This window comes from Mytilus edulis, chromosome 11 (genome assembly GCF_963676685.1).
Source record: "Mytilus edulis chromosome 11, xbMytEdul2.2, whole genome shotgun sequence".
Taxonomy (NCBI): Eukaryota; Metazoa; Mollusca; class Bivalvia; order Mytilida; family Mytilidae; genus Mytilus; species Mytilus edulis.
In genome coordinates, this window is record NC_092354.1 from 41,528,343 (window position 1) to 41,672,521 (window position 144,179).

The following is a 144,179-nucleotide window of genomic DNA, read 5'->3' on the forward strand; positions in this document are numbered from 1 at the left end:
AAATTAAACTCGTTCCATGAGGTCGATACTACGAAAAGCTGAACACTACGGTATTGTCATACAGACTGAATACATACAAAAGTATATATGTGTATTTAGTACTATTTACATTGTGTCATAGGTCAAATTTATGTGTTCAGTGTATGTTCACTTGTTGGTGTTAATATGTATTTTGATCGAGTAATTAAGGTAGATGGGGTGTGTAAATTATAATCCATAGAATCTTTTAATAATTTGCCAAAATGTAGTCCATATCCTGCTTGTTTAAAAACATTCATAAAAAGAATGGGTCACCGGACTTATTTTCACACTACAGGTTGTGCAAAATTGTCAAGATTTTGTATAGATTATGCATGGAAAACCCATTTTTCTGCCATAAAACGCAAACCACACCATAGAATTTTGAAATAAATTATGAGAAGATAGCCCTAATATTATGCTTTCAGATAAGAAAAAGAAAAAATGGGGTCACCGAACTTGTTTTCTTGCTACATGTAAAAATGGGTAAAATCCTAACACATTCTATTGTAAAAGTAACACTATCTGAATTATCTCCCCTTGCATTTGAGTTGCCTCTCCTTATTAAACAAAGTTAGAAAAAAATTAATCAAACAAATATATTCTTTTTTTTTGTAAAATACAATCATAAATATGATCAAACATGGCATTTTCTATATTATAATGAAAATTCTTACACATGAATTACCTACTACTATAAAAATTTGCACATTTCATTAAAGAATTAGACCTTGATTTCTAGTATTTCAAAATCCAAGATGGAGGAAGACACCCTATCTACCTTAAAGCCATTTCAATTGGTATTTTATAGTGTGTCTTTCTATGATGTGATGTTACACTATCTTAAGGTAAGGGTGAAGGTTGGTACTAATTAAAACATTTAAACCCGCTGCATTTGTTTGCATCTGTCCTAAGTCAGTAATTGTCGTTTGTTGATGTTGTTCATACGTGTTTCTAGTTTCTCTTTTTTAAATATAAAGATTAGACGGTTGGTTTTCCTGTTTGAATGTTTTTTCGTGAACGTGTACTGTGTTAATAGATCGTAAACTAAATTGAAAATAATACTGTAGTTGAAATATAAATTTTTTTCTGAATTAACTATTCTTCCTTATAATGCAGAAACTGATTGAAAAATTAAAGAATACTGAGGGGGATACCATCATATACAAATATGAAGCAGAATTCGAATAATATACATTTGTATTACCCTTTCACAGATATATCCTGCGCGACTCGAGCACGGATAATCATTCCATCGGTAAGAATTACTACTGTACATATATATGTGTGCACAGTCTTCTGCACCATAACCATTGTCGGGCTGATTTTTGTTCCAGTTACTGAATGTCAATTTAGATCGGTCTGATTCCCACACCCAGCTGCCTTCTCTTGATATATCGTTTGCGCCAATCCATGTACTTTTTAATCCTGATCCTGAATGTTAAAATGTAAGAGTAAATAATAAAATTGTATTTTGAAGTATTGTGTGTGTGGATATAATGTTTGTCTCACTGAATAAAAAGATGAGGAGGCAAACGGGAAATTTGTCATGGAGACAACCACGCGACCAGAGATCAGAAAACACCTTTTACAGCACAAGGCCACCAATGGGTCTTCAATGAGCAATCCCTCTACCAGAAGAGGGCTTTTAAAATCTGACCCCTACACAATCACGTATACTAGTTGGCCCGATAACAGAGTTATTTCGTAGTGCATTTCTTTTAAACAATATTTTCAAATTATAAAAATCGCACCTGCTATATTTCAAAAAGATTTTTACAGTTTAATGTACTACTACTGGGAGAAATAATATCAAAATCATAGAAAAGTCTACCAGCTCTAACTCAATATATGGACAACTCTATGCTAAGAGGGTCCAGTTTGACAGTTTCATATATTCTATTGTTTTTTTTCTTTTTTTAACTAGAATAAATCACTGTTCAACATAAAGCACCCATTATTTTTTTTTAACACGTAAATTCATTGCATGAAAAATATAAATTGGTAAAGTGTATGAAAAAAAAATGCAAGTTACACACTGTTTACACTAGGGACTATATTCATACACACTGTTTACACTAGGGACTATATTTAAAAATACACGTCACACTAAACCTGAGACTATTATACTAAGTTAGTGTTATAATCCCAGACTAAACATACTAATTGTTATCAAAGGTACCAGGATTATAATTTAGTACGCCAGACGCGCGTTTCGTCTACATAAGACTCATCAGTGTCGCTCATATCAAAATATTTATAAAGTCAAATAAGTACAAAGTAAACTCGGAACTAAATAAATGAACCAAATTTTAATAATAATAAAAAAAAATACAAGATTATAAAAGGCCAGAGGTTCCTGACTTAGGTAACCTTATAATGGTTTTTATGATAATTTGCAGTGGTCAAGACTAAGATATAGGTTTGTATATATGTTTGAATATGCACAGGCGCGGATCCAGAGGGAGGGGGGGGGGGGGGGGGTCCGGGGGTTGGAACCCCCCTTTTTTTGGACGATCAATGCATTTGAATGGGGACATGTAATTGGAACCCCCCCCCCCCCCCTTTTGTCCTGGGTTAGGACCCCCCCCCCTTTTAAAATGGCTGGATCCGCCCCTGATGCATGATGTTTTAACCTGGTGGAGTGTCCATGTAACACACTCGATTTGGTATATTTTTATATAGAAAATATTGCAAATGAGACACATATATCTTAGTCAGATGACGTGGACGTAAGGCAATTGTGCAGCCTTTAACAATGAACAAAACTTATCTCGTATAGTCGGATATAAAAGACCATCACATAACAAAATGTGATCGATTCAAACGAAAAAACAAACGGCTGATTTAAGACAACAAATTATTTAACGGAAAAAAATCTAAAAAAGACTAAATCAGACCGTCTAGTCTTCTTTCATGTACAGTTATATAAAAAAAATTGTTTGATATGAAAAGACAAAATAAGGCAGTCTTATTGAAAATGCATGTGTTAGTAAATAAATTTTCACTTTTTGTTTGGTTTAGATCTGTTATATTAAAATTTTGTCTTTGGCAATTTATAATTTTACTTTAACTTTATCGTAAAATTATGAATTGTTAAAGACAGAATTAAATTAATATAACACCTAGAAAGCACTGGATATTGGGTTAAGATTTGACATTACACACACACAAACCTTTCAGAAAAGAATGATGTACATAATAAAAAAAATCATGTAATTACAAAAAAGTAATTGTAAATCATATTTATGAGAAATCCAGAAAAGCGCTTCGGACGCAAGAAATTGTTAAACGTCTTGTTTTCAATTTTTTACATCACTGGGTCGATACCTCTGCTGGTGGACTATCAGTCCCCGAGGGTATCATCAGCTCAGTAGTCAGTACTTTGGTACTGATATGATTTAACAAACTTTACTAAATTTGCCCGTTTATAAATTTTGAAATTATCAAGAAACTATAAGGTTTCAACTCCCTCAGGCATAGTTGGCTTTAGATGAATTTGGTTATTTATTTTAGGTATTTTTGACATATAGCTCTTTAACGGTTTTGGTACTTATACATCTTCGGATTTCAAATGTTTGGCTTTGAGCTTTCCTGATGAAGGTAAATCCAGAAAACCGCTTCAATCGCAAGAAATTTTTAAACGTCTTGTTTTCAAATTTTTACAGAATAAGCATTGTGTTGAGTAAAATAAGATGTTGGGTTAAGATTTGACAGTACACACACAAACCTTTCATAACTTCTATAATCCAAAGGCTTTCTGACGAATCGTCGATCTTAACTAAGTGACCACCCTTGTTATTACACACAGTCTGAAAGAAATAACAAAATTTACTTTTAGGTATGATTATGAAATATTTTTTTTAAGATTGGTTTTAAGTAAAAACATCTTTGAAATTTAAGTAATTAAGATATCTTATTTACCTCAAATTTTATGCAGATATATCATAAGTAATACAGATATCTCATAAGAATGGATAACATTTATTTTCAATAAAAGATCCATCATGGGCATAATCAGTACAGTGATTTTTATTTGCAATAAAAGATATCTTATACACTCAGTAAGATATTTCATAAACATTTTAAGGTACCTTAAAATTGATTTTTTTTTAAATGGCTTTGTATGATTATTCTTTTGTTGACAGATGTCTATTGCATTGTCACAATTTCAATCTTACTTTTAGAATACGTTCTTTTTGTGTTGATTTTTATTAGATATCATAATGCAACGTTATTTTGAAATGTGTTCTATGCTTACCTTTGCGCTTGTCCAAGACATGTTATCGCCATTGAAGTAATAGCAGTGTCCGCTATAGTGCTTCCAACCACTTGGACAATATACCGGACGGATTCCATTTGTAGACTTTTCTATAAAAAAAATATTCGATATTTTTTATAACCTTGTTAATATAAAGAGCATCAACAATTAGCCTTTTCACCAGTATTAACACAACTCTTAAAATAGAAAGCATGTATAATGCCTTATAAAATGTAAAATATTCTTATTTGAAATTATAGCTCAGTTTTGTTTTGTTAATTTAAACTGATAATTTGCTGGTCAGATTATATGTTTATTAGTTTTTATAAACACATTTTTTCTATTTCTTTTAGTTTAAATTTAAGTACATCTTTGGTGGATAGTTGTCTCATTGGTCAATCATTTCACATCTTCTTATTTTTACATAGTAACCTTATAGATCAAACTGATGAAATAACTGTTCGTAAAACCATACTTTTTAAGCTTGTTTCCAGAACTTGCATCTGCTCATTCAATGCTAGCATCGTCTGTCTCATGCTCGTTACTAGAGCTTCGTCTTTCTCATTGAGACACTGTTCTACGTATTGTTCATCTATCTCTATAGTACGAACAAATGTGAAAAGTAAACAAGCAAATTTCATCTGAAGCATCTGCAAATGGAAAAAGCAACATACTATATATTTTTGGTAATATATCGCGAAAATAGCCTCAAGTCATTGGCCAAAATTATATTGTGTAGAACATTATTAGCCAATCACAACGTTGTCTAAAACGGCAAATTCAAAATAAAATGACATCAACGATGTCGACATTTGTATTTCTTTTTACATCGTTGAACACATAACATTGATACAATTTGTTTGCATGTATATTCTCTCACAGTTATATCATTTCTTAGCCGAAAAAAAAATCACTCAGCTTTCAAAAACTATTTGGGGGTGGGGGTGGGGGTGGGGGTGGATTGGGTTTAACTTCCTACTATTTGGTATACGGGAATGTGTAAAAAATAGCGATATTTTATATAAAATGATCCTCCTTATTAATCATTGACAACCCGCTATATCAAAATGCATTTAAGTTATTGAATTAAGGTATCTGCAAATTTTACATAACGTATATAAATATATGCTATTGCGTATATAAGTTTGTAGGTTCACCTTTCAAATACGTTAACTTACCAAATCAACCCCAGAAATATGAGGGTAGCAACAAATTAATGATTCATGAACGATGATAAAGCTTAAGTGCAGTTATATATATAAGCATGTGTCATATTCTAAATATTGTGTCTAACATTATAAGTCATGCTTTCTTTAAACCATTATATATACGTAACTGTAAGAACTGAATTTCAGTGAATGTTAAATAAAAGGAACACCCCTACCAAAATTTATTACTTTTCCGCAAATTTACCTGGTAAATTATAAAGATTTGAATGTACATATATGATAAATTATTTGTTTTTTCTATTTAATAAAGAAAATGTTCTGATCTTAGTATAGCTACAATTTACTAGATATAACTAGTTGACTCGGGTAAGCATTAGTTTAACTTCATTGAACAATCTTTGGTTTGGCTTACTTGCCAACTGACATGATTGAAGAATGCCTTTTTGAATTAATTGCCGATGCTCCATCTGACGATAAATGCATGAGGTCTGCCGATTATATATTGGAATTTTATATAGATGGCAATTCAGATTTCGACCAACCATTTGGGCGTCACCTCCTGACCCCGAGGAAAAGAGAACAACAAATGGTGTCGAGTCTTTTTGTGCCAACCTGAACGAGCAGTTTAACGCTAGTCATCCTACCATATTTGTCTTTGTCGATGTGTTATTGAAACTGAAGACAACATCTTACATAAAGATGAGAACTTTAACTATAAAAGCACCCGTTCGGAAATATGAAAAGTAGAAGATGGAATTCCTTCCTGAACAAAATACAAAACTTGTAAACGGTGAATCTGCTACTATGGAATTTGTACGACGTGTTGGCTACAAATATTCTGCAAGAACTGACTTATTAACTCATACCAAGATATTTTTGAACATACGTTTTCATACATTTATATTAATTAATGATGTATTTTACTTACATGTTATGATGACCTTTAACTTAATACATGTTTATTTTTTATCATAGCTTAGATCAATGGGTATTCCTTAATTATTTGCGGAAAAGTAATAAATTATTTTTTCCGGAATAGTTACTTTTTTTCCGGAAAAGTAAGATATTTATTTGCGGAAACGTAAACTTTTTTTTCCGGAAACGTCATCTTTTTTTTCCGGAAACGTCATCTTTTTTTCGCGGAAAAGTAATGCCAATTTGCGGAAACGAAAAACGCCGAAGTAAACAAGCCTCCCGCCGGTGGTCATTTGCCCCAATAAAATGTAATGATCTCTGCGGACCCTTACATAACTTAACAATGGATAGAAAACAAATAAAATTTTTATTTTAACTCGTAATTTCATAGTCACAGAAAAACATTTTAAGTATTTTTTTAAGAATTGAATGCTTCATTTTGGTAATTGTATAAATTATGTGGTTGTAAGTTACGTCTTTAAAACGGTTTGAGCTGGGTTTTTTTAAGTCGCAGGTATTTCTAAATAAATCAAAAGGGCGGAGGTCAAATTTGATCATTTATATGAATGATAGCAACCTTTGGCCCCTGAATTAGCAGCTGCATGTTTTTTTTTTTTAATTTAGCTTGTTTTTTTTTGCAGAAATTATCCAAAGGAGTAGGTCCGGTAAGGGCCGGTTTTGGCCTCAAATTTCAAGTTCATCTGAAGAAAGATTTTGGACACATTTTAAACCCTTAAATGTGTATTTCAATTGATTCAATTATTTATTTTGTAAGATTTTAACTGATTCACTCATTAAAAACGCTCCGATTCAAGCTTAAATATGAAAAATCTATCAAATTTGCCAAAAACTGTCACTTTACATATGGTTTTTGTCAAAAATGAAAGTGGCCGCATCCGTGTTCATCCTCGACCTTTATATATATTGTGTATTTTCATTAAACACAACTTACATTTCAATATCAAGAATGAACACAAATGCGGCCACTTTCATTTAAGACGGAAACCGTCTAAAATTTAACTAAAATGCTGAAATTGTGAAGATTTCAGTAATTTAGCATGACTTATTGATGCAAGTACCCGATATATATATATGTGCATTGTACTGCCAAAAACAGCCCATATTAATGTAGCAGAGGCATTATACCATCCAAAAAATAACTAAAAGTTTACATTTAAACAATTTTGTGAAACTGCTATATTTGGGGGCCAAAAAGGGGTCTTACTGAACCTACTCCTTTTAAGATATATATACATCGATATATTTTATTCAGATTTATGGAAATGGAATTGTATTAATCTAGATACAAATTAAAACGATAAACGGAGAAATCTATACTTACCATTAAATTCTTTACTGTACAATATAGAAATTGACGGGTGAGAAAAACGTAAAAAAATCAAATGACCGACTTGCGTGCATTTGTTCACACAAAACAACTGAAAGTTCGATCAATGGTAAACTATTTAAATGTCAGATACTTATATTTATTGATGTTTGGAAACATATACTAAATTCATTGTAATATGATCGAAACTGTGTTTTGTTCGGTTTGAAAAAAAAAAAAAAACAGGTTTACTTGTTGAAATAATTTTTTTTCGAGCTACTTTTTCTATGTATGCTAGTATATGGGTGAGACTTCTTTAACACACATGTTATAGTCAGTATCAGTCCCAGGTAATATGAATTAATAAAAAAAAATCTGATTTGACGAACTTTGAAAATTAATTTTAAAACAACTGAGAGAAGTATACAATATTTGTTGTAGACATTGATGACTAAGGCAAACATAATATTTTTTCAGATAGGGGAATGCATGCCCGCTATCATACCACATCTTCTTTTTTTATATGCATGCCCGCTTAGCCCACATTACAATAAATATCCCTAGGGCCTGCATATAAAAGCTAGCTACTTTCTAGTTACGTGTTTTGTTTGAATCAAGACTACATGACCTACTTTCTAGTTATGTGTTTTATTTGAATCAAGACTACACAAACTTTATTTATATCAATGTAACCTAATCTTCGAAAGATGTAATAGCTGTGTATTGAATATGATGAATTGGTGTTAAACGTCCAGTGGCAAATACTACATGCATACCAGGACCTGCATAAATTTGTGTATTATAACTATTAACCCTGCTAAAATCCAACCAACTACTCTTCACCCTTAATTTTAAATAGATATAAGAAGATGTCGTATGAGTACCAATGAGACAACTCTCCATCTAAATCATAATTTGTAAAAGCATTATAGGTCAAAGTACTACAGTACAGGTCAAAAGCTGTATACTTAGCAGAAAAGCAGCAAATATGTAATAAACTTTTAGTCTTTGATTTGATCCAGCTGAGTCAATAAACATTTGTAATAGGTAAAAGCAGGGTTCTCACTAGAACAAGACCTTGAGTCCTGTGATCCTGTAAGTCTGTCATAGCTGATAATGTTGAAAACTGGTGAGTTAAAAGATACACAAAGATTGTACAATGCTGTATTAACTGAGCACACATATCATGATTTTATAATGAGTGTTAAAAATAAATCTTAAATGTTGTGTCATTTCCTTGGTCTACTTTGTCTTGAGGACTGAAATCATAAATTATATAGCAATACAATTTCATCTTCTGGATGTTGGACATGCCATGGCAAAAATAACTAGAGGGCACGCTCTAAAGAGCCTGTGTCGCTCACCTTGGTCTATGTGAATATTAAACAAAGGAAGCAGATGGATTCATGACAAAATTGTATTTTGGTGATGGTGATGTGTTTGTACATCTTACTTTACTGAACATGCTTGCTGCTTACAATTATCTCTATCTATAATGAACTTGGCCCAGTAGTTTCAGTGGAAAATGTTAGTAAAAATTTACAAATTTTATGAAAATTGTTTAAAATTGACTATAAAGGACAATTACTCCTTAGGGGGTCAATTGACCATTTGGTCATGTTGACTTATTTGTAAATCTTACTTTGCTGAACATTATGGCTGTTTACAGTTTATCTCTATCTATTAAAATATTCAAGACAATAACCAACAAGAGGCTGTCACAACGACAGCAAACCGGATTTATTAATATTTATTTGTGTCCTGGCAATATCACAAGAACCATTACTGATGAATGGTGAAAGTGAAAATCGTCAATATCAAATTTGACCTCCATTTTGTCATCAGTATCAACATCTTAAAATTTGAAAAGCTTAGATTGAATGGTTAATTAGTAAATGCAACAACGTGAATGGAAACGCCATTTCACAATCTTTCAAGAACCATAACTCCTGAACAGTAAAAGTCAAAATCGTCATAATTGAACTTGACTTTTAATTTGCCATCAGTAACAACATATAAAAATTTCAAAAGCTTTGGTTGAATGGTTCATGAGAAAATGCACGGACACGACTGGAAACACCATTTTTCAATCTTTCAAGAACCATAACTCCTGAACGGTAAAAGTCAAAATCGTCATTATTGAACTTGACCTCCATTTTGTCATCAGTAACAACATATTAAAATTTGGGAAGCTTAGGTAGAACAGTTCATGCGTAAATGCACGGACACGACTGGAAACTCCATTTTTCAATCTTTCAAGAACCATAACTCCTGAACGGTAAAAGTCAAAATCGCCATTATTGAATTTGACCTCCATTTTGTCATCAGTAACAACATATTAAAATTTGGGAAGCTTAGGTAGAACAGTTCATGCGTAAATGCACGGACACGACTGTAAACTCCATTTTTCAATCTTTCAAGAACCATAACTCCTGAACGGTAAAAGTAAAAATCGCCATTATTGAACTTGACCTTCATTTAGTTGTCAGTAACAACATATTAAAATTTTAAAAGCTTTGGTTGAACGGTTCATGAGTTAATGCACGGACAACATTTGATTCCCGCCCGCCCGCCGTACATCCCCAAATCAATAACCGACATTTTTGTCACAAGAATCCGGTTAAAAACAGCAAAATTTCCTTAAAATTACCAATTCAGGGGCAGCAACCCAACAACGGGTCTTCCGATTCATCTGATAATTTCAGGGCAGATAGATCTTGACCTGATAAACAATTTTACCCCATGTCAGATTTGATCTAAATGCTTTGGTTTTTGAGTAAGCCAAAAACTGCATTTTACCCGTATGTTCTATTTTTAGCCATGGCAGCCATCTTGGTTGGTTGGCCGGGTCACCGGACACATTTTTTAAACTAGATACCCAATGATGATTGTGGCCAAGTTTGGTTTAATTTGGCCCAGTAGTTTCAGAGGAGAAGATTTTTGTAAAAGTTAACGACGACGGACGACGACGGATGCAAAGTGATGGGAAAAGCTCACTTGGCCCTTTGGGCCAGGTGAGCTAAAAATATGTCCTTCAACTTGCCTTCAAAAACCCTTACTAAAATCCTGCTGATAAGTATTGTCCATTTCATCTTGCTTCTTTCCTATTTACAAATTTTACTCATACCAGAGTCCTTGGTCATAATAATGAGTTTTCAAGTAAATGATCTGTGTTTAGTGGTAATAAGCATGCCATGGCCAAAAAAATATAAGTCCTTAGAGAGAATCCTGCTGAAAAGTTTTGTCCATTTTATTTTGCTTCTCTCCTATCAATTTACAACTATAAATAATACCAGGGTCCTTGGTCATAAACCCTTGATGAGATCTACAAAAAACTGTGTGCATGTATCACCATATACAGTATTTAGATTGACAGATTTTTGGTTTTGAGCATAATTAACTTGTTCAAAATTTTATTGCAATACCAAATGTTTTGAAATGAATAACTAAAACTTAAGTTTGATTTTTTTTATTTGGAAAGATGGCATGTACATTATATGTAAACATCCCTTCATCAAAATGTTCAATAACAAATGCATAAGAAAACAAAACAAGTGTAAAAGTTCACAAAAAATTTAAATACATGTAAAAAATATAGAAATATCAAAACAACACAAAAAGAGTACACTCACAAAACAAATTAAATACACATTGTAAATTCCATGAATAGAATAAATTCCATATTGTAATTCCATGAATAGAATAAACTACATATTGTAATTCCATGAATAGAATAAACTACATATTGTAATTCTATGAATATTATAAACTAGATATCATTGAGATGGGAGCCATCTCTGTGGGCCCAGCTGTGAATAATGTGCATTAAAAAATTGTATCTTTACCATAGGACATGGGTTTGTCAACTGAAATCAAAGTTTTTGACCTTGACCTTTGACCTAGGAAGTTGTAAATAAATTATGACACACCCTTTGGTGTTGGTTTATATACATGTCAAGTATAAACTTTGAAATGATAACGGTTCTCAAGATATAGAGCGGACACGATCTTTACCATAGGACATGGGGTTGTCAACTGAAACCAAAGTTTTTGACCTTGACCTTTGACCTAGGAAGTTGTACATAAATTATGACATACCCTCTGATATTGGTTTATATACATTTCAGGTATAAACTTTAAAATGATAACGGTTCTCAAGATATAGAGCGGACACATTCTTTACCATAGGACATGGGGTTGTCAACTGAAACCAAAGTTTTTGACCTTGAAATTTGCCCTAGGCAGTCGTTCATAAATTATGACACACCCTCTGGTGTTGGTTCATATACATGTCAAGTATAAACTTGTCGCTTTGACATATTCACCATTTCCTTTCTCAATTTTATTTGAAATCATAACGGTTCTCAAGATATAAAGCGGACACGATCTTCACCACAGGACACAGGGTTGTCAACTGAAACCAAAGTTTTTTTACCTTGACCTTTGACCTAGGAAGTTGTACATACATCATGACACGCCCTCTGGTGGTGGTTAATAAACATGTAAAGTATAAAGAATGAAATCATAATGGTTCTCTAGATATGGAGCGGACACAAAGTGTTACGGACGGACGGACGGATAGACTGATCACTATAGGGCGACTCGCCTTTGGCAGGGCCCTAATCACATATTGTAATTCTATGAATAGAATAAACTACATATTGTAATTCTATGAATATAATAAATTACATATTGTAATGCTATGAATAGAATAAACTACATATTGTAATTCTATGAATAGAATAAATTACATATTGTAATTCTATGAATAGAATAATTAACACATTGGATTCCATGAATAGAATAAATTACACATTGTTTTTCTACAATAAGAAAAAACAGGTAATGAAACAACAGAATTCCTGTATTCATGAATTAAGAAAGTTATGAAAAATTTGGGACGGAATAGCATAACTTATCTTAACAAAGTTTTTTTCTTATCAAAATAACTAGCACTAACTGAAAATAAAATGCATGTAAAGTAATAGACTATTCATACCCATTTCATTGAGTTCTGACACGAGTAAATACAATGAATTTTCAGTTGATAGGCACTTTAACATATATACATTTCTACAAGAGGTCCAGAAATAAGAATAGAACTCTGACAACAATATATTTTTGGAAAAGGCCTTATTGTATGATGTAAATTTTTGCCATGGTTTTATTTTTAGTAAATTGCTGTTGGATGTTTTTGCAAATTAAAATTGCTTGTATGGAGCATTTTATTTAATGTGATAAATAATTTTGCATCTTTTTAAAAAATTGCAAAAAATGTATGTAAAAATTTCTGAGTTGACATTATTACAAAAAAACTGTTTCAAGTACTAAAACCATCGAGGATTTTATAACGTCACAGTAATAAGTATTAATAATCTATTGTTCTATGATGTTTTTACACTGATTAACTGGGGGTCAACTAATTCACCAAAAAATAAACCCATCAAGATTGGTAAATATTGGGCACTGACTTATCAATATAGATCAAATCCACCAGATTTTACTTTATAACTAAACTTTATTATATCAATTAGCAGGTTATTTACAATATGGCGATGACATTTATACTTCAAATAATCTGTGATAGCATCTTTTTACTACAATGGTGTGCTTCAAATCTTCTTAACTTCAAAGTTGGATCTTCTCATTGTATATTTTAATTAAGAAATAATTCATGAAAGCCATAGATTGTTGAAAATTTACACATGGCCTGGGCTGTGATATTCGAATTTTTTCCTGAGCGTTAGCGAGGGATAAAATTAAGGAATATCACAGCCCAGGCCATGTGTAAATTTCCAACAATCTATGGCTTTCATGAATTATTTCGATTCTAATAGGACAAATACGGTCATTAAAAAACTGAAGCGAGGGTGGGTATGCTGTGTGTGTGGCTGTTCTTTTTTACTCCCTGTTAGATAAAGCTCAAATATCTTTATAAATATGTAGCTTGCATACGTTGTTTCCTGAATAACTGCTAAAAAGAAACTTTTTAATTCTTTAAAATCTCAAACCCAACATTTACCATTTTTAATTTACATGTTTTTCATGTAAGCTTCCGTCAAATCCAAAGTTGACATTTTTTAACTAAAGAGCCGCCATGTTGACTTGCTGAATTGAGTAAATATGCGAATAATGCAATAGAATAGAAAATAAAACAAAACCTACCTCAAAAATCAGTTTTAATACAATATCATACGAATTCCGATGGTTCACGTCACAGAAAACTTTCAACTTTAGCAGTTTCATTTGTATGACGTCGTGTTTTGAAATGACTTAAATGCGCCAAAAAGATTAATAGACTTTCGCGGAATTTTATTTAATTTTTATTTTGTTGATTTCTTCGAGCTCTTGTGCATTATATCTTTTTATTATGCATACGAATAAGAATAAAAGTTATTTTGTCTTTTTTTAATTGCACTTTTTAAAACAATAAAATCGGCAAAGGATCTACAAATAGGTTCCAATACATGTAGATTTACATGGGAAGTATATTGTAACGGCCATTATTATGTATATCTATGAGTCTGCGCTAAGTATATTTTATCAAGAATTTTATCACAGTGTTGTTTACAAAGCTAAAGAAGCACGTCATATTAGAATACTTTACAAAAGTATATATGTATTTACATTTCAGGTATTTAGCTGAATTTGCTCTATATTACACTAGATCTAGCTAAAAATAATCTTTTGAAGTCACAATCAACACTATCTAGACTGAAGATTATGAAGTAGAATTATGATGTCATATGTTTTTTTTTCTGATGAATTTTTTTTCCAAAGCTTGTACCAAGTAAGAACAGACAAATTTGCATACAAATGTAAATATGTCCATTTAGAAGATGAGCAGACTCAATATAACATAATATAGAACAACATATACTCTAACAGCCAGGATGTAAAAGCAACAAATAACATAATATTGGTTAGGGTCATGATTTTCTAGGGTTAAGGTGGACCATATTTAGGGAAAAAATCTTAATGTTTTTTTTGTTTTTTTTTATAAATTTCATATAGACTTGAATGCATGATTAATACATAAAACCAATAAATCACATATCAACAAAAACACATTTTTTTCTCAATCCAAGAAGGTTGGTTACCAATCATGAATGTTAAGATTTACAATTCCCATCAATCTACTTAGGGCAGCAGTTACTATGTAATGAATGGTATCCACTATTTTAAGCTTCATAATATATCATAAGGACGAGACATTTAGACTGAAGTATATGACAAAGTTGCTCACTTTATTATGAGAATCTAAGATGATTAGTATTTTTTAAGATTCAATTAAAAGCACAGCCTTCCATAAATCAGGTAATAAAAAAAATATATTTTAGCTGTCTAAGAAAAGAGTAGGACACTGAATGTCTCAGATTATGGCCCCTTCAACAAACTACTGTGAATTCATTTAAATTATGTTTTTGCGGGTATCAATTTTTCGGGGATATTGAAAAAAATCATGGTTTTGACTAATATATAAAAGATGATGTGCATACAAGCCTATAGAACAGTTGTTATTCCTTAAACATATAAATTTGTGGTACTAGTTTATACACAAATTCAAAGAAAATTGGTATCCTGTAAATTGAAGTGTAAGTCTAAAGGATTTGAACTTGGTTCACTGCAGATTACAGACTTTGCTATCTCTACCAGACCTCTCTTTTACTTTCTTCAAATCATTCTATAAAATAAATAAAAAAAATAAGTTTTTTTAAACAATGACATCAACAAACAATTTGGGATAATGAATTTCAAATAAGTATGATATATTACTTGAACTGTTGAATTTTCTAATAATTTAGACATTCGTCCAAAACTATGTGTTATCTATTTTTCAAAATTCTGAACTTTAATTTGTCAGTGCATCGTAAGCCTATCTGGCTGGCTGTAATGTAATATTGTATTGATATGTATCTATTGTATATATACAGGTTGCACTATAATAAATCATTCATTCATTCATATATGATATGATGATTTTGACGATCAATCTGAGCATAGAAATTTTGATTCCAAATTAAATTTTTGATACTTTTTTTTTAATATTTTTATAGGTTAATGGTTGCCTAACAGGTTTTTTTGCTAACTGCAAGTTGGTACAATTCTGAGAGGGTATTTATTTTCAATAATTTTTAGATTATGATAAAAATAAATTGTATCTTTAGAAGATCAGAATAAGATTAAAACAAAGTGAAAGTAAAACCTTGTGATCAGGTTTGACTTTATACACAACCTTGAACTTTACACTTCACAACAAAACACTTAAGGATGTTTGCTTGTCATGCTTTGTAATTTCTGTCAGATTTTTGCTATCCATTTGAATGCCCTAAAAAAAATCCCCATGAACCCCCATTTTTCTTTTTATAAATCTTTTACATGTATAATTATAAGTCATTTGTAAAAGTCTTATAAAATTTTATTCATTTTTTAATAGTATTTGAGAACTTTAACTGATCAATGATAAAGCTATGAAAAAGCAAGAGAGAACATTTTCCTTCCAAAATTCCAATGGCTAATATCTCGAAAACAAGCACATTGGCCCCTATATTTTTTTTGCTTTTTTGATTCCTCAATTTATTCCCTATTAATACATACTAGTTTTTTGAAAAATTATTTATTTTGAAAATGAGCAGCGAACATCCTTAACACATATATAAAGGTGACCTCTATCATGTCTATAGCAGGTATGACTGTTTTACCTGAAGTGCCATGACAGCTTTCTGATGATCTTGCATCTGTGATTTCTGGTCGGTTATCTGTTTCCGTAGGTCATATATTTCTCCCTCTAATGCTGCTTCTCTCTCCTATAAAGAAATATGTCATATAAATTTAATTTTTACTTTCTACCTCATATTCTCAAAAGATGGAAATGTTATCCTAAATTCAAAATCAAATGATTAAAAATACATTGATAGAACTATGAGCTTATTTTTTTAAGATAGCACACATTTTGTTGTTGTTATGTTTTCTTTTTCCTTTAATCATTGTAATTTTTTTCCATTATTTGTGGATGTTTTCCTTTTTTTAATTTTTTTAACAAAAATATACCTTTGCCTTCTTTTCTACCTCTCTCTTCAACAGTTCTGTCTGAAACTTATGTTCCTCTTCTAAGATTTTTATCTTTTCTTGAGCTCTTCTTTTCTCTCCTCTTGTTAGTTCCAATTCATTCTGAAAGGACATAATTTTGTTTTATACAGAAAAATAGCAATAGCATAAAATGATTTAGGTTATTTCCTTTTAACTGAATAAATATTTACACACTATTTACTGTAATATGATTTCGACCAAACATCTAGACGTCAGCATGCAGTCTCTCTAATAAAAATAAACATGTGTCTACAGTACTTTTTTATATTTTACCTTAAGAGCCTCTTGTTTCCTTTTCACCGTGACATCAGACACAAATCCCCTGGCTGCTAGTTGTTCCTTCCAATCTTGCCTATAACAAAAAATGTTATGTTTGCAAATATGTTTAATAGTAATTGTTGTATATATATATATTTATTTTACTTCAATTGCTCTCAAATTGTCTGCTTACTTTATCAATTAACCCGGTGCACCACAGGGCGCAGTTTTATACGACCGCAGAGATCGAACCCTGAACAATTATGGACACAACATTCAAGCTTGATACAGCTCTGAATTTTGATTGTGATTAATTAGTTGACACAGCATAGGTTTCTGACACAGAATGAATGTGGTCTAATGAACTTAAAAAAATCTTATTGCTTTTGAGCAATACACCATGCTGTTGGATATTAATCCCCTAAAAAAAAAATTAATGAAGGAATTTTCTGAAATCTGAAATGAGAAAAATTGTACCACTGAATATGAAATGTTTTTATTCACATAGTGTGTGATTCTTATAAATATAGAATACTTTTCGAAAGAAAAACTCTATAAAAGCTTAGTTTTGACATTTTTATAGCAATTCAAAATAAAACAGTTCACCTTTAGTATGGTAATGTCAATAATATAACTATACAGATTGATAGACTGATTTAGGAAATACATCAATACAGTGGAGTTACAGACTTATAGGATTGTAAGTATGATTTATTTTATCACTTTGCACTTTCACATTTTGGCTGAACAGTTTGTTCAAATTTTTGACCAGTTGAACAATTTGATTTAATAAAACAAATTGCAATTGGGTCAAAATTTTGAATGAGTTGCAATTGGTGAATAGCAACACTAACAGTCAAGTCACTGTAATAGTAACTTCTAAGATTTTTTTTACAGCTAATCATCTCAAGACAATCATCATTTCTTAATACATAATTTTCAAGCAGTATAAGGGAGGTAATCAAACATATAAATAACAGTATTCTTTAAATGGAATTGAATTACCTCCCTTACACTGCTTTTAAATTGTCTAAATTGTCCTTTAACCAGAAAACCCCTTGTTTTCCCCCTTTTTTGACCCAATTGCTAAATGATTTGAGCCATAACCCCTCATAACCATCCATTTGTAGTATGGAGCTTTGTGGTATAATTTCAGAGAGATTTATACACTTGAACACAAGTTATTGACTGGAAACTACAAAAATGCTTATTTGGGCCCCTTTTTGGCCCCTAATTCTTAAATCTTTGGGACCATAAACCCCAAAATCAATCCCAACCTTCCTTTTGTGGTTAAAAACATTGTGTTAAAATTTTATAGATTTCTATTTAATTATACTAAAGTTACTATCCGGAAACCATGCATCTTCGGACAACGACGCAGACGACGCTGACGACAACATGAGGCTGCTGAGTAAAATTAAGCTACCAGAATAAACACAGAATACAGAAAAAAATAAAACATGGGTGTCATTAATCAAAAAAACATTAGTTGTTGTTGGTAATTAGAGGTACATTTTCCTATAATAGTTATTTTTCCTCGATGTTATGTACTAACATGTATCTCTTAAAATAAATACCCTCGTTCTTTGAACTGACTTTCCCTTTGTTTTGAAATGGGACAGGCAAAGAGACAAAAGATGGAAGGACAGAAATACAGAAAGAAGGAAGAACATAAAAACCATAGGACAGAAAGACAGCCGGTCAAGGATAACACTTAATGCCTCTGTAGCCTACGATAGGGGCAAAAAAACCCAATAAACAAACAATAACTTACCCTTGGCCCCTATCTCTAGATTGGACCTTATTTCTATTGGCCCCTGATGGTCCTGGTGGTAATCTGTTCCTGATGGTCTGTGGGGAGACCTTTCTTACCCTAGCCACATCAATCTTCAGTCTGTTGTTGTCTTTAGTTTGTTTAGATCTGAATAAAAAATGAAAATCTGATACATGCACTAAAAAGTTCAAATAAGATACAAACATTCATTATGGAGCATCTTCAACATTAACAGTACAATTACAATAGGTATTGTTATCTATGCTTATAATGTAGAAGACTACAATAAATGTTATCCCCGCCCCCCCCCCCCCCCCCCCCCCTAATTAATAGAAGCTTTCCATTAATTCTAAATTTTCAATAATCAATTAAAGTGACAAAGACAGGAACGACAATTTATGACTTTTGAAGTCAAGAAAAATGATAGTTAAATTTTCAATCTGAACCTCAATTAAAAGGTCACTTCTCTAGAAGGGACACTTTTGATACTTCCCAAGAGTGACTGTCCAATACAGATTTACCTGTAATTTAGATTTATTTAAAGATACAGATTCAGTTACAATGACTTGACTGGGTCTGAGATATCTTATTTAAAAGGGGCCAGACTTACTCATTATTATCCTTAGAACTTCCGTCAGATTGTAGATCTAACTCACTCTCTGTACTGTTGTATGACAGGCTTTTAACCTGGTGGACCTCAACCTTTCCAAAGGCCTAAAAAGAAACAAATCAAAGTCTCTAACATACACATGATAATTACAACATTATAAATCCAACACAAATACATATTAAACAAATAAGAATTAATTATAAAACTATTAGTATCTGGAAATTTTAAATAAGATTTTTACTTAGTGTCTTGTTTTGGTTTTTGGTTCTTAAGGTGGTACCCAACACCTTCACTAAAATTAATTTGGTCGTTTAATTTTCATAAAATTTTTACAAACAATTTACTTTGACACTTTGACAAAAATATAAAAATTTCAATAAATTTGAATTAACGGTTTTATCAGGAAAATTACACTGGTTATATAGCAGTTTGACACACATTTATTTTGATCATTGAGAAGCTTAATATTCCCTTAACATCACAAGGTAATTAAAACGTTAAGCTGATTTTACAGAGTTATCTCCCTGTAGTGTTAGGTACCACCTTAATAAAGATGTGAGGAGGCTTCCCTTATCTGATTTTTACAGTTTGTTCTTTAGTCATACCTTTTTACCACTGTCCTAATTGATTTGTTCATAATCTGTGTGCTTAAAATTAAGTAAAATTATAATCTTAATATATTTTGATTCATATTTTAATTCTTATTTTATCATTTAATAAATGATCATGAATTGAAACTTTTGTTTATTCATTCCAACAGAGTTTTTTTTTATCACAAATAATTATATATTTGAACTAGTATCATACCTGTACTGTAAACTTTGCTGAGTTACTGAAATCTTTGGACAGTTTCCCTTCAGGATTAGACGAATCATCACAATTTTTTCCTATAAAATATTAAAAGTATAGTAAGTAGGTCAGCATCTTACAAACTATAAATCTATTAGTTGAAAAACATACATGTAATTGGATGTTAGAAGGATGCATTTTGGGAAAGCATCATTTCTTCATATATGAAAGGACATTTTAATATAGCCAAATTAATTGTTTCAATATTCCAGCAAAAAACAATTTTGAGTAAAGATTTTGCAATAAAAATCTAAACCTTGCTAAAGTACAATGTGCACAAATATGCAATTCAATTCAGTCCAGTTCAGTGATTAAAATTGTCACATGGATACTATTTTGCTCGGCCTTACCAATCCGAATATGAGGTGGGGTCAGATCCCAGGATATTGTATCATAAATAAGGGAGATAATAATTCTCTAATCAGTTTATTCTCATTTCAGATTTTGTTTGCAGTTTCTGCCTAAGTTGGGGCAGTAAAATACTTGCTGTGTTCTTTAGTCACAATAATTGACCTTGATTTTCATATAAAGAAGATTTTATCTTTCAATCAATTTAATGTAGATCTGGTGCGATCATGTCAGTAACTACTAGTAGTCCTTTGTTCATTCATGTATAATTGTAATTAGGTCTTTCCACTATTCTGTGGAAAGACCTATTGTATTTCTTCTGATTATTTTTTTTTTTTCCGCCAAGTTTTGAAATTTTTGCTTCACAATATGTTGCTTAGATATTTCTAACATGGTATCGTACAGTTTATGCGCTGCTAAATTTCACTCTGCTAAGACGAACAATTTTCTTTGTAAGAGTTATCTCCCTATTTACTGTTTATCAAATGTGTGCATCTTCTTTGTAACAAAATGATATCCTCAAAATTCTTTTTTCTACTTGTTCTTTACATCCTTAGGAATTTTTGGCTAATTTGGAACGAAGCGATTCGATGAAATTTTATAGGAGTTATCTACCTTTACAAAATAAATTTGTTGGTATGTTTTTTTTTTATCTCATAAACCTTTAACATTATAATCCTAGAACCTTTTTATTTGAGGTCCCTAGGTCCTAACTAAGAAAATGAGGTCAAGGTCAAATTCTAAATATGGACTTTTGCTTATTTTTGCATTTTCCCCAACACTTTTAATGATATATATAAAAGAACAGGTGCAAAATGTTTGCTTTATTGTAATGAAGATACATTACATTTGGTCTGAAACAATCCAATGGCATCTTATAGGAGTTAGTGCCCCTAAAATGTCTTATTATAAGGTTTATTGGTTATTTCTTCAACTAGGTTCATTATAAAGCCATATGATCTTTTACAAAAGGTTGGATGACATATGACCTTGAAAAATGACAACCGGAAGTGACCTTGAGAAAATCAGAAGTAGCTATTTTTGCACTTTTTTCATGAAAAAGTACTCGGAATCAATATATTTTGTAATTCATATACTTTCAAGTATCACTTAAGACTAGAAATGACTTTTGATAAACCAGAAGTGGCCAATTATCTCCTGTTTTACAGGCGAAAGTATATAGAAACTAAATATTTTTGGAATCAGTGTGAAAGAAGCTATCATATGAGACCGAAAGTGACATTCACTTCATCGGAAGTAGCTAATTATCTCCATTATTTCACTCAAAAGAAAATACAAACCATTGATTCATCCCCATCAGTATAAAGAAACTATCTTCTTTTCTTAATTTCTTTGATGTGGAATGACCTTCAATTGTTCTCTGAACAATTGGTTTTTAATTTTGTTTAGTTTCTTTTGTTACCTATTCTGACATAGGACTTTGACTTCTTTTAAACTGAGTTTTACTGTGCGAATTGCAATGTGTTTCTTAATTAAACATTGGCTAGAGTTATAGGGGGAGGGTTAAGACCTCACAAAACATGTTTAACACTTCCACATTTTTGCGCCTGTCCCAAGTCAGGAGCCTCTGGCCTTTGTAAGTCTTGTATGTGTTTTTAATTTTAGTTCATTTATATGTTTTAGAGTGTAGTGTCACTTCAATTTTCACTGAACTAGTACACAATTTTATTTAGGGGTCAGCTGAGGACCACCTACACGTGGAGGATTTTCTCGCTGTGTTGAAGTTTCACAGAATAGAAGTTCCTTCATAATATAAGTTCCAAGAGAAAAAAATATTGACAGAAGACCCATTGGGGGCCTTTGGCTGTTGTCTGCTCTTTGGTGGGGTTGCTGTCTCTTTGCCATTTCCATTCAAATGGGCAGTTGATAACCCTCATGTAGGGCATTAGGGTGAACTTTACAATACATGGTCATTTATCTCATTTGTTTGATCACAAAAGAAGACACATTGTCTATTTTTTTCAATTGATAATTTTCATTTGTACTATTAGTTTTGGAGATCTATAACTCCTATCATTTCCACTCACCAACAAGGAATGTAATACCTACTATTTGTTAATTCTTTATTTATCTGTATACTGGACATTAACCCGAATAATTCAGTCTTTATATTCCGCTCATCTACGAAGGCTACATTAACGCCTGAACGTCTTCCTCGATAAAGACCGTCAACCGGAAAATTCACACCGCTATGCAATATGGGAATTTTATTTAAGTTGGCAGCTAAAGAAGGAGGAGTTCCGGATGTTAATCGATGTTAAATGATGTAAACTGATGTTAATTGGTGTTAATTAATTATTATCGGATTTGTGTTAATTGAACACACGTGTTTGGTAAGACAGTTGCGCAGACTCATTATCCTGATCGCCGCCGATTGGCTCTCTCTCTCAGAGAGCAGGCGACCCGGCCAATGATCATAAGGAGTTCAAGCCCTCGTGTGGGAGAAAATCGAACACGGGAGGGCTTGAATTATTCGAGTTAACTGGACATAGAGGCATCAACAAGTCCACTTCTTATTTGTCAGTAGGGGAGATAACTCCTATCCTCACAACAAGGGAGATAATACCTACTGTTTGTTAATTCTTTATTTATCTGTATACTGGACATAGAGGCATCAACAAGTCCACTTCTTATTTCATCATCAGAATGGTCACTGGTATCATCTGGTTCATTACCATCATTCAACTCATCTTCAGAGAGAGCTAACTCCTGCTTGATCCAGTTTGGTACCTTAAACATAAAAAGGGTAAAAAGTCGCAACTTATTAACTACACTTCTATAAAAACAATATAAAATCTAGCAGATACTTCTTTTCTCTAACAATTAACTTTTACAATAAATAATGAAGAGAAAAAATTAGTCTAGCCTTTGTTTAGCTGCCCCAAAATGATAAAAAATAAGAAATTATTTAAAATGCTTGAAATGTATAGTATCAGTTAACTTGCTTTTATAATGCCAGTAGTGATATTTTCCTTCACATATTTTGTATAAATAAAATTAATTATGTCTCACATTTTCAAGTAATCAGTGATTCTAAAAATAATCAGTGCATGCATTAATATCTAAATTTACAGTATTCAAATGGCTTAAAATACTAACAGGTCCATGTGTATCCATTTCTGATGCTTCTGATGAATATTCATCACCACCTTCATGACTAGATAAAGAGTACAGGGCCTTAGTTTCCTGTGGCACATTTAATGTGTTTCCACTGTAACGTTTTCTACAATAAATGAACAAAGATTATCATCAGTATATATACAGTATACAGGGCCTTGGTTTCCTGTGGCACATTTAGAGTGTTTCCACTGTAACTTTTTCTACAATTGATTAATTATATCATTAGTATACATGGTAAAGAGACTTAATATCCTGGGTCCTAATTAAAATGTTTCCACTGTAACATTTTCTTCAAAAGAAACAGCCATATTATCTTCAATATACAGAGTATTTCTACCACACATAAAGGCAGATTATCTAGAACAGGGCCTTGGTTGGCCATCTTAATATTGGTGTGATGTGTGAGCTGTTACTCCATGTTGGAAGCCTCCTGTTGATCTTCTGATGAAAACCAGCAATACAACTGTTGGCTTTGTAAAGTGTGTTTTAGTGTCATGAATAAATACCTTATTCCCCTTTTCTTTCTACTTTTACGTTTTGGAGGTGGCGCTGTTGTCTCCATCTGTATAAATAGATTCTCCCCATGACAGTAAAAACTACTGATTGTCAGCTGTTCAGCACTATTCTTCATTATTCTGAAAATGGAACATATGTAAAATTTAAATTGTGGTAAAGAGAGATAATTTCTTTTCTTATAATCACTTTTTTTTTTATTAAATTGTGGTAAAAGTATATATATGGTTTTTTTTTTTTTTTTATCAAAACGGAGCTATCCTATGTTGCTATAGATGCAGAAAGAAAAAAGTATAAAGAAAAACATCAATGCAGTATTATGGTAAAGAAAGAGGAATAACCTATTTCAAACTATAATTTTAAAACCAAACTCCTGCATAAGAAGAAATATTGGGAATTACTTATAATATAATCATTGAACTACTTTCTCATTGACATTTACCACACATTTCCTTTTGATAATAAAATATGTAAGACATAAATAACTGTTTACTTGAGCAAATGTTTTGGCGGGTAGATAATTTCAGCGTCATCTGTCAGTGTCTCTTCCTTGTCTTTATTGTCTTTACTACTTGCACTTGCAGTCCTTCTTCTAGAACTACCTATAAATATAAATAATCATTTAAACATTTATCATATATAATCATTTTAGAATTCTTAGAAATTATATACTTTGTACTTCAAAATCAAACATATGAATCCATCTTCTAGCTTTTAATTTTCATGGCCAGACGGTCTTAAATCAGGCAATATAGGTTTAGACTTTTTTCTATACGCCCTCACATAATGAGCTGATGTTTAGTGTGTGAGTCAACTCTGACGAGATGCAGATCAACTTTACATTGGTGCCACTCAGCTGATATTTGCTGAAATTACAGGCTTTAGATGATAAGTTACAGATTGAGTATACGTTTTGTTCTGCTCTGCTCTGCTAATTTTTGCTAAATTTTCTGTCCTAGAAATGATTTCAGGCTTTTTTGTGAGTGGAGCCATTCTAGTTATTCCAAGTGTTAGTTTAAGATTTTTAAAGTTTTATACATAATCAATAAAAACAACATAATACACATGTCAAAGGTGGAATGTTTCTTTTTTTTTTAATTCTTGCAGGGGACCTTTTTTCTGGTTTCTCAAAATACTTACTTAAAGGTCTGAATCCAGGTTTTGTTTCATTGCTTTGAGAAGGAAATCCACTGTCAGTCAGACTGGCTGATAATGCACTGTCTACACTTGTCTGTCTTTGATGGGAGGGGCTTTGTTTGACTCCTCCCCCACTTTCAACACCTGAAATAGGAATAAATTGATTCAAATTATATCTATGCTTGTCTGTTTTTGATGGTAGATGCTTTGTTTGGCTCCTCCGCTTCTTTCTACACACAAATTTAACAGTAATTGGTTAAGACTTCATATTATACTTTATATTTTGAGAGTGTAAACATTCAATTTTATATATTCTTGCAACTGGTATGATGTATTCTAAATTCATGTATGGAAAATTTAAACAACACTTTGTGTCCATTATAGGTTACTAGCACTATATTTCTATCTCAATTGAACCATTTACAGGGTCAAAACCCAAATGTTGCGTACAAATTAAATAGTTCACATCAAAATGAACATGTGCACTAAGTCTTAATTGATATGATAAGTTATAAAATTACCTTCTTCTTTACTGTGATTAAGTGAATCTTTGTTACTAACTATGCTAGAAACACTTGTTAAACTTGTTTGTCGGGAATGTGTCTTACTGGTTGCCAGTTTAGACTGAGAACCATAGTCCTTTCTTAAGTCCACTGAGCTAGCATGACGAGAACTATTTCCTGAATCTCTTTTTGCAGCACTGTTTTCACCTACACTAGTACTAGATTGTAATTTAGTCAGGGAACCAGATTCTCTCCGTAAATCAGTAGAACTGGCATGCCGAGAATGATTCCCAGAATCACGCCTCAACATAGTTTCTTTGTCCTTTTGAAGGAAACTATCCATACCACTTCCGTGGCTTAGTTGACGAGTGTGCAAAGATTTACTTCCCTTGTCACTCGTTATTATTTCATTAACACTCGATGAACTATTTTGTCGGGAGTGACCTCCCACAGCCTTACGAGGAGTAATACTCTCTAATCTACAATCCCCAGTATTTATAACACTGCCGTTGGTACTTGAATGGCTGTCATTATCCTCTAAATAAAATGAAGTAGGATTTTTAAATCTTAGTCCCCAGTAATAAAGTTCATTATCTTCTGTACTGGCAACTGTATAATGATGTCCACACTGCACTCTCTGAAAAAAAATAATAATGTGTAATGTCAGTCTTCACAAATACTGTGGATTCATTATTATACATTGCATACTCATTTTTTGTGGATTTCGTGGTAACACAAAAACCACGAATTCCAATGTACACGAAATAATAATTTTTCTTCTGAATGTATACATAACCACAAAATCAAATACTGTAAACCAACTTATTTTCGCGGATACTTTATTTCCCTTTTAGCCCTTACTAACCCATTTCCCGATTCTCAAATGTGTTTGATGTAATTAAATGAGAATAGATCCAAGATTTACATATTCGCGGCAATTTATATTCCCGATACTTTTCTAGTCGCGATAGTCGCAAAAATAAATCGTTCGCAAAAATAAGTTGGTTTACAGTATCCATGAAAATGCAAGTTTTCCTCAATTCATGAAATTGGTACACACAAACATAAATGAATCTTTTGAACTAAATTTCAATTTTAAGAAAATTTAAGTTAAATTTTTTTGTTCTGTAGACCTGTTTTTAACATGCCTGACAGCAATTTACAAGCATGGGTGCATTACTTTTTATTGATTATCTGTTGTTGAAGATCAGATCTGCATAAAATGTTTAAATTATCATAATCATAACAATTGAATTAAAATCAAGGAAACTCCACTCTCCTGAAATGAGCAGTTCTATTCATCGAGTCTAGGAGTATTTATTTAACATTAAACTCATTGCCATACCTTAATTTACCATCTAAAAGTTCCAAATACTTTACTATGTTTATAATATTATGTATAGTCTATTACAAAACATGACATTCACAGCTCTTACATTAACAGTTTTATCCTTCATGGCCTTGACCTCTACATAACCACCAATTTGTTTGACATTACTAGCTCCAAGTTGACCTTCTGTGTTCCTACCAAAAGTATATATCTGCCCTGGTTTCACCATTACAGCTGTATGGGTCGATCCCATGGAGATATCCAGTACACCTTTGATGGCCTTGACTGGTGTAGGGACCTTCTGACCTTCTACTTCTGTCTGGAAAAATTCAAAATATACCATTAAAAAAAATGTGTCGACAATAAAGACAACAACACTCATGTTTTTACCGCATAGTATCTGTTTATTGGGTCTACATGTTTCGCCTAATCGATAGGCATCATCAGGACAATTGTACAAAGAAATATGACAGTGAAGTATGAATTTAGCGGTTAGCGGTTTTAACCGGAAGTGTAAGTTACATAATAGTAGTTATGGTGACGTTATATGAATAGAAAGTGAAAGTGAAAGTAAATTAAAATAGAAAATATATAAATAGAAATGTTAGTGTTTTCTTGAAAGGTAACAGCATCTCGTGTGGTTGACATCTATCCCGTTCTGTGTAGTTAATCTCATGGGAGGTCTTTGGTGGTATTGTACGTTATTGTTATCTAATAATCATGTCAGTGAATTCCAAATTGGACAACACCTCACTATTCATTCCGTACAGCCAACAGGCTTCGCTCTGGAACCCTCGAGTTACTGCTTCCAATTGCGTCGGTAATGGTGTGAAGTGTATGATCGTCGCACATTTTGGAAATTAAAATAGTGGTAGATCCGTAAATATTTAAATATGAGTTGTGTTAATGATTAAAGCTTTTGCTGTGGTTTGATGTTGAATCTGTAAGGGCTTCCAGCAGGTTTCTTCTTTCTAAACCGGTGGTAAAGTATTGTAATACTTTGTTAAATCTTTATGTTAATTTTGCGTAGTGTCATAACTTCAGCTAGGTGGTCTTGATATCTTATTAGTGTTATCAGCGGTTGTAGCGGTTTCTTCTTCTCTTGCTCCTTCTCTTCTTGGACAGTGCAGAATCTAGATCATTTTCAGGAAAAGATCGGGAATCTTGGTATTGGTCTGTGGTATCATCCATGCTGTTGGTCGTAAGGTACAACGCAAGTGTCGACACATTCTTTATTTTCAAGATGACTGGGAATACCTAGCGGTATCCACTCGTTTTTACCCTACCGCACGATCACCACTTCAGGTGTTGGTTCACTCGTATTTTTATCATTAAAAAAAATAAAAAAATATAGAGCCAGAAAATTGAGCTGACATGTCTAACTAGTTTTCATACAAGTATAAAACGTTTAATCCCGCTGCAAATGTTTGCAACTGTTCTAAGTCAGGTATCTGATGTACAGTAGTTGTTGTTTGTTTATGTAATTTATACGTGTTTCTTGGTTTTTTAATTTTATATAGATTAGACCGTTGGTTTTCCCGTTTGAATGGTTTTACACTAGTAATTTTGGGGCCCTTTATAGCTTGTTGTTCGGTGTTAGCCAAGGCTCCGTGTTGAAGGCCGTATATTGACCTATAATGGTTTACTTTTTTTAAATTTGTTATTTGGATGGAGAATTGTCTCATTGGCACTCACACCACATCTTCCTATATCTAAGTATATGGTTTTCTTGATATGAGTTTTGTTATACATCATACTTTTGTATGTATCATTAAATTGCAAAAAGTCAATACATCAAAAGTTATGGTGAAACAGTAAACATAATTTTATAACTAAATGTATTATTTCATATCATATATTATACAAAAAATAAATAAAGCATTGACATTTACCAAGTCCCAATTTAAACTAAGGAATCAATTAGGCCAATTAAAAATAATTGGTAGATTTTCATCCCTGCCCGCCCCTCTGAAATCGTCCCGCCCCGATTTTTGTTATTTTGAAAAATTTTCGATTTCCGGATTTGTTCATCTCCGTTTCTGGTAACCGTTAAAAATTGTGTTTCCTTCCAAACTTCCTGTTTAAAATTTGGAAATAAAAATTAAAAAATAAAATCCTCCCACCCGCCCCATTTTTTTCAAAAATTTGGATGAAAATCTACTAATTAATTTTAGTTGGCCTTATTGTGACATAATTCATTTAGGCTGATACTTTTCTACAGATACACTTTTTAATTTCAGGCATACATTTTACCTTAGTGAAAATATATTTCATGAGAAATGATGGCATTGTTCCTAGTCCTACTAATGGAGGAAGATACAAAGCATAAATACATACCTTAGTGAAGATATTTTTCATGGCCATGATGAAGCCAAATCTGTTGTTAAGCCCCAGTTTGTTGTCTAAGTTGTTCCCACAAGCAAAGACACTGCCCACATCTGTAATGAACATGGTCCCATCCACGCCACATCTTACATCTCTTATCAAAACCTTATCATCTACCAGGATCTGAGTTGGTATACACCTGAAAATTAAAAATACAAGAACTGTGGATTCATTAATATTCGTTGTTTGTGGGTACAGGAGAACCAGGAATGTTCAACCAATTAGAAATTTTCTTTAGGAATGTACCAGTATGCAGACTTTGCCACAAAATTAAATATCCTTGAATATGCAAGTGTTCCTCAAACCACGAAAATTGGTACCCACCAAATTAAATGAATCCATATGCAATGATAAGTAATTTGGCACATATGATTTTCAAGGCAAATCCCAGCTTTTTCTTTTCTACTTTTTATCATGTTTTGCCTTGCTATTGGTTTTATTTTTTATCAACTTATTATTTTTGTCTCTTTGATGTCTACTGTCATGTAATTTCCCCCCAAACACTATTGTGTCTATTAAAACAACAGACCCAGGAGAAGACCCTGTACACAAACCTGGTTTCTTTTCAAAAATGATTTTGTCATGGAAAACAAAACAGTGAATGCTGTCCCGTTTTTTCTAAATATCACTTAACAAATTTGAATTATCACCAGGAGTGTACATGAGCAAGATAAGATTGCCACTTGTGGACCAGGATCTTCTTGTACTCTTTCAGTGTACCTAATATCAAACTCAGTTATGGTGGGGCTTGAGTTGCTAAGTCTTAGACTTAAGTTTTCTATGATGTGTTTCTGTCTACTGTTGTTTTTTTGTTGGAACATTTTCTTTTATAGCACTGCATTGTCAATTCATTTTCCATTTCTGAGTTTGAATGTCCCATTGGTATATATCTTGCACCTTTCTTTTGATTTACCAAAGGTCAATTTCTATGTATAATAATGGAATCATAACTAAATCAACAAAAAAAGGCAATTATGTCAAAAAGTGTAGAATAATTTCTGCTGCCTTTTAAACTTACTGATCATCATCGTTTCCTAGCCCCAGACGTCCGTCAGCACCACAGCCCCAGGAGAAAACCTCTCCCTTACTGCCAACTACTACAACATAAACTTACTGATCATCATCGTTTCCTAGCCCCAGACGTCCGTCAGCACCACAGCCCCAGGAGAAAACCTCTCCCTCACTCCCAACTACTACAACATGCTTCTTCCCACAGGCTACAGCAATCACATCAATACTATAATGTATGAAAATTTAATTAAACATCAAAACTATAATGTATACAAGTTAAACTTTTTTTTTATGAATATAATTAGACAATATATGTATAGTGTCTTGAAATATGGAATTTATTTGTATGAGGCTTAAAATGGGGGAAATGCAAGGTTCTAGTGAGCATTTCCCCTGTTTCGTGCCGAATACAAATAAATTTCATATGTCAAGACACTATACGTATATTGTTTTTATACTGAAATCGATAAAAAATAAAAAAAAAATAAAAAAAAATATGTAACAAACATTGTTAAAAAAGTGTTTGGAATTTCCCTCTTGGGGTACCGTTTTGGGGTATTTCCCTATGAGCGTAGTCCAGGCGGTAAAACATTGACATTTTAAGGAATTAGAAAGAGAAAATGAACTTAATTAATAACATTTAATAAACATGGTATATAAATTACCAATTTGAAGACATAACAAGTTTAAAATCATTAAAGTTTGACCTTTGTTACTACACCTTGTCATGGTTGTGACGTGACGTTGTTGATAAAATACAGTAGTTCCAGTAAGTGGGCGGGGCTTATAGGTTAGTTGAGGTCATTGACGTATAAAGCTAACGTTTATACGTATAGCTTTATCTGTATAGTAAAACAGCTGATTGCAGTATAAAGTGTTTTTTAGTATACTTGATGCTGTATATTTTCATAGTTTTAAATTCAGAAGAACTATCATGCAGACCATGAGATAAAAAAACATAACAATGAAGATTTGTTTACTTTCTTAAGGATGTACTAAGGTGAAATTAAAAAAAATCAAGAATTTAAAATGGATACTTTTAGTTGGAAGAGCATTAGTTAAGAAACAAAATAAGCTAAAAATATTGATAGGTCATGGAGCTCCTTTTCAAGATATTTGATTTTTAAAATATGACAGGAAAAGGTTGACTCAGACTTTTATTTTATATTTGCATTGGTATTATTTGGGTATTAAATAAAATAATAAGGTTGAAAAGGGTGAAAGTACCACCAACCTTTGATTTCTCATGGATTGCAACAGAAAATATCTAGATATTTTAAGAACATTTTAAATTGTTGTGGTATGCAGATTTTTCTAACAGTTTCTAACAGTTAGTCAAAATTGCCAAAAAAATGCACCTATAAATCAAGGCTTCCAAAAAATATTTGAGCCAGCCGGACATTTTATATCTGATCCCGATTTTAATTGATTAAGACTAAGTCACAAAAGGCAATTATGGTAATCAGATGGCCATCCAAATGATTGAAATTAAATTTAAAAAAATGATATTATACTTTACTTTGTTACGAATTTGATGTTTTGATGTAAACTGTTAAATTGGCAGTGAAGCATTTGAAGAGTGCACATCAGCATCAGCATATTAATACTTTTTGAACTTATAGTTATATACAATTACCTGAGCAATGTCTCTATAAGTCTTGGTCTGTTTGTATTTTTCCAGTCGCCATGTCCTAGACATCCAGAGCTACCATCACCACAAGTCAACACTATACCATTGTCACTGGCAAAAACACTAAACCCATCTCCACAGTAAGCTCTGTTAAATCATGAAAATTATGTTGTACAGCAGAAATATATAGATTACCACTTCTTTATTAAAAAAATAACACTGGTACCTATTGTTCATTGTAACCATAATCCAGTCTGCAATGGATGATTGTTCAGTCCTATTCATTTTCAACTGGGTATTATACTTATAAATATATTGATAATAGTCATACGTTAAATTTTTGAAGAATAAGTTTCAACTTATTTTAAATTCCATAATATTGCACAATAGACAACTTTCAAGGTTCATTGTGTTTCTGTTAATAACTTTGGTTTTAGTGAACATCATTCGTGCACTTCGGGGCAACATCACTTCCGTTTCCAATGTTCATATTAACAATCACAAAGACAATTGATGAACTTTAATAGAGCAGGGATACAGGCGATCCCCTCTATCTGTCTGGTAAATGACATCACAAAGGCAAACAAAATTGATTAATTTTTCAGGTGATGGACATAACTTTAAAGTGGCCTATTACTTATAACCTTAATACCTACTGTGGAGTCAATATTATTCAATAGCTACTAATTCAATTTTCTTGGATTTTATGGGAACAGGGGAACCCTAAATATAATATAAATGTACAACGAATTACAAATTTTCTAAAGGCATGTATAAAGACTTTGCCAAAACCATGAAATTATAAATCCAAGAAAATGCAAGTTTTCTTCAATCCACCAAAAATTTGTAATCACGAAAATAAATGAATATACAGTAGCATGTGCTCATCATAAATATGAAGCTGCCATCAACAGAATTTTTACCAACTGCAAAAATATAATGCTTCTGCTTCATGCAACTGAATTAGGTTGAATGCCTATTAAGACGCGCAATTGTTAGAACAAAGAACCAACAGTATTAATTAACTATCTGATTGGACATTTTTGAAATGAGTGCTCTATTTTGATTGGTTCTCTAACTAAATCTCACTAAACAATTAGGGAACGAGATTTCAACAGCAGCAACTAAGAAAACCCCATCTTCTCATTGGTTAAAAGTTTACATTGACATACAAAGCTAGGGATACACTCATTTCCATAAATGACTGTATCCTGATATAAAGTAACTTAATATGTTGTAGATAAACGGCAATGCAATCACAAGGATGAATTGCATTTCACTATACTGTGTATTAATACTCAATTTTTATTTAAACAAAAATACCACATAAATGAATCTACAGTAGCCTGTGCTCATCATAAATATGAAGCTGCCATCAACAATAATTTTACCTTGATATTGATTTGCCTGTAAGACCTTCAATTAGAGCAGGCTTTTCTCTATCTTCTGTATCATCATGACCTAGTTGACCTCTACGACCTTTGCCCCAGGAGAATACTCTTTTTTCAGTGGATATAACAATCACATGATCTTCTCCAGTTGCTGCCTAAAAAAAGGGGAATAAACTTTTATGATAGTATACATTTTAAATCTTTTAACTTATAAAAAGAATAAATTTACCAGTACCAAAATGAATTACTTTTTATCTGAAAGGCAAATGATACCATACATTCTTATGTTGTACTGTTATACCACTGTCCCAGGTTAGGGGGAGGGTTGGGATCCCGCTAACATGTTTAACCCGGCACATTATTTATGTATGTGCCTGTCCCAAGTCAGGAGCCTGTAATTCAGTGGTTGTCGTTTGTTTATGTGTTATATATTTGTTTTTCGTTCATTTTTTTTACATAAATAAGGCCGTTAGTTTTCTCGTTTGAATTGTTTTACAGTGTCTTATCGGGGCCTTTTATAGCCCACTATGCAGTATGGGCTTTGCTCATTGTTGAAGGCCGTACGGTGACCTATAGTTGTTAATGTCTGTGTCATTTTTGTCTTTTGTGGATAGTTGTCTCATTGGCAATCATACCACATCTTCTTTTTTATATGTAGCTTTATTTGACCCAAAATTTATGTTTTTAGTATAATAATATACTGTGCGTATTGCTATGTGTTTCTTTATTTTACATTGGCTAGAGGTATAGGGAAGGGTTGAGATCTCACAAGACATGTTTAACACCACCTAATTTTTGAGCCAATCAGGAACCTCTGGCCTTTGTTAGTCTTGTATGTTTTTTTTTTAATTATAGTTCATTTATATGTTTTGGAGTTTATGTGTGATGACCAATTTCACTAAACTAGTACACAATTTCATTAAGTGGCCAGCTGAAGCACACCTCCAGGTGCAGGTTTTTTCCAGCTGTTTTGAAGACCCATTGGTGGACATACGCTGTTATCTTCCCTTTAATCGGGTTGTTATTTCTTTGACATATTCTCAATTTCATTTCTAAATTTTATTAGAACATTTAACCACAGAGGCCCCCAGATATGATAAAAGTAACTTACATGTATAATTTTGATTTTTGAAGGTAAGTCCACAGGAGTAATGGAGGCTGTACAGCATTCAAAATAATACAACACTGACCTGAATAAAAATAAAATAATAAATTCAAAAATTATAATACATTTGTAGCTTATTTCATATTAGAACAAAATAAAAAAGAAGAATTTATATGCAAATGACAGAAAATATCTTATTACTTATCAATCTAGAATTTTAAACTTCCAAAGTTTTGAAATTCCATACAATACTAATATCATGAATATTTCAGTCACACTATCATTTGGTTTTTTTAAATACTCTCTTTAATATAGAGATTAATACATGGCCTTTTCCATATCAGTCTGGGTATCATCCCGAGACCCCCATATCAGCCTGAGACGGAGTCGAGGTGCTGATATGGGTCGAGGGATGATACCCAGGTTGATATGGAAAAGGCCATGTATTAATCGCTTTATCATATACTTCCGACAATAATTTTATGTAAGGCAAATAAACAAATGCAATAAATAAAACAGTCAAAAACTTTATAAAGAAGTTAAATTATGAATCAAATATACTATAATTGTCCAACAACAGCATCACTATCTACATATATATGTATGGTAACATTTGCTATAGAGGCATTTTGAAACATTGAAAATTTGGAAGAGTTTTATGATCATTATTACTCCATGTTTGTTGTACTATAAAATGATTCATAATTGTCAATGGCATTTGTGAGCAAGTCCTAAACTATCCCAACAAAAGTTCCTGTAAACAGCCGATACTGGAAACACCGGAAGTAACTTGCACGAGAGGCACTATTATGGGTTTTGTGCACGAGATGCACCTGATATGGGTTATCAGCCCGGGTGGGAAATTATGGCTTATGTACTTCCGCTCATTACACATATACAAAAGCTATCATATCAATGCTAAATATATGATAAACATAATTATACTAGCCAAATCTTTACTTGCATTGAGTAATTACATAGTTTATAGTTTGGTTAGTTTAGCTCAATGTTTAGTTTTCTGTGAGTTTTTCGTAAATGGTTGTTTGTCTTTTTGTTGTTTTTCTTTTTTTATACATGGTGATATGTTTATATTGATAATCTTTTTTGTTTCCAGTTTTTCCTTGTCCCTTATAAAAATGATGTATGCAAGAAATTCTATACCATCAATGTTAAAGTGTTACTTTATGCTAGTGACCTATCACAGCAACTTCAAAAGCTCCATCATCTTGTGATCGGACACTGAAACTTTGTTAGATATAATTGTACAATATTTCATGCAAGTAAACTACAGCACAATATTAAATAGATGTGAAACAAAGCAAAGTAACAAACTGAACAACAAATGTCTAATTGACATCCACAGCTTTAATATATGTTTCTAATTAAACTTGTTTATAAAGCAAATCATGCAGTTATTCTGTTAAAAAAGAAAAGTTGAAGTAGCTAGCTGTTCATGATCAGATATTGGTAGCAACTTCCAAATTTTAAGATATTCATAAAAAAATTAAAAAGTAAAATAGGGGGTCAATTTTTATTTTTTTGGGCCAAGAGTATTTTTTCCAGATGTAAAATTTTATGTTATTCCTGTTTAAAAATTTGACTATTATATATAACTGTGTTGATTAACTTAACATATTTGGGCGTATTGCATTTGCGCCAATTTTTAACAAATTCAATCTTTCATTTGCGCCACAAGGTTATATTTCATTTGCGCCACAAGGTTATAATTCATTTGCGCCACAAGGTTATATTTCATTTGCGCCACAAGGTTATATTTCATTTGCGCCACAAGGTTATATTTCATTTTCGCCACAAGGTTATATTTCATTTGCGCCACAAGGTTATATTTCATTTGCGCCAACAAAAAAAATAATCATTTGCACCATTTCACAGGTACTACAGGTAAGATATAATATAACAGAAAAGTTGAATATTCATTGCTCTAAAAGGTTTGTCGCTACAGTATTCTCCTTGGATAATTGAGTGAGTTTATACTCTTTACTGATACAAAACTGAGAGTTACAAAGGTTTTAAATTATGTGTAGTTTTTTCATGTTTGAGCTGTAAATTTAGACATTGTCAATTCAGAGACTCTCAGAGGAAATAAGTCTGTAATTTGTGATCACCACACATATAGATTATCATATGTTCTGAAAAATTGAGATAAGTTGTTTAGGTGTATCAAAAAAAAAAATATTTGGAAAGCCAGAATAACAACTGATATGGACTGCATTTCGACGATGGGAGAAAGAAAAAAATAGACTATCTTTTGGTTACATAGACTAATACGGTATGCACATAAGAAGCGAAATTTCCAGACATGAATACATGAGGACTGTCGCTTAACCAGAACAGACTTATAACTTTACTATAGTGTATCATGCTTTGAACTGTTCCAATATTTAACTCCAGTGTGAAGTGCTTTCTTTTAGGCTTTATATTATGTGTAATGATCATGTTAAATTATAACAGAACTGTGTTTTAACAAAGTTTTAACAAAGTTTTAACATGACTCGTTTAGTTTTATGATGACTGATACCTGAGGAATATGTTAAATTATGCCAACAAAAACTGTCTTTATTATTATATAAGTTTAAAAAAAAAAAGGATTTTTTTATACTTTTTACCTGTACTTACCTGTAATATTGGCGGAAATGAAATGTTTCTGTTTTGACGCTAATGAAAGAATTTTTTGGCGCAAATGAAATGCCAATTGCAGCAAAAGCAAAGCACCGACATATTTCATTCTAAGTCTCTATTATTTTTTACTGATTTAACTTTGCCTGTATGAACAGCATTGTTAGATAATTAGATAACAACAAACATGCTGGATTAGACAACATTCAGATACCTAGTATCCAAGGCACTGCATGTCATAAAAATAGATAGTTACTACACTATACATTTGTAAAAAGTATTTTCTCTGCTTTGCAATGTATCATATTTCTTGATCTGTGTGAGAAAATATATTCTCCTCACTAGTGAAAAATCTGTTCTTGGCAAATGATTGGTAGAAAGGAGTAAGTCCGATTTTGGCCTCAAATTTCAAGTTCATCTAACGAAAGATTTTGAACACTTTTTGAACACTTAAGTGTCTATTTTAGTTGATTCAATTAACGTATGTGAAAGATTTTAACTGATTAAGTCAATAAAAACGCCCCAATTCAAGCTTAAATATGAAAAATCTATCAAATATGCCAAAATATGTCATTTTTCAGATGGTTTTTGTCAAAAATGAAAGTGGCCACATCTGTGTTCATCCTCAAGCTTTATATATGTTATGTATTATCATCAAATACAACTTACATTTAAATATTTAGAATGAACATGAATGCAGCCACTTTCGTTTAAGACAGAAACCGTCTAAAATTTAACTAAAATGCTTAAATTGTGAAGATTTTTAGTAATTTAGCATGACTTAATGATGCTAGTACCCAAAATATGTGGATTTTGTTGTCAATAACAGCCCATATTTATGTAGCAGAAGCATTCTACTTTCCAATAAATAACTTACAGTTTACATTTTAACAATTTTGCAAAACTGCTATATTTTTGGGCCAAAAAGGAGCCTAACTGGACCTACTCCTTTAACTTCAACGTTAAATTTTCTTGGTTTCTTCTTAATTTTTCTATTATGACTTCATTAAAAAAGGCGATCATGCATATAAAAAGTCTGCTGGGATTATAGATAACTGTAAATTACAAGATGTTGTCCAGAATTATTATTTTTTAAGAATGGACAAACATGCCAGATAAATTATTAGTATAAACTTTCTCTAATTTTTGCGCTATTTTCACATTTCTAATCGGTGTGAGAAAAATATTTCTACTCACTAGTGAAAAATCTGATCTCGGCAAATGATTAGTTGAAATTTGATTGACGTCAAAATGTTTTGTTTTCTTCTGAATTTTTCTATTGTGACGTCATGAAAAAAGGCGACCATGCCAGCTGATGACGTCACATATAAAGAACACAAGTTTCTGAAAATCTTTGAAACAGAAGGATAAATATCATCAGAGAAACAGATTCCAACACTTAAACTCGTGTATTACGATATTTCTCCACTCTCGACAGTTAAATTTTAATTATTTAAGAAGCTCGGCAAGCCTCACGCTTTAAATAATAAAATTTTACTGTCTCGAGTGGAGAAATATCATAATATACTTGTTGCAGTGTAGGAATCAATATGCACATTCAGAAATTATTGCATCCCCATTTATTATTGCGATTTCCTCATTTTAGACTGTAATAAAAATGGGATTTTAATTTTTTTACGATTTTGAGAAAAATCCTGTTTAATCCATAAAAATATTTCAAAATGACAGTTTAAATTATTGCGTTTACAACTCTGTCGCATTATTTGTAATAATTAAAATCTCACAATAATTTCTGAATTTACAGTATTGCATGCAAATTATGCTTTCAAAATTTTTAAACACCACTTTTTTTATACCTTTTCTGTCACAGCTTTTTGAATGAATAAAATAATCAGAAAAAAATTCTGAATTTACTGTATTTAAAACATTTTTCTTTTAGAATTTGAACATCATCTCGTGTCGAGGGATGTTACTTGTTTTAAGCTAATATGCTGACCTTGTTTTCTTTTTTGAGCGACTCTCACTCAAACTGTTTTGGTGAGATGAATCTTCATCTGTTTGAGATTCTTCATATTTCTGCATCAACTGTAAATGACAAATTTGTTGTTAAAAGTTCAATTAAGCCAATCTTAGGAGGCACTTATATAACAAAAGTAAAAAAAATAAGCATTTTGATTTGAATTAAAAAGGCAAGGGTCATTACTTCCAACTTTAGCAAACAAAATTGAATTTTATGAGTGGAGTTGCACTAATACTAACATCATTTGTCCTGAAATGAAGTTATCTTTTTTTAACCTCCTTCATTCCAATGACTAAAATGTAATAAAATATTTCTCTATATATAAAATTCAGAAGAAAGTGGGAGATTGTTTTAAAATATCCATAATCAGTAAGATTCACAGCTTACCTCAGGAATCCTGATATTTAATATCTCACAAGCTGAAGGTCTCAGATCAGGGTCTTGTTTTAGCATATCCATTATAAGGTCTTTCAATTCTTGGCTATAGTTCCCCTTCACTGGTGCAAACTGTCCCTGTAAATTTTTAAAACATACGATTACCATTTATTGGCGAAAACATTTATTATCCTGTATAACAAAAGATACATGAGGGTATATATAATTTAAAAAAAAATTAATGGCCATCTCTCACTTCAAACTTTAACCAACAAATCAACTGTCTGCCAATATCTATTTGAATGGCAATGTTAAATTTTGCACGCTAATTCAATAATATTTTCTTCTTTCCTATTTTCCATTATTTTTAATAACAGTTAAAAGGGTTCAAGTGTATATGAATATTAATTGAGAACTCAAACATTCTTTAATTCCCAGGGGTTATTTGTATCCTAAAATGTTAGTTTGATTAGAATTCCTGATGTAACTTACTTACCGTATTTATTCTAATAAACGCCCCGGGGCGAAGACAATTTCCGAAAGGGGGGGGCGTCAATTAGAGAAACGAATTTCGTACCTTACTTCATTGACCTTTATCTGAATTTTGTTGAAACAGACTATAGTAACATACACGTGTTTCTTATTGTCTCCATAATCTATAAATAGCGTTTATCGGTAATGTGACCTCATCAAATAATTTGTTAAAATTTTCGAATGAACAAGCGTGCACATCAATGGAACATAATTTCAACAGCGTACTGTGTAACTGACAGATCTATTTTTGGAACTTGTTCACACTGTGTTGGATTATCGGAGTGGATTAAAACATGGGCATTATTGATTTTTCGTTTCATGTTTCTGAGTGACCGGGTGGATGTCTTAGCAATATTGTAATGGGTAATTAATAAGTTTCAATTTTATTTTTTTAACTACAAAATGGGGGCGTTAATTAGAAGTCAAAAGTTCTGAACGCATGATTTTCGGTAGGGGGGCGTTAATTAGAAGGGGGGCTTTAAATAGAATAAATACGGTATGTTTTTCAAAAAGGAAGAATACTGTGGATTCATTATTATTCGTTGGATACCAGTTTTCGGGGATTTCGTTGATATAGGTGAACCACAAAATTAAATGTTCAACGAATGACAAATGTTCTAAAGGCTTGTATAAAGACTTCGGTAAAACCATGAAATTAAATGTCCATGAATATGAAAGTTTTCCTTCATCCACGAAAATTGATGCCCACCAAAAAATATGAATCCACAGTAGTATTTTTATAGCGGAGCCATATTGTTTTTCTCTTGTCAGTCATTTTGCTATGATAATTATTTTCATGCCTTTTCAACACATCTTGTTAGATTTGCATTTATATAACCACTTCCTGTTTGCTAATAGTTCGAAATTTAACTTCTTATTGATCAAGGAAACTTTCATCAACCTAGTACATTGGTCTGGCGAGCTGGATACTGTCCATGCATGTTTGTGTCTACATGTGTTGTTAAAATTGTAGACTTTTCAACTTTTTGAGATGGGGTCATTATCTAGTTGATTACTGAAGTACCATATCATAACATGATTACAATAATCACCTTATAACTTCATGAGGGGCCTCAAAAATAGAATTCTCATCTGTTCAGAGAGGTCAATTTAATGTCTTTTTTCACTTCTTTACCCAAGTAGCAAAATATATCAAACCTTCATGATTTTGTTTACTAAGGCAGGGAGATTTGATCCTTCAAATGTTTTCTGTAAACATGCCATCTCATACAGTATACAACCAAGTGCCCAAATATCTGACTTGTCATAATACTGCTTCCCTTCACACTGTAAATAAACATATAAAAACTCATGTAAACATGCCATCTCATACAGTATACAACCAAGGGCCCAAATATCTGACTTGTCATAATACTGCTTCCCTTCACACTGCCCAAATATCTGACTTGTCATAATACTGCTTCCCTTCACACTGTAAATAAACATATAAAAACTCATGTAAACATGCCATCTCATACAGTATACAACCAAGTGCCCAAATATCTGACTTGTCATAATACTGCTTTCCTTCACACTGTAAATAAACATATAAAAACTCATGTAAACATGCCATCTCATAAAGTATACAACCAAGGGCCCAAATATCTGACTTGTCATATTACTGCTTTCCTTCACACTGTAAATAAACATATAAAAACTCATGTAAACAAGACATCTCATACAGTATACAACCTAGTGCCCAAATATCTGATTTGTCATAATACTGCTTTCCTTCACACTGTAAATAAACATATAAAAACTCATGTAAACATGCCATCTCATACAGTATACAACCAAGTGCCCAAATATCTGACTTGTCATAATACTGCTTCCCTTCACACTGTAAATAAACATATAAAAACTCATGTAAACAAGACATCTCATACAGTATACAACCTAGTGCCCAAATATCTGATTTGTCATAATACTGCTTTCCTTCACACTGTAAATAAACATATAAAAACTCATGTAAACATGCCATCTCATACAGGATACAACCAAGGGCCCAGATGTCTGACTTGTCATAATACTGCTACCGTTCACACTGTAAATAAACATATAAAAACTCATGTAAACATGCCATCTCATACAGTATACAACCAAGTGCCCAAATATCTGACTTGTCATAATACTGCTTCCCTTCACACTGTAAATAAACATATAAAAACTCATGTAAACAAGCCATCTCATACAGTCCCAAAGACTGTAGCATGTAGTTATTGAAATAAAACAGTGATACACTTAAAATCACAAGACATTATGCTTATTTTATCTAATTATATAAAGAGATTTACAAAATATTGATAACTTGTACAAAATAACTGTACAAATTATAATTTGAGCACAGCATATACATTTCTTCTGTCAATAGAATTTATTTCCTGTAATCAGCTATTTTGATTAATTAAGTCTCTCCCAGTAATCGGTCTTATTGAAAAAGAGACTTAATTAATCAAAATAGCTGATTACAGGAAATAAATTATATTGACAGAAGAAATGTATATGCTTTTTTTTTTTTTTTAACTTTTTGAATGATCGCTTCAGCACTATTGGTTATATTGTGGAGGCCAGTATTTATTGGTTGAAGTAGCAGGAATGGCCAGAGATAACTGCCAACCTTCAGCAGGAAAACTGGCAATCCTTATCAATAAAGATCTAAATTGAATGCAACTGCCAAATGTTAGGTTTGAACACACAACCTTAGTGTTTACAATACAAGTTTATAATTGCTGCTAAGACTACTCAGCCAACGATGCCCTTTACTGGTGTTTAGTTGTGACTTGTCTCATTTGCAATCATACCACATTTTTATTTTCTAATTTTATTTTTATCTGGGCAGTGGGTTAAACAAGAACTTACCATTTCAGGACTAATATAGTAAGGTGTTCCAAGCACAGTGTTAGCACCCTTGTTGGCAGAACTCATCATTTTAGAAATACCAAAATCACCAATCTTTATTATACCTTCTTTGGTGAGAAATATGTTTGCTGTTTTTAAGTCTCTGAAATCATAATACAAAAATGTTGGTTGTGCTTAGAATTCAGTCATACTTGACAGATGTTTTTGAGCTCCATTTTTGGATGTATAAATAGTTTCTGAAACAATTTTTATATTAAAAAAAACTATTTACCTCTACTTTTGAAAATCCATGCAATTTATCTTAGTTTTTCAAAAGTTCTATATAAAGATTGTTTTCTTCTATTGAATTATTCATACAATATTCAGACTTAAATTAAGGAGCATAAATAATGTTTACTGTTCCTAAAACTACACTTTTTGATACAACATTGACTGAGCGTATTATGCTCCTAGTGAACTACAACCAGAAGCAATATTTTAATTTCAAAAACAATAAGTAATAAGTTGAAATCAAAAGCAGCCATCCATATATTACAGTTATTTCAGTACACTTAGTCTGATTTTGAACTCAAAAGACTAGATCAAGAACTCTAATTGGCTGAATTATGAGTATGAGTACAATAGTTTTACTTGTCAGATATTTTTAAGACTGGTAGGCCTATATTTCTGTCTGCTCTGGATTGAACTCTAACTTATCTATGCAGTATACAAGTGCCTGTCCCAAGTCAGGAGCCTGTTATTCAGTGGTTGTCGTTTGTTTATGTGTTACATATTTGGTTTTCTTTTTTAATTTTTTAAAAATAAATAAGGCTGTTTGTTTTTCTCGTTTGAATTGCTTTACTTTGTCATTTCGGGGCCTTTTACAGCTGACTATTCGGTATGGGCTTTGATCATTGTTGAAGGCCATATGGTGACCTATAGTTGTTAATTTTTATGTCATTTTGGTCTCTTGAGGAGAGTTGTCTCCTTGGCAATCATACCACATCTTCTTTTTTATAATCGGCTGGAATATGACCAAGAACTTGATATCTCTTCTTATGATTACTGTTTTTTTAAATAGAATTTAGCTCTACCTTACCTATGTAGTATATTTTGCTCATGTATATGTTTAATGGCTGAGACAATCTGTTGGAACATGACCAATATCTCTCTCTCTTCTAAAGGTTTCTAATTCTAACGTACCTATGTAGTATATTTTGCTCATGTATATGTTTAATGGCTGAGACAATCTGTTGGAACATGACCAGGATCTCTCTCTCTTCTAAAGGTTTCTAATTCTAACGTACCTATGTAGTATATTTTGCTCATGTATATGTTTAATGGCTGAGACAATCTGTTGGAACATGACCAGGATCTCTCTCTCTTCTAAAGGTTTCTAATGCTAACTTACCTATGTAGTATATTTTGCTCATGTATATGTTTAATGGCTGAGACAATCTGTTGGAACATGACCAGGATCTCTCTCTCTTCTAAAGGTTTCTAATGCTAACTTACCTATGTAGTATATTTTGCTCATGTATATGTTTAATGGCTGAGACGATCTGTTGGAACATGACCAGGATCTCTCTCTCTTCTAAAGGTTTCTAATGCTAACTTACCTATGTAGTATATTTTGCTCATGTATATGTTTAATGGCTGAGACAATCTGTTGGAACATGACCAGGATCTCTCTCTCTTCTAAAGGTTTCTAATGCTAACTTACCTATGTAGTATTATTTTGCTCATGTATATGTTTAATGGCTGAGACGATCTGTTGGAACATGACCAGGATCTCTCTCTCTTCTAAAGGTTTCTAACTCTAACGTACCTATGTAGTATATTTTGCTCATGTATATGTTTAATGGCTGAGACAATCTGTTGGAACATGACCAGGATCTCTCTCTCTTCTAAAGGTTTCTAATTCTAACGTACCTATGTAGTATATTTTGCTCATGTATATGTTTAAAGGCTGAGACAATCTGTTGGAACATGACCAGGATCTCTCTCTCTTCTAAAGGTTTCTAATGCTAACTTACCTATGTAGTATATTTTGCTCATGTATATGTTTAATGGCTGAGACAATCTGTTGGAACATGACCAGGATCTCTCTCTCTTCTAAAGGTTTCTAATGCTAACTTACCTATGTAGTATATTTTGCTCATGTATATGTTTAATGGCTGAGACGATCTGTTGGAACATGACCAGGATCTCTCTCTCTTCTAAAGGTTTCTAATGCTAACTTACCTATGTAGTATATTTTGCTCATGTATATGTTTAATGGCTGAGACAATCTGTTGGAACATGACCAGGATCTCTCTCTCTTCTAAAGGTTTCTAATTCTAACTTACCTATGTAGTATATTTTGCTCATGTATATGTTTAATGGCTGAGACAATCTGTTGGAACATGACCAGGATCTCTCTCTCTTCTAAAGGTTTCTAATGCTAACTTACCTATGTAGTATATTTTGCTCATGTATATGTTTAATGGCTGAGACAATCTGTTGGAACATGACCAGGATCTCTCTCTCTTCTAAAGGTTTCTAATGCTAACTTACCTATGTAGTATATTTTGCTCATGTATATGTTTAATGGCTGAGACAATCTGTTGGAACATGACCAGGATCTCTCTCTCTTCTAAAGGTTTCTAATGCTAACGTACCTATGTAGTATATTTTGCTCATGTATATGTTTAATGGCTGAGACAATCTGTTGGAACATGACCAGGATCTCTCTCTCTTCTAAAGGTTTCTAATGCTAACGTACCTATGTAGTATATTTTGCTCATGTATATGTTTAATGGCTGAGACAATCTGTTGGAACATGACCAAGATCTCTCTCTCTTCTAAAGGTTTCTAATGCTAACTTACCTATGTAGTATATTTTGCTCATGTATATGTTTAATGGCTGAGACAATCTGTTGGAACATGACCAGGATCTCTCTCTCTTCTAAAGGTTTCTAATGCTAACTTACCTATGTAGTATATTTTGCTCATGTATATGTTTAATGGCTGAGACGATCTGTTGGAACATGACCAGGATCTCTCTCTCTTCTAAAGGTTTCTAATGCTAACTTACCTATGTAGTATATTTTGCTCATGTATATGTTTAATGGCTGAGACAATCTGTTGGAACATGACCAGGATCTCTCTCTCTTCTAAAGGTTTCTAATGCTAACTTACCTATGTAGTATATTTTGCTCATGTATATGTTTAATAGCTGAGACGATCTGTTGGAACATGACCAGGATCTCTCTCTCTTCTAAAGGTTTCTAACTCTAACCTACCTATGTAGTATATTTTGCTCATGTATATGTTTAATGGCTGAGACAATCTGCTGGAACATGACCAGGATCTCTCTCTCTTCTAAAGGTTTCTAATGCTAACTTACCTATGTAGTATATTTTGCTCATGTATATGTTTAATGGCTGAGACAATCTGTTGGAACATGACCAGGATCTCTCTCTCTTCTAAAGGTTTCTAATGCTAACTTACCTATGTAGTATATTTTGCTCATGTATATGTTTAATGGCTGAGACGATCTGTTGGAACATGACCAGGATCTCTCTCTCTTCTAAAGGTTTCTAATGCTAACTTACCTATGTAGTATATTTTGCTCATGTATATGTTTAATGGCTGAGACAATCTGTTGGAACATGACCAGGATCTCTCTCTCTTCTAAAGGTTTCTAATGCTAACTTACCTATGTAGTATATTTTGCTCATGTATATGTTTAATGGCTGAGACAATCTGTTGGAACATGACCAGGATCTCTCTCTCTTCTAAAGGTTTCTAATGCTAACTTACCTATGTAGTATATTTTGCTCATGTATATGTTTAATGGCTGAGACAATCTGTTGGAACATGACCAGGATCTCTCTCTCTTCTAAAGGTTTCTAATGCTAACTTACCTATGTAGTATATTTTGCTCATGTATATGTTTAATGGCTGAGACAATCTGTTGGAACATGACCAAGATCTCTCTCTCTTCTAAAGGTTTCTAATTCAAACGTACCTATGTAGTATATTTTGCTCATGTATATGTTTAATGGCTGAGACAATCTTTTGGAACATGACCAGGATCTCTCTCTCTTCTAAAGGTTTCTAATTCAAACGTACCTATGTAGTATATTTTGCTCATGTATATGTTTAATGGCTGAGACGATCTGTTGGAACATGACCAGGATCTCTCTCTCTTCTAAAGGTTTCTAATGCTAACTTACCTATGTAGTATATTTTGCTCATGTATATGTTTAATGGCTGAGACAATCTGTTGGAACATGACCAGGATCTCTCTCTCTTCTAGTGGTTTATCTCTCTGTGACAAATACTGGGATAAAGTTCTAAAAAATAGGAAAAAAGAAATCAATCATTTGCTACCTGTGCAAATTGGCATCCATTTTTTTTAAATATTATCTATGGTGTTTTGTTTTGCAGACCAGGCCATGATAATAAAAATTAATGCTATTCAAAAGGCTATAATTCTTAATTTATGATTAAAAAACACTGGTGTCATTTCTGAAAGCTATGACTGACAATCCTATCTGTTGATTGCATTTTGCTACACTCTTATTTACAAAAAGTGATAATTTTAAATGAGTTAAGTTAACTTTGAAAATGTTTTACAATATTTCGTCATTTTTTCAAAAGAAATATTAGTCTATGATATCTTTTACATGTCGTTAATTTATGATTTTGTTATTATATAGTTTCCTTTCTATTAGGCTATTCCATTAAAACTGATGTGGATGGGTAAGGTGGGACTTCAAAAAGCCCTGCTAAACCGACACTCTTTTTCCTTAAATTTTACTAATATAAAATGGACAGAACACTATTAAACGACCCATGTCCCATATATAACTTTCCCTCCTTTAAACATTTAAATAGAATAGCCCTTAATGACATCATCCCCCCACAAGTATAATGTACTCACCCTCCATCTGCATATTCTATTTCTATCATTAATACGCCATCTTCTTCAAAACTGTCGTAATAACTAACTATGTTAGGGTGCATCAACATGGCTAAAATGCTGACCTATATAAAAACAGGCATAATATTAGTCCTTCAACTAGTAGATTTTGAACAAAAATAGTGCAAAAATATAGATATGCATAATGTAGGTGTTGATTTCCACAGTAACCTATTGTTATTTAAATTTGCTTCATTTGCCACATGTACAATGTGTAAAAAAGGTGGACTTAATTGGTGGGCCAAGATAATAATTCTATTTTTAAGTTGCTCATACATCATGTACATAAACTGGGAAATATATAACTTAAACAGACAATTGATCTTGCAGGTAAGTGGTCTCCGTGACTGAGTGGTGTAAGTAGTTTATCTATTGTATTACTAGCCTACCAAGGCCGAGGTTGAGCGTCTGAACCACATATGTGTCTGGTGGATTTAGCTCCAATATTAACTGACTAGGATTATCAGTTTTCTTATGGGTGGTTATAAATTCTTGGCACTTCAGCTTCCTCCACTAAAAACTGACTCCAGGATATAGCAAGAGTGCTGAAAGTGATGTTAAATACCAACAATCAATCAATCTAGCAGCCAATAAATTATCATTATTTTTTTTAACCCTTTCCTCCATGGAATTTTTTTCCCACATACTTGATTCGCATAAGATTTTTTCAATAAAAAAAAATCATCAGGTTTAAAGAATTAATGCATTGTGAAAACAAATATTTCATCTATGAAATTCAAGTCAGATATTTTCATGAATATCCTTTTCATATTCGATACAATTTTGTTTAAGTCTGATGTAGACATTTTGTAGTCAAAGCATTTCAACTGAGGTACTACAAAGGCATCAAAAGGCGTCATTAAGGAGAAAAGGGGTTGGCGTCAACAAGCGTCATTATGGAGGAAAGGGTTAAGATAGGGTTGAATTAGAGCTATACAATATGTGTGTATGTGTGTGGCATTGGACTGCTTGTTGATAAATATATACTCCAGATTTAAAACTCCTTTTTTTCAATTTTGAAAGTCACAGTTTTACCTCATTCAGAGCCAGTTGTCTCTCAGCAGCATTTAAATCATGCATGTTAATTTCCTTCAGTATAACCAGAGAGTCATCATCCTTTTTCCTGTATAAAACCGCTGCACCATAAGCCCCTGCAATAAATAAGTCTTGTTTATCCTTCTCTAAAGCTGAACCTTATTTTACGTGGTTTAAGGCCAATTAAAATTAATTGGTAGATTTTCATCCCCGCCCGCCCCTCTGAAATCGTCCCGCCCCGATTTTTGTTATTTTGAAAAATTTTCGATTTCCGGATTTGTTCATCTCCGTTTCCGGTGACCGTTAAAAATTGTGTTTCCTTCCAAACTTCCTGTTTCAAATTTGGAAATAAAAATTAAAAAATAAAATCCTCCCACCCGCCCCATTTTTTTCAAAAATTTGGATGAAAATCTACTAATTAATTTTAGTTGGCCTAATATGAGTTCAATTATTTTTGTGGGTACAAATTTTTTAGAAAAAAAATATATTTTGTAGGATATTAGATTTTGTGGTTCACAAATGTCAGCATTTCAAGCCAATAAAAAATTCATTGAACATTTAAATTTCTAATTCCCATGTCATGCTGTCACAGAATAGAAGTTCCTTCATAATATAAGTTCCAAAAGGAAAATATATTCTGGAATATAATTTCCACAGGAATAAATATTACAGTATACGGAATAAATGGTAAAGAATATTTGTTCCAACAGGAATAGATATTATGACATTGTTTATAACAAAGTTTCCATTAGAATTTCTGTTAGGCGGAACAAATATACGTTGACAATGCCTGTACACATGAAATCTATGAAAATTTGTATTCCACGAATAAAAATAAATCCTCAGTAATCTGTGCAAGCTCTTGTTGATATTTGCTTTTTTTTTTTATGTCAATACTCTTCTTCTTCAATAAGTGATTGCTTTAAGCTTCTTGGTGCAATCTTTGTTTTTGTAGTAAATATATTTTCATTTCAAACTTATAAATTTGGCATTTCAATTCTAATTTCGACCTGAGTATCAAGAAACATTCACCTGATTTTGCTCCTTGAATTTAAACGAGTTTGTTTCACCCGAAATTTGGTCTGAACTTCAGTGTTGTCTGCTGTGCATATGTGCACAGTTTTTAGTAATTGTGTGTGTCTTGATATTTTTTCTTTTTTACAGGATGTATCAAATTTTCAATTCCCAATGGAATATTATAAGGTTTCTATGAGTTTTTGTTCTATCCACAAAAAACAGTGCTTATAAACGTATTTACCCTTTTGGTATTTAGCTGAATTTGGTCTCTGAATGACCTTAGATCTGTCTCCGAATAACCTTCTGAAGTCAAGCAACAATCATTTTTTTAATTATGACATCAGATTTTTTAAATTGTGATGTCAGATTTTACTGGAACTTGTGTGAATTTAAGTAATGGCTGACAATTTAAATACGTCTATTCTCTCAATGCCAAATCACCTACCTTTGCCCACTGTTTGGATTTTCTCAAAGCCAGCCATAGACTGTTGTTGTCTGGTCCATCCCTTTAGCCTATCAAGCTTGAAGTATAGTTCTCCCACGCAGGCACTAAAATATATAACTCTATGTCACATATAACTGTAAAGCACAATTTACACTTTACAGCTCATCACTGTAAAGCTGCTGATCAAATATGAAGTTATTCTGTTTTGTTCCCAAGAAGTCTGATGTAAGTATTTGTTGGAAGAATTGACGGCCTGACAGGCAAGGTGAATGAAAATAAAGCCACCATTTTAAGAGTGGGGGTATGAAAATATCTACTTATGTTGATGCTTTTTTTAAATATGTCCATTAATAACAATAACTCTAAGAGCAAAATTTTAAATCTTAAGCTAAATTTATGCTTGAAGACTTGAAAAGAGACTTGTAAAATTTCCTAGTTTGAAGTTCCTTATATAAACTGATACAGTAATTTAATTTCTCTAATTCTTACACGATTTATCCTTTTCCTGATATGTTGATTATTTTTATTTAATCAATGTGTTGTTTGTTTGATCTCAATTCTTCATTAGTCAAAATTTGATTATGATGTCGAATTTTCTTGCTTTCCTCTGAATTTCATATTGATGACGTCACATAGAAAGAACACATCTTTTTGCAGATCATTTAAAAAGGAGGAATAAGTTTGACTGCATATTGTTTAAAATTCATTAGAGAAACAGATTCCACCACCAAATCATGTGCAATACAATATTTATCCACTCTGGACAGTTAAATTTTAAATATTTAAAACGCGCCGCAAGCCTTGCGTTTTAACTTTGAAAATTTAACTGTCTCGAGTGGATAAATATCGTATCACACTCAATGCAGTGGTAGAATCTATATATATATGATACTATGATTAATTAATTGATTGTTTGTGTTTTAGCGCTACTTTCAGCAGCCAATTTGAAAGCACCTACCACAAGAAGTGTTTGAAATCACCTCAGCGGCACATTTCGTTAGGCTAGTGATTGCTTTAAATGAACATCTGAGACCACTCAGCCACCAAGGCCCTTTTATGATAATAATAAGAATAAAATTGATAATGATAATAATAAGAATAAAATTGATAATGATAATAATAAGAATAAAATTGATAATGATAATAATAAGAATAAAATTGATAATGATAATAATAAGAATAAAATTGATAATGACAATTATAATGATGATTATGAGAATTATCATGATGATAACAACTGTTACTATAAAAAACTTTGAATGATATATATGTTACCTTAAGTTTTTTGTACTTCCATCCTTTTGTCCGGTGTCTGTCCCCAAAATATCTCTGTACATACCAACAGGAATCTGAGAAATGAAAATTAAATGTCAAGGAAATTTACTCTTACCTTAATTAAAAATTCTGTAGTTTATGGACTAGTTATCATGGTTTAGTGATGGAAAAAATTTAAAAAACAAGTATACAAAATGTTCTATCTGCACACATGCTTGTCAAAGTATCATTGACTGGTAAACAATATGAATTCAACTGTTGTTGGATGTCATGTCTCTTTTCTGGGTTTATTGATTGTTTTACACTGTTGGTTATCAGTGACGGATCCAGGAATTTTCGTAAGTGGGGGCCCACTGACTGCCTAAGAGGGGGCCTGTTCCAGTCACGCTTCAGTGGTTTCCTATATAAGCAACCATTTTTTTCCCCAAAAAGGGGGGCCCCGGACCCCAATCCTAAAACCTCCTCTGGTTATTGAACATACAGACAAATACTTCACATGCTTGATTAGTTAATCAGTAAATCAGTTGGTAGTATGTGCATTATGTCAATTGTCAAACATTGTCCCTGCTAACAAAAACTATAAACGAGCTATTATTTGAACTTGGAATTATTAACAATTATGGAATTTACATATGTTTTTGATTTGATTTTTTTTTTAATAAATTCCATGTTTATTCTTTACTTTAATGTTCTGTGCTGTGCAAAACACTTTCTATTACAAAGAAGTATACATTTTCAATAGAATGTACTGTGCCGCACACAACACTATATATCTATACAAAATACATTGTATGGAAAGTGTTATGAACAGCTCAAAACTTTATAATACCAAATAAACATGGAATCTATTAAAAATTTCAAGCACAAGAAATTATGCAAATTCAAATAATTCCAAGTTCAAATAATAGTTTATAGTAGATTCAAAACTTTTGCCTTGCAAAGGACATCATGGGGATGTTTTTGTGCATACATTTTTTTCTTTGTCACAACATACCTTTTTATTAGACATTTTCAGTTTATAAATTGTACTAACCTGAAGCATTTTCTCCAGTTCTTTGACTAATATCATGCTGTCTGTGTAGATGTAACTCATGGCATGACAGGCTAAGAAATCCAGTCTAGAGTTAACTCCCTCTACATAAATGTCCTTTAGTTTGTTGAAAAAATCTTGTATTTGTGTCTCAGCAAACGTATCTTTATTCATTATCTGTATAATCATGATAAATAAATTATAGAAATTTGATTTTAAACAACCAAATATTTTCTCAGATAATACATTTTTTGAGGTTACAAACTTCAAGAGTGATCAGTTCAAATTTACAAAAAAAAAACACACATATTTGGCATACAAAATATGAACCCTGGTATCTATGATGAGTTTATTTACAGCTCCTGATAATCTAAATGATAAGGAACTTATTTCAACTAAACTAAATTTAGTCCTGGTTGACCTTACAACATATCTTACATCAAATGTTTTCTATAAACTTTGATGCTGTAAAAATTGAGAAATGTTTTATATCCTCCGTGGGGAAAATTTGCAGCTGTATGACGAACACTGTATAAGGTTTATTATAACTAATAATAAGGACTTCTAAATTCATCTTTATACTGCCATGCACTATTGAAGAATAGTACAGCTTTACATAAATATGAGGAGAAAAGGATGAGTTAAGATATATCCAGAGTTTTGTCTATGATTCCTGCACAACCTGTTACAACTATGATACCAGAAGCCCATAACTAGGGACTCGACTTTTGATGTTACTTAGTTACAGAAGCTTTGGCAATGTATTAGCAGATCAATAGCAGTTACGTACTGTTTCATCCTTTCCAGTAATCTGTATTGAAGACCCCACACAACTCATCACCATGGCGATACTTTCTACTTTCCTCACTTTCAATGTGTTAATTATTAAATCTATATTAAAACAGATAAAGAAAAAATCCTCAGGTTCAATAAATTTGATTGATATATTTTAGTTTTTTTAAAGTCCAGTGGCAAATAGTTAATGCATAAAAATAATAAAAAGGAGAACAAAGAAACAATAAATTCAATATGCCACCCAAGATAAAAGAATTTACTGTTTTTAAACAATTTATCAGTTTAGTTCAGATCAATTAATGTTTCTTTGAGTCTCAATACTGTCAAACAGTTATACTAATAAATTACTTTTTTATTACTCCATAACTGATATTGAAAAACAGGATAATACAATTGATGTGATATGCAGCTGATGATTTTTCTACCCTTTCTGAGCACCTGATGTATGGGACTTTGTATTTTATTGATTGTGTGAATATTCTGTATGCCTTTTTTGTTTTCTGATTGATATATATTGTCCAACAGATTTTCACATCTTGTTATTGCATAGTAAAAGTCCCTTTGGAACTCCCAAAATCTCTAATGATAACATACTTTGCAGCGAGTCTAATGAAGCAGACTCATATTTATACTGTACAAAAACAACATTAGACAGGATGGCTGTTCTGAATGCATTGCTGTTCCGGATTTTACTGGAGACAATGAGCAGTCGAAGAGGAGTCCCAGGTGTGACTCCACTGCCCACATGTGCACCCCCATCTGTCTCTATCAAAATGGGTTCCTCCTGGTATCTAACGGTTGGTTCCTGAGCAGGGATAACTGGCAATGGGGCTGCAGTTGGTTCCTATAAATAGTTAGAAATAATTTAGTAACAGTAACAGAACAGATCAATTTATTTAACAAGTCATAAGATTGAATATACACAAAATTTATTGTTTAAATAGTTTTATTTTCATGGCTTATAAACAATATTCAAACTTTATCATGTTTATCATGTTTATCAGATTTATTGCTGTCTGCCTTATTGTTACTTGTTTAAGCATACATCAGACTGTTGGTTTTCTCGATTGTTTCACTTTTTGTCATGCCAGGGTCTTCATAGCATGCTAGAGGGTATTGGTTTTGCTTATTGTTAAAAGGCCGTAGTGTGACCTACATGTATAGTTGTTTCCATTGTACATCCTTCTTTGTCTTTTTGTCAGTGGGGAATAGTTGGTCTTATAAGCAATCATTCAACATCTCCATTATATTTTCATATATATCATTTTTTTTTTTTACAAAACATGTCATCAGTTTATATTTCTTTGGTACTGTTTGTAAATAAAATAACTTTTGATAAACATTCCTTTTATTAATTTATGAGAACATACATGTTCATGCATGCATTCACAATTATATTAAGATAAAATTAAAAATAAACCAATACATATACTCCTCAAAATCTTGTGATTTAATTACCTGAGGAAGAATTTTAGTTCCATTGTAGTCCAAGGGAGGTAGTCGTTCTCTGTAGATTGTATCTTCACAAGCGTTTACAGCTGCCTTGATATTATGTAAAGATTTACACCCATTATCATGTATAGAACTAGCTGTCCTAGTTGGTGAGTTACCACTGGCTAACTGGAAGTCATCCTTACTTGTATTGCAAGACTCATTAGGTCCAATGTCCATGATTACTAAGGCATTTCACAACTATAGTTTCTCTGTTTGCCCATTTTCTCTTTCAGTTCCAAAAATGTGTGGTTAAATGATCAAATCATTACTAAGAAAGTTTCATAATGTTTTTAAGTGTTATAACATGCAATTTAAGCAAATCGTCCCAAACGTCCTTTGAATTAAATGTAATTAAATTGATGGAATGTAGTAATCTCTAATTTGTAAAACTTCTTTACTAATGATGCTAAATCAACACTAAATGCAGTTACTTCCCCTTTTAGCACATCTTCATCTGTTTAAAATTTACTCATCATGTTTATGATTCAAGCCTGCGAATTGTATACTCTAGGTTTAAAATAGCCATAATAAATAAGCCTCAAAACCCGTCCAGGTTGGAAGGAATTAGAATGTCAATAACATAGTTTCCCCATCATTTAGATCTGTGAAAATAAAAGTAAAAATTTTCCAATGTTACATATTATTGAACTACAAATAGTTGGGATAAGATTTCAAAATCATTTCTTGTTTAAAAAATTAGTTTTTCTTCTTTTATTACCGGTACCAGTTTTACAAACAAACAAACAAAAACAGTCTGCTCAATTTTATGCTGTAAGAAGCAATTGTTTTTTGAACATATTCAACTTTTATAAACCAAATGTATTTTTTGTTACAACAAGAGTACACACGCTGAAATGTCAAGTAGAAATGTCTGCTTTACTGACCATTCATTTTAAATTTTGAAAGTCTTCAAGAAAAAGGTTTTACTACAAGTATCACACAAACTTAACTATCTAAAATAACCATGACAATGAAGTCAAGGTCAGATAAATTCTGTCAGACATTACGTGTACATCTTATAGTTATTCCATAAACCAAATATGGTCCAAGGACACAGTTATCATCCTTTGGTTTTCGTTGTCTACGAATATAGTCCCTAGTGTAAACAGTGTATAACGTGCATGTTTTATTTGATACACTTTCCCAACTTCTTTCTTGATATTAAATGCATGAAATATTAAGCATTTTAAGTAGGGGGATGTAATTACATGTCAAAAAAATTTGGGTGCTGAATCTCTATGTTAAGTAGTGATCTGGTCCAGTTCAAAAAGTTCAAATTTTATCACGTCTGAAGCTGTCAAACTGAATTTTACACCCCCTTAACACAGAATTGTCAATATTTTGAGTGAGAGCTGGTAGAAGTTTCTATAATTTTGATATTATTTGTCTCACTGGTAGGACACTACACTGTAAAAATCTTTTTGAGAAAGAGCAGGTGCGATTTTTTTAATTTGAATTTATTGTCTAAAAGAAATGCACTACGAAATAACTGTGTTCTCGGGCCATATAGCTGACCTATTGCTTAACATATTCATGTTAATGGTAATGGAAAAACAGACCAAAACACACATACTTAACATTGTTCAATCAACCATATAATTGAGGTCAAGGTAAGATTTTACTGGCCAGACAGAGGTCCAAATATTCATATTGAGATGGAAACTTCGTAACATAATCATTTTCTGTACATTGAATATATATATGCAAACAAGGTATGAAGCATCCAAGATCTCCACCTTCATGACTGTCAGGAATATAAAGCTTATAAATACAAAAAGTTTATGCAGCAGTCATTGGATAGTTATCCTTTTATTCTTCTTTGGCTAGAGGTATGGCTGTTGGGGGGGGGGGGGGGGGGGGGTGGCTGTTTGGGTTGAGATCTCACAAAGCATTTTGTGTCTGTTCTATGTCAGGAGCCTCTGGCCTTTGTTAGTCTCATATGTTTTTTTTTAAATTTTAGTTCATTTATATATTTTGGAGCTGTGTACATGTGCATGATGTGACACCCATTTTCACAGAACTAGTATACATTTTTGTTTTTTAGGGGGCAGCTGAAGCCTGTCTCCCATTGTGGTATTTTCTCGCTGTGTTGAAGACCCATTGGTGACTTCAGTTGTTTTCTGTCCTTAGGTTGGGTTGTTGTCTCTTTAACCCATTTCCATTCTAAATTGTAACGTCTGGCATACTGCATAATTAGCTGCAGAACCGTAGCTCTTATGTCTAATTACATAATAATAAATATCTGGTCCACAAATTGTCAAAATATCATAAGTCCTTAAGTCTATACGGTTCGTCAGCTACATCTAACTGCAAATGGGCAAGAAAAAAACTCTACTTTTAAATTCATGCATTTTCCTGTACATACTTATCATGCTTATATCATGTATATACATCACATATGTGTTTCCTATGATACAAGCAATGCCACTGTTATTACATTGTACCTCACATTTAGAACTAATTATTCAACCTCAATGTCAGCATTTATGCCGATTTAATACTGATACTAGTAGGTGAAACTCTGAAGATTTCAAAAGTCTTTCATTAAATTTAAAACAATTTGAGATTGGACTGTATAGCCATAGCCTGACATAGCTGCAGAACCATAGCTCATAGGTCCTTATGATAATTTTTGACTATTTGCGGACCATACATGTAGATATAAGGACCTATAGGCTACGGTTCCGCAGCTAAGCCTGGCATAGCCATTGGTTACAAAAAATGCTCTTATGAGTTTAGTCTATAAGATTTTGTTTTTATATTATTATAAATAATCCTGTCATCTCCTTTAGGAAAAAGCTACGTATGAAAATCTCTTCATCCATAATTTGGTTCATATATTCATAAATAGTGAATCAACCCTCCCCCTTTTTCAAAGATTTTAATTTTTATCATCAAAGAAGCCAAGATTTTGTATAGACGACCCCTTCCACGTGAACTTTTGTAATAAAACTTACAGATATTAAACGTATTATACCTATAACTCTTATATCTGTGTATAATTTTCATTCTTAAATTTGAACTTTTGGAAATTCCAAGGAAAACAAATGAGGAGACAACTCTGTCAAATTGTAAAACACGAAACTGGTTCCGGACATCGTGTGCAACGTTTTGGTTTTGGAATGTCAACATAAACAACCTTATTCAGCACCTTCAAATAAATCAGTGTAAGAAATCTTGACAAATAAACGAATGTAAAAGGTCAAGACACAAAATTCTGAATACAAAATATCCTGTTACACATTTTTCAAAATCTCTTCCTTTTGTTGGTTATTCATGAATGTTTAAATTGTTTTCTCTGTACATGTATCCAGATATAGTCCCATAATATATGATGATCGTAATTGGGGTCCCTTCATGATGAATAACGGTAAAAATGCTTGCCAAATGAAGTGAACAGTAATTTTTGGTGCATGAGCGACGGTAAGATTTACACTTTCTTTCAGACAATAAAAAAATTGACTGATTTTGTAGAACCCGTTAAATTTTTCCCAAAATTATGGTTACAATAATTCTCTAATTCTTCGTCAATTTATCCCTTTCTGCACCCAATGTATAAATATAGATTCACCACTGCATCGAGTGTGATACAATATTTTTCCACTCGAGACAGTTAAATTTTAAATATTTAAAATTTAACTGGCGAGAGTGGATAAAAATCAGATTACACGAGATTTGGTGTTGGAATCTGTTTCTCTAATGATTTTTAAACAATACGTAGGCAAACTTATTCCTTCTTTGTGATCATAAAAAGATGCGTTCTTCATCTTTATTCCGGGCACCACTAAATCTCGTGTGATACCGTCAGGGGTCAAACGGTCATTTTCGGCTACTGTTAGCGTCAAATTGATTAAAATTTTACCGTGATTCACCAAAACATCCTTATAATAGTGATTCGTCAGAGCTCTCAAATAATTATCGTTACCGTTATTTTTGGAAAACGTGATTTGTTAAAATCATTTCATTTTTTATCTAAAAGAAAGTTCATATTTTAACGTCATGCATAAAAAATTACCATTAATGTCATTGGGCAAGAATTTTTACCGTTATTCGTCATGAAGGTACCCCCATTACCACCCTCTTATATTAGATAACTGTTTCCATTACAGATATGTTTGTATATCTAATTAGATAATTGGATTAGCTAAATTAAGTAATAAGTGTCTAAGGGATTGACAAAGACCTGTGTCTCATAACAAACAAGTCAACTTGTTATTATTTTATTTAATAATTAATTTAATACTTTCAAAACAAGAATTTCACCTTTTTGTTTGTTAAATAAAGCTATTTTTAAAGATCTTTAAAGTTATAAAAGGTGTACAGTATACTAATGAAAAAATATACAAAAGATCTCTTTCGATATAAATTAATCAAACCTTGGATGACAGAGGAAAAACTTGGAGGATGAATAAATGACAGGTGGTAATATGATACCTGCCAGACAGATATGTGCACCTTACAATTATTCAATACACATTATATAAAAGACCAATTCATCTGCAAACACAATTTTTTGGTACATGTGCATAGGATTAATGATTGTTTTACTTATATATATATATATATATATATATATATTTCTCATGACAAAACATTTTCATATTATTTATTTATGTTCTTCAAAAAATATTTTCATGAGTAATCATTGAAGAAATGAATGTATAACAAGCAATAAGGAATGTTATTTTGGACTCGATAATATCCGTATATTTATATGAAATAAATCCGGTTATCAGTCAAAAGTACAGATATTTCTGTGCTATCATAACACTGGTATGACCTCTAAAGGTCACATCTGATGTAAAAAATACTTTTATTACATTGCCAAAGTGGTACATGGCCGAAACAACCAAGGCTGAACTAGCTCCATAGGCGAAACATCTTGTTTCTCCACAGATTATACAAAGCTATAGAAATGTACAGTTTAGTCATTTATAGTCTCTAGTCTGCATCTTGATTCTGTTGTTTAGCGACTGGTTAGGTTCAAATTACTCCTTACGTCAGAGTTCAATTTGTGGTCCTCATTGTAATCTGTGAGAATTAAAAAAAAATATGTTTAAACATTTGCAAGCTAAAACATGTAAAAGCTATTTATACTTATACATGTAGGAAAATATTAAATGTATTTGAAATCGCTATTAAACAGGAAGAAACCTCAGCGAGCATTGCTTTAAGTTTTCTCATTTCTATCTGCGTCTGAAGCTCCTAAAAATGAATTTAATATTTTCCTACAATGAACAAATATTGTATATGTTACAAGTATGTTCTAACTTCAAAGATAGATTTTATCGTTTATTAATTGTTTATAAACATATGGCAGGACAATGTTTTTGAGGATTGACTATTCATTTGTTACATCTGTTGCTATATTAATTATATATATGCATGATATTTTTTTTTCGGCGTAGAAGGGTTATATATGTTGGACTAATGGGGAATTGGATAAGGGTTATATATAAATGTTGGACTAAAGGGGAATTGGAAATATTAAGGCAGCCCCTAAGGCCTTATAGGACAGTAAATATTATATTGTAGTATGTAGTGGAAAACTTCAGCAATTTTACATATTAAGTATTGGAACAATAAGTTGTTTATATAAATCATTGTGTCAATAATAGCTTGACTGTAAATTAAGACACTAGCTGTATAAGGCCCCAGGATTTGTTTTACTTTGTTTTATGAAAATTATAATAATAGCAATATTTATTTCATGTCTTTAAACAGAACAAGATGGAACAACAGTTGAAACAGATGGTAGATTTTTTGCATGAATTTGATTGGATATATAATTTTAAGCTGACAGACTTTTTTATTGACAAGGTTTGGGAAAATATACCCGGGGAGGTAAGTAATTTTTTTTTAAAAATAAATAAATTGTCAAAACAGATATTATTTAGTATGTATATAGTTAATTTATGACAGAAAATTTGAATAATTGGAAGATAGTCACATGGGCAATGGGACGATTAAAATCATAAGTGTAAAAAAACCAGACAAGCTCACAACACAACATTTGGACAAATAGAGAAGGATAAAAAGAAGAAAAAACATTCGTAAAAAAAACCCCACAAAATGTAAACAGCAGAACAAAACTATAGATCAATTAGATTGATTGATTGTTGTTTGCTTAATGGACAGTGGCAAATATTTCATGCATATTCTGAATTATAAGGCAAATATAATAGCTTTTCTTAATTTTCAAGGTTTTGTATGATAAGTTCTTATGTTTGAAAAAAAGGAAACAGTATGTTGACTCTAACAGAAAGTGAAGGCAGGGGATAAGGCACATCTAAAAGTTTTGCACACTATCACCATCAACTGGTGAAAATGGCAAATTTTACATGAGGTGTAGCATGTGTAGTGTACTATCTAGAATACACACTGTTGAGACATAGCTCTCTGTCAACAGGTTATCTTAGTTTATTGATATTTTGTAAAGCATTGATGTACTAAATCTAAATAAGAGGGGGTCGTGATGGTCAAGTGGTCTGAGTTGATTATCTACAGAGATCACTAGCCTGTCAACTCTGTGGATGGGAGTTTGTACTCCCTGAAGGTGAGGTACATGCTTCTCTGATTCTTATTAAAAAGGTTTGTCACTTTACCAGTCACAGGTCATTAGTTCTTTCTGGTACTCCAGCTTCCTCCGCCAATAAAACTAGACAGTGGTGGATCCAGGAGGGGGGAGGGCGGGTTCCTGGGGTTGGACCTCCCTTTTTTAAACAATCAATGCTTTTGAATGGGGACATATGGTTGGGACCCCTTCCTTTTAAAAATGGCTGGACCTGCCCCTGCTAGATGCCATAAAATAGCCAAGGTAATTGAAAGTTGGGTTAAACATCAACAAACAATCTATATATAATGTGTATTTCTTTATTTCAGTGGGCTGAATGTTTGCTGTCATTACCTTATGAACATCTGAACCAACTGCCTTTTGGATTTATGCTGGTAAGTTGCAATGCATTATTAGTAAATTTTTAAAGAGTGATTAATGTATCAAACTTTTGCTAAGTTTAAACTTTATTACATAATTAGTGCTAAACTTGAAAGTTTTATGATTTGATCATCATGATATTTTCCTATTATATTCAATAAAGTATTTTCTTGATCAATATTTAGAAAATATGGTTATATTCAATTTATTAAAAAATAAGAAAATGTGGTATGATTGCCAATGAGACCACTCTCCACTAGATACCAAATGACATAGAAGTTAACAACTATAGGTCACTGTAAAGCCTTCAACAATTAGAAAACCAATATCGCATAATCAGCTATAAAAGGCAATGGCAAATGTAAAACATTCAAAGGAATAAACTAACGGCCAGATTCAAACGCATTAAAGGGGTCAATTGTTTTTCCTAATTGTATTGGTCAATTAAATATAAAATTTAACTTAAATAAACTGTAAATTTAGAAATTGTTGCACATGATATTTTTATTAATGTGAAAAATGCCATGGTATTAGGTTCGCAATAATAATAACTTGCAACTTTCATAATTCAGTGGTGAAATTCTTGCAATCCTAATAATTAGATTTAGCATTTTTGGGAGTTGTCAAAGATTAGCAAAAATAATTGCATACATTAATTCCTGAATTTACAGTATTTGAATAATTGTTGTGAATGTTAGCTTTGCATGAGTCCCATCTCTGCCAGAATAAACTTTAAGTTACCATACAAGACTGATTTTCAACAGATCTTCATATTGCATCCAGAGAGCATGATTCTTTATCTCCTCCTGGGTTTCAAACCTGGGACCTCTGTGTTACAAGGCAGCATGTTAACTGACTGAGTGAAAGAAGAACTTCATAATAGCTCAACCGCTTACAGCTTACTAGGTATCTATTAATGAAGGGAAGCAATCCCCTCACAATAGAATTGAAATATAATTAACCCTTAAATATAATGACCAAAGGACCAGATGTGGTCAAGAACAGGTCACTTAAAATTGCAACATAATTAATTATTATCATTATAATATTTAATGTTGTAAATTTGTCTATTTAGTTGGCAAAAAAAATCTGAAATGAAATTTTTTTAAAAGTGAGATAAATACATATTCTTGTTTTAGATAAATTCTTTCTTTCTTCTGTGTATGTCTTTGTTGTTTTGTCATGTGTGACACAATGCATTACAATTGTCAAATTATTTTTTATGGAATGAAAATAAGAAGATGTGATACAATTACCAATGAGACAACTCTCCACAAGAGACCAAATGACTCAGAAATTAACAAACTATAGGTCAGCATACAGCCTTCAACAATGAGCAAAGGCCATACCCCATAGTCAGCTATAAAAGGCCCAAAAATGACAAAACAACTCAAAAGAGAAAACTAATGGCTGTCCATATACTACATGCATATAACTATTCACTCACAACACTAACCGAATATTTAAATCACTATTTGTGCTAAATTTGATCCACCAAAATTAAACCAATTTATTTTGATAAAAATACCCCTTCATGGAAAATCTTAATTGACATTTGTACTTTCCATTTACAGGATACATGGCCTGTGAGTTTTAGAGAGTTCTTACAGAAAGCCATTTCCTTATCCTCCAGCAGAAATTGTAAAACTTTGGAGACAGCAGTGGAAATAGAACCTAACATAAGAAGGGGAATGAATCCAAAGAAACAACATGAAGTTTCTAAGATGGCAGCACTTGTACATGACCTTGTCAAGGATACAGGAAGTGATGTCATTGTTGATGTAGGCTCAGGATTGGTAGGTTATTTATTTATCATTAAAATAAAATTGTTTCGAAACACATGTTTACAAGAAGACTTTATTGTCCTCTGTGGTATGTGTTGCAAGGGACATCGAAATATGAGGCTTCTGTCCGTTTATGTATCTGTCTGTCATATCTTTTTAGAACTCTCACGTGTACATTTCTTGCCAAATTTTTAGAAAACAAACTTTATTGTCCTCTGTGGTATGTGTTGCAAGGGACATAGAAATATGAGGCTTCTGTCCGTTTATGTATCTGTCTGTCATATCTTTTTAGAACTCTCACGTGTACAATTCTTGCAAAATTTTTAGAAAACAAACTTTATTGTCCTCTGTGGTATGTGTTGCAAGGGAAGTAGAAATATGAGGCTTCTGTCCGTTTATGTATCTGTCTGTCATATCTTTTTAGAACTCTCACGTGTATATTTCTTGCCAAATTTTTAGAAAACAAACTTTATTGTCCTCTGTGGTATGTGTTGCAAGGGAAGTAGAAATATGAGGCTTCTGTCCGTTTATGTATCTGTCTGTCATATCTTTTTAGAACTCTCATGTGTACATTTCTTGCCAAATTTTTAGAAAACAAACTTTATTGTCCTCTGTGGTATGTGTTGCAAGGAACATAGAAATATGAGGCTTCTGTCCGTTTATGTATCTGTCTGTCATATCTTTTTAGAACTCTCACGTGTACATTTCTTGCCAAATTTTTAGAAAACAAACTTTATTGTCCTCTGTGGTATGTGTTGCAAGTGAAGTAGAAATATGAGGCTTCTGTCCGTTTATGTATCTGTCTGTCATATCTTTTTAGAACTCTCACGTGTATATTTCTTGCCAAATTTTTAGAAAACAAACTTTATTGTCCTCTGTGGTATGTGTTGCAAGGAACATAGAAATATGAGGCTTCTGTCCGTTTATGTATCTGTCTGTCATATCTTTTAGAACTCTCACGTGTACATTTCTTGCCAAATTTTTAGAAAACAAACTTTATTGTCCTCTGTGGTATGTGTTGCAAGGGAAGTAGAAATATGAGGCTTCTGTCCGTTTATGTATCTGTCTGTCATATCTTTTTAGAACTCTCACGTGTACATTTCTTGCCAAATTTTTAGAAAACAAACTTTATTGTCCTCTGTGGTATGTGTTGCAAGGGAAGTAGAAATATGAGGCTTCTGTCCGTTTATGTATCTGTCTGTCATATCTTTTTAGAACTCTCACGTGTACATTTCTTGCCAAATTTTTAGAAAACAAACTTTATTGTCCTCTGTGGTATGTGTTGCAAGGAACATAGAAATATGAGGCTTCTGTCCGTTTATGTATCTGTCTGTCATATCTTTTTAGAACTCTCACGTGTACATTTCTTGCCAAATTTTTAGAAAACAAACTTTATTGTCCTCTGTGGTATGTGTTGCAAGTGAAGTAGAAATATGAGGCTTCTGTCCGTTTATGTATCTGTCTGTCATATCTTTTTAGAACTCTCACGTGTTTATTTCTTGCCAAATTTTTAGAAAACAAACTTTATTGTCCTCTGTGGTATGTGTTGCAAGGAACATAGAAATATGAGGCTTCTGTCCGTTTATGTATCTGTCTGTCATATCTTTTAGAACTCTCACGTGTACATTTCTTGCCAAATTTTTAGAAAACAAACTTTATTGTCCTCTGTGGTATGTGTTGCAAGGAACATAGAAATATGAGGCTTCTGTCCGTTTATGTATCTGTCTGTCATATCTTTTTAGAACTCTCCCGTGTACATTTCTTGCCAAATTTTTAGAAAACAAACTATATTGTCCTCTGTGGTATGTGTTGCAAGGAACATAGAAATATGAGGCTTCTGTCCGTTTATGTATCTGTCTGTCATATCTTTTTAGCACTCTCACGTGTACATTTCTTGCCAAAATTTAAAAAAAAACAGATATCATACAGCAATATCTCTGACATGTGTAAAAATCAGTGCCAAATATCTATCATTTATTAAAAGAGTCATAGGCCTTGTAAATATTAATGATATAGAAAATTGCATTGTTACACTCTCATGTGTACAATTCTTGCTAAGTTTTAATGAAACTTATACCAGGCAAAGTGAGAAATGTTTTGGACAATTTCAAAATTCAGTGCAGATCAATTATTTTTAAAAGAGTTAAGCCCCTTGGAAATTATCAATGATATGGAAAATTGCATTGTACAATTTTTGCCAGATTTTTATAAAAACTATATCAAAGGTTTTTAATAGCAATGTCTCAGACAAGTTCAAAAATCATTGCCAATCAAATATTTTTTAAAGAGATATGCCCCTTGGAAATTTTAATTATATAGAAAATTACTTTATATATGCTATCAAGCCTTCATTTCTCTAAGCTATTAATAAAAAGTTTTAAAAAACAAAAGAAAAATGTTTTCTGTTTTTGTCCCTGGACATATACAATATGTGCAACTTGAGGATATTGGAAACTCTGTTCATTTATCCTTAATGCAATCATAATCAGTGATTAAAGCAGACTACATGGACTAGGCCAGAGTTTTTTAATTTGTTGGTTTACGGATTTTTCACATGAAAAAGCTGGATCAATCGTGAAAAAAAATAAAAAATAAAATATTTCAGACAGAATTTTATGTAAAAAAAATATATTTCCCCTTACTAACAATATGTTTGGTATGCTATTTTGTCATCATTTCTCAAATTCTAGTTCCATGAAATATTCTTGCTCAGCTGTCATAAACATAAAATGACATCTTCATACAATTACCAAAAAGGGGGGTCATGTGACGGACAAACACGAAATTAAGTTGTCATTTCTCGAACAAGAAAAAACAGATCTGCATAGCTTTTTATCAATTTCAGGAAACTTGGTAAATAATGATCTTCAAGCACGAAAACTAACAAATAAAAATTGCAAACACATCTTACGAAAATAAGCTTTACCATTCGTGTTAAAAACGTAATAGACTCGTCCACTGGAAAGTCGAGTTCAGTTGTCAGGCATTCCCATTTTTGATATCCAATTGGAAGAATTTTTTTTATTATCTATAAAACAAGAAAATTCCAAATGATTTGTGAACATCTATTACTTTAACTTGACGTCTTCCACGTTTGGACAGGTTCATTTCATCTACGGAATTATGACAAAAAGGGAAACAAATTTTATTGTAATGGGTTTTAAACACAGGTTTCGCTCCGCAAAATATTTTGCGCAATCAACTTTTCAACATGTTCAAGGTCTGTATATTTTTAGATACGTAAACATACGGATTATTTTTGAATTTTATTTTTTCAAAACACAATGTGTTATCAATTCTGTTTAGTGTTTTTAAAAATGCATTTCATTTCATAAAAAAGAATATTTTTTATTTATATTTCAGGGATATTGTATTTGTTAGGGTCGGCAGGAATAAAAAAGCATGAAATGTCAATTTTATTTTTATTCTGCAAATTGGAATAATAGGTTCGGCTGATCCATAAACCAACAAATTAAAAAACCCTGGCCCTACATATTTCAGTGTGTGTACTCTTGTTTTATATTTTGGTTTACTTTTTACATTTAAGTAACTGTTATAACATTATAGCTATAATGATATATCACAAAAAACAACTCCCAAATAATTTTTGGGACGTTTTCCCTGTCCGTATCTATTTTGTAAACAGAAATGTCTACTGAGATTTTTTGCAGATTGACATTTTCAAAAAGCGAAAGATTTCAAATTTTAACAGGAGGGACGGAAGAATCACATGTATGCAAATTAACAGTAGTAAAAGTTATTAACTAGTTTTAGTTTTTATTTCAGGGTTACCTGGGACAGACATTAAATAAGACCTATGGTCACACAGTTGTTGGTATTGAAGGAAAACAATCTCACACGACTGGTGCTGATAAAAGGGTTTGGTCAGTTGGTATGTATAGACGTATTTACACTTGTATGCAAATTTGTCCGCCATTACGTAAAATCACACAGCTTCCCGTAAACTTTGACATGATAATTTAAAATATTTGACGTCACAATTTAAAAGTGATTGTTGCTTGACGTCAAAAGGTGATTCGGAGTAGATCTAAGGTCATTCGGAGGCAAGATTCAGCTAAATACCAAAAGTGTAAATACGTTTATTAATTGTTCTTTGGTTATATACTGACCAGACGCAATAATTGAAAAATTGTTAAAAAAAGGGTAGGCAAGGAAAGAAAACAAATATTTAAGGCATGTTTTGGGTTCTCAAGCTTGAGAAGATCAGGTTACAAATTAAATTGAGTAATATTTTTTCTGCAATAGTAAGGGGACGATATTAAAACTTTAAGAAAGAAATTTAAATCTGATAAATTAACTTATAATAAATACAAGTAAATATAACTTTCCTTTTGAAGTATACAAGAATTATGTGTATAAGCTGTATAAGCTGTATACTTAACTGACCAGTTAAAGAATGTAACATAGAAGTATTTGTAAAATCTATTTTTTTATTTTAGTTTGTTGTCTACTTTTTAGCTCACCTGGCCCGAAGGGCCAAGTGAGCTTTTCCCATCACTTGGCGTCCGGCGTCCGTCGTCGTTAACTTTTACAAAAATCTTCTCCTCTGAAACTACTGGGCCAAATTAAACCAAACTCGGCCACAATCATCATTGGGGTATCTAGTTTAAAAAATGTGTGGCGTGACCCGGCCAACCAACCAAGATGGCCGCCATGGCTAAAAATATAACATAGGGGTAAAATGCAGTTTTTGGCTTATAACTCAAAAACCAAAGCATTTAGAGCAAATCTGACATGGGGTAAAATTGTTAATCAGGTCAAGATCTATCTGCCCTCAAATTTTCAGATGAATCCGACAACCTGTTATTTGGTTGCTGCCCCTGAACTGGTAATTTTAGGGAATTTTTGCTGTTTTTGGCTATTATCTTGAATATTATTATAGATAGAGATAAACTGTAAACAGCAATAATGTTCAGCAAAGTAAGATTTACAAATAAGTCAACATGACCAAAATGGTCAGTTGACCCCTTTAGGAGTTATTTACCTTTATAGTCAATTTTTAACCATTTTTCGTAAATCTTAGTAATCTTTTACAAAAATCTTCTCCTCTGAAACTACTGGGCCAAATTAATCCAAACTTGGCCACAATCATCTTTGGGATATCTTGTTTAATAAATATGTCGCGTGACCCGGCAAACCAACCAAGATGGCCGCCATGGCTAAAAATAGAACATAGGGGTAAAATGCAGTTTTGGGCTTATACCTCAAAAACCAAAGCATTTAGAGCAAATCTGACAGCGGTTAAAGTGTTTATCAGGTCAAGATCTACCTGTCCTGAAATTTTCAGATGAATCGGACAACCTGTTGTTGGGTTGCTGCCCCTGAATTGGTAATTTTAAGGAAATTTTGCTGTTTTTGGTTATTATCTTGAATATTATTATAGATAGAGAAACTGTACACAGCAATAATGTTCAGCAAAGTAAGATTTACAAATAAGTCAGCATGACCAAAATGGTCAATTGACCCCTTAAGGAGTTATTGCCCTTTATAGTTAATTTTTAACATTTTTCATAAATTTTTGTAAATTTGTAGAAAATATTTTCCACTGTAATTACTGGGCCAAGTTCATTATAGACAGAGATAATTGTAGCAACAAGAATGTTCAGTAAAGTAAGATCTACAAACACATCACTATCACCAAAACACAATTATGTCATGAATTTATCCGTGTCCATTATTTAATATGCACAAGACCAAGGTGAGCGACACAGGCTCTTTAGAGCCTCTAGTTTGCAATTCTTAAGACTATATAAAGGAGAGTCAAAAGAAACAAAAGGGACATTCAAACTCATAAATCAAAATTAAAATGACATGGCTAAAAAAAAAAAAAGACCAACAGACAAACAGACAAAAACAGTACACACAACACAACATAGATAACTAAAGACTTCGCAACACAAACCCTACCAAAATCTGGGGGGGGGGATTCAGGTGCTCCTAAAGGGTAAGCAGATCCTGCTCCAAATGGGGCATCTGTTGTTTTGCTCATGTAAGTACAAATCTGGTAATAAGTCTAATTTGGTAGGTCACATTCTGGGAAGGGGGGCCTGGATTGTAGTTACAATGATTGAAACATATCCACTATAATCTGTGAAATGGACTTAAAGTAGCCATTTATGAGTATAAAATATAAAATTATGCTATTATATTTTAGATGGAGTAATAAATGTCACTTGTGAGTTGGATAACTCAACAGTGAGCATGGATACTTTCAAATACATCATAAAAAATCTCTCTGACCAAGGAGTTATCCACAGCAACAAACAGTCTAAAGCAAGGGACATAACTCCTGCTAATACCAGCAGACATATTGAGTCAGCAGACGGCTCTGTTAAATCATCTGACAATCTAAGTAATGATATAGGACCACTAAAGAGTGAATATCTTGGCAAATCTTCATCAAATTATTTTACAGACCATTTAGCTGACAGTGTTAAACCATCTAGTGGAGACAATAATTGTGGTTGCCATGACAATAATCTGTCTTATGATTCTGTTTCCAAAGACAGTATTTCTGTAGATGATTGCCATACATGCCACAGCAAGAACTCAGATGCCATTTCAATATCTAGCCAAGGCATAAGTTCAAACAATGATAAAAAAACATCAATCTGCGATAATTGTTGCCATGATATTAGCCATACAGAAGAAATTGGCTGTTCTCATAGATTAAATAAAGGAAGTACAGATAATCTAACAAATGACAAAAAGACATCTAACATTTGTGATAAATGCGCTCTCAGTGATGAAAACCATGATCACATGAATGTAAAAAAGATGTGGGATACTGGTGAAAAATGTACATTTCGTGATGAAAAACTTGATCACACGAATGTCAAAAAAACATCTTACGGAAATTGTTCACTTAGTGATAACAAAGAGACATTTGATAGCTCTGCACCCTGCCACGATGTACCAAGTATTTTGATGATAGGCCTCCATTGTTGTGGAGATCTGACGCCGACCATGATGAAGTTTTTCAGTTCATTAGATGACATTAAAGGACTGTGTTGTGTCAGCTGTTGTTACCATAGAATGAAGTATGATGGTATGTACCTTAAATATGTACTGTATAAAAATATAGAAATTATTGAGAGGTTTTTATTAGGGGAGTAATGAGACTAAGTAATTAAGTATCACAATTATAAGAACTCCCATTCTGATATCTAATACATATACTACTGTAGGCAAATTTTCCTGAGATTGCAATAATTAAGCTCATATTTTTGGCCTGTTTTCAAAACTCACAATGAAAAATGAACACAATTATGCCTTTATTGTACAATCTTAATCAATTGCACTTTAACATAAAAGTAAGCTGCAAAAGATTTTTTTATTGTTAAGGTGGTACCTAACACTACAGGGAGATAACTCTGTAAAATCAGCTAAACGTTTTAACTACGTTATGTTGTTAAGGGGATATTAAGCTTCTCAATGATAAAAATAAGTGTTTGTCAAACTGCTATATAACCAGTGTAATTTTTCTGATAAAAGTTTGGTTCAAATTTTTTGAAATTTTTTATATTTTTGTAAAAGGGTCAAAGTAAATACTTTGTCAAAATTTTAAGAAAATTAAACGAGCCAAATTAATTTTAGTTAAAGTGTTGGGTACCACCTTAAATGCTTGGTAGTGCATTGGAATTGCCTTATTTTTTTTTTGTATTTTTCTATTTAATGTTCTTTAACCAGATTTTCTCTTCCAAAAGATGATTAATATTTTATTTTTATTTTTGTGCTTTCATTCTTTAATCATTGTTAATTGAATTAAGTGGCCAATTTCTTGAGAGATTTTTGTGCTAACTTTGTCATCATTATGTAAGTGGTAAATTTTAATATTTTTCTCTTTACTTTACAAAATGTTTTATAGAGACACAGAAAAGATTTGATAATTTTCCTTTGAGCACTACGCTGAAGACAGTCTTGAAAAATAAGCAGACCTGGAGCCTAAATTCCTATGCCATGAGGCTGGCTGCTCAAGAAACAAGGTAAGATACAACAACAAAACAACAGGATCAAGCTAAAAAAGTCGCTTAGAGGTCAACTCAAGGCCATTAATGAAGTACATACACAAAGATCATAAATACCTTTCTAAGTGCAAAGTGAAAGTCATGTGTGTGTAAGATGTAAATGAGTTTATCAAAGGCCACCAAAGATCTCAAAGAACAACACATAAACATAGGATTTATAAATTGACTGGTTACACCTTTTTGATTTTGTTTTCTTCTATCAAAAAACCCTGTTCCAATCATGATTAGTACAGCAGTCAACTGTTTCCCTGTTTTTGTCATTTAGGTCTAGGTGGAGGAACCAGACTACACAAGACCATGAATATCACATAAAGAATGTTTCTTACAGAGGAATACTGGAGGTTTTTATCAAACAAGGTTAGTATAGAAATATCTGTTACAGATGGATGACAATTTGTTTTCATTCTGGTAACCACAATCCCTTCCTCTTTTCCTCATATATGACCCCTAATGAATTAGACCTATCACCTGGGTTTGTACTTACATGAGTAACATAACAAGTGCCACAGAGCACTGGAGATCACCTCAGATTTTTGATGGATTTTTTGTTGCTTAGTGTTTTGTTTTCTATTTTGTTTTTATTGTACTGTTATTTGTCAGGCCATTGTCAGTTTTTTACTTAAGAGTTTGAATATCCCTATGGTATCATTCAATTTTGTTTGGTATATGTTAAGTGGGTCATTTTCATGATTTTTGCAGGGCTCAAATGACAAGCAGATTACGTGAGGGGATTTTTATATTGATGTTTTTCAAAATTTTGCCTCCATATTTTAATATTTCAATTGACAGAATTATGTGACCATAATTTGATATTTTTCAGAATCATGTGACCCTAGTTTGATATTTTTCAGAATCATGTGACCAGAGTTTAATATTTTTCAGAATTATGTGATCATAGCAAGCTGTTTCGTAAACTGACCAGAAAAGGAGACATGGCATCGTTTACAACCTATGTAGAAGCTATTGTTAAAAGAACTACACTGAACGCCTATGAAGGTAAAGACATTGCACTAAAAAATCATTTTTTTAATAGTTGGGTGGCTGTCCTATTTACTTTCACTTATTATCTCTTTATTCATATAAAATCATGTTATAGCTATTCTATTCTTAAACACAAAATAATTTGATTTTGGTTGAGTCAAATAAAGGAATGAACTGAACATGCTGAAGTAGAAAAAATAAAATTTTGCTGAAACAAATCCATGTATCATGTATATCATAGCTATAGTACTTATACCCTTAAAAAGGTAACAGGTACAATATTTTATTCTAGAAACAAATAGATAAATACTTACATCAATACAAAATATGGATTGGATCAGAAGTTACCAAAATAAAACAGTGAGAAAGGCAAATTGATTAAGATGTTGTATGCCAATTATTTGAAAAAAGTTGTGCAAAATTTGACTAAGGCCATCTTTACATGACAATTGATATCATATGACATTTTTTACTTTTTACGCCATTGTTTACTCTGAATTCATTATTATTCATGGGATACCAATTTTTAGTTGTTTTTTTGTGGCTAAATGTGAACCATGAACTAAAATGATTAACAAAGTACTTATTTTCTATAAGATTATATGTAAACTTTGGTAAAACCATGTAAACAAATATCCACCAAATACAACTTTTTCTCAATCCACTTAAGGTGGTAGACCTTGGTTCAGGGAGATAACTCTTTAAATCAGTTATGCGTTTGTAACAGTCAAGTATTGTCAATGTATTTTAAGCATTTACATGAAACAGATTCGAAATAATCTTTGTATCCTAGAAGCTTAGAACATATTTATGAAAATGGCTGACTCAAACGTACTGATGATTTTAAGAGTTATTTCCCTTAACCTAGGTCTACCACCTTAAATTGGTACCCACGGAAGATAAATGAATCAAGAGTCAGTAATAAGAGATAATATTTTTATTTAAGGTAAAATTGATGGAGAAATCATGAAGGGAAAACTGGAGAAGATATATTCTCAGTATAAAAAGTATTTCATGTATATAGAACCTTTTACGGTAAGTTTTACAAATGAGTATAATTATAAATTTAGTGAATGTACTCAACCAGGAAGCTATGTTACTAAAATTTTAGTCCTATCAAAAAGATTTTTTTAACTTTTATTATTTAATTTTGGCCTTACCTTAAATTGAATAATTAAATAAAACTTATTTTCTATGCATATGTTTGGCTAATGTCTAAGTAGCACACAGAATAGGTCAATAGTTATCAAAGATACAAGGCTTATAATTTGAAATGCCAGACGCGTGTTTCGCCTACATAAGACTCGTTAGTGACGCTCAGATTATAAAGCCAAACAAGTTTAAAGTTGAAGAGTATTGAGGACTCAAAATTTGAAAAAGTTGTGCCAAATACGGCTTAGGTAATCTAAGCCTCAAATGAGCTATTAGTCCTCATTCATCGATCATTCATTCATCAATCAAGTTTAAGTTACGTATGAATTAGCGATCAATCAAGGTCATGCCTAAGTGTAACACTTCAGATTTAAAGTACGTATAATAAATAATTGGATGTCCCAAAAAGGGTTAAAATTCCCTCCCCTTACCAATATATAGTCATAACTGCCTTAGTAAGAATTATCTAGTTCAACACAGGTTTTGTTCATGGGGAACATCCTGCATATCACCCACAGTTTTTGGTGGGGTTCGTGTTGCTTAGTCTTTATTTTACTATATTGTGTTTTGTGTACTATTATTTGTCTATTAGTCTTTTTCTTTTTTAGCCATGGCATTGTCAGTTTATTTTGATTTTAAATCAGATTTAATTGTGACAAGGTATCCATTTCATTCCTCAAACTTCAGTCTTTATTTGTAATTTTTCTTGTGTTTTATTCTTTTTATTGCCCACTAAGTGGGGCATTATGTTTTTGGGTATGTTTATCTGTTTGTCCGTTTGTCCCGCTTCAGGTTAGAAGTTTTTGGTTAAGGTAGTTTTTGATGAAGTTGAGGTCCAATCATCTTGAAACTTAGTACACATGTTCCTTATGACATAATCTTTCTAATTTTAATGTCAAATTAGAGTTTTGACCCCATTTTCACGGTCCACTGAACATAGAAAATGATAGTGCCAGTGGGGCATCCCTGTACAATGGACACATTTTTGTTTACTGGATGTCATGTCATGTCTAGCCATACAAATTCATATTATTCCACTAAAATAAATGTAAAGCGAAAACTTTCAATAATATATTTTATGGAAGATACCAAGAACTGTTGAAAAATATTCTGTATCAACTTCACAAATGTTTATAACTCAATGTTGACTGCTGTACCCCTATTTTTGACATTTTTACCTGTTATGTCTGTTTGTTTTGTTAACACATCGTTGTCAATATAATGGAATACTATACGACTGTCATACAAGTGAGAGTTTAGGTAGCTATAAAACCAGGTTTAATCAACCATTTTCTACATAAGAAAATGCCTATACCAAGTCAGGAATAGGACAGTTGCTATCCATTCGTCTGATGTGTTTGAGCTTTTGATTTTGCCATTTTATTACGGACTTTCTGTTTTGAATGTTTGTCAGAGATCGGTATTTTTTGTTATTTTACTTTTCAATAGAACTGCAGTATCTTGTTTATTTTACATTTTTATCATTTATCTTTTATTTCAGGCACTACAAGTCCTAATGCAACCAGTGTTAGAAACTTTAATTTATCTAGACAGACAAATGTGGCTAGAAGAACACACGCATAGGACGTCTGTTGTATCAGTATTTGATGACAGTATATCACCTAGAAATCTGGCACTCATAGCTGTCAAAACATAATAAATCTTTTAAATGATATTGCATTAGTCTTTTATGCCCCTGCAGTAGCAGAGAAGGAATTAAGTTTTACCCTTGTCTGTCTGCACATCCATAGTTCTGAAATTTGTTTCTGTTCTCTAACTATAGTTTGCCTAAACAAAATGTTTTGAAACTTATACACTATTCTTATTACTGCAGAACAAGGATCAAATTAAAATTTGAGTAGCATTACTTTTACCTGTCTAGAGTTATGCCCCTTTTCAAATAGAAAAAATGCTGAATTTTCTGTTTCTGTTCTCTAACTTAATTGAGCATAAACTAAGTGTTATGAAACTTATACATAATAATAATTTCACAAAACTTAGATTTAGTACGAATTGAGGTAATGTCTTTTTGACTGTTCTTGAGTTATGTCCCTTTATAACGTTATATGCAAGCAGGGGCATCATCTGTGTCCCATGGACACATTCCCCATTTCAAGGGATATTTGTCAGAACAAATGACGTAGATGCGAGCAATAGTTGATCAAGGTACAGCCTTTAACAATGAACAATATCCAAACCACATAGCAATGACAAATGTATAACAATTCCACCAAGAAAACCAACTGGTTAACAATAACTGTAAATTCATAATTTTTGCCATGTTTTTATCATTGGTAAAATTGCAATGTAATAGTTTAGCAAAATTTAAATCTGTCATTTTAAATATTGAAAGAACTATTTGAATGCAGCATTCTTGAAACAGCAATAGTTTATATCACATTTTTATACGACCGCAAAATTTGAAAAATCTTTCGTCGTATATTGCTATCACGTTGGCGTCGGCGTCTTCGTCGTCCGAATACTTTTAGTTTTCGCACTCTAACTTTAGTAAAGGTGAATGGAAATCTATGAAATTTTAACACAAGGTTTATGACCACAAAAGGAAGGTTGGTATTGATTTTGGGAGTTTTGGTCCCAACATTTTAGGAATTAGGGGCCAAAAAGGGCCCAAATAAGCATTTTCTTGGTTTTCGCACTATAACTTTAGTTTAAGTAAATAGAAATCTATGAAATTTTGACACAAGGTTTATAACCACAAAAGAACGGTTGGGATTGATTTTGGGAGTTTTGGTTTCAACAGTTTAGGAATTAGGGGCCAAAAAAGGGCCCAAATAAGCATTATTCTTGGTATTCGCACAATAACTTTAGTTTAAGTAAATAGAAATCAATGAAATTTAAACACAATGTTAATGACTACAAAAGGAAGGTTGGTATTGATTTTGGGAGTTTAGGTCCCAACAGTTTAGGAATTAGGGGCCAAAAAGGGACCCAAATAAGCATTTTTCTTGGTTTTCGCACCATAATGTTAGTATAAGTAAATAGAAATCTATGAAATTTAAACACAAGGTTTATGACCATAAAAAGAAGGTTGGTATTGATTTTGGGAGTTTTGGTCCCAACAGAATAAGGGGCCCAAAGGGTCCAAAATTAAACTTTGTTTGATTTCATCAAAATTGAATAATTGGGGTTCTATGATATGCCGAATCTAACTGTCATGACTGTTTTTGTAGATTCTTAACTTTTGGTCCCTTTTCAAATTGGTCTACATTAAGGTCCAAAGGGTCCAAAATTAAACTTAGTCTGATTTTAACAAAAATTGAAATCTTGGGGTTCTTTGATATGCTGAATCCAAAAATGTACTTAGATTTTTTATTATGGGCCCAGTTTTCAAGTTGGTCCAAATCAGGATCTAAAATTATTATATTAAGTATTGTGCAATAGCAAGTCTTTTCAATTGCACAGTATTGCGCAATGGCAAGAAATATCTAATTGCACAATATTGTGAAATAGCAAATTTTTTTTTAATTAGAGTTATCTTTCTTTGTCCAGAATAGTAAGCAAGAAATATCTAATTGCAAAATATTGTGCAATAGCAAGATTTTTTTTTAATTGGAGTTATCTTTCTTTGTCCAGAATCAACTTAAATCTTTGTTATATACAATATACAATGTATATTAACTTTTTACTACCAACTGATAAATTAAAATAATCTTTACCATTCAGTGATAACAAGCAGTTTTTTTACATCTTAATATTTTATGATGTATTTAAATGAGTAGTTATTGTTGCAAACTCCATTAGAAATTTTAATTGAGATTAGTTTTGGAATAAGGGAAAGGGGGATGTGATTAAAAAAATTGGGTTCAATTTTTCTCATTTGAAATTTCATAAATAAAAAAGAAAATTTCTTCAAACATTTTTTTGAGAGGATTAATATTCAACAGCATAGAGAATTGCTCTAAGAGAAAACAAAAATTTTAAGTTCATTAGAACACATTCATTCTGTGTCAGAAACCTATGCTGTGTCAACTATTTAATCACAATCCAAATTTAGAGCTGAATCCAGCTTGAATGTTGTGTCCATACTTGCCCCAACCGTTCAGGGTTCAACCTCTGCGGTCGTATAAAGCTACGCCATGCGGAGCATCTGGTTATCAATTCTTTACGAATTTTAGGAATATGGACATGCAAAACAAATTCTGAACATACTGAACATGGGAGTGTAATTGTATGATAAGGTTGATACTCGCTTAATTAAACTGTACCACAGTCAATGTTTATCAGTGTAAGCCCTGTAATTGTTTAATGCTCTCATTTAAATAAAGGCAATAATAGTATATCGCTGTTCGAAAGTCATAAATTGATTAAGGGAAAACAAATCCGAGGTAAACACATCAACAATAATATGAAAACAACGAAACAACATTTAAACACTGAAATGCTACAAAAACAAATGCCAACATACATGGAAACGGACTGATTGATAACAAATGCCATATTCCTGACTTGGTACAAGACATTTTAAGAAAAACATGGTGAATTGAGCCTGTTTTATGGTTTTAGCCAAAACCTCCTGCTTATATGGCAATGTTAAAAATAACGCTAAAACGAAAACTTTGCAAAGGTTTACCTAGTTTTGGTTAGTCAAAACATGTGTAATGCAAACTGAAATCAGTATTGATATACCTGTTACTGTTACTTTTATCGGTTTAACATTGTTACTGGTCATGGATCAGTCTTTCAGCATTTATTTATTAGTCTCTCTTAGACGTTCTTACAGCATGGAAGACAACTACGTCAATGTATTAGTGATTTACAATAATTCAAAATGTTTCTCTGTCTAGATGCCATGTATCTGCATTTTCTCTTTAAAAGTATTCAAATTATTTTGTGTTATAATTTCAAACCCTTAAGAGCTAGAGGCGAAAGATATACCAAAAGAGGGACATTCAAACTAAAAAAAAGGTCAAAAATAAATTGACAACGCAACACAAAGGCTAAAAAAGAAACTACACAAAACACTGCATAAAATATGAAAGACTTAGCAACACGAACCCCAGCAAAAACTAGGGATAATTGTAGTTTAACAGGCCTGTTTAAATATATATGGTATATTTTATATGGTATATTTTTTTACTCAGGTTTGGCAATCTTATTTGTGGTACTGGTACAATATGCATCTTTGACTTCATAACTCACAGTTGAACATCTTGTATCTTACGCTGCCGAGGACTACTATTATTTTAAATCAGATAATAAACTTTCCAAGAAAATATACTACGGTAATATATGCAATGACAATAAACGAATCGATTCCGAACATTAATAAGAGTTTTACAATGGTATGAATGTATATTTAGAAAATTGTCATTGTTTCCTGTTATTGATAAATTACAATATAATATCATTCACTGACAATCCTACGTGACAAATATTGCCATGGGATAGAATTTGTTTAATAATTCATAGAAATCTTTCATCTGCATGAATTCAATGTGAACAACTTTGTTTTAACTTTGAAAGCAAATGAGTTTCTATGTAGGTTTATTTGAAGACATTTTTTAAACAAACAAATGCTAACACAACACATTAAAATAACATATTAATTGATTTCTATGAAATGATATTGCAATTAAAAAAAAAATTACATTAAAAATCGGTCATTTGTTTTGATAATGTAGAAACACTAATGAAACTTAGAATTGAAGTCCGCTGTTTCTACATTATCAAAACAAATGACCGATCTAGAATACAGATTAGAACAAAAGATATCACAAAAACTGATGATTCCTGTTGATACAAAGATAGAAAATCAAATTGCAATATATTATCACAGACATAAGCGTATGAAATATCCCCTCATCGAGTCATGTCCTTTTTTTTTATTATAATCAATGTATTTTTGGATTGCCATATTACACAACTTGATTTCATATGTACTTTGTTCATACTTTATACGAGAAAATCAATTACCAGATTAGAAATAGACACCAGAAACAATATCTAACACATTCAACTTAGGTTTTGTATGATCAATTTATATTCATTGCTATGCAATTGCTTGAAAATATAATACATTGTTTGAAGTTGACGTTTAAGGTAGATCATCGGTATATTTTTCCTCAGATAGAATTTTCTTATACTTTGCCAAAATGAAGATTTTACTATGCTTTTTTCAAAAATATAATAAAAAGTATGGGTCATCGTGCTATTTTTCAAGCTACGAGTCGTTTACACATTTTTGTGCATAAAAAGAAATCAATGAGATAGAATTTTGAAATAAAATACGAGAAGATTGGTTTAATAATATTTTTTAAGAAAATAAAAAGCAAAAATGGTGTCACCGAACTTGTTTTCTTGCTACAAGTAAAAAATAGAAATTTCCCTATCTGTCCAGTATAAATTTTGTACTAAAAGAGTTATCTCCCCTCAAATGGCTAATTTGAAAAATTGATTTTAAAAACACTAATATTTGGTATTTGTTCAAACACTTTCGATAATGCAATGACTCACTAAGTTTTCCTTATATAAATAAACAGTTTAACCAGTAAATTGCTAATCTGTCTCCAAATTTGCAGATTTGGGCAAAGAACTAGACCGAATATGTACTGTTTTTGTACAATTCAAGGTGGCGGTATACCATGAATCTACCTTAAACATATATTTATGTTATAGTAATCTTGTGTGTTATAATGTAAAAATAAAAGAAAATTATTCAGATGGACTGTATAGCCAATTGGATTAATATACAGACCAAGAATAGTTGTTAAGTACAATAGATGAGCTATCTCAATCATAAATTTCCAATACTTCTTCCTCATTCCTCAATAACTATCTCCAATCTCTTTAAGATAAACATTGGTTATCTTTCTAAAATATCTGCAGTTATATAAATAACAAATATGCAACAGTTCTTTAGCATGTTTTTGTTGTCCAACACCACTGCTTTGGAAGATTAAAATATGATTGAAACTATACACACAATTCTTCCAATCTTTCCATCAGTGATTTTAGATCACTTTGATTTATATTCTGCCTGAATAATGTTTTTTTTTTGTATTCATTATGGTAAAATGTTCCTGTTCCTGTTTGTCAATCTTATTAATGGTAGCATTTGTATTTTTGGATTGATTACAGACAGTTTATAGTAATTGAATAAACTTTAAATTGTATGCGACTGTCGTACAAGTGAGAGGTGTAGCTTGCAATATTCCGTATCAAGTTAAAAAAATAACAGACGATGGTCTTGAAAGAGGGGCGAAGGATACCAGAGGGACATTCAAACTTATAAATCAAAAACAAACTGACAACACCATGGTTAAAAATGAATAAAACAAACAGACAATTAATAGTATATAAAACATAACAAACAAAAATAAAGACAAAGCAACGTGAACCCCACCAAAAACTGGGAGTGATCTCAGCTAGGTGCTCGGGGAGGGTAAGAAGATCCCACTCCACGAGTGGCACCCGTATAGTATAGATTCTAGGTACTGACGTTATTTATCTTCTTATTAACGTGTTAAAGTATTTTTTATTTTTACTTTGTAAATTATTTGTTTTACCGTTTAGTCTATATTTGGTAATAACTATTTCAGGTGGCTCGGTACTTCTACATCCCGTCATTGTGTTATTTTGCTATGGTAAATTTTTGTATTCTTGTCTTTCGTATTGCTAATGTGCTTTGTTTTTATGCCTTATTATGTTGGGTTTTTTTTGTTGCATATTTTTATGTTTTTATAGTAAATAAGATAATAACACAATGTTGACTGCTGTACTCTTATTTTTTGACATATTTATTTATTTGACATATTTACCTAGTGTGTCTGTTTGTTTTGTTCACACAGCGTTGTCAATATAAAGGAATTTTATGCGCCTGTCATACAATTGAGAGTTTCATTTTCTACATACGGAAATGCCTGTAACAAGTTAGGAATATGACAGCTGGTGTTTTTCCCTTTTGTTTGATGTGTTTGAACTTTTGAATTTGCCATTTGATACGGACTGTCGGTTTAGAATTTGCCATTTGATACGGGACTGTCGGTTTAGAATTTGCCATTTGATACGGGACTGTCGGTTTAGAATTTGCCATTTGATACGGGACTGTCGGTTTAGAATTTTCCTTTGAGTTTGGTATTTTTTCCATTCTACTTTTTAAAAGGGAAGCATAAATACGGTATTAATTCCAATGACAATAAATATAACGATTCGTAAATAGACAAGATTTTTATAGTTGTATGAACATATGTTTTAAAAAGTTTCCTTGTTTTTTGTTTATTGATGATTTTTAATTATTTTGTTTGTATAGAATTGCTTGTGACAAATATCGCAAAAGAATCAAATTTGTTTAATTATTCATATACTTATTTTCTGACATCTTTCAATTGCCGGATGCGATTGTTTAATTTTGATCAATAAGTATGCAGTTAAATGAGATAAGTATGTACTTTTATTTCAAAACGTTGTTAAAATGGATAATAAAAAGACGCATTTAAATTAAATTACTGATTAATGAAAAATGAAATTGAAAATTGAAAATTATAAAAAAATCTAAATTACATTCCTTTGATTTTATCAAGTGGTAATATTGTATCAAAGAACTAAGGTTATGAAATATGACTTTCAAATGCCTGTTTTGATTTTAATGTATAATTAAATTGCAATCTCTTCATCTTTCATATGAACTTTTATTCACATTGGGTACGCAAAATCAACTAACTAAGTTGAAACAAACAGCCTTGGTTTCGTATGGCCAATTTATTAAAAAAAAAATGAAACCACTCGTTAAATAGTTCCATGCATACGAAGCGCTTTTCTGGATTTACTACATCAGGAACGCTCAAAGTTGAATATTTGAAAGCCGAGGATATATAAGTACCGAAACAGACGAAAAGCTTTACGATAAGAAAGACCTTAAAAAAATTATTCAAATCCATCTAGTAGTAATACCACCATTGATTTCCCCTATTAGTCTTTGTTAAATTTGCACTTTTCAATACATTGTCCAGAATTTATCTTATCTTTGTATCAAATAAAAAATACGTACTATGAGTTGGTGGTATTACACTTAAAAGATCAACTTTGCCTGAGGAAGTTGAAACCTTAGTTTCAAAATAATTTCAAAATTTATAAACGGGCAATTTTAGAAAGATTTGAGTTCCGAAGTACTGACTCATGGACTGATGATACCCTCGGGGAATGATAGTCCATCAGCAGAGGTATCGACTCAATGCTGTAAAAAATGAAAAGAACACGTTAAATAATTTCATGTGTTCTAAGCGATTTTCTGGAATTACCTGCATCAGGAACGCTCAAAGCCGAATATTTGAAAACCGATTATGTATAATTACCGATGAAAGTGTAGCATCACTGAAGAGACATTTATTGTCGAAATGCGCATCTGTTGCAGAAAAATGTGTGTTCAAATAAATATACTGTCGTTGAATTCTAGGAAGAAAAACTTTTATCGTAGCAAATAATCATTTCATCACATACTTTAAAATGACTAATTTTAGAGTACACTTTGATTAGGTGCTCAGGTTAACTTGATTAATTCTTAATAATTCACACTGATATAACCAATTATTCTGAACATGGCACGTGTTTCATGAATTGCATACCTTTCCAATCCTTCATCTCCTGCAACTTCTGCTATCAAATAAATCGTAATGAAATAAGATTATAAATGGTCATTTCTTAAAGATTATAAATGGTCATTTCTTAAAGATTATAAATGGTCATTTCTTAAAGATTATAAATGGCCATTTCTTAAAGATTATAAATGGCCATTTCTTAAAGATTATAAATGGCCATTTCTTAAAGATTATAAATGGTCATTTCTTAAAGATTATAAATGGTCATTTCTTAAAGATTATAAATGGTCATTTCTTAAAGATTATAAATGGTCATTTCTCAAAGATTATAAATGGTCATTTCTTAAAGATTATAAATGGCCATTTCTTAAAGATTATAAATGGCCATTTCTTAAAGATTATAAATGGTCATTTCTTAAAGATTATAAATGGTCATTTCTTAAAGATTATAAATGGTCATTTCTTAAAGATTATAAATGGTCATTTCTTAAAGATTATAAATGGTCATTTCTTAAAGATTATAAATGGCCATTTCTTAAAGATTATAAATGGCCATTTCTTAAAGATTATAAATGGTCATTTCTTAAAGATTATAAATGGTCATTTCTTAAAGATTATAAATGGTCATTTCTTAAAGATTATAAATGGTCATTTCTTAAAGATTATAAATGGTCATTTCTTAAAGATTATAAATGGTAATTACTTTTGAAAGTTTGTACCATACCTGCAAATAAGTATGTTTTGACAACCTGTTTATTATGTTTCCTGAATATTAAAATGTTTTTCTTCACAAGCCTGACTCATCAGCTTTCAGCGTTCCTGATGAAGGTAAATTCAGAAAAGCGCTTCGGACACATCGGCTTTGAGCGTTCCTGAGATAGGTAAATTCAGAAAAGCGCCTCGGACGCATATATTTATAACGTGTTGTTTTAATTTTTTTCAACCGTTTTGAGGATGCGTCACTAGCACTTTTTAATATTATCATTAAACAGGAACGATAACCTGAAACATTTTAATGGAAAATATGTATAAAAACCTGAATACTCGAGGAACTTTGTCAAGGGACCTCGCAGAAGAATAGTCAAATTCATTAAATGCCAACTTTGCCTGAGGGAGTTGTAAAACTCTACAAAGTCGCGCATGTACAAAAGTAGACTAACACTGAATTATTACATCCTTGGGATCTGACATCAGCTTAATTATCAAAAATGTGTACCGCCTTTTTGAGGTTATTTCGATTACACAGACAAAAATACAGTCAGTCCATATTGATCTTATTCTAAATCCCATTGGACGAATTTAATCATGAAAAAAGTTGCTATCGTCACAGTCACATGACAAAATTACGTTGATAGGCTGAAAATTTAACAAAACACCCAATTGGAATTGAAAAATACCTTTGTAATCATTTAAACACATTCGATCTAAATAGTAGAAGATAGTTATCTAAGTATATTGTTTGACTAGACAATCCAAAAGATTCCATATAGTGCCTTGGGTAATCAAAAATACATTTACTCTGGATGACGTTATAATTTCAAAACATATATTAGCTTCTTTCGGAATAATTTATACAGTTTAGTAGTATATTTCGACGACAGTTTTATACATTTATATGTGCTGAAGCTATTTCCATGAATTAGATATTTAAATAATCGTTTTAAAACAACCTACACTTAAAAAAATCTATAGCACGTTTTGCATTTTTAATTCGTTTTAACGTTATTTCAGTGTTTTTAGGTTCCCATCCGTAAAAAAGACGCAATCTAAATTCAAGTAATTAAACGACGTTATGAATCGGTGTCACGATTATTTTAAATAAATTAAAATACGAAAGCGAGGTTCTGTCATCTTCATGAATTGCAAGATATAGACAACACAGAGAAACACATAACATCAGTGATTGAAGTTCACTGTATAAGTATGGACAAATTAAATCTTTACTTATTTTTATTTATTTCTATTTTCAAACAATACGCATGTGTATTAGAAGAATTTTGCGACAAAGACGATTTTGAATGTCAACGTCAAAACGATGTAACCAAATTAGGAACCCTTCAACATGGTAAAAGTCAAGAACACAATATATTACGCCGTGTTCAACGTGTCGGTATGCATGAGTGTGTAACAGAATGCTTGGTGACGTCACAGTGCATCGCAATAAACTATCGAAAAGATTGGAAGCTATGTGATCTACTCGGAGAAATACCTAGAGGCAAAAAGCTGAGGGATGAGTCTGGAAGTACCTTTAGTAAAATATCAACATGGCCTAAGGTATGTACACATCGTAATTAAGAATCGCTGTTGCTACATATTGAGTAGGTTTGCCTCATTTTAAGCAGCAAATGAGATCATACCGGTTTTTGGTATAGTTCGTGTTGGTCAATTTATAGTTTTCTAAATTGTGTTGTGTGTACTGTTGTTTGCCTTTTGTCAGTTTTAATTTTTTTGTAATGGCAATGTCTTTTTTTTTTGACTAATGAGTTTGTATATCCCTTTGGTAACAATACAAAAAGGCACGAAACCAGTTGCATCAACATATAAACATCAACATTTCATTTACATCTAGATTATAAACATAAGCCAATGACATGCATAAATACTATATGAATAATTTATTTCTGTTGATTTAACAGTGACAAGTTTCAAATTGCTAACTGATAAGGATTGATAAAAGCCACTCAAGGTTTTGGTAATCGTATCTCAAAAGGTTAATAAAAGCAACTTGAGGTTTTGGCAATTGTTTCTCAAAAGGTTGATAAAAGCCACTAAAGGTTTTGACAATTTCATCAATAGATGTAGCTAACATATTTCTATGCAATACTAATGCGTCGCAGAAATACGACGATATGAAAACATGAAAAGCAGGAAGTGTTAACCCTTCTGATGCACATATTTTAATTCCTGTCTTTTGGGTAGGTGTATCTTAAGTATTTCATATTACCCTATTTGGTCTGTTATTGTTGCTCACACAATATTGTCAATGTAATTGAACTCTATACAACTATTAAACAAGTTGGAAGTTTATCAAGTTAAAACCCGGGTAAAATCCCTTTACAAAGACATGTGGTTCTTCTCCACTTCTTCCGTTGGTTTATACGTTTTTGGTTTTGTAGGTTTTTATAGACCACCATGCCTTATAGTTCGTTTTCATGTTATATTTTTTTTATAATACTGTACACTTTAAAGTTATTGGTGCTTCTATTATTGACATTTTTGAACAATCGATATATGCTAGATTAGTTTTTGCATACAGATGTATATATGAATCAAATGTCAGAATCCGTGTTCTTATAAATGCAGTAGTTACCCAGTCGCATTTTTTGAATTATTTGAAACCTCGCAATTATTTCTGAAATTACAGTTCTCAATCTAATTTCTAGTGCAATTTTTTTTTTATTATTGTTGTTGCTTATCACTCCGTTTACACTTTGTTTACAGGGACTTACGTCCTATAGTAAGGTCATGTAACGATGCATATCCAAAGTTGATACCATGCCATCTTAGTTCACCCTAGAAATCATAAGAAGTTTTGTGAAACGATAGGTAAAGAAGATCTGCAAATATCTGACATTAAACAATGAATGGTTCATTTTGAACCGGATATGAACTTCTTCACTTTGTAGATCGACGGATTATTTGCCGATTAACAATCTAAAAGACCACAGGATATTTCAATTGTGCGTAACTAAAAACAAACACAAAAAAAAAAAAAAACGTGACGTCATTGGTTGTATTTTTGTAGCCATTCTCAATGTTATGGTGCAGGCTTTTTGAAAATATAAAAAAACCCGCTTAAAACAAATTGAAAATGAAAATTAAAGGTCATATGAAAAATATTATTTTTAGTCCCTTGCCGGAAGATGTGCAGACCATACGTGTGATGTTGGAAACAAATGTGAGAAACAGCAAAATGGTGGTTTATCCTGTTTACCTGCGTGTAAGAAGATTATATTTTAGTTTGTTAGATGGACTTGCACAGCAATGTATTGATTGATTGATATATGTCTTATTGATGTGTTAAATATATATTTATAGTTAACTTTAATCAAATTGAGGATGAAAATGCGAAATGTTTCAAACATACAACAACCCGCTCAAAGAGCAGAAAAAAACCGAAGTCCAACAATGAGAATATAAAATCACGCAGCTGGAGGCGGGCTTCCGCTGACCCATGAACAAAAATGTGTACTAGTTCAGTGAAAATTGACGTCATACTTAACTCCAAAAAATATAAATGAATTAAAATTTAAAAAAAAAAAAAAAAGACATACAATGATCAGAGACTCCTGTCTATTGACAGGCGCAAAAATGAGATATCTGCTACAAGGAAAATGATTCATTGCATTGGCAGGTTGAATTTTGAAATGAAAAAGGGTGAATATTGAATTATTTTGTTACTAGTATATTGAATTAAAGTCTTATATTGAAATGTCAAATGTTCTTTAAAAGTATTTTACTTCTGACATAGATGACACACATGTAAATGCGTCATGATGATGATAATAATAATAATAATAATAATAATAATAATAATAATAATAATAATAATAATAATAATAATAATAATAATAATGTTCACCCTCATCACCTTTAACATGAAAAAAGCCGTATCATATAATCGGCTATAAAAGACATAAAAAAGCCTAACTCAAATACTTTTTTATCGTCTCAATTTGGTTCGTGGAATCTAATATTCTAATTCGAGAAACCAGTCAGATGTACTGAAAAAGGGAAACTTTTTTTTCTATCAGGATGACTGATTTGTAATTCTCCTTCAAATCACATGAATGATAAGAAACGTCTTAAATGTTCGTAAATGGTTGAGGCCAAATTTTAAATCTATAAAAAAAGTATTGTGCCATTTAAATTTTGCTACCTTCAAGTAATCTTATATTCCAATTTGACTTGATAAACTAGTAAACCAAAAAAAATCTAGAGGTTGAATATCTTATTAGTGTGATTGTATACTATTTACTAGGTTTTTTTTCGATTTATGTGACTGACTGTTCCTCTGGTATCTTCCGTCCCTCTTTTACCTAACTGTAAAAGTAGGATTCTATTTATCTAACTTATTCAACATATATTGCATGTAAAAAAAATATTTTTCTTTATGTACATATTTAAATAAATTAAACAAAAGTGTTTTTTATTTTACCTGGAAGAATACAAGATCATACAAGAAGTTCTGTTGACACACTGCAATCGTCAAATTAAAGTTTTACCATTTTCCCTTGTTTGGAAGGTAATATTATACCTCATTGGATTATCTTTATAAACACAGAGTGTTTTGCACTAAAATGTCTAAATCAATTGAGTACATACTATGGACGTTGAACGTTATGGCATATCTATTTTACACATGACAACGGGTGTTTTCAAATTGTCGTAAATATAACCCCGCTGCCCTTTCCTAATGTGACCTACCAAGTTAAAAATAAAACATATTCAGATTTCAAATGTGCAGAAGCCTGGACCATTCCAAAAAGAATAACAAAGGTGTAATCAATGATTTTGTTATATAAAGATTAATAAATATTTTCTTTTTAGATTGCGAGGAATCTGCTCCAGATATAAAAAATGCAGCCTGCATAGAACACTTTGGAATGTATAAAAATCTAGGAACAGCCAACCTTTTTCAATGTAATTCAGATTTTACCATGAGAGGGAATCCATTTCTAGTATGTAAAGACAATGGGGAATGGAAGAGTTTGTTTTGCTGCCTCCCAAATAACAAAGGTAAAGTAGTTATAAAACAAAATCATAAAGATATATGTTATATCTGTTTATTTATTAACAGAAGCTGCTGGGGAATAAGCATTACAAAAGATGTGCGAAAGATAACAGAGGGACAGTCACACTAATAGATAGAAAATAAACTGACAACGCCATGACTATAGAATAAAAAGGCAAACAGACAAATAATAGTACACAATACACATCATAAAAAACTAAAGACTTATCACTACGAACCCCACCAAAAAACCGGGGGTGATCTCAGGTGCTCTTGTAGGGTAGACATATCCTGCTCCACATGTGGCACCCGTCGTGTTGCTCATGGTATTACAAACCTTGAAAATAGTCTAAATTCGGTAGGTGACATTTGTGGTATAAAGGGATATAAAATTGGTATGAAAATGTTGTTATATCTTTATTCGAACTGTTATAATCTGAGCTAGTAAGTTAAGAATCTACATTTTGGATAGTTATGAAGCAAGTAATATTTTGATCTATTTACCATGTAATTCGTTTGAAGACGAGCAGCAATCAAACAATCAGGTTAATAGATGTTTTCTAGCTCGTTGCATATGTTATTATGTTATCCTAACAATTAATGTGTTGTTCAAAATGAAAAAAAAAGAACCGTTACACAAAAATAAAAAGCCAACGATACACACTAAAGTCAAACGAATTTACAACGGTCCGCAAGAAAATACACTCTAATATTAAATAAATAAACATGACCCTAAAAAATAATTTAAGGCCATTGCATAGGAACACGACGATGCCACATGTGGTTCAGAATATGGCTGCGTCTGGCGTATATATAAAATTTAGTCCTGGTAAACATGATGAGTTTATTTACCTTAGAAAGGAAGACCTGAGAACATCACCGGTTTTTGGTGGGATTCGTGTCTCTCAGTCTTTAGTTTCTTTGTTGCGATTTATATACTGTTAATTGTTCTTCTTTTTCCATGTATGTCAGTTTATTTTTTACTTTTGAGTATGAATGTCCCTTTAGTAGATTTCGACTATGTTAAACAACTAACAGTACACGTTCCATTAAAACTCCCGTAATACAACACATGTATCATTGACCTAGAATTTATATTTTTAGTGCCACATGATTGTAGTGACATACCATCTGATTGTACTTCTGGGATATATAGAATAAGTCCTAAAGGTACGAGTGAGTTTGATGTGTTCTGTGATATGGAGACAGCAGGAGGGGGATGGACTGTAAGTATCAGCATAGCGATATCAGACCTCACAATAAGAACATGATTAAAACCAAATGGAAGCTCGGGTACTCAAACACACCCTCTGTTAGTGAGATCTGCCGTGTTGCTTTGCTTAAAATCCGACAGGTTGTCATTACTAAAGGTTCAAAACATCGCATATTACTAAATGTTTGTTACAAACAGTAGTGAGACATCAAGTTTACACAATCATTACATGCGAATTCTATAACCATAAAAAGCAAATGTGAAGTTGGAAATGAAATTAAACATGGTTTTTTTCTCGGCAGAATTCATCATATCCTTGTCCTGTTTAATTATCGATGTATGTTTTCAGCAAGTACTTCTAGGTAAAATATAAGTGAATATGCGAATATTTAGATGCTATATGTAAAGGAATATTATCAAAAGCGTTTGAAAGTTTAAAGAGAAATATTTGCATAAGTATATAGGATGATGCAGGATTATTTGTTATTAATCATTAAATCTACTTATTTGTCTGGTAATGATGATGTAACTTTTTTTTTCTGATTTGCTTAAATATTCAATATTATTGCATAGCAATCAGGGATGGGGTAATTGAAAATGTAATGGTAATTAAGTGTAATGCATTACAATTTTCCATGTAATTGAATGTAATGTGTAATTGAGCATTTTTTTAATTACTTGTAATGGTAATTTATAATTAATTACAATGAAAAAAGCATGTAATGCTCAACTACTTTTGAATTACATTTGAATTACATGTACTTTTATGGTGTGAATGATAAGGATTTATGTTTAATAATATAAATTGTAAAAGTATATTTATTTTTCAAATATTGATATCACATACTTTCTGTAATTTAATCTAAAGTTTGTATATTACTTATTTGATCAACAGAATTTTTTCTGAATAGTCTTATGATTTGAAAAATTACATATGTTTTTAAGAAAGATCTTTAACTAAATAGATTGAAAAGTAATAAATCACCATGTTAAACAAAAACAAAAATATGTGTGAAAAATCTTTATGATAGTTCATTCAGAATTTTGTCAAATTAGTATACACAAAAGGATTATAGAGATAAAAATTAACAGCTGTAAAAACAAACAGCAATTAATCAGATTAAAATGTCCAGGGGCAATGCCACTATTACATGTATTTTATCTAATTAGCAAAATATTGCTAAGATATAGACATTATACATTGTTTGTACTAAAAAGTATTTTTAATGTTGTGACAAGCATACCTTTTAATAATTATTAAGTGATTTTTTTTAATTTATTTATAATTTCTTTATTCATGATACGTTTTATTTAAATAACTTCATTTCTGAGATGTCAAAATACCCCTTAATGTATTGGCAAGTTAATAGGAAATAATTTCCTCTTCTATCAACACATCTACTGATTATGGAAGTATAATACCTCCATGTTCTAATCAAGCGATATATGCCACATTAGCTCCTATAGAAATACTTTTGAGAATGGCTGTCAAAGTGTACAGACCAGAGAGATGCAGACTAAATGACAAAACATTAAAACTACTCAATGCTTAAACTATGTTTACATGAATATTTTACACATACATTATACATACATGTATAATATTAGTTAACAAATATTGTGATGAAATGTAATGTGTAATTTAATTAATTACTTTAGTAAAGTAATTGTAATTTAATTAATTACATTTCAAAAACTGTGTAATGTGTAATTAGTGTAATTGACCGTTTTTGCAATGTAATGTGTAATTTAATTAATTACGTTCCAATGTAATTGACCCCAAGTCTGATAGCAATATAATATTTCCCACAGAAAGTAACAAAAAGTTAGCGTGCAATAAATTTCAATAGTGCACTAGTGCAATAAATCTTCAAAATTCATGATGTCACCAACGACAAAATCTTAGTTTAAACCAATTTTTACTTTTAAATAGTATATTGCTATACAATAAAAGGGTTATTTCATGAATACTGGTGAATATTGTCCCTCGTAGAACATATATTGCACTCGCAAGCTCGTGCAATATAAAATTCTACTCGCAAGCTCGTGCAATATAAAATTCTACTCGGGACAATATTCCCCAATATTCATGCAATAACCCTATATTATTTAAGATACCTGACATATTTAAGTTTTTCAAATAACAAAACTAAGTAAAATATTTCATTTATAACAGGTGTTTCAGAGGAGACTAGATAATTCTACGAATTTCTATAGGGGATGGTCTACCTATCAAAATGGATTTGGAAACCTGCAGCGGGAATTTTGGTTAGGTATGTACGCTGAAGAAACACAATTTCCAATTTTTTAATCTATAATAATTTTTTGAAACATTCAAATGCGAACAACAATACCATTTAATTTCTAACACTGATAATTCGCTGTTTCAGAATCTAATGCATTCTGGGTAATATTTTCAAAAGCGTACTCCAAAGCATCGTGATTGGTTAAAAACGTCGTAAACAAGGGAAATTCAACCAATGACGTGACGTTATTTTAATTTTGGGTTACAAACAATTGAATTACCCACAGTACTTTAGTTTATGAAACGGCCAATTGAAAAAACAGTCATTTCTTATTGATGAAATCAAACTATTTTAACAAAAGTAGACAGAGTGTTGTTTGTTAAAGTAAATTGTAATTGGTAACCTTTATGATAAAAAAAAATTGTCACACATGATCTGATAATGTTTAAACAACATGAACAATATCTTCATTAAATATTCATAAATATGGGGATATATGGAACAAGGCAAATTTATTATTCAAATTTTTCATTCAGAGCTTAACAGTCGTTGGCAATCGTGAACTGATGGCTTACTGTATTATTCAGTGTTCATGACAAATATATTGACAAAAGCCTACTGTTTAAACTTGTATTTTGAAATTAGACACTCAAAGGAATACATGGCAAATGACTGGCTCACACGATTTTATTAAAGAATATCAAAGAGGAAAAGGTCTTCGATAAAAATAAATTCTTTTTAAAATGATCGAAGTCAACAACAAATGACATATATCTTGTTAAACCCAGCAATAGCTTTAATCAGATTATTTAAATGTATAAAGAGAGTTTTTGGGATACGATTGCTTTCAAGCAATCTGTAGACTTATACCATTGGCTCAGGGCCATGCCCTCACGTCAACTGTTTTATTCTAAACATTAAGGAACATTTCAGATTCTTATGATTGTCTTGCTTTAAAAGGTAAAAACAAACAAAGGGATTGAACTTAAACAACTTCCCAATAATGTTCTTTTCATAATCGTCATGTTTGATATTTCCCTTGACTTATATGCGTGTTTTTAACAACACGGAATAAGAATTAAGCAGTATTTATATTTAGTGTTTTTATAGATTTAGAAACACGTCAGAGGAAATTCCCCAGTTTTGTTTAAAATGCGAGAGTTCTCTGAATTCCGATACATCTATTTCGTTCATATAAGAACTGAATCGGAGTTGTTCTTATATGTCAACGTTAATATGAAACAGGGACGAAAGATACCAAAGGTACAGTCAAACTCATAAATCGAAAATAAACTGACAACACCATGGCTAAAAGTGAAAAAGACAAACAGACAAACAATAGTACACATGACACATCATAGAAAACTAAAGAATAAACAACACGAACCCCACCAAAACCTAGGGGTGATCTCAGGTGCTCCGGAAGGGTAAGTAGATTCTGCTCAACATGTGGCACCCGTCGTGTTGCTTATGTGATAACAAATCCGGTAAATAGTCTAATTCAGTAGGTCACATTCATGAAAGGGAAGGGGATTGTAGTTACGACGTAAGGAACATATCCGATATCATTTGTGAAACAGTTATACCTTAACGGTCAACCAACTGGTGATGGTTCCGTAAAATGTACGAAGGGATGATTTCAACTTCACCATTTGGAACTCTTGGTTTAATAGCTTCCTTGTGAGCAGAAACCCTCTATCAAGAAAATCATGATAGTAAATGCAAGCACGGGAATATCGTATCAATTGGGAGATATATACCCCGTATGTAGGTGCTGCTGGAATGTTGCTACTTAGAAATGGAAAGTTCACAATTGGAAAGCTGAAATCATCTCTTTTGTCGTAAAGTATTGTTTTCAACCGACCCTCATTGTCAATTTCTAGATGTAAGTCAAGAATGAGGCCGACTTAACTGTATCTGTAGTATCCTTTATCTCTAGTTCGATGGGATAGATGCGTTCCACAGAGTCACCAAATTTTTAATTATCTAGCGAAAGAACATCATCTATATAGCGGAAAGTAGAGTTAAAGGATATCGCTAACTTCTTATCTTTCTTCCTAAAAAGTTCCTGCATGAAGTCAGCCTCATAATAATAAAGAAACAAGTCGGCAAGTAGAGGGGCACAATTTGTTCCCATTGGAATGCCTATAGTCTGTTGAAAAACACGTCCTCCGAACGTAACAAATATGTTGTCAATCAAGAAATCAAGCATCTTGATAATATCAGTTTCAGATGAAACTAATAGTTGATATTGTACTTCCGGAAAGAAATAGAGAACCATCTAGGTCGTTTAATTAACATTTAATATACGTTCTCGCTCCAGGGTTTGTTTAGGTAATTATGCGCATGCGTATAGTTGTCTTGACTTTAAGGGATATTATATTGAATGGTTGCTCTGGATTCCCCACTCAATTGATTAATTTAAAACTCAAAGGACCCTTTCTATATATGTCGGCTATTGAGGGTTATTGTTGTTGCAAAATTTTAAATCATATGCATCATTTAAACTAAAATTAATGTAGTCCACATCTTAAAGGTGTAACTACAACACCCCTTCAGGCGAAATGAAGTCTTGCATATTATAGTTTCGAGTTGTCTCCCTTCCAGAAGTTACTTCCGTCAATTCTGAATAAAAAATTACGATACAACACATCAAGAAAAATTAACTCGTTCTGTCGATAAATGTCGTATTATATTTAAAAACGATCGCTATTTAAACCGAAGAATGTGTACGGAAAGGAGTCATGACCACTGACCCAAAGGAAATTAAATATTTAAAGAGTTAGGAATGGGGTTCCTCCTAGAACTAAGGTAGGAAAATAGGTGATAAGATACGAAGTGTAATACGTACATTACATTTTACATGTGCAGTTGAATTAGTTTTGAAAATAATATTATCCAGCTACATGTATACATGTGTCAATGGGAACAATGGCAATCGTATCCCTCAGATCAATCTGCTTTTTGATTGAATATTGTTCTTAAATTTGACAGCAATTTTAAGCTATCCAACTTATACCTCTTTAAGTCTTTAATTATAACTAAGTGTCAGTTTGGAAGATTTTTTTGCAGCTTTTTATTACGCCATGTACTTACATGTAAACACAAAACGCACACGATTCCACAATAAAATCTGGTGTGATCCGGAAAGATTCGCCACCCGTTGTTTTGCTCGTGTAAGTACAAACCCGGTAAATTCTAATACGGTCAACCAACTCGTAATGGCCTCCGTAAAAATTGTCGACGGTATGACTTCAACTTCACCACTTGGAACGATGGTTTTATAGTTTCCTTGTAAATAGTAACGTTGTTTCAAGAAAATCATGATAGGAACCGCAAGTCCTGTAATATCGTATCATCTTGAAGATATATACTTCACATGCAAACGCTGATGCAAGATGCTACATAGCACATGGAACCTTATCATTGAAACTTTTGTCGTCCAATTTTGTTCTCAACCGACCCTTATTGTCACATTCGAGATACAAGTGAAGCTATGAGGTAAACCTAACTCTTTCAGTAGTATGTTTTATTTCAAATTCGATTGAAAAGATGCGTTCAACATGGTTACCAAACTTTGAAACAATTGTTGAGATAACATTATCTAGTTACCTGAACATAAAGTTAAAACCCTTTCTAAATTACCTGAAATACCCCCGATTTTTGGTGGGGTCCATGCTGGTTAGCCTTTAGTGTTCTATGGCGTGTTTTGTTTGTCTTTTCATCTTTTTTTGGCAAAGGCATAGTTATTTTTTTTAACTTATGAATTTGAATATCTATTTGCTATATTTTGCATCTCTATCTCAAACCATCTATCGCAAAACGTGTCTGTCACGCTTTATCGTGTCCATTTATCTCTAACGGTCCTCAAAACCACATTGTGCCAAATTTTTTCAAACTTCATTTTCATCAAACGTGTATTCGCCCAAAAGTATAAAAACATGAGATTGTGTTTAAATTGAACAACTGCTGTGCCTCTTTTTTTTAACAATAATACGATAATAAGAGTACTGTCTCTGCGTGGCATTTTATAATCAAATCGAAGATTTAACCACTTAAGACAAGGTTTAATGTCCTTATCATATTCTCAACTGGATAAGTTTTCAAACAAAATGTTTGATGAATCACTCTTACAAATAGGCGGACACGTTTTTTTAAAAATTAAGACCTGTTTTCGCGTTTATGAAATTTACACTTTTTGGAGTCCTACAACACCTTTTCGTGTTTCGGCGTACAGTGACTTTATCTGGATGTATTAGCGATTAAACACGTGCGATTTGGAATAACACATTTCTGAATATTATGTATATATATATATATATATATATATATATATATATATATATATATATATATACAGTTGGTTATTACTTCACATGGAACATAATACTGATTATTATATATTGTATGCAGATAACTGTATTGTAATTCTTATAAAAATGGTATTTGTTTTTCTTTAAGGAAACACATATATCAACGAGATATCTTCTAGCGGTAAATACAAACTTTACATTGAACTGGAGGACTTTGATGGAATTAAAAAGTACGCAGAGTATAATCTCTTTAGTGTTGGAGATGCGGCTTCTAACTACATCTTACGTGTCAGTGGATACAATGGATCTAGTACTGCAGGTATAGTATTAGTAATACCAATTAAATTCATTTCTTTTTAACATGATTGGCTCTGTTGAGTGATTTTAAAAATTTCCAATCAGTTTAGACTACGTAATTTCATATATATTGTGTTTATTGATAGGATTTTTTCACGAGTGGTGATATTTGGGAAACATTACATTCAAAAAAGCAATATGCGGTCGGCTTTAATTTAGATTTAAGAGTTAGAGAAGGTCAGAACGTCTTCTTGATAATTCCTTGAATTGCGTTGATAGGTTTTGCTTTGCCTCTAGTGGTAAATGGTTTATGAATATTCAGAACGAGAAACATGGAACAGTGAATATAATTTGTAGACAGTGTTAATTTGGTTGGCCAGGATGAAAGGACAGGAATTAAAACTGCTTTCCAAAGAAGGTTTCTTAAAAGTGTCAAAATTGTTTTTCTAACAGGCCACCTTCGGAACTCTAAGATATTTGTTTTGTTATTTTAAGCGCAGAAACGTGCTTCTATAATTACTACATTTTTATTATTTTACATTCCTTTTCCAACTGGATTTGACTGCGTATTTATACTTTCTATACACCAACTGATTACAATCTTTAGCATGAATTTAACTGCCAGATGGAGGTTGACCATGTGCTCATATCCATGAAAATCGTTGAAGTTAAAGTATTATCGGTGTATCTGAATATTAGGCGATATGGATAAGGGTGCCTGCGAACAGGTCATATTAAAGCCTTCAATAAAAATTGACCATCAATTAATTGCCGAATTCTAGAACCGCCTTTTTTTTATTGTATTATACTTATTTATGTATACACCACCGTATTTCCGATTTTTGTTTTTGAGGATTCGGGATGAATGTCAATCCAGACTATTCGAATACCACCAAATTTATAAAGTATTCGTTACATACTTTATTAAACAAAAACATAACTTTGTATCCATTTGGTTCCAACGAAGCACTTGTCTGGCTTAACCATCATCTGGAACCTTTTAAATTATAAAACTGTAACGTCAATGATATTTAAATAGTGGAATATATGAGGAGCTATGTTACCAGAAGAAATCATTAAAAGAATAGATAAACCATCTGCAATCAGTTTTTTCTGATGAAATCCTAAATAATAATTTTCCAATTGATAATTTCAAGTATACCATACACTAATGTCATAAAGTTGTAGTTTAATTCTACACTGTGAAAAATATTTTCCTTGAAATCTTTATAAAAACCCAACCATTTTTATAGTGTAATATACATAAATATCTAATTTGACAAGTTTGATTAATATTTGCGATTTCATGAAATACTCAATGACGCCAAACAATTATTACATGAATGTCGTGGTATATTTTACAAAATGAACACAATTTTGAAAAGATAAAATACTTGGGTTTTAGTTCTTATTGATATCATTAACTAGGGCTGATAAAGGGTCTGAAATGAAAAATGCCATGTTATAATCTATATATATCAATTTATGCTTATTACAGCCATACAATCTATTTGTCCTCCATGTCTGTGATTTTTGTAAGATTAATATTGCTTGCTGAATGGTCTGACTTACACTTTTAAATACATTTGAATGTTAACCGGACAAAATATTATAACGCGTGCGTTACTGGTGTCAATATGTCAATATGTTTTAAAAATATGCAAACCAATAAAAAAGATATTTAAACAGTTGCAATGAACCCTACACAGAGCGATACCAGTTGGTCAACTATGTAAATTCTTCTGCTATGCATGCATGAACCGTCATTAAAATTTAAGATCGATAATAACAACCGTAAAAGCACAAGAATCATATTAAATATGCAAAACAATAAAAGGTACTGAAGCAATTGCAATGAACTCGAAACGGAGAGCGACCAGAACGGCAACAATGTTCCTTCTTGTATGCACAGAGCACGTCTACTGGACCATTTTATTTGATTTTATTTGCTATTTTTACCTTCGTCTTATTTTATCTAACCCATATTTTAGTTAATTTTTAAAAACTTAAAATAAATCTACGTTTTACCCACTTTTGTAAATACTCCCTATTACACAGTAAGGGGTGTTCCTAAGATAGGAAGCTTATACATAATAACAAAATAAGAAAAGAAAGAAGCCAGAACCACCATGAAATCCGGACTCTTGCATTGACAATGTAGTCGTCTCCTGCTTTGCATTGCCCAACCACCAATCAAATGCAATCAAAATGTCATGGATACTGTCGATAAACTTTAAAAGACCAGATTGTGGAAAATATTCCGATAAGGAATAGGAAACAATTGGCAAAATTGCAGGTAAAACATTTTTTGTTGAACACATTTATATAGCAGTGTAAGTTCTTTAATTGTTATAGATGAAATACAATACGTCATATCTTTTGTAGACGACAGTTTTTCATATCATAACGGCATGGAGTTCAGTACCTTTGACAACGATAATGATAGATGGAAGGGTACGAACTGTGCTATATTGCGAGATGGTGCTTGGTGGTATAATATATGTATAAAGTCAAATCTTAACGGGTTATATCTAGGAGGAAAGACGGATATATTTGGTGATGGAATTGTTTGGACATCATGGCACGGAAAAAAATATTCTCTTAAATCTACAAAAATGATGATAACTAGAAACTAAAGAGCACATTTTTTCCGCAATGGAAATATTTTATGTATATATGATTTATCAGAAAAACACAATACCCACAGTGCATATTAGATAAAGTAGGAAATGATAGTGGAACATTATAAATTTCTTGCGTCCAAATCGCTTTTGTATTTTTGATATGCTTATATATTGTTCATACAGTAACCATTTACGCATTCAATATTTAGTTTGATATAAAACGAGTCAACTATTTCTTTTTTTTTTTCATTTTATTTTGTTTTATTTTCATTTTATTTTTATTATTTTATTTTATTTTATAGTCAACTATGTAAACAACTAATTCCGAATTTCAGAGCTTGTATCTTTTGAAAACAAGCACACATACAGTGCACTTATTTGCCATTTATAAGTACTTTTCTATTTTGAGTTTTGAGGTGGATGATCAGTATATATTTCCTCAGTCAGAATTTTCTTATATTTTTGCTAAAATGTCGATTTTATCATCAAAGTAATAATGGACGCGGGATTTTTGTCAAAAGGACATAAAACATCTGAAAGCCACCAATGGTCATGTTTTTTTTTAAAATAACATAAAAATTATATAATGGGTCACCTTACTCTTTGTTAAGCTACTAGTCGTTCAGATTTGTCCAAACTTACAAAATAATGTTATTCATGAAAAAACAGATTATATATATTTTTGAAATGAAATTTGAGAAAAGTGGTTTGTAGGTTTGTATGCATTTAGAAAATAGAAGGAAAACATGGCGAGACTAAACATATTGTCTTGCTTAAAAAGAGAGCATAAAATTTCTTCAACATGCTTTTTTATTAGCTATTATGAATTTGTGATATCTTTTCTGAAGGGCTAGATAAAACATTGGTTCGAAAAATAATAAATTTATACATAATGCAACAAATCCATCATTTTCTATCAATCAATGATCTTACACAATTTTTGCCAATCAGTCTAAAAAATTGCCGATTTGTGCAAAGAACTACATGTAGACCGATAATTGTGTTCTACCTTTTTTCAATACAAGTCGGCGGTATGCAGTTTATTTGCCTTGAAATACATGTTTATAGGTTTTAGAAACTTTTTATTCTCTGTAATGTGTCTATAAACATGATACTTTTTTGCAAGTGATATATATATATTTGCCATCATCATAATCCCTTGTAAATGCAAAAAAAAAATGATAATGCAAATGAGGAATGTGTTAAAGAGACAACAACCCGACCATAGAGCAGACAACAGCCGAATACCACCAATGGGTCTTCAATTCATCATAGATACCAGGGCTAAAATTGTACACTTGTGCCAAAAGTCTACAAGACTCATCAGTGACACTCGAATCAAAAAATGTTTAAAAGGCCAAATAAATTTACGAAGTTGAAGAGCATTGAGGACTAAAAATTCCTAAAAGTTTTTGCAAATACAGCTAAGGTAATCTATATTTGAGGTAGAAAAGCCTCAGTATTTCAAAAATTCAAAGTTTTGTTAACAGATGGATTATTATCATGAACATATCAATGATTACTCAAGTCAACACAGAAGTGCTGACTACTGGGCTGGTGATACCCTCATGGAAATATATCTCCACCAGCAGCAAAGCAGGTTAACAAAAAAGGTATTGCCCGCCTCATATAAGGTAAAACGAATCTTTCGTACACACAGCTTCTCTTGTTGGCTATTCTATAAGATGTTGACCTCTGTCCTCACATATGACATCGCTGGTGATTTAAGAAATCATGAAAGATTTAACAGGTATATCTTTTTTTTTAGGTAATCAGATACCAGATTACACTCGATTCATATAACGTATTAATCGCACATTGTTGTGGCCTACATCACGCAATGGGATTCTTCCAAAGTTAATTTTTGTAACATGTGGATAATATAAACTGTTATCAATAAAAATATTCAATATTTTTGCATTAAAACATCACCTATTTGCACCAAAAAGTCATAATTTTCAATGGGTAGCTGATTTTTTTCAAACTTAGTAACTTTAAGAATAGAGATCCCGCCTTCTCCAACCATCACGTAACCTTCAAGCTTCACGACGCTTTTTCACTCTCCCAGTGATCCTCGATGCCATTATATTTGAAAATCTAAGGTTATTACAAATACGGCTATATCTTATGTGACTGCAAAACGAATTTTTGAACAGAACTGAATTTCTAGAATAGAGATCACGCCTTCTCCAACCATCACGTAATCTTAAAGCTTCACTACTCTCTTTCACTCTCTCCAGTGATTCTCGATGCCATTATATTTGAAAATCCATGGCTTATTACAAATACGGAAATATCTTATTTGACTGCAAAACGAACTTTTTGAACAGAACTGAATTTACAGCATTGAATAGTAAAATAAAAGGATCTGCCATATTCCTGACTTAGTACAGACATTTTCTCAGAAAATGGTGGGTTAAACATGGTTTTATAGACATCACTTATATGATAGTTTCGATACATTGACAAAATTGGGTGAGAAACTCAAACACACATAATAAGTGAATGTGACAATAATTTGGATCCAGCTTCCAAAACCGTGTAAACAAACATCACAGATATACAACACAACTTACTAAATAATTCAAACGAACTTACAAATTATTCTCAACAAGACACCAACAAAAAAAGGTAGATAATAGTAACTTTTAAATTTGAAAAAGATGTCAACAAAACAGTGGATAAATAAAGCCGTTAGTTTTCTTGTTTGAATTGTTTTACATTGTCATTTCAGGGCCTTTAATAGCTGACTATGCGGTATGGGCTTTGCTCATTGTTCATGGCCGTACGGTGACCTATAGTTGTCAATTTCTGTGTCATTTTGGTCTATTGTGGAGAGTTGTCTCATTGGCAATCATACCACATCTTCTTTTTTATATATACCAGATGGTTAAAATTGACAATCGTTTAAATTAATTGAAAATAAATAAATGGTGATTGTCAGCATATGATAATTTCAAAAGAAAAGAAAAAGATACATTTTGAAATGTATATCAACAATGCATGCACTAGGTCTACAAATGTGTTATAACAAATGGTATATCAATATACAATACATGTGAACAGTTACACTTTCCATTCTCAATTTTACAAGCATGCAAACATTACTAAGATAAAAATAATACAAATAATTGGTAAGTTAACATTATAAAGAGGTCAATAATATTGATAAATATTAATCAAATAAGAAGCATATTTATGGTAAAAGCTAAGGAAATATTCCAAAATATATTATGTACAAAGTAAGGATTAAAGAGAAGATTTTTTTTATATAAATGGTTTTACACGTGGTGAATAGGTTGTATTTCAATACTGTAAAGTTCTTCATTGCGGTTTGAATCATTGTCGCTGCTGCTTGAATCATTTTCGCTGCTGCTCGAATTGTTATCGTTAGTTCTCGAACCATTTTTAGATTCTACATTGCGGAAAGTATCAAAACGTAATTTCAATGTTTTAGTTTCTAGATCTTTGTCGTTGAATTTGCATGTACATGAAAAACAATTCTGGATAATTGAGAGGAAAACTAATAAGACCAGTGCATAAATTGACAAAGGTAGAATACAAAAAAAGCTAACACCTAATAAACATTTACATTAGTGTGACCTACCGAATTAGACTATTTACCGGATTTGTAATCACATAAGCAACACGACGGGTGCCACATGTAGAGCAGGATCTGCTAACCCTTCCGGAGCACCTGAGATCACCCCTAGTTTTTGGAGGGGTTCGTGTTGTTTATTTTATGTTGTGTCATGTGTACTATTGTTTTTCTGTTTGTCTTTTTCATTTTTAGCCATGGCGTTGTCAGTTTGTTTTAGATTTATGAGTTTGACTGTCCCTTTGGTATCTTTCGTCCCTCTTTTACATGTATCATATTTTTTGCATAAATTCCATATGTGTTAGAAGCAGTTGTCTTCATTCTGGTTTACACCACTTGCATAATCTGGTTCGTCGGTTTTTGACATCATATCTTTTATAAACACTTTACATTTGTCAACATCTTCTTTTGGAACACTACTATGTAATTTCATGGCAACTGGAGGTGTTACAGTGAACAAAATAAGGGGTAAGTATCTATCAATGAAGCTTTCATTACCCACATTATAGTTCATTATCTCAACGATAACAGTAATGATTAATGTCAGAAACAACATTTTGCCTAATAAAAACGCAATTTGCATACGAATAGGGAAAATAATGTTAGCCATTTTACAATATGTTCTAATCGGGACAATTTTCATTTTGTTCGTGTTATACACATTAGAATATGAAACGCACTGCTTTAATAGTTCGATGTACGGTGCATAGAAATCTTTATAGAAATTTCTAAGGTAAGAAAATGTCGTTATAACAATTGTCCAAAACTTAAATGATAATTCATATATAGGGAAAATAATAAACACATTGTAAATCACAAATCGAATAAAAACAGACAATGCTGCTATAAAAAGAAATCTAAATACCATTCGACTGACAATATGACTAATATACCAGACAAAAGTGCTAACACTTGTTTAGATATTTTTGTTTTAGTAGCGAAACATTTGAATAACGTTGGCGCAAAGGCAAAATACAGTACAGGGAATGCACACATATTTATATTAAGTATCACATTTAACAAAGTTAATGTTAAAAGACTTAAAAATTTCAAGAAACGTTTACATTTACTACCTTCAAGTTTTATACAAATTGGTTTGAACAAGGAAAGATAAAATTTACTTGAAAAAAGCAAAGCCACTCGATTAAGTATAGCAATAACAAATATTTTATATCCATGTGGGTCGTACGCGATATGTTCATTGTTGTCCATTAATTTTTCAATGTCAACGTATTTAACTATATGTTTTGTCCAAAAAAAGTATATGAAATAAATGTTTTTGGTATTTCTCAAGATAAGGATTTGCACACTGATACTTACAGCAAATATACCAACGATACAAAAATAGATTAACAGATACGATATAATTGAATCTCCCAAATATTGTATAGAAACGCTATCTTCCAAATACAGATGTTCATATTTGTCAAAGTCTCTAATGAATGTTGTGTTTAACTGTTTATGTGAAACATTGATAATTGTGCATAGTATGACCAAAATTGTTAATACTTGATTTTCCTGAGAAAACAGATAAGACAAATAAAACTTATTCTTTTGGAATGTATACGGTTGTTTATTTAAGTTTAACAGAAGTCTAGACAGACTGTAGGGTGTGTCAAATGAGTTGAAATGATTGAGTCGGCGTTCGATATTGTTGACCTGCACTTTTTCTGGAAAAAAAATAATAATATTGGAGAATAAAGAAAAATTCCTATTAAAAACAACACGATCAAATAATTTATGAATGATTTTTCGATTAATGACTCGCAGTTGTAAAATTTTGTTCTACACGACGGTTGAAAACATTCCATGCCATAACCTAACCAGTATGCTGTTAAATTAAAAAGAGTCACTTTCGATTGTTGATTTTCGAAATAGCGATGACAAAGCAGCCAATCCGATTCGTTTTTAACAAAGGAATCCTGAATAAGGTAGAATATCGACTCCGTATCATTTTTGTACACAAATTCACATCCTGGAGGAGAAATGTCAATATCGATAGTAAAATCATCGATGTAAACTCCTTTAAGCAGGTTGAAAGAAACGGCATGGACATCTTCAGTATATGATAATAAAAATGATATTTCATTCTTTGTTCAAATCCATCTGAATATACCGCTCTCCTGTTTAAAATCATATTTGCTGTTATTGGTGTACAATTCGTTACCAGAAATAGCAATGTCGACATATACCATTTTAATCCCAGAACTCCGTAGTGTCCGGAACTCAGTTATCTTCTCAGTACTGTTGTATATTGTAAAACTACATCTATCATAAGACATGGTTTTGCTAAATAGTATCAGAAAGAAAATAATAAACCCGTTGTCTATTTTCCGAAACATAAAAACGTTATTCTTGATACATGTACATGTATAATCATAGATTATCGAATGCAATAAGATGTTTATGTTAAACGAGTATTTAAATTGGAATACTTTTTTTAGAATGGATCAGGAATACCATCTAATTTAAGATTTATGAAGATACCACGTAAACATGAAAGAAACCGATGAATCTCCTTATTTGTACAATCGCCTTGCTAATCAAGTATAATACAAGAAATCAGAATTAAAAATGTAAATAAAGTTTGGGTAAATAATCAGTTTTAAGAAATATGAGGTGTCAATTTAAAAGTTGGCTTACAACACCACTCTAAATTCAAATTACAATACAAAGGTGCAACCAAACAGTTCCATTAAGGTAGGCAAAGTTGGTTACAGTGAAAAAAAAGACACCGACTTGTGATTAGCTCCTCTTGTGACTTTCTATATCCTTCGGTACAAATATATCAAGAAATATAACTTTAGTTTACTTTATAGATCAGTTTGCTCTTGTGTATGGCTGTCGCGCAACTGTCCAATCTTAGGAGGAGGGTTAGGTTCTCTCCCTAAACATGTATAACCCGACCACTATTCAAAATTAACTCATTTGATTTGTGTTATATTTTGTTATATCGAGAAGGGTTTTTGCTCATTGTTAAAGCCTTGTGGTGATTTGTTGTTGCCAACATCTACGTTATTCGGTATCTGATGTAAAATTGTCTCATTCACAATCATTCCACATCTCATTTTATATTACTAATAAAACAATCACATAAAGTTCTATCTAACGTGTATCCCATACACTATACCCAAAAATTAAACAGAACAGTCAATTTATTACCCATCATATGGATGTAATTGACAATGAAAAAATATTTTCAAAGAACTGTTTTTTAAATTTGACGTCCTTAAAGGCCGGGAAAAAGATACAAATATGTAAAAATAATGTTCTACTTGTGTTAGTATTCTTAGAAATTTCACATGAATACATGAAACGAAACGTAACGTTACATTTTAGATTATTGCGCATATGATAGACAAACGTCAATTGGTCCGCAACCTTACGATGTACATGGATAATAATAGTAAAATTATTTGAGATTAAAGGATAGTCGTTACCAATGACAGGTTTCTTTACAATACGTAATTATCTTCAATGGAACAAATGACAAATCTCAAAAGATAATTATCTATGCGTTTCGTCATCATTTAAGGGCATCCGATACAGTTGCAAGAGAAATAACTAATGGTGTGGCGTTAAAGCATTCTAAATCCCGTAAAACGTCACTGTCGATACGTTCTGCGTGTAACTTTCCATAAAAAATCAGCTTGGACGTTATTTAGTGCTTCTTACGCACGACAACGTCTATGCCTTTAAGATTAGTGCCCTTGATTGTAACATTTTGATATATAAAATCTAAACAAATTAAACACTTATTGCTGTTTCTGATGGTTCTTGTCTTGAAGCTTTTGTGAGGTCTTGAATAATGAAATCAACAAAATAGCGTAAAGTGAGCAATCTCAAGACGACTGACTCTTTTGGTGTTAACAAAATGCATACCCATTATAATTTTTATTATCATTCATTTATGGTCGAATTTGTATTTGGATCCGATTATCAGAACAGCACACAACAAATATTTTACGGCGCATTTTAGTTACAAGCAAGGTCAACATTAATTTATGTCAAGTTTCATATCAAAAAGTTCAGATAGCACAAAAATCCAGTTTTAATCATCATAATTCAACAGCAACACTTGAATAAATTTCCTCAGAGAACATTTTATTCCATTTATCTATGTTAAATATGAGAGGACGCTATAGTAATGGTATGCCAAAAATATTAGCAATGATACATCTTTAAAATAATATATAGTAATTTACTAACATTATTATGCTATAAGGAAATTTACCGGTTTTAATCGTAACTTTTAAAAGAAAACTTCAATACATCTGTATACTATTTCGGTGCAGTAATTAGTTATTTATCGATGTTTCACATAGGTTAGAGAAGGATTCGATTATTAGACCTTTTCAACAACTCTCGATACCTACAGTTGAGAACGACTACGACAGGTAAAATGTGAGGGGTCGTCTCAAAAACTTAAAAAAGTGAGATCATTATTGATTTTATTGCTTTCAAACAAAATTAAAGCGAAAAAGCGGTCAATAATGGATCTTATTCGTGAAAACCAGTGGGAATACAAAAAATTCATAACAAAAATAATGCCCAAACTGTTAACGGCCCTAGGTGTACCTTCCGGTTCCAGTTCGGATTCCGATTAAAATCATAAAAAAATATCTTTTTGTTTTCTTGCTTTTTTGTGCCTTCTATAGTAGGTATTGAATCTCATAAAACACACGTTTAGATTAATACATGTTTTTCATTATGGTATGATCCACCTTTTACAAAGAAAAAGGGACAAACAAAAAAATATCGACTGAAATGGAATCGAATATGAAGGCGAAGCATACTGTAAATTATCATCTCATTAACTTTAATTTATACCGTATCAAAGACGTACAAATTACCAACATATTCAGGACTTGGTTTAAGCGCACATAAAATGCGGCGGGGTTTTCCTAGTCTAATTTGATCCAAAACCTTCCGTATGTATGGTCAAAGATGAGATAAAAAAAAATCTTAAGTACGAAAAAAATTGAAAAAGGCACAGAACCTAAACTATGTACCGGAATTGGATATAGAGAAACAAATTGATACCCGCTGAAAACAATATATATATATATATATATATATATAGCAATGACAGTGTATAGATAAAATCAACGAAACTTGATCAACTTCTTGTAAAAAACCCAAAGGTCATTTTCAGGAACGGGGGAAGGACACTACGACGAAGGGACAATGTATGTAGTTTTTCGGGTCCAAAAAAAATTGCAATGTTAACAAGCTCTATAAATTTGATTCCATACGCATATGTACAAACAAATGCACTGCTTAAATGTTGTAACATTGAAACGAGAAGTCAATTATATATTTTTTTTAATTCATCAAGGAAAAACATCAACTTTCCAGTAATTATTTTTAATAAATTTTATGAAACCTATTACACCAACAAATTATTCGTTATTGGCCTACGGCAAATATTTGGTGAAAGACTCACATAATCAGAAAATTGAAGGGATGCAGAATGATTGCAGTATTTTTTTATTCAATTCAACATGAAATGTCGTGTAAATACATACAAAATAAGAAGATTATATGACGGAGACATATATTTATCTATTTATTTGGTTAATATACATTCTGAAGCTATAGTCAAGACAGTATATAACCAATCCAATATGTTACGCAATGATTATCATGATGTTTTTGGTCTTTGAGACGACCCATCCATTTTACCTGTAAACTGTAGGTGTCATTAGTCGGTGTCGAGAGATGTTGAAAAGGTCTATTAAGACATGATCGAGAACAGAAGACTACACGATAACAAAAGCAATCGCTATCAACCAATTCAACAGACCAAGTAAAAAAAAAACTATCATAGTACTGAATTGGTACAAGCATTATACTAGCAAAACAGTGTTTTGAAGTTATTATTTTAAAAACTTACATTACGTATGTTCACGAAAATATAAAGAAGATATGTACATGAAATAGAAGACGAATCATATTAACCATAAAAATATCTTAAACTGAATGTATGAATTGGTTTTCATATTTAAGCAGTGTCTTGATCATTTAAATGTTACAGAATAATTACCAAGTGTGTCCTTTAGTGGCATTTAAATTAATTATTATTTTTTTCTAAATTCACATTGAAAGACGTTACAGCAAAAAGTTTTAAAAATTAGATTGATAAAATGTCCGCGTTTTTCAAGTTCTTTCACAGTCAAAATAATTTTGTGATAACAGTAATTATAGTTAGCATTAAGAGATTTGTCTTTTTAGGTTTAATATGATTGATTTTTTTTAAAAGTTTTATGCACATTTTGCTATGTCATGGCGTCTAATTAATCTTATTAACGAAGGAATTCGGACTGAAGAGAACCCGTCGTCGTGAAAACTTGCAAACCTACTAGTCATTCAAGTTTGGAATCAAATTTCACTATCGCATTCAGGATTTGAACTCACTACTTCAGTGTCTATACAGTCTAGTTATACGGTCAATGACTAATCGGTAACCGAACCCTCACATCACCAACCCACATATGTATGATACAAATCATTCATGACATTTCAATACATAATATTAATATACCTCATTTATCATTTTCTATATAAAATAGGTACACGATAATTTGACTATTTTTTTCAAATTCCAAGCGTTGAACCAATTAACCGGTCTGGTTTTTTTTCTGGACTATTTGCCCTTGATGAAACTTTGACCGCAAACGTCATTATTTTTCGCGACATTTTGAACTGCAGCTACGGGATTGGAGGATGTTGAGAATACCACGGAAGGTACAAGGTCTCGTTTTATTTTAACTATTGTATCAAGGGCTAACGTCAGTGCAAGACGTATCCTTAACATTCAGAATATATATGAGGTAAACGGTTGTGTTTCTATTTTATAAACGATTTTTTTTGTATGTAATCTCTTTCTGTATAATAAAACACTTACTGACTGGATTTTCTTGGAATAGTAAGTGTAATTCCCCTCGTATACAACTACCTAGGGGGACAATTAACTTACTATTCCACTCTTACCCAGTCAATAAATATAAATTAAAATTGTTTTCCTCACCATTGTCAAAGCTAAATTGCTCCTTTGAAGAGTCAAAAAGCAATTCCGTTATTGATACAAATTATGTAAAGTACAGATTGGTAACAATAGTTGTGGACATTGATTGCCAAGGGATATTTCAATCAGTGAATACTACTAAAAAAGAGAATGCAGTTTTATTCGATAGGATAATTCGCTATTAGGATGAAAATTCTGATGAGACATAAATATGTGATTTACTCCACCAACCAAAAGTTTAAGGTTTTCTCCGTATCTACCTCTTTTTCATCGGTACTAAAGTACGATTTCTAATAAAAAAATAAATCTATATATCGATCGAAACAAATTAAGCAAATAACAGTTATCAAAGGTACCAGGATTATAATTTAATACGAAGACGCGCGTTTCGTCTACATGAGACTCATCAGTGACGCTCATATCAAAATATTTATAAATTATGCAGGTCATGCTTGCGCTACCGACGCAGCCGATCGCTCGATTTATGAGTATTATACAATTAACGTAGGGCAACGTTGTCACTACACGAGTGGTGACAATTCTTTTTGGATGTTTGACTACTAATATTTCAAAATTGCGACACGGCTAGATATATTTGTGGATTGAAAAAACAATGACGAACTTCCCAAACGTTTATTGCTTTTGCTGAGGATACTGTGAAATCATAACTGTACATGTGACGGAAAGGCAGATATAGAAACCTCAAAAATCTGTCAGGAATATTTTGTTTACACATTGTTTCATGTAAAGGTGTAAAACTACCAAATTATGGTACGTCACATCCGGTTGTATACGAAAATCGATAAAAAAAAAGTATTCCCTTGAATTTGACAGTTAAAGGTAATTAACTCTACATTTTATTGCAGTTACACATTTCTGTTTCATAAACATATGTCTTGGGTATTTCAAAGCACCATTATTTTTATATTTGGGGTTTCTATGAATATTTTGTAAATTGTGGTTACATGGTTATTAAAGCTTGTACACATGCAAGGTTATTATGTTTACGGTTCAGTGCGTGTAATAGAATGAGGCTAATGTTAATTTCAAAATAATTTAAATCGATGAAGTATAATCCTGGTAAAGTATTATCTGTGACTATATGAACGTTTTTTTTTCTGTTTTTTTCTGTTATTATGTCAACGATTTATAACAAGTTTACCAGATACTTAACAATTCTTTTTCTGTATCGCTAATAAAAACTAAAGTAATTAAATAAAATGAGTAAATATCTTTTAACATCAATACATTACATCAGTAGAAGTTCTAATTTTGATGCATTAGATGCGCATTTTCCTCTATAAACGACTCTTTTGTGGTGCATTAGGCAACATTATTTGACGGGGGAGGGGGATTTAATACAAATGTTGAAGAGATAATTACACCGAAAAGAATATGTAGTTGAACCCGGACAAAAAATATAGCCATATGCATGCTCAAGGAATGTTCATTATTTAATCGAAAATATTTTGGTAGTTTATAACTGAAAAAAACAACCCAATAAATCAATATCCATATTTCAATGTTAGAACCGATGTTCTAGCTACAGGACGATTGCTTTTCTCTGTGTAACTGAATGCACTGAAAGTGTATGCTTTCATGTCTGTTAGTAAGATAAACAAAATTCAATATTATTCTTTGAAATGAGTATCTTTTTGCAAAAGAGATTGTTAATATGTTGATACGTTTTCTCAAGATTATACAGAGATTAAATGAAATACAGAAGCAAACACGTACAGTTACTTATATGCAATAGTATGGCCACACCAACCAAATCGTGGTTATGGTGAAAGAAGGGCACAGTATTGCGATGACAATCTTTTTTCTATTGACATTTTATGTTTGTTTTCTATTTAAGGTGGTACCTAACACTACAGGGAGATAACTCTGTAAAATCAGCAGAACGTTTTGATAGGGAATATTGAGCTTCTCAATGATCAAAATAAGTGTTTGTCAAACTGCTATTTAACATGTGTAATTTTTCTGATAAAACGGTTGGTTCAAATTTTTTTAAATTTTTATATTTTTGTCCAAGGGTCAAAGTAAATATTTTGTCAAAATTTAAAGAAAAATAAACGAGCCAAATTTATTTTAGTTAAGGTGTCAGGTACCATCTTAATGGTTCTACCGCTTCAGCCTACGATTTCCAAGTATAAAAGTCAACTCCATTAAACTGCTGTCTAATGTTCCTGATAAAGATATATCATGTGTTCTTCAAGTTAACTAACCAATAACAGAAATAACGAGCATAATTGTTGACTGACAATGCTATTACTTTGCAGTATATCTCTAAATGAATATTTAGTTTATTGATTGAAATGTGATCAATAAATATATAATTGTTTTATTATCTTTTGATTATATACTTTTACTGCTATTCATACAGTTCTTTTAAATAATTCATAAGTTGATATATTTGCACTGCTCCCTTTAACGAAACAACTATTATACTACGAAAGAAATGGTTTGTCTATTGTGCACACACCTTTTTCAATTTTTAAAACTATATGTCATCCGTCGTTTTACATTTGGCGATGGTAGTATTTGTTGAAAAATTTATAGTTTCGAAGACGAAATAAGAATGATAAACTTGCGCTTCGGGAATAACTTGAACGTTTAAACCGAAGAATTCATTTTTTTGAAGTAAGAGATGAGAAATTGCACAATCATAAGCTTTCTGCTGTTTATCAAAATATCAATGCCATTGTAAGTAGACATGGTCAACTTAAGATTACTTGTTGTCTGTGATAGATAATATTTAAATCACAGGTACATGTACATTATATCTAGAATGACTTACTGCATTTAAAATATAGGTCAACACCTATTATCTGCATAGCTTGTACCTTGAACGGGAAAGATGGAAGCGTCTAATGTTCTCAGATGTAAGTGGGATTATTACTTATATAATTCGACGTTGAAAGTTTTATATTTATTAAGGGTATTTCTTATATCACAAAGTCAACCCAACAGCACAACAAACATGCAGAAGTCGGTAAACGACCCTCAATAAAACACTAGTCTAGTGATTGAAGGCTATCTTACCCTTAATATCGTATTGAGGACATATCCAACAGTTTATTTCTGATGGTGATAATGTTTTCCTTTTAAGTTATATATGCTAATTTTACCTGCTTAAATATATTATAAAAAATATACCTTCATGTGCTACTTTTTGAATAAAATGAGGTCGAAATTTCAGATATTTGCCCAAACTTCGGTATTGTGAACATATTTTTCCTCCTGATAAGAATGCATAACTTTTTTGATTTAAACACAAGCTGTTTTTGTTAAATCATTAATAAGTTCTCTTTTATATAGTATCATATAAATTAAAAAAATATTTGGTTTAGAAATATCTAAAATTTATCAAATGTTCATGAATGTAGAAAAAAAACCGTAATTTTTTGCTGTAAATTTATCAAATTTAAAAAAAATGCATCATTGACTTTTTCATGAAATTTGGTACAAATAATCTTCATACGTAATCAAACCGAATGTCATTTTAAAACTGAGGGTTCCATGAACTCGTTTAAAATTTAAATCAGTTTGAATGATAAAATCAGTCTTTTCCCGATATGTCAAAGTTTGACGTCGCGAAAATAACGTTTTACGTTAGCAACGTTGTTATCTTCCCTGTAACTGTAACATATGCCCTTCAGTTTAGAGTAGTCCGGGGTAAATCTAACAGAGACTATAAAACACATGCCATAACTATCAAATTAAATCAAACAGAACTATAAACAACTGTAATACCATTGGGAGATTTTGCCAAATATAAAACCAGGTTCAACCAAGCACAAAATACCTGTACCAGGTCTGGAAAATTATAATGGTTTTCACTCATACCTTTTATAAATAATGTTTGATTTTTTACATTTTTTTTAATTTTCTTTTTACCTTTGAAGTTCGGTACTTTTCTCCATAACGGACAAAAGAAACACTTAAGTTCGCTGCTCAGTTTCAAAATAAATAGCTTGTCATAAAACTAGTATATATTGATAGGGAATTAATTAAGGAAACAAAAAAGCAAAAATATATGGAGGTCAATGTGCTTGTTTTCCAGATATATGCCATTGAAATTTTGGCGGGAAAATGTTCTCTCTTGATTTTTCATAGCTTTATCATTGACAAGTTAAAGTTCTCAAAAACTATTGAAAAATAAATAAGATTTTATAAGACTTTTGCAAGCGGCTTATATTATACAGCAAAAGATTTATAAGAAAAAAAAATGGGGGTCAATGGGCAATTTTTTTTAAGGCATTCTAATGGATAAAACCAGGGGATTCCGAAAATCGGACAAAAATTCCCAAACATGACAAGCGAACATCCTTAACTAGAAGACAACGACTGACAATGATACTGTTATTAGCAAAGCACTTTACTATACTTTACTGTTTTAGACAGAATCAGTATTATGAATATATAAAATTACATTAGATGTATGTATCATTGTAGCACGTTATTCTGATTGGCTAACAGTATTTTCGCGTCCATCTGAATTCAACCTTCATATCAACATGAATTATAACATTGATGATGATACGAGCTTGTACAATAAAGTGCACTGGTAAATAAAAGAAAAAGTCGATAGAAGTGTTTCCATGATAAGAGCGAAAAAATGTATAATAAGTATTTAAGGCGAAGTGTCAACTTCCAAGCAAGGATCGAAGCTCATAAACTCGGCAATCAATTTGTGTTAAACGCAGGACTTCGGGAATGTCCGGAGAGCAGACAACCTTGCTTCGGAAGTTGGCGAAGTGTACGTAATTGCACGCCTCTAGCGGAATACGGGATTAAAAACGTTCGTCGTTAGTTACGCAAGTTATCTCCCTTACTCCAAGAAAGGACACACGAAAGAGAAACTACTTTCTGCGGTCTATAATAAATCCAACAAGCACGCCTGTGCTGTCTTAAACCTCATAGAAATTATCTAAATAACTCCAATTAGAAATCACAGCATTCTGTACGTTGTTCTGTGTGGAGCCTGACTTAAAAACACTGGTTTTGTTTTTGTTTTAGACGCGTAGGAGAAGGCATTTCGTGTTTATGATATCAACAGAAAGAAAAAAAAACGCCTCACAACAAAATTATAAACAAATAAACAAATAAACATGTAACAATTTTTCTTCTACTGATATCAAATTAATTAAAATGAAACCTGAATTGACCCAACAATATCGTTTTAAAAAAACCGTAGTCTTGAACGAAAAACACAGTACTCAACGTAAAGTTTTATAATAGCCTGTTACAAATAATTAATGAAAGACGTGTAGATTTAATTGTTTAATTAAAAAGACGTTGAAAAGTTTGTAGTTTGTGTAATTGAAAATTTAACGACATGATTTATATTCATATAAGAAACAAACTATACCAAGAGAATAATTTGACCACTAGTGCAAAACTTACCATTAGAAAGAACAAAGACGGAAAACAAACAAAAAATAAACAAATTAGGCCCTAAAATTACTCAGTAACTTAAAAGTTATCTCACTCTAATATTTATCTTAAAATAAGTAAAAATTATGTCATTCAACTCCCAGTTTTCAACTTTTTCTACATGCATGTATAATTTGTATCTCTGGACAGGGGCGTAGCTGCAGTTAGGCACTTTAGGCACGTGCCTACACATAATTTTTTCACATTTTTTTGTTTTATTAAAAATAAATTAATAAACAATGTTATCTGTAGATGAAAGCCGGTGAAGTTGTCAAAACTCTATAATTATCGAATGTCATGTGTACACAGTTGACTGAATACCTAGCTACGCCCCTGACTCATATTGATTCAATACCGTAATGCCGAAAAAAATCATTTGTTTCCGTGAATTCCGAACAGCTAGAAATATATTCCCGAGTTTCAATTTGAGTAACTCGAATAATTCAAGCCCTTTCCATGTCCGATTTTCTCCCACACGAGAAATGTAGCATGCGTACATCAGCTGAATAATACGACTGAATTATTCGGGTTACAATTTGTGTAAATCCCGAATGCACATAAAAGTAAAGGTCCAGCCCGACTTTCGGAAAAGGACTGTTGTAGATTTCAGATTGATTTCCAGAAATAAAAATCATACAAAAATGTTTCACTAAAATATTCGTCTTCAGACGTGTAAAGTTATACAACGGTTACTAGCCGGTCTGGATTGTGATAAAAAGAAGCGCATGTGATGCATAAAATATATAATGTCTTGGCTCAGGGATGTGTTGAATTAAAGAGATGCTTATGCGGCACAAAGATAAGATTAATTTACCCAAATGTACTAAGAATTACCACACAACTTAAATTTACTTAAATATTGATTTGTTATCCTGTGCAAGACAGATGGCTGATATTCTGAGAAGAGACCTTGATAAAATGAAGTTTTATGGGAACAAAGATTTTGAAAACACGTCGCAGTGTTTAGATTTTAACAAAAATAAGGCACCAATTAGGTAGAAAATAGTTCTAGTTTATAATGGAAAAAATGTCAACCGTTTTCTAGCTTGGCGATCTCCGCACGCACCCGAATATAATAGACAAATACAATACAATAATACACAAAACGTAACATAAAGAACTAAAGACCGAGCAACACGAACTCCAACAAAACGGTATATATTTCATACAAGTATAGAACTATATGAAGCGTCGTAACTGTTGCTGCGACGTCAATAACGTTGTCGTTGTTTTTTGTTTTTTTTACACTCAAGATTCAACTTTAACAGTGTATAGGTTGAAAAGTAGCACGGTTGCTAAGGACTTTCTTTGCACCAATCGATTCCTCAGACATTTTAGAATCGTCTCATAAATTTAAAAAAAAATCGATTGTCTAATATAATAGAAAATTTTTGAAATGTAACAATTCCTGCCGAATTTCACGATTTTTCCTATATATCCTTTGTAATTTTGGTGTACGATAGTGTTAACTTCAACAGCTCGTATCTCAAAAACGAAAACGGTTACCCCCTTTTTTTATTTTATTTTCCGATTTATTTTTACAAGCAGAATCTACATGTAAAATTAAAAAAAAATCCATTGTGTAGTTTAATTACGTACACTTCGCCTTAATGCATCTTTTCGTAATTTCAAAGGGTTGTAAAATCGTTGAACGTTTGCACATTTCAAGAAAGAATTGCTTCTGCGCTTCATACAAAATGTATTTAGGACAACACTTTTAAATACATTGAATTTACAAAAAGAATCATTCAATTCTCAGATACAACTTATATATTGCTAAGATATGTTAAGATGACCGATTACATCTACTTGAATAGAAAACCACGTACCATTGTGTGTTGTTAAAAATCTCGTAAATAGCTATAGTTGAGCACCAATTTTTCTGGTTCTAGCATTTTTTGTTATTCAAGGTTTTTCATGCTATTAGACCGCTGATTTCCCCGTTTGAATGGTTTTACACTAGTAATTTTGGAACCCTTTATAGCTTGTTGTTTGGCGTGAGCCAAGGCTCCGTGTTGAAGGCCGTACATTGACCTATAATGGTTTACTTTTATAAATTTTTATTTGGATGGAGAGTTGTCTCATTGGCACTCACACCACATCTTCCTATATCTATAGACTCTAATACATCGCTAAAAATTGTCAGCATTCATTCTGTTATAATTTGTAATCTTTCGGTTGTGCAAAAAAACTTTTTGTTTTATAATTCCTTCATTGCTTATTACAATTACCTTAGTTACCATTTAGTTAAAAAATCCTTAACCATTTTTGATTTCAGGTTTCTGGCTATCAGCAGTCTTTATATCGCTCCAGTCAGGTACATGCTATACCTATTTTACGTTTATTATTTTAAAAATAAATAAAGCAATCGTTCTGTTTTTTAATTGGTTTATTTTTGTCATTTATGGGCTATTTATATCTGACTATGTGGTATGAGTTTTAGTCATTGTTGAAGGCCGTACGATGACCTGTAGTTTTTGATTTATGTGTCATTATGTTTCATTGGCATCTTAAGATTGGAAATAGGGAATGTGTCAAAGAGACAACAATCCAACCAAAGAGCAGGAATTCGTCTTTAATACAGCGAGAAAATAACTCAAACTGGTCCCTAAACAAAAATATGTACTAGTATTAACTAAAAGACCATATTTATCGTTTGCATTCCTGTATTATACTTTATACAACATGTGGTAGCCGATTTTTTCGAATGTATTTAACCAGAATGTTCTATTTATTCGATTCAGTTGTAAATGGCGGCCAGCTTTGTATGAAGTGTTCACACGTTGTCAACCCTTGGGACTGTGGCGTCGTACTGACATGTGGCCCCCATGAAGTAAGTAATTAATTTCTTCAGTGGCAAGAAACTGTATAACTGTATAACCAATAGTGGTATGCCTACTTAAAAAAAAAGGTGATTTACTTATTCTGACTGGGTTTTCATTTTAAACGCCTCATAGTTATATTTCGAACCGCTTCTGTAATTTGATTGCATTCCAACTTGATTCTGTGAAACAATTCCTTTTTTGGATTGAATTATAACTTGGTTTTGTGAAACAATTCTGTGGTAGGATAGAAGTCTTAGATCAATCTATATAATATGATCTATTATACAAATGATGGTATGAAAATTGTAGTTTGGTATCCTCCCTTATGATTAAACATTTTCCGTTAGTCGCGAGATATTTTAGATCAACTAGAAAATGTAGTTTTATATCATGAAATTTATTTAAGGTCTTTTATAAAACTTGAGGTAGTGTCTATTTTAATCGTTATAATATTTTATATACTGGTATATATATTTGAGCTTAAATTAAAAAAAAAATACAAGCATTTTTCTGCTGTATTTATACAAAGAGTACTGAAAAACTGTATTTATGTTCATGGACAAACAGGAATTTAATTTGTCTTTTTTAAATGAAGAAAATGTTTAAATGCTTACTTGTTGTTTTTCCTGATTAGCACATATGTTAATTAATAATGAGCTTCAAGTACAAAACCACGTGAATTACAAGTCGCAAGCACGTAGCACGAAAGTTACCCTCTGATATCAGTACCCTCTGATATCAGATGATGATGATGATGATGATGATGATGATGATGATGATGATGATGATGATGATGATGATGATGATGATGATGATGATGATTTTATTTGCAGGAATGTCATATCAGACGATATATAACAGATGATGGAAAGCAGTGGTATGATGCAGGCTGTAAGGATAAAGATGTAAGCATTGATATTCTTATCAACCATATAAATTGCTGGTTTCAATGTTCATAAATGTATTATTTTCATAATGAATAGGTTGACGTACAATACAACTGAATATCAGACACAACTTTGGTAACTATGAAGGTTGTAAATGTAGAGACCTTCATCCAACATTCGACAAACCTGTTTTAAAAAAGCAAATACATGTAAAATGGAGAATGGAAATGGGGAATGTGTCAAAGAGACAACAGTAGAAGGTCCCCAGGCGTCCTTCAGCTGGCCCCTAAACAAATATACATGTTAGTTCAGTGATAATGAACGCCATACTAATCTCCAAATTGTACACAAGAAACTAAAAGTTAAAATAATACAAGACTAACAGAGTCCAGAGGCTCCTGACTTGGGACAGGCGCAAAAAATGCGGCGGGGTTAAACATGTTTATGAGATCTCAACCCTCCCCCTATACCTCTAGCCAATGCAGAAAAGTAAACGCATAACAATACGCACATTAAAATTCAGTTCAAGAGAAGTCCGAGTCTGATGTCAGAAGATATAACTAAAGAAAATAAACAGAATGACAATAATACATAAATAACATCAGACTACAAGCAGTTAACTGACATGCCAGCTCCAGACTGCAATTAAACTGATCGAAAGATAATGTCTTCATCATATGAATATCAGGCACAATCCTTGCAGTGAGGGGTTTAGAATCATACCATCATAACATATATAGAAAGAACATAACCCGTGTCATGCCAACAACTGGTTTTAAATAAATGTGTTTAGTTCCGATGCAATGACCCATTAAGTGAATCAATATTAACGCCAACATATGCAATCTATAATGACCTGACAACAGTATCGTAACTATATACCTTCTTAATAAGTCTATTTAAAGGTTTTGTTAGCTTTTGAGGTGAATACAGACATTTTAGTGCTTTGTAAAGAATATTTCCATAAAATATATGATGTGAAATACCTGAACGTATAAGAAGTCTGCATGTTGAGCTAAATTTTCGAATGATGTCCTTATACAGATGATAAAATTTAGTACATGTTTTGACTAGTTTGTGATATCGAAAACCCTGGTGTAATAATTTTTCAGTAATACATAAATTTCTCTCGTTAAAATTTAAAACATTGTTACATACACGAGCTAATCGTACAAGTTGAGATATATAAACACCGTAAAATGGTGACAAGGGAACGTCACCATCTAAAAATGGATAATTAACGATAGGAAATGAGAAATCATATCTTTTATCATAAATTTTAGTATTAAGCCTCTTCGTTAATGATATAGATATCAAGATCGAGGAAAGGGCAGTGGTCATTGTTAGTATTAGCTTTATTTAAAGTAATTTCAACAGGATAAATTTCTTTAGTATACATACTGAAGTCGTCATTATTGAGAGCCAAAATATCATCCAAATATTTAAAAGTATTATTAAATTTGTGTATCAGATGTTGTTTCGACGGGTCTTTGCTGATTTTTGTCATAAATTGTAACTCATAGCAATAAAAAAAAACAGGTCCGCCATAAGTGGTGCACAGTTAGTCCCCATTGTAATTCCATTAACCTGACGATATATGGAATCTCCAAAGCGAACAAAAATGTTAATGAGTAAAATTCAAGGGCATATATAGTATCAAAGCATGTCCAATTGCCATAGTTTTTTTGTTTATTGCTACGAAAAAAATGACCAAAAAGAGTTTGAACATATATATTCACATTCTTACTTTTTAAATGTCCATTTATAGTACGGCGGCTTTGTGAAAAATTGTGCACATCCTGCTACAAGCATGAAATTTGGCATAGACCTTCCTCAACTATTACTCTTTAATTTTAGATAGGGAGGCATTTGAAAAAAAATGTCTCACTTCCGGTAAAATTCAAAATGGCGGACATCATACTTAAATCAGCCCAATATCGAAGGCTAGTATGTGAATAGGTGTTATTATCATACTACTATCATACTATTTATTACAAACCTTTGTTTTTTACTACTTTTGGAAATATTATATAGATTAGATGTCTTTAACAACCCTACTTCCGGTAATATGCAACATGGCGGACATTGTACTAAAATAAGGTTATTTTTTAGGGAGGGTAATTGAAGTGTGTTTTTACGTATCGCTACCATCAATACATTGTGCAGGAACCTTTCTTAAGTGCTTTTTATGGATACAATGTATAAGACGTATATCTTTAAAACCCTTACTTCCGATAATATTCAAAAAATGGCGGACATAGAAATATCAATTTATTATTTATATATTCAACTTTTTTCAACATGTAAAGAAAATGTTGTTTTTTTGTGCTGGTCATTTAACTTTTGGCTTTCAGTTATCCCCAAAACCACTTACTCTTTTCTATTGTAAATGTTTAAATACAAAAATGACACTTCCGGTAAAAATTATGGCGTAAATTTCATAGGTAAGTCCTCAATCCATATCTTCGATGTAGAGTTTTGGATAGATTGATTGAAACAAAATAAAATCACTAAATTACAAAATCATTTTTAAAATTACTACTATTTGGCCAAGAATACATTGGATGATATTACGACACTCATTCCAATTAATAACTGACGGGGGACGATATTTCCTTCACTGAGGAAAAAAATAAATATGTATATATATATGGTTTATGTATGCAGTTTCTTTCGAAATTTCCACAAAGTCCATTAAATCAAAACGTCACCAACAAAGATACCTATAGAGCATTACAACAATGTTCGTATCTTCTGAAAACCTGACAAGTTGAACATGAATAACAATACATTGTACTTAATTTTGAAGAATTTGACAAATTGATAATGGAAATTGGGAATGGGTCAAAGAGACAACAACCCGAGCATAGAGCAGACAACTGCCGAGGGTTACCAATGGGTCAGCAATGCAGCGAAAGAGATGTTATCATATTCTACAAAAGAAAAATTACTCTTATAAGTGTTCAATATGACAATTGATTTCAATTCGTTTGATGTGTTTGAGCTTTTGATTTTGCCATCTGATGATGGCCTTTACGTATTGGATTTTTTTCAGAGCTCTTATTTTCAATTTTACTTTTTACATGTATGTCAATATTTATATTTTCAACATTAGTCGGTCAGTTATATTTTAGATAAATTATTCCTACCACCTTATGTCTACTCACTAACCTAATCGAAATTGTTGTAAAGCAGTAAGGAAATTATAAACGTATTTTTTCACAATGAATAGTTCGAACAGCAGAGACACCACTTTATCAAATAAAAAAAGCTTTCATTCAAAACTAGATTTTTGATATGTCTCATGATGCTGCAATTATTAAAGAATTTAATTCTCTACGCTTTGATTTAAGAGATGTACAGGAATAGCAAGTATTGGAATAGGAAAGCGACAAACCAGCGGAGAGACCACAATTTGTGAACAATGTTGTAATAATACAGCAATCTGTAATACAAAACCTATGTGTGGTTCCTCTGGTAAGTAATGTACAGATGTATGTAGATGCATTTTTTGATTATGTATATACTTTGCAATTTTAAAAAAGGAGGGTCAAAAGATACCAGAGGGACATTCCAACTCATAAATTAAAAATAATACACACAAAAAAAAAGAAACAGAAAAATAAAAGTACACTAAACGTAACATAGAAATGTAAAGACTAAGCAACACGGACCCAACCGAAAACTTGGGATGATTTCAGATGCTCCAGATGGGTAAGCAGATCCTACTCTAGTTATAGTTTTGAGTTTCTGGGATTTTATGAGTTTTGTATTGAAAACGGATTTATGAGATTTAACAAACTTTTATTGGTTTTTGTTTGAGATTTTACCATTTTTCTTTTACATTATAGGAATAAAAAAGAATGGCGGTACTATTTGTTTCAACTGCCCAGATGAAAAATCCCCAGATACTTGCGATAGAATAACAACATGTTATTCGCATGAGGTAGTTACCACACTGTTACTAAACAAACATAGAAATTAAAACTTTTTCAATTATTTATCACGTATGGTAAAATGTCCTGAAAGCAGTATAACATGTATAAATTATGTTCTATTGCCCGTAAACCATTAATCAATGTTAAAAGCAAAATAGTATATAAAAAGGAACTTCCTTAACCCTTACACAGTGACCATGTTACCAAGAGTATACCCTGTTGATCAATCATATAATGCGCATATAACAGCATTTTTAAGTACATTGTCCATATACGTTTACACATTAATTATAGATGGCTGCTTAAAACTGCACTTGCAACATTTACACATATTAAAGCTAACGAAAAAATCTCTGATTTGACGTATTTTTTAATCTCCGAATGCGATAGCTGAAATCCTACAGCAGGAAACGTCGTAACTTTTTTGGCCGTAAGATTTTACTTAGGATTGTACATCATTTTCAAATACGACAAATAAACTATATGTTATCAAATTAAATATAGAAAAGTAGGGGTTAGAAGGAAAAAATCTTTTATGGTCCTACCCGGTTAAAACCAGATGATTCCGTATATCTGGCAAAAAATAAAAAACAAGAGGAGCAAACATCCTAAGTAGAAATCAAGCACACAGCAATTTGACATGTTTCAAGGAGAAATTCTGTTAAACTCTTCTGTTATGTGTGAACATACGTTTTATCAGAAAAGTGCCAAAAATACTGCTTTTTACACTACAACTGGCGGTAATGATGGTTGCTGGGTATAGAAAGATATAAAAATAGAGTATCCACAAGGATTTCTCAGTAAAAGAGATCAATCCCAATAGACTGCAACAGCAATACAAGAGAACAACTGACGGAAATTCTGCATAGATACTTTTTCAGCAATTTTTTGTGTCATTTACAATTATTATATTTTACACCACATATATTTCAAATTCTAAAGTTCTGCCAATTATTTTTTAGAAATGCTTACTTCAACACTTGCAAAATCCGGTGTCGCATTCCTACTACTGGACTTCATCCTGTGTATCCGAGCAAAAGGTAAAAAATTAATTAGTGATTATCCAATTTAAAAGATAACAAAAAATGCTGTTGATTAAGATAAAACCGATAAGATAACATTATAATTTGATTTCAAAATTCTGTGGTAAAGCATACCAAATATTATTCACAGACAAAATTTTAAGAAACAAAAAATCTTGATCGATAACGTCTTTCTTACATAAACCAAATATAAGATTGAACAATAGGAGTTTGCACGCAATGTCAGAAAATCAAAATGTTATACCAATATACTAGTCAACAAAAGATACGATACAACAATTTCAACAACAAAACAATCTTGATGTTAATTTGAAAACATTAACAACTAGATAAAACATGGGTTTTTACTAAGACACAGTAGAAAAACATAATGTTCCAGACAGTTCCTTAACCCAACACGGACGGATCAGAGTCATTATCCGGAATTTCAGTTTGCGGAATTTAATATCGAGGAATGTCTCTCGCATCTACCGATTCAAACTTACGACAAATAGATTTAATAAAAGTAATTATGTTGGCTACGGAGGTAGTGTTCCTCTTCTAAATGAGATCTCAAAGCAAAACTAGTAGCGTTGCAGGTGAATTTTGCCTCCTCGAACACTCCACAATGTTGATCCCATAAATGTTCTATTGGAGCATGATCCGATGATAATGCTGGCAACAAGAACTCGGATATTTGTTCCAGATAGTTCATTCACATCATTGCAAGGTGACACCTACCGTTATAATGTGCAAAACATAGTTAAAACCGCCATGTCGAATAAAAGCAGAAAATAGGACCAATAATTTCATTGCTATATCTCTAAGCGTTCAAGGAACCATCAACAGCAAAGTTTAGCTGAGTGTGTCCGTTGTGACATATTCTGCCCCATACCCTTACATTTTCTCTACTGACACAATACGTTTCTATGATACAAGGTTCTATACAACGATCATATTGCCTAAGATATATTATAATGCGTCCATCACTTAACGGAGAGCAAATCGGGACTTATCTGTAAACAGCATATGCTGCCAGGTGTGCACACTCAAACGTCGTCTTGCAGCCCTGTGATGTTATTAAAAAGGTGGCCCTTGCAGGATCCATACAATGATGAAGTGTTGACCAACCTCATATGGATATTATCAATGAGACAGTCAATTAAAAAAAATAAAAATAATCTTACTGCCACTGTTGATTGATACCAACAAACAGAGACACGCATATATGTATTATCAATACTCCAATGAAATCTTTTTAAAAAAAATATCTAAATGATTTTCTTAAAGTTAAAAAATGCTGCTTAATTTATTTGACAAGCAAAATAGACTCGATATATAGCTTGAATAATAAATCGTTTCATACTAGGTTTAATCTGCTTTTTTCTACATAAGAAAATGCCAGTACCAAGTCAGGAATATGACAGTTGTTATCCATTTGTTTGATGTGCTTGAGCTTTGATTTTGCCACTTTATTAGGGACTTTCCGTTGTGAATTTTCCTCGGAGTTCAGTATTTTTTAATTTTTTATTTTTTTTCATGCCTGTTTTTGTGCATGTTATCTAATTGAGGTCCTCTAGGACGTGTTCTCAATGATCTTTATTAAAATGTTTTCTCTAATATGTTTTCAACATAAATGTTTCCATTTAATTACAGTGTCAAGTTCTAAAAATGGCACAAATCTTAGGAACCGTTTGCTGTGATACCGATTTATGTAACAATGGTATGTAGTTTTTCATAACAAAGATAAACAATATAATTTTAGCGTAGGAACATTGGCTATATACAAATTTGAAATCTTTCATAACAGATAAGTGTTTGGAAAAATACAAATAATGAGTCCTTATATCAAACTAATGCTTGAAAGAATTGATGCTGTAAAATTTAAAACTAAAAATTGGTACATTATTATTGTTGTTATATTAAAAGTTGGTACATTATTATTTATGTTATTATTGTTATATTTGTTATTCTCGTCGGATTTCGTCTAATGCTTAGTTCGGTTCTGTGTGTGTTACATTTTAATGTTGTGTCGTTGTTCTTCTCTTATATTTAATGCGTTTCCCTCAATTTTAGTTTTTTTTTTCTATCGACTTGTGATTTTTGAACAGCGGTATTCTACTGTTCCTTTTATACTATGCTAGACTGGTGAAATTGAACTAATTGTTTGCGTCGGATGATATAATTTCAGATAATAGATGTCATCTACTCCTGATCTATTTGAATAAGACTATTTTCAATGTCTTGATCAAAGCTTGAATCAACATCTTAATCACCTTCCAGCAAGTTTTATAGAGGCCACTTGAGACTGCAATTTCCGACTTCGTCCGACATTTTCCAGAAAATTTAAATAGATGAAATTAATGCGTAGCGTTAGTGACATTTGAATATGTTTGGCCTGCCAATAACCAATTACAAAAAGTTCTGCCTTTACAATTGTCATATGTGATAATCCAATTGTCACAATTGAAAAAACACTAACAATCCTGACCTTCATATTTTCCAGATTGTTTTCCAATGTAATTCCGCCATCGTCGTTTCTATGAGGATCCTTTGCTTACATATGACATTCGTCACTTTCGGGGTTTCCCTTAATATTCTTGTCATTGATGTGATAAAGTTTCCTGCGCTTTGTGCAAATTTTCTGAACTTGATCTCCACGGAAACACTTCCGGTAAAAAACAATGGCTGATTCCACTATTCAAAATCGTCTTGGAAAATGTGAAGGTCGAGATTATAACAGAGCAATCACTCAAAAGGTAGGTCAGTAGTGCTTTTTCTTTAGGCGATATATGAATGGAATGTAAAAAACTATATCACGAGTGAATGTGGTTGATAATCTAGATTATTTTTTTACCGATAACCGCTACGAATTTCAGCTGACGGCGACTTTAAGTGTTGACAAATTAATATGTTTCAGCGATAACTGGAACATCTACAACAATCGCAACTTCTACAACAATCGCCACATCTACAACTATAGCAACATCGGCTGCATTACAAACTATACAATCCTGTGTAGATGATCCACGTATTAAATGTGACCAATCTGCCTGTAATACTGATTTAAAGATATTTTGTAGAGCTACATGTACATTATGTGGTAAGTATCTTGCAATAAAAGACAAATCTTTTACACTACAGCTTATAGAACAGCTCAAATTTGACACCCATGTCAATTCATTTCTACATTTTTTATGAATAGTTTGCAATGAAGTATAACAAAAATACCAAACTCTAAGATATATTAAAATAAGTAATGGAGGTCCATAAAAATTGAAAAAAAATCACCTTCAACTTTATTTCTTACCTTTTGTTCGTGACTTTATCAGAACCATGATATTTATCCAGGATGATATTATTGGTATTATTGATATAGTATCTATCTAAATTCATTTTTGTTGACAATTGAAATCTATCTTAAGTATTTTCTATGAAATCGATAGAAGAATTCTTCTACACTAAGTAACAATCAGCTTGCATATTTAAAAAGACTAATAATGGATCCACGAGAATTGACAATTACATAACAATTGTTCAACGAATAATAATAAGTCCACTGTAATGATTTTAGTGTAAAGTTATGATGTGTGATTTCAGTTACTACTACGAATGTACCAACAACAGCTGTACAACCCTGTGTGGATGATTCACATGTTCAGTGTGATCAATCTGCATGTAGTACAGCATTAAAAATGTTTTGCAGAGCGACCTGTAAATTGTGTTGTAAGTATCCTGCCAATTAACATTAATTTGATTTGATTTTGATTTTATGTGTCTTTCCGCCATTTTTATCACCGTTTTTGGGCTATTTCGTGGCGGCCAATTTTTATTGATGGAGGAAGACGGAATGCCCTGAGAAAACCAACAACCTCCAATGGAAAACTGACAATTCTAGTCAATAAGGATTGGGGTCGAGTGCACCCGCATGAGCGTAGTTCCAACTAACAACCTTAGTGTTGACAGGCTGATGATTACAAGAGTAACTACTTGGACCAATCGACAACTAAGGCCCTTTGAACATTAATGTATCCATTGCCATTTATTTTTGAGCTCAAATAGCTCATTATAGTTATCATAGGTAAAATTTTAAATGGAAATGGGGAATATGTAAAAAAGACAACAACCCGATCAAAGAGTAAAAAATAACCGAAGGCCATCAATTGGTCTTCAACACATCGAGAAAAGCCTGAACCCGACGGCGTGTCTTTAGCTGCCCCCAAAACAAAAATGTGTACTAGTTCCGTAATAATGGAGGTCATACTAAACTCAAAAACATATAAATAACTAAAATTAAAAATCATACAAGAATAACAAATGTCAGAGGCTCCTGCCTTGGGACAGGTTCAAACATGCAACGGAGTTCAACATGTTTCGTCAGATCTCGACCCTCCACTATACCTCTAGCCAATGTAGACAAAACACACAGCAATACGTACAGTAAAACAAAAGTCAAGATATGTATTCGTTTACTCTAATGTTGAACATTTCTAAGTAAAGTCAGAAAAATATTTATACATTAAAACATGTTAAATCACAACTACTTCATTCGGTCGCTGATGGATAATTTCCTGAAAACGTCAGGAAAACGATGTTTATTCCAAATTATACATTTTTGTCAACATGCTCACCTTCCGAAATAAACAAAACATTGTAGACAAATGCAAACAACCGAAAAGGTAATTTCTATGCGTGCATATTGAAAAAATTAATTAAAAAAAGTAAAGTAAATAAAGGTTACAGTCGTATATCGCTGTTCAAAAGTCATAAATCTATTGAGAGGAAAACAAATCCGGATTACAAACTAAAACCGAGGAAAACCTATCAACTATAAGAGGAAAATAACGGCACAATAGAAACACTGTAGTGCAACGACAACAATTGTAACATTAGAAACGAATTATTTGCCATATACTGACTTGGTACAGGTTATTTATGAATGAAAAATTGGTGGGTTTAACATGGTTTAATGGCTAGCCAGACTTTCCGATTGTATGGCAATGTTAAAACATGACACCACTACGTGATAGAAATACAACACAAACAATAAAAGAACACTCAGCACAGAGATAACATTAGATTAGCCGTAACAACAATTAAATAATTACGAAAATTAAGTCTGTTTAACTGGTATTCCTCTACGTGTTATCTAAATGAAATTCATTTTGTTTTAATATAACAACACTTTGATTCAATAAACTAACATCGAAAAAGTAGCATGATTAATGGTATCTGATATTTTCTGGTAAGTAAATTCACCAATAACCGTTCACAGATGCAATACAAAAGTACAAAGTGTGGTCATAATAAGAAATTGATCATATACATATCAGTTCATAGATTGTAAAGTGAGACATTAATATTCTTTGTTTACAACTATTCCTTTGCCCCTAACCGATGTTGAATAAAAACAGACATTATAACGCAAAATAAACCTCAGTTTTCGAGTCCGATGTTAGAATATGTAACAGAATAATCTAAGCAAAAACGCTTTGCATTTTGGTACTTTTTATTCAGTTAAGTTTTGATTTTTCAAGACTGTATTGCTTTAGATTTTTGATAGCATCCTTATTTAGAATATCGAAGTCCATTTGCAGTTCATATAAACTTATCACTGTGTTATCTCATGTTATAATTTAAGGTCAAAAGAAAATTCATATGACGTTTCCAATTTTGATTTCATATTTTGCATTTCCCTTCCAAATTTTTGAAAACCACTTGAACCAAACTATTCGTATGCTATCATTTAATTTTGATTTATTGCACAAATATGCGTACAAAACTGCATGTTGATTCAGTTGTTTTTATCATAATTATAACTCTTTTCTAAAGAATATGTCAAAATAAGAACAAACAATATAAAAAATATTTGCAAATAAAATATCGCCGTTCCTGGAGCTTTCAATCATGTAATCGACATCTCTTCAGTCTTATTGCTCTTAATCGAAAAAAATTAAAACAAAACGTCATATATTTCTTCCTTTCAATTTGCATAAGAATATAATGAAATCAGTTTCAATATTTAGATTTTTTTCATAGCAACAAAAATGTTACATAGACCTTTGTTTTCTCTTTCAGTAACTGACATAGAGTTTATATTAATATCCTTGAAATATTCGTCGTGAATGGTAATACAGAAATAAAGATAACTTTCTACCATTGTTCAAATTATTTTTTTTTTATGTTTTCAGAATCAATCTTCAATAACTTTTTAATGTAATAATCTTTCAGTAAATTCAAAACCTAAAGAATGTTCTGATCTCAACATCAGAGCAAGTGGAGTGCATACAATTTATCCTTATACAACCTCAAATCCTGTCGATGTTTACTGTCAAGTTGATTCTGGACACATATGGACTGTAAGTTGAATATTAGTTCTTTGATTTAAAAAAAGTTGATATAATATGTTAGTATGACAACTCTTTGCAAGAGACCACATGACACTTAAATTAACAGCTATATATCACCGTACGGCCCACAACAAAACTTCCGGCATAATTACTGTACACAAAATGAACAAAACCAAGGTATGTACCACAGCAACAAACACCAACTACTAAATTACAGGCTTCTGTCTTGGGACAGGCACAAACATTTTAACGTTGGTTTTAACACGTTAGCGGAATCCAACCATAACCTGGGACATATGTGTAACAGTGTCTAATGCGTATGTTTGTTTTGCTTATACATTGTTGTTAATACAATCGTTAACTATAAGATCAAGTTTAATACACTATTACCTTAATACCTATACCAAGTAAGGAATATGACTTATTCCATTTGTTTGATGTGTTTGAGCTTTTCATTTTGTAATTTGATAATTAACTTTCCGTTTTGAAATTTTCCACGGGCTCGTTATTTTAGTTAGTGTACCTTTTAACCGTGTATATTTGAGTTGTATGCATTACAATGTTATGGGTTTCCTGTGATAGAATGTGCTTAAAAAAAAGAATGATAAGTTTTGCATAGTTTAAAGATAAAAAAATTATAATACCTTGAATGAATGTATCCTTTTGTTTTGATAACCTTCTAATAACAGGGTATAAAACTGCCTGTTGAGAATAACTTATAACCAAGGGCAATATAATGTAAATCAATCACTAAAACTAATTTGAAATTAAAACAAAGCCACGATGAACATTTAATAAGTAAAACAAGAAGGTTTTTGATAATTTTGTATTATCTATTCCGAATCATAAACTATATTTATATTTTTTCTTCCATCACATTTTGTTTTACGGTGTTTGGTGGTTTCGCAAGATTTCTTTTTGATTTTTTGGCATATGATATTGATCCGGTATTGCGCTTTTGAAACTGACCCTGTTTAAACGAACACTTAGTACGAGCTATCTCCACAAACACTTTTTTTTCTTGTGATTTTGTATCTCCTTCGCTACCGTTAAAAAATACAACTAAATTAATTCACCAATTTGTTTTTTCTATCCTCAGGATCTTCAGAATAATTTTGACCTAGATGACCATATGACAGTTTTTCCCCTTCTGTATTTCAAATAGGAAAAATGTAATTGTTACTGGTAAACCGTAAGTGATAGAGACCTAGGGTCTTTTGAATTGAGGTCATTGGTCCATCAATAAGAAATTGAGATGAAGGTCAAAGGTCAATGGCAGATTCTAATTTGTTATTTTGGCTAAATGTATTTTTTCTTTTCATCAACCGTATAAAATTTCAACCGAATAATTTTACTTAACTGATATTTGCGACGTGTCGTAACATATTTATTTTGGTTAAAAGGGTGCGTTGACATTTTACTCGAAATAAGCCGTATAAGGATAAAACTCATTTCCCTTACATAGTAGAGAATAAAGGTCATTTGATTTCAGATCCCGGTAATCAACGTTCAGGTCAACGGTAAAAATGAAGTCCTAGATTTTGACCTTTGCTGTAGATTAATATCTATTCATGATAAAGCCTTGGGATCTTTTGCATTATATGTTAGTAGACATATGACCTTGCACATGTCAACCAGAAGTAATCTTTTAAAACCAGAAGTAGAGATGTATCTCCCTAATTCAAAGCAAGAAAGTATAGAAACTATATAATTTTAGAAACAGAGTAAATTAAAATATTATATAACACCGGAAGTAACTTAGATTTAACCGGAAGTAGCTTATTATCTTCCTTGATTGATGAAAAATTACCCGAAACATAATATCATTCTATAAATCAGTCTGTGATAAACTATCATTTAAGCCTGGATATTTTGTTTTCATAAACTTGTCTTATCCTTTTCTGAACAATTGGTTGTGGAGACTATCAACGATAATCTATAATTATTTCATTCTAAAGAATAACACGACGGAACGTATCATTTGTTATCACCTTGAAAATTTGAATGCCGATATAAGTTTGGTAGTTAATTGCAAAATGTGATTTATTAATTTCTAATAAATAACAGGTTATGCAGAAGAGATTTGATGGCTCTGTGGACTTTTACAGGAATTGGAATGCTTACAAGCATGGATTTGGTAGTCCAAGCTCCGAGTATTGGCTAGGTAATTAAACAAACTCTACAGATGGAAAAGAATTTTTAAATGAATTTTTATTTTAAAACCAGAAATCAATATGTATTTACATGCATTTCTTAACGGCTGTTTCTTTCATGTTTTCTCAATGAAGCAAAAGAATTTTGCACACATTGAGTTTGATGAATTGACAAACGAACAATTTCATGATAACACATTTCGCATTAAATACCGAACATTACATTAATTTCATTTTTTCCGAAAAGTGATAAAAATCATTTTACTACTGATGGCTTTTGAGATATCAATATGAGAATTAAAACAACAAAACTGGTCAATTAAAGTCATATGAAACGAGTGAGTGGTGAAAAAAATGTTTATCCAATTCTTGAACCAATGCATGTATATATCTTAAACTTAGTCCTCTGTGCACGAATTTGTCATTTTTTACGCAAATATATCGTTTAATCGTCAATTTTTTTTTCTCTCTGTCTGTTTATGATTTTACAAATATGGCTGCTCATTAAATGCCGTGTTTTGAAGCCGAAGTTTCACGATTGTCACCTTATAATAAACAAATAACAAAAACATAGGTATTGAGCACGTGTTTAAGATATACAATCAGATAATTGTTTATTTGAATGACAAATCCATACGTATTGCGATCACCGGATTTTTACGAGGAGGGTTACGCTCAGGTCACTATGCATACGGAAATTATGTCAGTGAATTGCTTACTGGAAAGGAAGCAATTACAAATAAGAAAACTTCTTCTAAATGTGGACAAATTAAAGAATTTTCCTCAGAAAAAAATATATGTACATAAGTTAAATAAAGTTGTATAATGAAAACTATCTTTTTAGCTATAAAAAAACATATGCATATTTTTTTTAATTTGAGGTTTCTTATGGCTTTAAGTTAAGATGGCCGAATAATAATAAAAATACTACGATATACGATACACTGCATCGCTATTTGTCCGCAATAACTGCACGGGTGTCATTCGGTTTAACGAGAGAAATGATCGTGAAAGAATATATATCGGCGGTCAAGTATTGAGAGACGATCGTGAAAGTTCTGGTAACGAATTGTGAAAGACATTTAATCGAGAAGACATATGAAAGGTCAATACATATTCTAGTTTAATTAATTACACAGACAAATTTACGACAAAATAAAACTGTCTGTCAAAATGGTTCAACATTATGATCAGTATGTGAGAATATCCAGTTTTAAAAGTACATAGTTATTACAAAACAACAAAAGGCCGATTGCTTCTCGACATTTCAATGACATAAAAAATGTAAACAAACATGATTTTTTTTCACAAATTCGACTAGAAAAACTACTTTAATACAAATAAGGGCATTCTATTTGAATTAATAAAATGGTTCTCATAGTTATTTTATTTAAACATAATCTGAAACTTGTTAAATAAAGAACTATTTACACAAAAATTGATTTTTCGGATCGTGAAAGATCACTTACGGCATTTTTGAAGATCGTGAAAAGGATCGTGAAAGATCTGATGCTACGAAGACGTTCAAATTATTCTTCAAATTATATCATAATTAATATTTGTTATTGATATTGAGAAAATCTATTTAGGTCAACATCTTCAACAGCTTTAAGCTTTTCACAAAGTATTAATATTTTCAGAAAATGCAATGTAAAATAGCTGGATGATTGTAGGATGAAGCTTTGTATTGTCATGTGAAGTAATCACGAGTTATAGGATACCCACATTTTGTTTATTGGATCCTATAAACAACATGTCCGTCAGACAGGATTCACCTGACCCTGAACTTGCCTTATTTCATGGATGCAGATTCATTTTTGTGGTCAAGTCCGTATCGCGGATTCGTTAAGCTTTAGGATAACTGTCTGTTGTTATGATTGTGAGGTGTACATTTTCGACTACTGCAAGGTTTCAAATAACATCGAACTCATTATCATGCATCAGTCGGCAATGCTCGTTTTATGTTGTCTAGCCTTTTGTATATATACCTGTATGCTATAGCGCCGTGGTATTTCGTGTATGGTGTACATGTCTGTCTGCATGTTTCATATATGACCATGATGACGTCAATTGTATTTGATATATTGAATGATAATAAGATGTCTATGTCTGGCTGTTGGTCAGGGTTCATATACTATTGACCTTATGTTTCGAATTAATTGGCCAAGCATAACTTTTTCATTTCTCAGTTTCTAAGGCACTATAAGGATCGGAACACATTTATTTGGTCTACGGGATATTTGTAGACAACTGTATGTCATGGTTCATCTGACCTTGCACTCTTCTTATGAACCATTGACAATCATAACTTTAAAAAAAGAAGATGTGGTATGATTGCCGAAGAGACAACTATCCACAAGAGACCAAAATGACACAGACATTAACAACTATAGGTCACCGTACGGCCTTCAGCAATGAGTAAATCCCATACCGCATAGTCAGCTATAAATGGCCCCGATATGACAATGTAAAACAATTCAAACGAGAAAAGTAACGGCCTTATTTGTATAAAAAAAATGAACAAAAAACAAATATGTAACACATAAACAAACGACAACCACTGAATTACAGGTTCCTGACTTTGGACAGGCACATACATAAATAATGTGGCGGGGTTAGCGAAATCTTTCACGATCAAGTTTGATAAATATTCAACAAATTCAAGGTTTTCATATACCAATTAATACTTTTAAGAGAAGAAAATACCTTCATTTTACTGTACTATCAGATACACCAAAGATTAAATTTCAAATATATCACGATAAACTGAAATATGACTATTATAGGTACAAAAAGCGTGTTATTTGTAATTTATTTCATAGACATGCATTGCGCCTTTTGTGTTTTTTCATAAAGTACTGCATATTTTCTCTATCTTATTTCACAGTTATGTTGAGAAAGTTAAACCATTTTGACAGACATATTTTTTTGTTCGGATTTGTTCCGCGATTTGAGAATTAAGCGATTTTTTCAAAGATTCTGACCTAGAATTTTCCTTAAATGTCTTTCACGATTCGTTACCAGAGCTTTCACGATCGTCTCTCAATATTTGACCGCCGTTAGATATTCTTTCTTGACCATTTCTCTCGTTAAACCGAATGACACCCGTAAACTGGGCATCGCAAAGGTTCCCTTAAAAAAATTTGACACAAAATATATGACGCCACATGGAAAAGTAATGGTTGTATTACATCAGAATTAAAGCGGCGCAAATGCTCAGTTAAACAAGCGCAGAGTTTCAAATACCTAAAAGGTGTATACAAAAAAAGACGTGGTTTGATTGCAAATGAGACACCTCTCCACAAGAGACCAAGTGACAGAGAAATTAACAGATAAAGGTCATCGTATGACCTTTAACAATGAGCAAAGCACTAAGAATGACTTTTTTCATTGGTGTATGTAAACCTCCTCTTACAAACCTGCTCGTACATTTTTCATTTTTATTCAACGCAAAATAATTATCTAAGATACCTGGGACGATCTCATTTCACAAAGGATTTCTTTTGTCTACTTATTGTACCTCGAACTTATTTATCCGGTGTAGGTCTTTAAGTTGAGGTTCAATTTTCTTAAAGTAAATCGGACCTGTCTAATTAGATACGCCCTCTTAAAATCAGGGGGTCTGAAATAGGATAGGAAAAAACACCTGGCAAACTACCATAATTTACATTTTTTTTTTATTTAAAGTGCTTTTTGTTGCTTAAATATCTCAGATCAATAATCAAACGGTATTTTGTGGAAATAATAACCTGTCCCGAACTGGGAGATATTGGCTGCAATAGTAATCTATTTATAAAAAAAAGTCCATATCTCATTTACTTATAGTGGCCGTTATTGATTTTAAATTCATGACATTTTGTTTATGGCATTCGTGTATCGTGGAGAAAAAAGAGGGAAGGGTGGCTTAACTTACTTTCGAATTTCGATCATCATGGCTCTAATCTATTATATTACGGCATACGTTTTACCTCTAGCGAACGCTCTGCCTTATTGTAAAAAGTGCCACTCTAAAACTGTAAGTATCTTCTTCAGATTGATCCACTTTGCATCTAGTCGTGAATATGCATGACATATTTGCCACTGGACACAAAGGAGTGATAAATTAATCAGCTTCATTTATTGATTTATAATCATTTGTCTTCAGTTGATATTTGTCTCAACCAGTTTTCCAATTTTTATATATTTCATTTTTATTTACATTTAAATTTTTAAGCGTAAATCTTATCATTTCTTCTATCATTTTTTTCTTTGCATTTGATCTTTTTTTATCATTAAAAACGTTGTTGTAGTAATAGGGGGGATTAGAGCATAAAAACAACTTTTATTGAGTGGCAATAACTCATATATTGAAGCGTATAATGACGGCTGTCTCGTCTAGGTGACAACAATTGCTGTTTCAAGTTTATTTATATCTCAGAATGGTATAATAGTTGTCATAACAGCAAAAAAATGATAAAAAAATGTTGACAACAATTTATAAAAGGATTCAACTTGTTTTGGGCGTTTAATTTTTTATAGTGTCTTGGTGATCGGTTTTGTTCTAGCAAAAGTCACAAAAAATGTGAAAATCAGCCATGCGGCTTATTTGAAAAGATTTAGGTGACCTTTCTTGTTGTTTACACATTTCAATCATTCAACTTGTGCGTAGATCGTCTTTCCCTCTAATGTTTTTTTAAGTTATAGATAGCGTGAAATTCTCACTACACCAGGCATCGGATATATATTCCTATTTAATACCTATTATATTTCGATCGGGAAAAGTTCGTATTTATATATCAAATAAGCCAAACGAACTTACCCATTTATCAAGGGTATACTGAGGGACGGGAGTGGACCAGATATTTCGATGTTCCTATACCCAAGTGAATCATTTGGTTTTGAATAAAATGAGATAAAGGTATACATTAATTCGACAGCAACCCAAAGACACAGATAAATAAATATTTTTAGAGACAACTTTCATTTTTTTTTATATATGAATAAGGCCGTTAGTTTTCTCATTTGAATTGTTTTACATTGTCATATCGGGGCCATTTATAGCTGACTACGCGGTATGGGATTTACTCATTGCTGAAGGCCGTACGGTGACCTATAGTTGTTAATGTCTGTGTCATTTTGGTCTCTTGTGGATAGTTGTCTCTTTGGCAATCATACCACATCTTCTTTTTTTAAAGTTATGATTGTCAATGGTTCATAAGAAGAGTGCAAGGTCAGATGAACCATGACATACAGTTGTATATAAAAAAAGACTTATACAAAAAAAGAAGATGAGGTACGACTGCCAATGAGACAACGCTCCACCAGAGACCAAAATTCCACTGAAATTAACAACTATAGGTCACCGTACGGCCTTCTACAATAAAGCTCATTGTTGAAGGCCGTACGGTGACCTATAGTTGTTAATTTCAGTGGAATTTTGGTCTCTGGTGGAGCGTTGTCTCATTGGCAGTTGTACCTCATCTTCTTTTTTTGTATAAGTCTTTTTTTATATGGAAAAATGCGTATAAATACAGAATAATTAGCTCAAAACCGATCCATGACGAAATAATAGTTATACGGAGTAAATTCAATAATATTTACCGTCAAATATTATACATCCAAAAAGGCACATTTGATTTAATAATATTTACCGTCAAAGATTTCCCAACTGTTTGGTTGAACAATTTCACCCCACCTCCTATTTTAATTTTAGATCGGTGAAAACTTAAGAAGCTGTAATATTAACCAGTAAAAGAAAAACACTTCACTGTAAAATATAACGGTAAAATAATGGATGACGACCAGCGGCAAATAAAATTAATATTCAAGACGATAACATGTAAATATAAGTTTTTAACTTTACACTAACCCGCCGAGTCGGTTTTTTTTTTTTTTGATTGTGTAAGTTCACAAGATATTTAATTTAGTTCTCAGGAAGAAAAGTCACCCGACCCGGATACATTTCCGACTCTGAGCCGGTCAGTCTGTGCTCTTACTCTATGGTGCCACGTGTTTATCGTTCAAATAGAATACCAATTTAATTAACGTATTTGTTTGACCCGTTAGGAATTCTAACAAATGACCTCCCCCTCTCGAGGCGAACACCCCACACGAGACCAACCAGGAGAGCGTTAGTGATCGGTAGTACAGAATATTATACCACAAAACTGAAGTACGATACACAATACAGATTCACAGAATTCTCAAAGTTACTAAAGCGAGCTAAAAGTATCTAACTTTAATTGGATGCGTGAAATGATATTGTAAACTACACGTAAACATCGATGATCAACTTCAGGGTAGATTTTATGGATTAACGCTCTCGGCAAATTAAAAAGTCTTGCACCTATTATTTGAGTGGTCCGAATGTAGCCAGCTGTTCTAAGTCTAAATTTCTGTCCTTATTCAATATATCCTCATTTTCCAGTGGTGTTTTAAAGCTTCACGTCCAACCTCACTGTCGATCTCCTATTGCACGACCTACCTATTGTATTTAAAATTTATGTGTTTTAGTCTTTTTGAAACATGCATGAAATATTTGCTACTGGACGTAAGCAAACAACAATCAATCAACTGAATTAATTTCCCTGTACTAGTACTTAGCACACAAAGACAAGATCTTGTAAAATGCTATAATGTACAATTTCTATTTAAATTTTTATGGGTTTTGAGTTTTTTTTTCTCTCTTCAATATATTACATAACTGACTGATTACTAAAAAGTTTTATATATTTTTTTCTATGGTTCCTATCTTCTGTTTTAATACGATTCTTAACATATGATTTTTTTGTCAGGCAAGGATAAAACTAAGAAAGATAAAAGGTTTTTTTCAGATGTGTTTGCTTCATGTAGACATGAAAAGGGAATAAATTAAATTAAAGAGTTTGTTTTCATATAATACATTGAACTTGCGAAAATATCTCACCTAACACGTTTTGATCGGGCAAGTGAAACCTAGTTTAATACAGTTTTATTCATTGAAGTTTGCATGCATAGTTTTTATTTTAAAGTAAACAAATAAGGAAAGATCTATTAATTAATTGTACTTAATAGACAAAACTAATTATTTTGCATTCGCATGTAAAGTAATGTAAGAAAATTATCGAATCAGAAACTTAATGAACATTTTCCGGATGAATACTATGAAAGACCTTATGCATTGATGTCTGCTCGAACAGAAGTTCTAAAACAAGCTTTTTAAAAAGCTTATTGTTCATGTTCTTTGAAGAGTTGACTTACTGTTTTCTAAGGTCTGATCTTTACGAATCTATTTCAAGATTACACTGACAGATAAAAAAAACATCAAGTATATATAGCATGAAGTTGTTGGGCAGAATATTCATTGGTCAGTTATAAATGAGGTCTGTATGGAATTTTGAATGCCTCATTGATTAAATAAGAAATCGATATTTTGAAAAGTTGGCTAAAAAATATAAATGTAGCCCCTTATTTTGTAAAACTATCATTTGGTGATATTTTAATGATACAACAAATTATGATAAATACATAATTATATGAAGTAATGCCATTAAATCGGTCCGTTTTCATTGCAATTTGGTAACTGTTAATTGTATAGATGAGTCTGAGTACTGTTTAACTATCATTTAAGTTGAACATATTTATACTCGTCTAATTCAGGGGAAATAGGTTTCTGCAAGGCCGTTTTATGTACTTTTCTTATATTTTTTACGGTTTGTAAGTCAGTAAATGTTCAATGATTAAGTTAATATTGACATTAAAAGACCTCCTCACAGATAATAAATGATGCTTAACGAAAAATTTACGTCGAAAGAAATGATAAATACAAATGTACAAGTTCTATTTTTAAAAGTTATCATGGTTTTTTTAATCAATTAATTTTACTTTTTTTTTAATATGTGAAAAATTCGGAGAATTTTAAACAGTTTTGACATTGTACTATGTTTTACATTTTGTATTTGTTAAATAGATATATATTTGTATATTATATAGTGTCTCATAAGCCTTTCGAGGCTGGGCATTTGTCTTATTTTAATATTGTGCAATGTATAATATACAATCTGTATAAACATCTGTAGACAAATATGTGACATTTTTATAAAATGAATTATTATTATTAAGATATACAAATTACAGGTAATGACAACATTCATAGAATTTCAACTAATGGTCCTCATGAACTAAAGATCTTGTTAACCGATTGGGAAGGTGTTACCAAGTACGTTGTGCACCAAGGATTTTACATGGACGATGAACAGAAACAATATCGTATATATTCGTCTCATTATTCGGGAAATGCAGGTAAACTTATTCACTGCTGATAGATTTAGATTTTCCATGCATAATCTATACAAAATCTGAGAATTTTGCAAAACCTGTAGCGTGATAAAAAGTCCGATGACCCATACTTTCTATTATAATTTTGAAAAAAAGCGTCTGATAATATTGCTCACACATTGTTGTTAATATAATTGATTTTACACGACTTTCAAACAAGTGATAGGTTTAGCTAGCTATAAAGCCAGATTTCAGCCATTTTTTTTTACATAAGAACAAGCCTGTACCAAGTCAGGAAAATGACAGTTGAAATCCATTCGTTCGAAGTACATGTATTTGGGCTTTTGATTTTGTAATTTACTTAAACACTTCCTATATAGAATTATCCTCGAAATTCGATACTTCTGTTAATTTACTTTTTCCACATCTGGGACAAATAACCAATAGGCTTGACATTAAAACGTTTTATTGATCAAAACGCCGTTAAATATAACATAAATACAAAACAAATAGTTATATTTCGGTTTGATTTTAATCGTAAACTCTTTATTATGAAACGACATGGGTGTTGCTCATCGATTAAGGACGTATGATGACATATCGATGTTGTCTCTATTGCGTAAGCACGTAGGGATGCATTTATAATTGCCTACCGTATACTATACGAATATTGTTTACAGGGACTTCAACGAGTCAACAAAGGTTTATCTTTCTTAGAAAAGCAAGTAATCCTATCCGTATAATGTACAATTAAGGTACTTCCAATATGTCATGCTCTTTTTTCTCTTACGTATCAGTATCAAATTATATTGATATATGAGTGATCGTGTTGTAACTTTCAAACCATATTATCAAAAATGTAAATTCATTTATGTAAGTTCCATAATAACGACGTTGTTTCAGGATACCATAATGTGCCTTTTTTTCAGGAGAAACAATACACTTTAATACTCCCTTTTCAACCTTTGATGTCAACAACAGTACTTGCCGTGACCATTCTAACTGTGCCGTAACCCATCATGGTGCATGGTGGTACACTTGCTGTCATTATTCAAACTTGAACGGAAACTATTATCATGGAAATCACAGTTCGTATGCAGATGGTGTTGATTGGTTATATTTTCATGGCTATAACTACTCTCTTAAGAAAACAACGATGATGATTCGAAAAGTATAAATTATAAATATTTTGGACAAACATTTGACACACCAATGGCTCTTTTAAATGAAATTTGTAAGAAATGCCAAATAAAATTTCTATAACACTTATTAGTTCATCGCTATGATTTGCATATGTTTATATAACTTGATAACGTATATCATACTGTTACTTTATAACAGGTTTATTTCTGTTTTTATTGAGAGACTATTCGAAAATGAATTATGCTTAGCAACAATGGGCATGCTCAATTGCAGATTGTATTCAAATTTTGGATACAGTTTGAACATTGCGAATTTTATTGCAAATTGAAAAAGATATTTCTCAAATATGTTTGATTTTCTGAAATATAAAATTGAAAATGGAAATGGGGAATGTGTCAAAGAGACAAAAAAAAACTGACCATAGAACAGACAATGCAACAGCAGAAGATCATTAATAGGTCTTCAATGCAGCGAGAAACTCCCGCACCCGGAGGCGTCCTTCAGCTGACCCCTAAACAAATATCTTTACAAGTTCATCGATTATGGACATCATAGTAAACTCCGAATTATACACAAAAACTAAAATTAAAAATCATACAAGACTAACAAAGCCCAGAGGTTCCTGACTTGGGACAGGCGCAAAATTGCAGCGGGGTTAACATATATTTTTAGATCTCAACCCTCCCCTATACCTCTAGCCAATGTAGAAAAGTAAACACATAACAATACGCACATTAAAATTCAGTTCAAGAGAAGTCCGAGTCCGATGTCAAAAGAGGTAACAAAAGAAAATAAACAAAATGACAGACAATAATACATAAATAACAACACACTACTAGCAGTTACTGACATGCCAGCTCCAGACATCAATTAAACTGATTGAAAAAATATGTCTTCATCATATGATTATCAGGCAAAATCCCTCCCGTTAGGGATTTAGTATTGTACCATCATAAAATATATGAGAAGAACATTACCCGTGTTATGCCAACAACTGGTTTTAAAATAAATGTGTTTAAATCCGATGCAAAGACCCTATAAGTGAATCAATATTTCAACAGTATCGTAACTATATCACTTCTTAATAAGTCTGTTTAAAGGTTTTGTTACCTTCTGAGGTGAATACTGACATTTTTGTGCTTTGTAAAGAATATTACCATAAAAGATTGGATGTGAAAAAACAGAACGTATAAGATGTCTGCATGTTGAGTTATATTTACGAATGATGTCCTTGTACCGAAGATAAAATTTAGTAAATGTTTTGACTAGTTTGTGATATCGAAAACACTGGTGTAATATTTTTCAGTAATACATAAATTTCTCTTGCTAAAATCTAAAACGTTGTTACATACACGAGTGAATCATACAATTGCAAGTTGAGATATATAAACACCGTAAGATGGTGACTACAGAAATTTTGAGGAAAGGATTTGTCTTTTGTGAGGAATGCACGAAACATCTTAGAAAAAACATTCAAGCAATTTTATCTTGA

The 144,179-nt window shown here is 31.9% G+C and overlaps 5 protein-coding genes across 6 annotated transcripts in view; 3 read left to right on the forward strand and 2 right to left on the reverse strand.

Moving 5' to 3' along the window:
• Positions 1-7,787, reverse strand: part of LOC139494848 (perlucin-like protein) — an 8,010-nt gene extending 223 nt beyond the window's left edge. The window contains exons 1-5 of the mRNA XM_071283010.1: positions 7,706-7,787; positions 4,755-4,929; positions 4,280-4,389; positions 3,749-3,830; positions 1,226-1,452 (exon numbers count right to left, since the gene is read on the reverse strand). Coding sequence (XP_071139111.1) covers positions 1,226-1,452; positions 3,749-3,830; positions 4,280-4,389; positions 4,755-4,929; positions 7,706-7,708 — 597 coding nt within the window. The 5' untranslated portion in view covers positions 7,709-7,787. The remainder of the gene's footprint in view (positions 1-1,225; positions 1,453-3,748; positions 3,831-4,279; positions 4,390-4,754; positions 4,930-7,705) is intronic.
• A 6,669-nt stretch (positions 7,788-14,456) lies between these two features.
• Positions 14,457-58,263, reverse strand: LOC139495594 (uncharacterized). 2 transcript variants are annotated; one of them, XM_071283869.1, is made up of 34 exons: positions 58,168-58,258; positions 55,155-55,792; positions 54,291-54,540; positions 53,692-53,792; positions 52,905-53,078; positions 51,872-51,945; positions 50,597-50,700; positions 49,135-49,250; positions 48,061-48,164; positions 47,351-47,470; positions 43,152-43,293; positions 41,451-41,579; positions 39,771-39,896; positions 39,360-39,448; positions 37,617-37,631; positions 34,772-34,850; positions 33,661-33,815; positions 32,276-32,416; positions 30,743-30,865; positions 29,581-29,767; positions 27,350-27,562; positions 25,932-26,550; positions 25,414-25,554; positions 24,767-24,875; positions 24,267-24,395; positions 23,740-23,863; positions 23,211-23,370; positions 20,230-20,309; positions 19,423-19,526; positions 18,813-18,959; positions 17,054-17,132; positions 16,742-16,861; positions 16,393-16,497; positions 14,457-15,374 (listed from the first exon to the last, which is right to left on the reverse strand). In XM_071283869.1, the coding sequence occupies exons 2-34, from the start codon at positions 55,365-55,367 to the stop codon at positions 15,312-15,314; spliced, it is 4,635 nt and encodes a 1,544-aa protein (XP_071139970.1). In that variant the 5' UTR covers positions 55,368-55,792; positions 58,168-58,258; the 3' UTR covers positions 14,457-15,311. The 2 variants fall into 2 exon arrangements, with proteins under 2 accessions (XP_071139970.1, XP_071139971.1); XM_071283870.1 differs by lacking the exon at positions 37,617-37,631 and having other exon boundaries at positions 58,168-58,263.
• LOC139495595 (probable methyltransferase-like protein 25) lies at positions 58,244-75,762 on the forward strand. Its single transcript, XM_071283871.1, has 11 exons — positions 58,244-58,357; positions 60,915-61,034; positions 62,073-62,138; positions 63,699-63,920; positions 67,695-67,800; positions 70,084-70,977; positions 71,797-71,914; positions 72,222-72,313; positions 72,839-72,952; positions 73,884-73,972; positions 75,591-75,762. Exons 2-11 carry the CDS (start codon positions 60,921-60,923, stop codon positions 75,744-75,746), a joined length of 1,971 nt encoding a protein of 656 aa, XP_071139972.1. The 5' UTR covers positions 58,244-58,357; positions 60,915-60,920; the 3' UTR covers positions 75,747-75,762.
• Positions 75,763-85,409: 9,647 nt separating this feature from the next.
• On the forward strand, positions 85,410-101,370 carry LOC139494850 (fibrinogen-like protein 1). Its single transcript, XM_071283011.1, has 7 exons — positions 85,410-85,917; positions 87,493-87,583; positions 89,194-89,382; positions 90,482-90,603; positions 92,767-92,863; positions 97,298-97,468; positions 99,832-101,370. Exons 1-7 carry the CDS (start codon positions 85,567-85,569, stop codon positions 100,080-100,082), a joined length of 1,272 nt encoding a protein of 423 aa, XP_071139112.1. The 5' UTR covers positions 85,410-85,566; the 3' UTR covers positions 100,083-101,370.
• A 17,046-nt stretch (positions 101,371-118,416) lies between these two features.
• Positions 118,417-142,789, forward strand: LOC139494851 (uncharacterized). The gene is made up of 13 exons (XM_071283012.1): positions 118,417-118,451; positions 118,879-118,967; positions 119,793-119,864; positions 123,200-123,323; positions 123,698-123,792; positions 124,747-124,824; positions 126,463-126,529; positions 127,727-127,909; positions 128,407-128,532; positions 131,038-131,165; positions 133,224-133,320; positions 141,404-141,568; positions 142,474-142,789. Exons 2-13 carry the CDS (start codon positions 118,902-118,904, stop codon positions 142,719-142,721), a joined length of 1,449 nt encoding a protein of 482 aa, XP_071139113.1. The 5' UTR covers positions 118,417-118,451; positions 118,879-118,901; the 3' UTR covers positions 142,722-142,789.
• Positions 142,790-144,179: the final 1,390 nt, after the last annotated feature.

Coding starts and splice junctions, on each gene's coding strand:
- LOC139494851 (XM_071283012.1), top strand. CDS start 118,902: ATGAAGTGTTCACACGTTGTCAACCCTTGGGACTGTGGCGTCGTACTG. Junction 124,825..126,462: donor CCTGTGTATCCGAGCAAAAG/GTAAAAAATTAA, acceptor ATTTAATTACAG/TGTCAAGTTCTAAAAATGGC. Junction 141,569..142,473: donor TCATTATTCGGGAAATGCAG/GTAAACTTATTC, acceptor CCTTTTTTTCAG/GAGAAACAATACACTTTAAT.
- LOC139495594 (XM_071283869.1), bottom strand. CDS start 55,367: ATGGACATTGGACCTAATGAGTCTTGCAATACAAGTAAGGATGACTTC. Junction 43,294..47,350: donor GAGCAAAATATACTACATAG/GTAAGTTAGCAT, acceptor TTATGATTTCAG/AGACTTAAAAACAGCAAACA. Junction 39,897..41,450: donor TAGTAAACAAAATCATGAAG/GTTTGATATATT, acceptor AAAAATTTACAG/GGACAGTTTGCACCAGTGAA.
- LOC139495595 (XM_071283871.1), top strand. CDS start 60,921: ATGGAACAACAGTTGAAACAGATGGTAGATTTTTTGCATGAATTTGAT. Junction 70,978..71,796: donor CCATAGAATGAAGTATGATG/GTATGTACCTTA, acceptor AATGTTTTATAG/AGACACAGAAAAGATTTGAT. Junction 72,953..73,883: donor TACACTGAACGCCTATGAAG/GTAAAGACATTG, acceptor TTTTTATTTAAG/GTAAAATTGATGGAGAAATC.
- LOC139494850 (XM_071283011.1), top strand. CDS start 85,567: ATGGACAAATTAAATCTTTACTTATTTTTATTTATTTCTATTTTCAAA. Junction 90,604..92,766: donor CAGCAGGAGGGGGATGGACT/GTAAGTATCAGC, acceptor CATTTATAACAG/GTGTTTCAGAGGAGACTAGA. Junction 92,864..97,297: donor GCAGCGGGAATTTTGGTTAG/GTATGTACGCTG, acceptor TTTTTCTTTAAG/GAAACACATATATCAACGAG.